The sequence below is a fragment of the Haliotis cracherodii genome, unplaced genomic scaffold, assembly GCF_022045235.1.
Source record: "Haliotis cracherodii isolate W230 unplaced genomic scaffold, xgHalCrac1.p SCAF_13, whole genome shotgun sequence".
NCBI classification, from domain to species: domain Eukaryota; kingdom Metazoa; phylum Mollusca; class Gastropoda; order Lepetellida; family Haliotidae; genus Haliotis; species Haliotis cracherodii.
Genome location: NW_027266268.1, coordinates 16,418,140 through 16,562,318, shown reverse-complemented (window position 1 = coordinate 16,562,318; position 144,179 = coordinate 16,418,140). Strand labels below are relative to the sequence as shown.

Below are 144,179 nucleotides of genomic sequence, written 5' to 3'. Positions count from 1 at the left end.
ATATTAATCACTTGATTGTCTGGTCCAGACTCGATTATTAACAGATTGCCGTCATATAGCTGGAATATTGCTGAGTGCGGCTTTAACAACAGACCAACCAACCAAACATGCTGACGTATTGTGTCAGGCAATCCTTGACGCTAATGACAGACACACAACATATTGAGTTCGAATGACCTTGACCTTCAGTTCTCGGTAAAGTCTTCATATTTAATATATAGTCCACTGTTTGCAATATGTCATCAATCATCACATGTTCAGATGTACAGTAAACGTATGTTAATGCCCACACAAAAATATAGATATGCGCTTCTTTTTTTCAGAAGAATATATGTGCCCTTTTTAAGCGCCATCAGTATACATGTCATCGAGTTCCCTTACACATGTACCACTACAATATCTGAATTCAGGTATATTTGAGATTGATTCTGATTCATTATGTTTAATTAAGATGACAAAAATAGAACAACAGCTTTACCGTACTCTGTATTGCAGTAGTTCACTGGTGTGACTGGGCGGGATTAATAACGACACGCTAGGAGCTCTTTAACAAGGCAGTAAAAGCAACCAGTATATTGTGCTCGTAGCATCTGGTGATGATTTACACCTAGAGACAGTCCGGGCCATATCTAATTTGCACTTTATTAATGCAATGTGTACCTTTGCGGTTTGTATATAATTTGTCTCGCTACAAATATTCTCTTCATAATAAAACACAATGCAACAGAAGAAAATAACACGAGGCATTTAAAAATTAGAGTTGTTTTAATTGATTAGGACAGGCAAATGACATGGAAATAACTATACAGTAAACTACGTTTACAACGAAAACGCTTATAACGAACTGACGGATATAACGAAAAGTGTTTTGATCCCGTCCTTTTGCTGTATATATGCTGTATATATGCTTATACCGAACTACGGTTATAAGAAACTAAAATTTGTGGTCCCTTTGTGTTCGTTATAACCGTAGTTTACTGTACTTCGATATTTTATATGATGTTTGAAATCACATGAAACCGAGATCAATTCTGGTCAAGGGACATTAGGCACTGTCAGCAAATAATGCATCTGTGTGAGAATCGAACCTTGTCTTCTATGTGTCGAATGAACACACCACCTACAGGGTCACCCTGTCACCAAAGTATTCAATCGAACCACCAAGAGTGACAGATTTAAACGTTAACGCGCTGGTGTTTATCCATATAATTATCGAAAGTCGAATGTTTCACATTATATGTTTCTCTAAGCAATCTGAATGTCCTATCGTTTATACAGTCAAGTCTCGTTTATCCGACACTCGTTTTGTGTTAAACTTTACAGGTTGCTTAATTAGAAAAACATATTCCGCCAACAATGTAACATAACAATATGAATATTTATTATATATTTTTTATTACTTGTTTATTTATCGTGAAGTTGTCCGATTTTCGATCACGAACGTTGATACTACTAAATTTCGTTTATCCGACATACTCGTTAATCCGACATAATCATATGCACCATCGGTGTCGGATTAACGGGACTTGACTGTATATGTGTCATTATGACTTTAAGACGTTACGAGACAGCGCGCGGAAAAGAAGAAAGCTCCCGCGCCTTACTTAAAACCAATATGTAGTTATTCACACCTGTACCAATAACACAGGTGTTCGCTTGAAATAAACATCCCACGTGATATATATAAACACCACCCACATACTACTTGAATATTATTGTTAGGGCGATGTTAAAAAACAGTCTAAATACAGGTCGCCAAGGCTTCAAAGTTTAGATTCTGGCTTAATTTGTCAGACGCTGGAGGCAATGCAATGCACAATGCATCCGGAAAAGACAGGGGCATTCACTGTCCAAGTACGTTGAACTTACATTAAAAGAAAAACGAATTGGTTTTAAATGAACACACCCGATTATCACAGAAACTTACCCACTTCCAATATGGATGATGGAGTGAGATGTTGGAATTTTATCTGATTGTCCCAGAAAATGCTTGAAAAATATTATGTTTCAGACTGTAAAAAAAATGAAATTGTCTGTCATAAAAATTATGCTGTTGCAGGGCGTTTTTAGAAAAGAATATTTAGGCTCATTAATTTGATTAAAAATATATCAGATTTTGCAGCTGTAGATGAAATTATCTAGTCTCCAAAATATCCCTAGCCCCTCCCCCAGTGAATCAAATGGTCGGTCTCTTACAAAGGTTTTATTTTGAGGAACTTGATTAAATTGCTTTTATGAATAGTTTTGTAGTGCTCCTGGTTGTATGCAGCATATTTACATGCTTATTAAAAATGTAATATTTTTAGCACGTGTTTATAAATCCGATACTTAACGTTAACCGTGCCATGAGCTGATCAATTGTGTTATAAAAATAGTAATATGTATGTCCCGTATACATGTGTAATATAATACAGGAAACATATGTCAAATATCTAATTGGATTTTCAGGGACAGATTTATTATTTTGATGTTTCGAGTGAGTGAGTGAGTGAGTGAGTGAGTGAGTGTGTGAGTGAGTGAGTGAGTGAGTTGGTGGGTGGCTGGGTGGGTTGAGTGAGTGAGTGAGTTGGTGGGTGGGTGGATGTGTGGGTGTGTGTGCTGGGTGAGTGAGTGAGTGGGTGGGTGGGTGTGTGTGGGGGTGGGGGGTGGGGGGGTGGGGTGGGTGAGTGAGTGAGTATCAGGAGAAAAGAGGCAATTAGGAGGGAAGGTCTCCTGTCGAGATTAAAAGAGGTTTCGCTATATTTTATCCAATAAATCTGACTATAAGGAAACAATACTACAATCTCTTATCGCGTGCAATGAATAGTGAATTGTACATACTTAGCTTCCTAGGTTGTTATATCAAGACAGATGGATAATTTCCCTTGTGTTGACAGAATCATGACGTCAATTCTTTTGTTACTTTTAAGCTTTGGATACAACACGTGACAACATGCGCATTTTAAGGTTGTATAACAAAAAATGGTCCCAACAATGACCTTTGAGAGCATTCCAACACCAAACCTGTAATAATGGTTATAGATTTAAAATACAATTGTTACAACCAAACACTCTTGTTCCCAAAAAGCATCCCTGCCTATAAACATAAAATCTGCCAAACAATTCAGAAAGCCTCAAGATGTTTCAACTCATTACGTTGTAATAAAACGTGAATAGTGAACACGTTTTATAGCCCTACTGTTCACTATGTAGAATAGTGACAAGATTGAAATCAACAACTCTGCATAACAAGAGAATTGACAGACACAGTTCTCGTTACGTGATGAAAAGTAAGCCACACCTGAACTGTCCGAAGCAACAGGTAACACGTTTTCCGTGAACCATTGATGCGTGCCTTATGAAGCGATCAGCTGGTGCCAACATCGTATTCTGTTGATGGTCTAGATTTGGTTGCGGTTCAAGTTTGAGTGAATTATAACCCATATTGAATAGATACGACTTTCATAATAATTCATTGTCAGTGTGAATGTGGTCACGGAAAACCACACCGATTTGCCATTCAACCATGACAACGGTTTCAATACTTGATGTATGCTGCATAACTCTTAAATTAGCACCATACCTCAGGAGTTCCTTATTCAACATTCATTTTATTGATGTGAGAATTTAAATTGTTGGATAGACATTCCTTTGAAGTTGACGGATGACAAAGTAGACACAATTCATGGTCAACAATATCTTTATTTTACTGTAATGACGTTTCGGTTAAAACCTAAAACAAAAATATGATTCCAGCCTTTTATCAACGCCTGATAATAATATTTTCGATATAAACCGCAACTTGTTGCCCTCTCTGACCGGGCAAGTGATGCATGCTTAGTGTTCGTCCAGAGTGAGTGATTGGGTATGGTTTTACGCCGCTTTTAGCAATATTCCAGCAATATCACGGCGGGGGACAACAGAAATGGGCTTCACACATTGTACCCATGTCGGAAATCGAACCCGGGTCTTCGGCGTGACGAGCGAATGCTTTAACCACTAGGATACCCGACCTCCATTGTTCGACCAGAGCTTGAGATGAAGCCCTGATGACTACTGCCCAGAGTTCCACTGGTACAAGCAGTGTATGGTTGGTTGGATGGTTGGTTGGTTGGTTGGTTGGTTAGTTTGTTGTTTAACGCCGCATTGAGCAATATTCCAGCTATATGACGGCGGTCTGTAATTAATCAAGTCTGGACCAGACAATCCAGTGATTGACATCATGAGCATCCATCCACGCAATGGGGATCGATGACATGTATCAACCAAGTCAGCGACCTTGACCACCCGACCCCGTTAGTCGCCTCTCACGACAAGCATAGTCGCCTTTTACGGCAAGCATGGGTTGCTGAAGACCTATTCTACCCCGGATCTTCACGGGTCAGCGGTGTATGTCTTTGCTCCTCTGTAAACACAAAATCACTGCCAATGATAACTGGGGACATGAAAAAGTTATTCTTACTCCTCCAACTGAACATTCTAAATTTAAACTTCCTGGCAAAAGAAAGTATACATTGGAAAATTGGATTTGACCAAAAAATTACAACCTTTATTAAAACATACTAGACTGAAAACAGTCACCGGAACACTGCAAACGGAAGGTTTAAAGTATAACTATGTTACCCGTATGAAATACATCACCATCGATTTCTCGATTTAACTATTTCTGTTTTTTTCACTTGTAGTCATCATAAAACAATCTGAATACTTTTCCTTATTTTAATAATATGAAGATATTAATCTTTGTTTATGTCATAGCATATGTGTTTTTTAAAAGGGAGATATGTATGAATACAAGCCAAATAAATAAGATTCTGTTTTGTGTTCTGTGCAATCCAATAAACAATAAAAACTACCTTCTTTTTAAATGTCTCAACTTCTGAAACGGTAGCAACCTTGTTCGATGATATGAAAAATATCAGTGACGCTGTTTATGTATACGGCTATAAAAAAGCAAGCCTATTAGGTAATAGATGTCATTAAACGTTACAACTGCCATTTAATTCTTGTCCTGCGGGAAACATGCCGAGAAAATGCTTTTCAACTGAACAATTAGTGGACGATTCCTTTTAGGAGCATCCTATTTGCCACCAGCATCAAAACCTACCCTAACCCACCAGAGTACTGAAGCATGGCACCATTAACATTTGACTACCAGACAAGCTTGAAATTGACAACCATACCTGCAACCGACATCTTTTCTGTCCTTTGACAAGATATGATACGCGACACACGGCAACAGGTTGCACTGAACAATGTCAATCGCGTGAGTGGTATCAGCTGTCAATTACTGACATCTACACCTGTTTAAGTGTCCGCGCCGTTGTACACCATCCGACATGTCGCACCCGACAAAGTCGCACCCGATTCCAGGAGTAAATAAACAGCCAAGTTATCACCACTTGTAATCGACACTGATAAAGACACTTAAAGTATGTTTATTTACTATTTCTAATTATGCACGTGTAAAGTATAAAAGGGGGTGGATACTCTTATTGTAGTTTTCAAACATACAAAATTATAGAGGCGTGAACCAAATGAAAAAATGAATGCTAGGATACAGCTAATTTTTTTATACAGATGAATGTACATACATAACTTAGTGTTTTGACCCTAGCCATGCCGAGATCTGCATTTTCATGGATTCGAATCCGAGACTGGATCTGATTATGATCCGTGATCTGTCTCCATACGAGACAATTTCATGTTATGATTGAAGTATACCATCAAAATAAAGGCAGGCAAATTGAAAACGCATGACAATAATTTATTACTGTAATCAAAGCAGCAGGACTCGTATCTGCCGTGTTCTGTTTTTCTATTTATATGGAAAAATATATTACAGTTTTGTTAATAATATAAATCATCAAACAATATTACATAGCAGTTAAAAGATAAATTTGGGTCGGATATAACTGAATAAATAAAGGCATTACGAAGGTATCGTTACATAAATCATCAAACAATATTACCCATAGTTTGACTTTAATTTCATCATTAAACGTCATGAACTTAAATTTCATTAAACCTTAAAACCGAAAGTAATTGTTTAATTTTAAGTACTAATGTAAGTACACAGATATCATACATATCAAAAGAAAGTCAGCATACTTCTCGATCTGATTGTCGCAACCGACAGTTGATGCGGTGTCAATAGGCCTTCACCACATATCCTCGCCCATGGCAGGTTTATTAGCCCAGTGGCCTATGGGCGCTGGACTGATACCGTTGTAACGTGTAACCTCATATCGATGATTACATTGTTTATTGCCTACAAGGGATAAAGTCGCTAACAAGATATAAAGTTGCGCGACAATTCAATTTCATAAATAACTTCATCTTCATACACAACAAAGAAACAATTGCTCTGAAAATCAGTATAACTGCAGGAAATAAACTAATAATGTGTTTATCTTAGTGTTTTAACATGTTCTTAGTTTTTACTTCCGTAAGTACATTCATATCGATAATAAGATCAACGCTACAGCAGAATAATGAAAACGGATGATGGCCGATCTATTGTAAACGTTAAATGATATGTTGCTTAGGCTGAAACCGTTGTCACCAACAAATTTGATAACTGTGTATTTATAATTAAATCTTTATTGTGATGATAATGATGCTCGTCATGCGTGGAAAATATGTCGATGTGACCAACAGCCTTTGGTTTAAACACTTCCCCCCTCTTGTATAGAGTTGGGTTTGAATTCAGTTCATGTGTCCTTCATTTTGTATTCGCATGTTACACTGTCATATTGGATTCGCATGTTTCAACCTTTCACTCATCATATGTTGTATACACTTGTATTATTCACACATTGCATTGTTATATTGTATTTACATGTTCCAACCTTTCACTAATCATATGTTGCATACACTTGTTAAAATCACGTGTCACATTGTCATAATGTATTTACATGTTTCAGCCTTTCATTAATCATATGTTGTATACATCTATATATTCAGACATTACATTGTCATATTGTATTTACATGTTTCAACCTCTCACTAATCATATGTTATATACATCTGTATATTAACATGTTACATTGTCATATTGTATTAACATGTTTCAACCTTTCACTAATCATATGTTCTATACACTTGTTATATTCACACATAACATTGTCGTATTGTATTTACATGTTTCAACCTTTCACTAATCATATGTTGTATACACTTGTTATATTCACAAATTACATTGTCATATTGTATTTACATGTTTCACCCTAAATCACTAATCATATGTTGTGTACACTTGCGATATTCTTATGTTTGCATTGTCATTTTGTATAATGAATAAAAACTCTTTTTTTCCCCACGATCACGGGTATGGTGCCGACAAACCTAGTGACATAATCGGGGCGAACCGGGATTCGAACCCACGATCATATGTACAGGTTTCTGGCATGCCCAAGGGACGCAACTCTGCATAGCGAATTGCGGCTTCTTAAACGACTGGACCCCTTATAGCCATTAAGACCATCGATTAAGGGCGTCACTACCCGTCATTTACTACCCGTTTTTACTTCCGTAAGTACATTCATATCGATAATAAGATCAACGCTACAGCAGAATAATGAAAACGGATGATGGCCGATCTATTGTAAACGTTAAATGATATGTCGCTTAGGCTGAAACCGTTGTCACCAACAAATTTGATAACTGTGTATTTATAATTAAATCTTTATTGTGATGATAATGATGCTCGTCATGCGTGGAAAATATGTCGATGTGACCAACAACCTTTGGTTTAAACACTTCCCCCCTCTTGTATAGAGTTGGGTTTGAATTCAGTTCTTGTGTCCTTCATTTTGTATTCGCATGTTACACTGTCATATTGGATTTACATGTTTCAACATTTCACTCATCATATGTTGTATACACTTGTATTATTCACACATTGCATTGTTATATTGTATTTACATGTTCCAACCTTTCACTAATCATATGTTGCATACACTTGTTAAAATCACGTGTCACATTGTCATATTGTATTTACATGTTTCAGCCTTTCATTAATCATATGTTGTATACATCTATATATTCACACATTACATTGTCATATCATATTTACATGTTTCAACCTTTCACTTATCATATGTTGTATACACTTGTATTATTCACACATTACATTGTCATATTGTATTTACATGTTTCAACCTCTCACTAATCATATGTTATATACATCTGTATATTAACATGTTACATTGTCATATTGTATTAACATGTTTCAACCTTTCACTAATCATATGTTCTATACACTTGTTATATTCACACATAACATTGTCGTATTGTATTTACATGTTTCAACCTTTCACTAATCATATGTTGTATACACTTGTTATATTCACAAATTACATTGTCATATTGTATTTACATGTTTCAACCTTTCACTAATCATATGTTGTGTACACTTGCGATATTCATATGTTTGCATTGTCATTTTGTATAATGAATAAAAACTCTTTTTTTCCCCACGATCACGGGTATGGTGCCGACAAACCTAGTGACATAATCGGGGCGAACCGGGATTCGAACCCACGACCATATGTACAGGTTTCTGGCATGCCCAAGGGACGCAACTCTGCATAGCGAATTGCGGCTTCTTAAACGACTGGGCCCCTTATAGCCATTAAGACCATCGATTAAGGGCGTCACTACCCGTCATGGAGCTGTTCTCCCTCACCTACAAGTACAAGGATTTCGAAGTTGTTCGAATCCCAAATTCTGATCAATTTGTATTGATGTGTTAGTTGAATACGAGTGAGATTGTGACCATGGTGTTATACATGTTTAACAAGATTTCAACTAAATCCATCAAGAATACATGGGCTTAATACATTCAACAACGAAGGTGGCAAAACCCAGATGCTACGCGCGAAAAGGGAGCTCATCACTTACAACCTCTTTACAACCTCAAATTTTAAAATAGCTTTAGAAACTGACAGATATAGTAAAACAGACCGTTCACTCAGATTCTGTAACTTTTGTAGTAGTTAGGGAGTAAGGGTTGAATTCCATGTACTCTTTAATTGTAATTTATATTCTGCCCAAAGACAAAAATACCTTGTTAATCTTCCTATGCCTACTCATTACAGTAATTCTCATGTAATAAATATTCTTAGTAATTATAATGAGCAAACATTATTTCTAGTTTGTAAATTCTTATATTATGCTCACAAAATAATTAATGATAAATTCTGTGCCCTGTAAATGTCATGCTCACATGTCTGTATTTTGGGCCATTGGCCTTTTACTGAATAAACATGTCTGTCTGTCTGTCTGTATTGTCTGGTCCAAACCTTTTTTACTAACAGACCGCCGTCACATAGCAGGAATGTTGCTAAGTGTGGAGTTAAACAAAAACAAACAACTCCCATTGGGGCGTAAACGTCAAGAGCTATCTACACTAACATATGTAATCCTAGCTTTCCCAAGCGTATGAAACAAGACAAAACTGGACAAATGTGTTAGCGACATATTATCCCGACACAGACTTCAGTTGTCACATAATGTATTGATTACATTTCATGCTCTGCTTCCAATAACGTCAGACTGTTAACTGCTATTATCGTTGCCTGACCATGTGACTAAATAAAAGCGACAAAAACAATTTCCATAATCATAGAAATTCGCAACTAAAAGCATTGTTTTTTATGATTATTGAAATGTTTCTGTTGCTTTTGTTTACTAATGATATTGTTACCCCATATTGACAAACTTTTTTTGGTGTTAATAAGTAATCCATATTTATATTCGGACACCAAGTAACTTAACAAATAGGTCTTCAGCAACCCATATGCATGCTTGCCGTAAAAGGCGACTAATCTTGTCGACAAACCGGATCGGTTGTCAGGCTCGCTGACTTGGTTGATGCATGTCATCGTATCCCAATTGCGTGGATCGATGCTCATGATGCCAATCACTGGATTGTCTGGTCCAGATTCGATTATTTACAGACCGCCGTCATACAGCTCGAATATTGTTAAGCGCACCAATATATACACTAAGGAATTTGATGACAAGATTCAAGGTGGTTCGGAGATTTACAAATCTTAATAAATAAATAAATAAATAGATAAATAGATTTATTTATTTATTTATTTATTTATTTATTTATTTATTTATTTATTTATTTATTTATTTATTTATTTATTTATTTATTTATTTATTTATTATTTGTAAATCTCCGAACCACCTTGAACCTTGTCATCAAATTTCTTAGTATACATATTGGTGCGCTTCTTACCTCCTTAAACTGCATAATCATATCATTTAATCATTTTTTTTTGTTTCGAGTGATGACCCGACAAACGGTTACTACAAATTACACTTTTAGCTCCGTACATAAATCTGTCCAGTGAAAAATATCTCATTATCTCTCATTCCTCACGCTAATATATATCACATCAGGCAACACAACACGACAACCGTCTCCCAGTTAATCGTCGATTCCAGTAATTTGCGTAATGCAGGCTTACGATCAAATGCTAAGAATCAGTAAAATTATAGTCTCAACTGTTTGGCTATGTTTTTTATCACCTCAGCCACGGCGCCTTTAACTGATTCACCTGACAGGTAAGCACAGGTGCAAAATAGCGCGGTGTCTTTGATCTTTCTTTTGAATCAATCAGATACCTTTGCCCCCACCCACAATGTTTAGTCAGTGTTGTTCTTCTCCCTTGATTTATGCAGCGTCTGGCGCAGCATGGCATAAAGAGATTTGACGTAGCTTGTGTCGTTTCAGATGTCTATTATCGAGCAAAAGAAGATGTACCCTTGCTATGTAATTATATATTTCTTGATTTATTTTATTACAAACTTGTAAATGATAAACATCAAAGTTGAATATGATGCCACACATCATACGCGAATGCCTATTTTTAATGCAAATTTATTATTAATATTATTATCGAAAGATTAAAATAAAAATGCAGCAAAGAGGGTTTTGGGTGATCCTGGCACAGTCAGACTGCTTATTCTCATCATCAGCTCAGGGCCCTTATATTACCCCCTCTGCACACAGCCCAGACAGCGAATGGGACTTCTCACAGGAAGCGCTGCCTAGTCAACCCACCCAGAACTTTTCGGAGAATGTGGAGACTCCCTAACACTGCAGCCTTCTGCATTACCTAGATTGTCAGCAGGGCTGTATTCTTGATAGAAAATCCGGGTACTCTCCCAATGTTAGTGAACAGATTGGGAGGTACCAAATCTAGGCACCGAGAACATTCGGGAGTCGTACAACTTGGGAAAGAATGTAAGCGTGACATTTCGAAAAAAAAAAGTTCCGCATATTTGCAATGCTTTTCCTGCATCTTGTCAATCACGTTAGTGTCAAAAGGGACAGAAAATTCAATGATATAAATGATTTCACTGGATTTATCAAAAAGGACAAGATCAGGTTTGTTGGCCTGCATAGGTATCATACTGAATACGGGTTGTTACGACGTATATTGTAATAAAAAGGTAAATTGTAATACTTGCAGCAATACTTTAATGACGATTGTACGATAAACCCTGTACCAGCCCTGACAAGGATAGGTTCTAGTCATTTAAAGCCTTTGATACTAAACTTATAGGTCTCATACTGAATACGGGTTGTTACGACGTATATTGTAATAAAAAGGTAAATTGTAATACTTGCACCAATACTTTAATGACGATTGTACGATAAACCCTGTACCAGCCCTGACAAGGATAGGTTCTAGTCATTTAAAGCCTTTGATACTAAACTTATAAGGTTATTACAATTTACGTAAAAAGTTATTACATTTTACCGCAAGTTGAGATAATAACAATTTACGTCAATTTTTATTACAATTACAATCTTTTCAAAAGAATTCTGTATTTGTAATTTTTCATGACGCCCTCTACATATCATATTCTGGGTCGTACCATTGGGCCTATGTGTCAAAACCACAAGCCTGGCGAAGACGGTAATAAAAGGATGGAACCACTCCATCAAGTCTCTTAAGATACTGTGATTGTGCATGTCCTTATACTTGTCGAAAGAACAGGTTCCCAGCACCCGCACTTGTCCGAAGACTAGGTCCCCAGTACCCGCACTTTCCCAGTACCCCATACTTGTCGGAAGAATAGTTTCCCAGTACCCCATACTTGTTGGGAGAATAGTTTCCCAGTACCCCATACTTGTCGGAAGAATAGTTTCCCAGTACCCCATACTTGTCGGAAGAATAGTTTCCCAGTACCCAATACTTGTCGGAAGAATAGTTTCCCTGTACCCCATACTTGTCGGAAGAATAGTTTCCCAGTACCCCATACTTGTCGGAAGATTAGTTTCCCAGTACCCAATACTTGTCGGAAGAATAGTTTCCCAGTACCCCATACTTGTCGGAAGAATAGTTTTCCAGGACCCCATTCTTGTTGGGAGAATAGTTTCCCAGTACCCCATACTTGTCGGAAGAATAGTTTCCCAGTACCCCATACTTGTCGGAAGAATAGTTTCCCAGTTCCCCATACTTGTCGGAAGAATAGTTTCCCAGTACCCAATACTTGTCGGAAGAATAGTTTCCCATTACCCCATACTTGTCGGAAGAATAGTTTCCAATTACCCCATACTTGTCGGAAGAATAGTTTCCCAGTACCCCATACTTGTCGGAAGAATAGTTTCCCAGTACCCCATACTTGTCAGAAGAATAGTTTCCCAGTACCCCATACTTGTCGGAAGAATAGTTTCCCATTCCCCCATACTTGTCGGAAGAATAGTTTCCCATTACCCCATACTTGTCGGAAGAATACTTTCCGAGTACCCCATACTTGTCAGGAGAATAGTTCCCCAGTACCCCATACGTGTCAGAAGAATAGTTTCCCAGTACCCCATACTTGTCGGAAGAATAGTTTCCCAGCACCCCATACTTGTCGGAAGAATAGTTTCCCAGTACCCCATACTTGTCGGAAGAATAGTTTCCCAGTACCCCATACTTGTCGGAAGAATAGTTTCCCAGTACCCCATACTTGTCGGAAGAATAGTTTCCCTGTACCCCATACTTGTCGGAAGAATAGTTTCCCAGTACCTCATACTTGTCGGAAGAATAGTTTCCCAGTACCCAATACGTGTCAGAAGAATAGTTTCCCAGTACCCCATACTTGTCGGAAGAATAGTTTCCCAGTACCCCATACGTGTCAGAAGAATAGTTTCCCAGTACCCCATATGTGTCGGAAGAATAGTTTCCCAGTACCCCATACGTGTCAGAAGACCAGGTGTCGTGTACCCTATACTTTGTCGGTAGAGCCTTTTATCATTTTGAGCACGTGACAGAAAGTATAGCGCAATTCATTTTTATTCAGTCATGTATTATGATTAAATGTTTAATCGTTTCAAATTCTACATTTTAAGCAACCCACAAGCTGTCCGAATAATGTGCAACAACGTCGTCCGACATTGTTTGATCACGAACCATAACGACTAGTCAACAAGGCATGGCTGTGCAAAAGTACTTCCCTAACAAAATCACTTTTTTCAGATAATGTTCTCGTCATGGTGACACGTTTGAATTATAATTTGCAATTATAAAACTACATGTAGTTTCAAAACATATGTCGTAATGGCACGTTTTACTAACCGTTTGATTTTTTTTATTGCTTCAGTATGGGGACGTTGGTTTCGCTGACTGGTGTCAAACTGTGGTTTTCTTTCAGGATTAACCGCCGTTATACGACCCAGGTGGTGATAAAAGCGGGGTTAACCCCAGTCAACTCACTTCCAACAGAAACAAAGACGGGCAATAAGCTCAACACTCAAATTATGTCTCCCCAACATATATAATTAATATAAATATACGCTGAAATACAGTAAAATCTTGTTAATTCCCCTGGGCCACCGAAATCATATCGACATATCTGTACATCGAGAGAAACGGAGAGCGAATATCATCAATGAAGATTTTACTGGGACCAAAATATTACACCTTCTTGAACGAGTGTGGTTTTACGCCGCTTTTAGCAATATTCCAGCAATATCACGGCGGGGGACACCAGAAATGGGCTTCACACATGGTACCCATGTCGGGAATCGAACCCGGGTTTTCTGCGTAACGAGCGAACGCTTTAACCACTAGGCTACCCGACCGCCCCGAATGAAATATCAAGGTAATGGACTTCGAGTTTTCATCGTTAAAAAGTTATTGGAAAGAAATGATTTTTCATAAAGAAACGTTTTGAAACATTCACTGCAGTCAGTTAAATAAGATCATCCATTCCTATAATTGTAATCACTATTTGCCTTTTACGTCTTCGGGAATCTGTTTCGGCATATATTCGAGACTAATTACTCTCTGGCGTTGGCGTTTTGGATTCTCTAGTTCACAAGGGCACGTCGGTACTGGCAACGGAGTGAGCGTTACCATATATGGCAGGCTGCATCTCTCCGGGTCGAATACAGATCAAGACAAAATGGCCAGAGGTCTGAAGCATGGCCACAGCAAACTATAAGATCACTTAATAAACTTGACGCAAATACCCCGAGGAAGAATCCGTCAGAAAACAAGAGGCTGGAGTCACAAGATATTAAAATCTTTAGGTCTTTAGGGTGCGTTACCAGTTTCCGGTACGAAGCCCAGACCGGATATTGCCCTCGGTAAATAGTTTGTGTAGTGTCTTTTAATATGTTACTGCGCATGCGTGATATGACGTCATTTCCGTTTCACCTTTCTTAAATCTTCAATTCAGAATCGTTTTTGCATGCCATGAGTACCGTGCGTTTTTTTAATTATTTGTATAAAGTAATTTATATCCGCGAAAGAGGCATAAATACGAGATATTGAGGAAGATTTGTAGCATGGCATGTGGAAGTAGGAATTCGGGAATACTGCCAAGTTCTACAGTTTGCAGAGCCAGCATTTCAAGAGAGCGACTGAATTTGGTTCAACGCCGCTCCGAGCAGTATTTAGTTACATCGCGGCTTGCCAGCTTAATGAGGCAGAAATCAACGATCCACAGTTCCGATGCATAAATCTATGATCCTGACATCTTCAAGGTGTATACTCCTTATATGAGGTTATAATAATAGGTGACAACTAAACATGTCGAAAATGCTATTATTACATATTCAACAATGACGCATTGTAACAGAAAATTAAACGAGCTCACAAAAACATTCAAACAACTATGCATGTTCCTGTCAAGGGTCCTTTACAAAGGGGGAAGGTTTGGGAACGTTATTGCCAATTAATTCATTCTTGAGCGCGTCTAGGTTCGTCTCGCTTTCACGTAAGATTTCCTTCCCATTCTGATCTTAGTCATATAGTCATTGAAGTTCTAACTGCACGTGCCCTTTGCGCACGGTTCAAGAGCCGACAGTTTCCGAAATCTGCAGAAGTCCGTCTTAACGGGTGGCAATATCCTGTGTCGCAAATAGAACTGTCCCAAGTACGTAGATTCAATGACCCTCCAGAAAATTCATCTACATAAAACTTGACGTGTTTTGCCAAATTACCAGTCACTTTTTGATTTAACCATTTGCTCTTTCCAGTTCGCTAAACACAACGTCTTTATGCGTCAATTGACTTCAGGTTTTTCATCTTTCCCTATGTAAATAACAACCAAAGGCCAAAGTGAAAACGCCATCGTTGTCATTTTCCAATTATCGTAGATGAGTAGCTTGTGAAGAAGGATGGCGGTACGCCTGATTACAATGATCGACGTCTCGCCCTGAGCACGACATCACATGCTTTTGGAAGAATCGCTGGTTATTAGAATGACAAAGTCTAACCCATGGTTCGTGACCATTTTTTGTTCAGGTAATATGTGAACAGAAAGCTAGGAATATGACAGTCACACATGCATAATCTTTGTGTTCAGGTAATATGTGAACAGAAAGCTAGGAATATGACAGTCACACATGCATAATCTTTGTGTTCAGGTAATATGTGAACAGAAAGCTAGGAATATGACAGTCACACATGCATAATCTTTGTGTTCAGGTAATATGTGAACAGCAAGCTAGGAGTATATCTGTCACTCTTGCAAATTCTATGTGTTCGAGTAATACGTGAACAGTAAACTAGGGGTATATCTGTCATACAAGCATATTCTTTGTGTTCGGGTAATATGTGAACAGTAAGCTAGGAGTATATCTGTCACTCATGCAATTTTTTTGTGTTCGGGTAATATGTGAACAGTAGACTAGGGGTATATCTATGCATATTATTTGTGTTCGGGTAATTCGTGAAAGTAAGCTTGGGGTATACCTGTCATACAAGCATATCCTTTGTGTTCAGGTAATATGTGAAAAGTAAGCTAGGTATATACCTGTCATACAAGCATATTCTTTGTTTTGGGGTAATATGTGAACAGTAAGCTAGGGATATAGCTGTCATACAAGCATATTCTTTGTTTTGGGGTAAAATGTGAAAAGTAAGCCAGGGATATAGCTGTCATACAAGCATATTCTTTGTGTTCGGGTAATACGTGAACAGTAAGCTAGGAATATACCTGTCATACAAGCATATTCTTTTTTGGGGGGTAAAATGTGAACAGTAAGCTTGAGATATAGCTGTCACACAAGCATATTCTTTGTTTGGGGGTAATATGTGAACAGTAAGCTGGTGATTTACCTGTCATACAAACATTTTCTTTGTGTTAGGGTAATACGTGAACAGTAAGCAAGGGATATATACCTGTCATACAAGTATATGTCATACAAGCATATTCTTCGTGTTCAGATAAAATGTGAACAGTTAGATATACCTGTCGTACAGATGCGAACAGACAGAAAGCTATTGGGAATACTTATCAACACGTTCATCTATATAATCCAAAGTTATTTTGCATTTAACACTTATATTTATTTATATTAGCATCTTTGCCCGATTAGTCCGTACAGGGTAATACAGCTGATGTCATTATATTTACTCTATATCTATTAATTATATATATATATATTGTTTTTAACATTATATTTATTATGCAGAAATTAAAAATAAAAAAACGTCTAAAATTGAAATATGTTTCATTTGTAATCATACTATTGGGATACAATGTCACAAGTCATTCAAAAACACAAGATGAAAAATGATCTAAATGGTAAAACTACCTTTTCACTTTTATAACTTTTGGCACGGATTGCAACATCATCGACACACTAAATTCGAGCACACCAACCCCGTGTTATCTTGATGACACGTTCGGTGTTGTATCGAGAGCAAACCGTATTCAATATGTATCATATTACACATCTGAAAACATTATATTTAATCTTTCAAATTTTATTTTAAAAAATTGGGCGAGAAGCGTTCCGATGAAAAATACGCGTGCGCACCGGATATTATCGCATAGATATCATTAGTATCTGTGCTGCGCATCGCCTCGCACATTCTCGCAATACAAGCAACTGTAATCTCGTGCACGTGACCAGACAGCGGGTGGCGGCACCAGACGGCTAAAAGATACACTGTACCAGTTGTGTTGCTCTTAATTGTCCAAATGTCGGCCTTCAGACGCACAAGATTAATAATCAGATAAGATTAAATATGTGGATATTGATTGAAACTTTTTTGTTTTCTGTTCAATGTGGAAGCAGCGAAAAATGGTGAATAAAATAAAAGAATATAGAATACATTCTCAATCAGTGGACATCATACAGGCGTGATTGATACGCGTGTTTAATGTTGCTATGTTAAGCATTCATTGTCATGCATGGCTAAAGTTACTACATTTAAACATTTAATATAATATAAGTTTAACATGAAGTTTTACCTGTCCACGTGTACGTGCAACACGTGTGAAATAACATTGTAAATGTTTCTCAACAGGACGTCATTAAGGTAGAAATACAACTTTAAATGGTTAAAAAAAAGACTATTAAGGAAATATTATATTTGGATTCGCCTGGTCGAATATTGTAAAAATTAGAAATAAGAACATCTTTTGAATATTGTTTATACCTTCGCTATTGAAAGAAAAGTATTGCATGACAATTTTCCGCCTTAATGAGTCGCTGTAGATGGTGTTTGTTTGTTTGTTGCTTAACGCTGCACTCAGCAATATCCCAGCTGTATAACGGCGGTCTGTAAATAATCGAGTCTCGACCAGACAATACAGTGATAAATATCATAAGCATCGATCCACGCAATTGGGATCGATGACATGCATCAACCAAGTCAGCGAGCCTGGCAACCAATCCTGTTTGTCGATAAGAAGACCTATTTGTTAAGTTACTTGGTGTCCGAATATGAATATGGATTACTTATTAACACCAAAAAACGGTTTGTCAATAAGGGGTTACAATATCATTAGTAAACAAAAGCAACAGAAACACGTCAGCGAGCCTGACCACCCGATCCCGTTAGCCGTCTCTTACGACAAGCATAGTCGCCTTTTACGGCAAGCACGGGTTGCTGAAGACTTATTCTAACCCGCAGTAGATTCTGTAAACAGTGAACAGAAACGAAAGAATAATTATATATGTCTGTGTTCCTCGCGATTCCAGATATTCGAGTTATCCAGACTTCCAGACAAACGATTCAGCGTCTCTGAACACTCAACCAAGGATGGCTTTTATGCCAGTATTTAAGTGAGTGAGTGAGTTTGGTTTTACGCCGCTTTTAGCAATATTCCAGCAATATCACGGCGGGGGACACCAGAAATGGGCTTCACACATTGTACCCATGTCGGGAATCGAACCCGGGTCTTCGGCGTGACGAGCAAACGCTTTAACCACTAGGCCACCCGACCGCCCCTTCAGTATTCAAGAATGAAGGCAGGGAGAAACAATCAAGGTTTATTTCATTTCTATATATGGCCTTTTTGGAAAAAAACCCACAAATATATGTACTCAGTCGAAAAACATAATTCTATATAAACTGCCGGCCAAAAGAAAATATAAACTTGAAAAATGGATTTGACCAAAACATTGAAAACGTTATCAAAACGGTACATGATTGAAAACAGTCGCCGAAACACTGCAAACTTTAGGTCCAAAACTTTAACACCCGAATATACCTTCGTTTATGTCCTGCTTTGATTATAGTACAAAGAAGTTAATTACTATTCCATTTAGCTTGTACTCAAATTGTACAACTGAAATAGAAGATGCATATATATATGTACGTCTTTGTTCCGATTGAATGGGTCAAATAAACGGGGTATTTCTGGGATTCGAACTGACGATCGTGAAAACCTGACACGCCATATGGACAGTATAATTTTAAAAGGTGAGGTGAGGTGAAGTGAGGTGAGGTGGAATGGTGAAATGGGATTTAACGTTGCGACAAAGATTACACACATATATATAACAGGTATATATATATATATATATATATATATATATATATATATATATATATATATATATATATATATATATATATATAGTGTGTGTGTGTGTGTGTGTGTGTGTGTGTGTGTGTGTGTGTGTGTGTGTGTGTGTGTGTGTGTGTGTTTAACACATAAACATTGAGTTTATAGTGCTTGGCCACTGAGATACCATGCCGCAGCTCAACATGGATATCCAATTCAGACACAGACCAGTCCTTGTTTTAGCCCCTTAACAATAGGTATCATTTTTTAACTTTTATACCACTAGACAACGGAGGCGGTCTACAAGGGGAGGTATCTTTAATACTTCTGTTGTACCCGTCCTTTCGTATTCTTTGGGTGTTGTTGATTGGACGAAACAAGAAAATCAGGGAATTGACACACCTCACACGAGGAATCATGGCAGACAATAGTTCCCACTACCCTCGCTCTTCCCTCATATCACTTATAATGGGAGGGCGCGGTTTGATTAACGTGGGGGCTTTTAATGATAGAATTGTTTTGTGCACTTTTGCACACATATAATTGTCTGATGATCCTCTTGTGAAGCATGTCAAGGCTCATGATGAAAACAAGGCATTCCACAGTTTTCGTAAACGAGCCAAGGGTCTGCTGGACGGTACAGAAATGAGTGTCAACCAAGCGAAGTGACACATCAAATCGAACAAGACTCAAGAAGAGGGTATCTGAACGACCACTGCATCGAGTTTATGTGCAGTGTTTTGAGAGGATAAACAACCACGAAGAGTCCTTCGCTTGGATGAAGTCGGCTGGCCTGAAAAGTGAAAAGCTTTCTGTTTGCTGTTCAGGACTAGTCACTTCCCACTCGAAACCGTTAATGTGTGATTTTGCATCAGACGTATCCAGGCCAACAAACCTGATCTTGCCCTTTTTGATAAATCAAATGAAATCATTGAATTTCCTGTCCCTTTAGACACTAATGTTATTGACGAGATTGAGGAAAGATATGGCAAAAATGCGGACCTCGCTAGCGATATGTCACTATTGCATCTCAAGTACCAAGTCCGACTCCCCATTGTTCTCGGTGCCCTAGGTTTGGTACCTCCCAATCTGTTGACTGCCATTGGGAGAGTTCCCGTCTTTCTACCAGGAATACAGCCCTTCTGACAATCTAGGTAATGTAGCATCCCGCAGTGTTCGGGAGTCTTCCCATTCTCCGTAAAGTTCTCGGTGGGTTCGACTAGGCAGCGCTTCCTGGGAGAAGATCCATTCGCTGTCTGGGCTGCGTGTGGAGAGGGCAAGGGACCTGAGCTCATGATAAGCCTATCCAGCCTAACTGTGCCAAAGACTTCGGACGAAAGCCAAACAGTACAAACACCATTGAGTTAGAAGATTTGTTGCCATTCCTTCAGTAAGCCTGGGACTGCACACAGAAAGAACACGACTTCATCTGTGTCGCTGAATGAATTCAAACGACTGGATGGGTTTACAAACTGTAAGAGCCCATGGTATAGACTAGAGTGTATAGTCCGAAAAAGTCCACATGTTCCTGAATTTGAAATTTGCAAACAAGGAAATTGATGCTTTAAACTTAAGTAACATTCTCAGACAAAGATAAGTAACCCACAATGTTTTAAATTTCAGGACTCAATACACCATATTTTCCAACACGAACACCCTTTTATCCAAGTTGTTCAATTATCGGACCATGTTTCAGAACGTGAAGTTCATGATGTAAACCTGTGGCTGCCAAGACTCATCATATTGCAACCAACCTGTAGGTAATATGATCACAGGGGACTTCTCTGTTGTTGACAATAACAACATTCCTCAGTTATTCAAGTATGGACCAAACTATCGTGGGAAACGTCCTGCCAATTGGGATCACAAAATCATTATAGATGCTGCAGAAACATATGCCAAGAAAAGGGTTGAAGGAGATTGTCCCATTGAATGCCCTTTAGAGTAGGTCAAATATGATGCCATTGGTCGAATGCACAAACTGAAAAAGAAGAATAAGATATTGGATTAGTAATATATTTAAGAAGAATATGCCAAAAATGGGCCAAGAGAGAAGAGGAGCCTGTTTGTAAATGTCTTTTAGAGGGGGTTATGTCAGTGCGTGATGTTGGTAGAATGCAAAACCTTAAAAATAGGAAACGGAATTGGAACAAACCCATTCTGTCCCAGCCAGCTGGACTGCCCAACATGAGCAGCTTGTTGTTCCCAACTGTCGTGGGCTCAAAATGGCATAACCATTATATGAAAGCATTATTACATTAAGTGTTGATAAAAACAACAACTTTGGTATGAGTTTTATAATGCAATATATAAGGCCAGTATGTAGTCTGTCTTACAGACCCTGATACATTTATATCAACTACAGCCCATGCAAGTCTATAATGTTTGGCAAGTCTAGATTACTGCAGTATCTGAAAATGAAGAGAATCACTGGGCTCCCTTTTTATTAGATTTTTATTAAGATAACTGAACAACTGTTTTTTTCTGTACGATATGTTCATTTCAGAGACTATATGTTAGTCTAGGCCAGTATGATTCCTGGAAGAATGATGCCCAAACCATGCATCAGTACTATAAACGTTTGACTTGACAAGAAACCTGAAGACATGCCCCCCACCCCCACCCCCCCCTTTTTTTTTATTTGGATTCCAAAGCTCCATAAAATCTGTACAAAGATATTGCTGAGGCCAGCTAATGTACTACCAAATCCCAGTCTCAAATATTAATCATAATCCTTAATGCAGCCAAAGAAAGGCTTCTCTTATTCTCTTGCATTGGCAGGTTATGTTTATATTTACAGAAAATAGTTGATACAAGAGAAATATATACCATGTGGATTCTCAAAGGATTTTCTTGATTTTTTGCCGTAACAGAAACAAACACGTTCAACTATGTCAAAACATTTGATTTTTCAACTTTTCAACCACTACCCTACATGAAATAACTTGACCCTGCTACGATTGGAAATATCAAAATAAGCGAATTTGGCCAAGACGTTTTGCTTAAGCTTCAGGTCTTACGATGATCTGATATCGTTTGATAATGGCCAAATAGCCCAAACCCTTCCACTGATTTACCCACAGATCTAGAAATATATGAAATCTCTGCATAAAGATCCCGAGTGAGAAAAGAATTGCAGCAAGACTGTATGACAAGAGGGGTACATTAAACCTTCCAATAGTCAACGTCCCCTTTATGCCGAGCAATATTCCAGCAGCTCCAGCCTATTATGTTTACAGTATACACTTCTGAGGTACACTAGAGCATTGTTGCAACAATCAATTAAAGACGTTAGTAAAGCCTTCGAAAGATTTTGTGGAAGACATGTGGTCATTCCCAATGGGTTTTTTTCAGTGACAAAAATGATTTCCGATGCAAATACCTATTTTGACTTGATCATATGTTCCCTTGTTTTTTCAGGGGACCAATTGAGTTGCCTTTGCATGTGTTTGTGACGGCTGGCATTGGTGGGGCAATTTACGCTCGCCTTTGTCACGAACGCCTAGCATCACAAAGTTTGATACCTGCTTGTGATATGATATTGTCCAAATATTTCAATAGACTCTTTATAAGCAGAAAAAAATATAAATTAACATATCGTTTTAATTAGTTTCAACAAAATCAGTGAATGCGCTATCGTGTCGCTGGACGTTCTGGTCCGTCGATCACTTGTTTGTTTACAGGCCGCCGTCGCATGGCACGAGTCCTACAGTGTGGCGTCCTGCAATAAACCTACTACCTTTTATGCAAATTATAGAGGTGGCGAGTGACAGGACATGTTTATTCTTTTCGCGAACACCTGGTGTCATCACTGATTTCCTGAGGTTCATCCACGTATTTTCACAGGTGTTTGCCGTTTGCGCTGGGTCGGGTCAGTTTCGGCGTGTAGTCAAGACTGGTTACTCTCTTGCATTTATGCATTTTACTTTCTTTCAATACTTTTCAGTCTTGTTCTATAAGCAATAAACACAAGCTGACAGGCATTTGTATTTAGTAAAAATTCCTTATGATTATGATTTGTGTGTGCGTGTAGGTAGATAGTTTCACAAATACTAAGAATAAGAGCATGGTGTGTGTGTGTGTGTGTGTGTGTGTGTGTGTGTGTGTGTGTGTGCGTCTGCTTGCGCGCGTATATGTATTGTTTCACAAATATGTTTTATTTCACTTTCTTTCAATACTTTTCAATCTTGTTCTATAAGCAATAAACACAAGCTGTGTATGTGTGTGTGTGTGTGTGTGTGTGTGTGTGTGTGTGTGTGTGTGTGTGTGTGTGTGTGTGTGCGTGCGTGCGTGTAGATAGTGTCACAAGTACTATTTATTCTCTTTTTTTTGTCAATACTTTTCAATCTCGTTCTAAAATTAATAAACCCAAGCTGACATAGCTATTACTAAGTTAACATGTCCGTGTTATAATACCTGAGTAACATACCTTTATAAAATACCAATAAAATACTAAATTCCAACTCCTCACAGGCGTACGGGATAGAAAGCATGGTAGTGTTGTTTCATTGATTAAGTGGTGACGCTTCCAAGTCCATCACTATGACTGGATAGCTGTGGTTACAATGTATCGTTTAACTAAGGCACTTAGTTGTAAAATGTTTTGTTATTTCAAAATCGAAGAAAAACACGTGACCCTGCTTATTCGACACCATAATGTTGCAACAAGAAATTGACTGGACTGGTGGCAGGACGAGTTTTATGATTTATCAATATCGTATGTGCTTCATAAAACGGCAGATGTTTTACGGTATTAAAAGCCAGATGATCTACTGTGTAACACAGTAAGACAGGGCGTTTGTGCTTGTGTTGATGGTGATGTTTATTTTATTTACATTAGTCACACGGGATGTCTGCGATATATTGTATGTTTTAGTCGTTACCATTCCCATGAAGATCCGGGTTAGTATAGGGTCTTCATCAACCAATGCTTGCCGTAAAAGGCGACTATGCTTGTCGTAAGAGGCGACTAACGGGATCGGGTCGTCAGGTTGATGCATGTCGTCGTATCCCAATAGCGTGGATCGATAGCTCATATCAATCACTGTATTGTCTGGTTCAGACTCAATTTATTAACAAACTGCCGTCATATAGCTGGAATATTGTTGAGTGCGGCGTAAAACAACCAACAAACGTACAAGATGGTACCAAGCTACTGCATATTTCAGATTCCGGTAAAGAATATAGGCCCACGGAAAACTATGCCCTTCGTAAGGCTTAAGGGATCGATGCATGACACCGCTGTCGTGTAACTGAAAAAAAAATTCCCATCATTTTATAAACTCTTGCTAGGAAAGGAAATATAGCAATATTATAATTTCAAACAGCAAAAAAAACCTTTGAAGTCTTGCAAGACCGAAGTTAACTTAAAGAAGTATTTTTTTCAACTCAATTTAAAGCACGTGCACGTGTGTGATTAACCAAAAAAAATTAAAACGCATCGTATTTTTAAAATTATCGCCACTCTCTCCTCACGAGAAAACACTAGTACTGTAGAAGTCATGACGGTTAACTGATTCCTTTTGTTGCGGGCAATACTTGCAGACACAGAACATAATTATACGTTGTGTGTTTCAGGGGCTAAGCCGACCCGTGGCGTGAACCCCTCTAATGGATTGTTGTGATTTAGCGGCGAATAGCTGCCCCGTCCTTATTTCTCAGGTGTGCCTTGGTGTCTGTCTAATGCTTCAGTAACACTTAAAGACAGTTGCCACCACACTGGATATTAACGTAAGGGGCGAGTTCGAGTAGGATACCCGAGATGTTCTGCAGTCGTCATTTTAAGGACATCCAGTGAGTGAGTGAGTTGGGTTTAACGCCGTGTCAGCTGAATGTGGGAGGAAAGCCCGAAGTGATGCAGGTCTCAGACGTATGTCACTTCGGTGAAACCCACGAGCACGGGTATGGTGCTGACAAACCTAGAAACATAATCGGGGCGAACGGGGATTCGAACCCACAAGTTTCTGGCGTGTCCAAGGAACGCAACTCTGCACAGCGAATCGCGGCGCCTTAGACGACTTGCGCCACCCGTGCTCCAAAAGGACATCCAACATGAATGACTGTTTCTGTATTTCTAAAAGAAGTACCACAATCTTTTTTGGCCGACTGATATCTTAAATTTGGGAAATTTCTGAATTTAGTAATCATATATATTGCAAATAGTCATTATATTTCACCAGCATTTTAAAATCGTTTACACAAATGTCACCGTAAAAGCTCGGGATCTACATACTTACCATCATATGGTGGTTATTAGTCTTTATTAGATACTGGAAATATTATTTGAATTATGTAATGAAAAACATGTATGTCGAAAGTTTCGTTTTTATTTCAAGAGCTAATCATCATCAAATCAAAACACATGTTCAGGGCTTGTCATTGCTTCTTAAAGCAAATCTACCTGCATATATGAACTGTACATGATGTAACAAATGTTATATTTGAGATAACACTTTCTAATATTTGTTACATTTGACCACTTTCTTAACGGCATTGTGTATTCGTACATGAATTTTAATCGTGTGGTCTGACATATACAGAACAAACTAATTAAATCATAAAATATATGGAACATAGCAACCGTCAAGAATTCTAATCAATGAAGTTATTTTTTTTAAAAATATGTATGTATGAAATGCCGACTTTTAAAGTTCTGAAGATCAACTATGAGCCGAAGTGTGACCAAAGATGGCATTTTGACTGAATGAAGGCACTAATGTTATCTTTTCATGTGAAAAATGACAAAATAGAATTCTTAAATATTTCTTACACAGACTTGTTTCAGAACTGCTGTCATATCACTGGAGTTCTAAACTTAAAAGTGTTTAAAAGAAAACCCTACCGTCTCTCAGTCGAGTGAACACTTCCAATGGTTTCAAAGTTTGATAACTTTTCTTGAAAATAAAATATGGCAGTTCTTGTGGTCCAAGATGTGACAAATCAAATCTTGTCCTAAGAATCACTTTCAATCTTATTCTCCCACAATGACAGATTCCATTAGTCAAGTTAGAATATAAAATGTCGACGCCAGAGAATATTCAGTCTCCATTCCGAAACAGATTCTTTGGGGCGTAAAGGCAAAATAGCCGTGAAAATTATATGTGTAGATCAGTAAAATCAGTGATGAAACCAGGTGTTCGCCAAACATGTAAGCGTGTCCTGCCCTACCGGTAGCAGCCGCCTCTCACACAATTTGCACAAAAATAGTAAGTGTTTGTTTATTGTCTGACACCGCACAGTAGTAAATCTGCCATACGACGGCGGTCTTTCAACAATCGTGTCAAGCCGCATATATTGATAATCAAAATGTGTAAAACAGATACACTGATAATCAAAATGTGTCGTTACACAGATATCAATAATCAGGATGTATGCAACTTCATATATTCATAATCAAAATGCGCCAACCACAAATATTCCTAATCAAAATGTGTCAACCACATATATTCATAATCAAAATGTACCAAACCACATATATTCATAATCAAAATGTGTCAACCACATATATTCATAATCAAAATGTACCAAACCACATATATTCCTAATCAAAATGTACCAAACCACATATAGTCATGATCAAAATGTACCAAACCACATATATTCCTAATCAAAATGTACCAAACCACATATATTCCTAATCAAAATGTACCAAACCACATATATTCATAATCAAAATGTACCAAACCACATATATTCATAATCAAAATGTAAAGATATTATATTCATAATCAAAGTGTGTCAAACCTCAGATATTCATAATCAAGATCAATTCATTATTTACTCGCCGATAGCACGGCAAATCCTACATGGAATCACAGACGGAACAACTAGACTCTCGAGTATGCGAATCCAATGCGCCCAGAAGGTAAGCAGATACATATAGGGGATGAGGCGGGTTCGCCAAGCTCTTTCACTTTAATAGGAACCTATCGAATTCAGCTAGGGTGGGCGACGCAAGAGGGCCATAACCAGGTATTATGCTGATGTGATACCGTGACATTCTACCCGCCGGGTCAGCACGAGGCAATAGATTTGCCTGAACATTGGCAACGCTTTCTCGACGTTGCTCTTCCGCCGGTGACAAGAACAGACAAAGAATTCAGACTGCGTGGCTATTTTTTTATTCTACTTTTGGAAGTAATTAAAAACATGTTGCTTTAGTTTAAGTAGTATGATAGGAAGTGATTCTGTTTAATTTGTTTTAGCTGATAAACATAAAAAGGATATCCTTTTTTAAAATAGAATTGACATCATGATAAAGTTTGTTACAACATTAATTGGATAGACAGACAGATCTCGAGATTGGTAGACATATTGACACATAGACCGATATAAATATATACAGAATACGCGAACATCCAAAATTTGGTAAATCGGGTTTGACAAAGACGATGAAACTGCAAGTATATTTCACAAGCGCAAAAAACTTCCACAAAGGCAAACAAAAAATAACATTTCTAAGATTTATTTCTGTTTTTAAAATATTATCCGCAAATAGTAGTATCCAAACTAAACAAACTTTGCTCAAATCGGGGTTACTGATTAGATCTATGAACAGACTCGACCACAAAGTACAAACAATGTGAGACTTAAACATAGGTTGATGTGGGTCCCATGTGGGGAGCCGATCAGGGCCACGCCCCTGTCCACAGCTCCTTGCGACATGCAATTAACCCACAACTGATACCAGGATATGAAGGGTCACATGTGTTTTAAAACTTCACACACCGTGGGAGAGAGCTTTACACAGGTGTGGTTGAAGGCAAATAGAGAGCAGGAACAAATTAAATTACTAATTAAGTACAGCGGGATAGAAAATAATGATATTATATTTGTAAATAAGAAACAGGTTCTATGGACACAATATAGCTGAAATACACCCGATACATGGAAATATTTATTCATACATCCGCCGAACCTGATTAGAGAACTCTATACATTTTTGCAGAATGCGTTTTTCGAACACACACTACAAATTATAACATGACATTGAAAATGAATATAGACTGCCATGCTGTCTGACTGTAGATCGAATGTCGCCATGTAGACAGGATTTCATTTGTTTTTGTGATGTTTACGATTCCCCAATGACCACACTGAGTATTTGTGCTAGGGGATACCAAAGTTACCAGTTTATTATTAGAGGCAATTGGCAGCGAATACCAGTGAACATCATTTAGATAGGAAGTCTTTAGGACTTTTAATCCTTTCTTCCTCCGTGGGAAGTCACTCAACCAGTTCATGCATGCTATGTCAAAGACGACCAGAATTGACGAGAATCCGTGTTTAACTGTGACAAGTTCCAGTTGATGACCTTTTAGTGAACTTGATAAGTGACGTTGGACTTTAATATTCATATTTAATAAATTATTTATATATTCAGGGTGGGGGAAAGACCATGTGAGGAAATGTATTATGAAGAATGTGTTATGTTTTCACGTCAACATGGTGGTTAAATCCTAACCTTTAATTCATTTCACATGTTAGTCCTCACTGAACGGGATGATGAACAGGTTGATGCATTCATATTCAGTTTTCTGTTTCCTTTTGTTTTGTTTGTTTGTTGTTTAACGCCGCACTCAGCAATATTCGAGCTTTATGACGGCAGTCTGTAAATAATCGAGTCTGGACCAGACAATCCAGTGATTGACACCATGAGCATCAATTACTCAATTTGGATCGATGACATGCATCAGCCAAGTCAGCGAGCCTGGCCACCCGATCCCGTTAGTCGCCTCTTACGACAAGCATAGTCGCCTTTTACGGCAAGCATGGGTTGCTGAAGACCTATTCTACCCCGGAGTATTTTGTAGCACTGATCTGCAACATGAACAGCCCAAGGGAAGGGATAAGAAGAGAAGTGGTGGAAACTCACATATTTAATAACAGTTACATGTGATTAGACAGGTTTATGTCTTTGACTGGCATTTAGAAGATGGAACAGTTATTATGGAACACTATTATCTAGTAAAAACAAATATGTTAAGATGAGAAAAATACACTAAAAAATTCCTTTATTGAGAGGGGGTAGAGATGTGTGCTGGGCCATTTTGTTGTTTTAAGCTGTTACTTTGGCGGACTAAGAGACAGATAGTATATCTAAGTCTAACCTAAGGAACAGCTATTATATGAACAGGTTAAAACCTATACAAATGTATACAGTCAGATACTAGTATATACTGTATGAAACAATACCTTTCTTTACATGAAAGTTACAAATATCTGTTTAACATATGAACGTATAATATTCACCAAATCTATAAAGCACTAGATATACATTTCCATCAATAATACATAAATGCGCGACAGTTTTGGCAACGTTGAGAGTGAAACACGTTTCATTTTACATTGTAAATCAGTATTTCGGTACATTATTTAAAAGACAGTATATCTAAAACAAGCTAAATAGTCAAGATTAGAAGATGGCATGTTGCAAGCGACTGGAGCGAGTACGCGCCGGAAGTTGTAATCGCCAACAAATCTGCCGCTTAGTGCATGCGAATCAAGGGCAGATAAGTATGTTTCTAATAGACCCTATGGTACAGTCATCATCTTATAGGGGCGGTCGGGTAGATTAGTGGTTAAAGCGTTCGCTCGTCACGAGGAAGACCAGGGTTCGATTCCCGACATGGGTACAAAGTGTGAAGCCCATTTCTGGTGTTTCCTGCCGTGATATTGCTGGAATATTGCTTTAATGCGGCGTTAAACTATACTCACTCACTTCAATCATCTATAGAGTGTATAGTAATAATTATATATGATGTATAGTACAGTGATAGTCATCTATGCATAATGTCATGTGATCACAAAATCTTCAGTAACACATGCTTCTAAGAGGGGACTAACGAGACAGGGTGGTCAGGATTCGCCCGTAGATTGATGGACATGATGTCAATCGATGGATTGATTGTGTGGTCTGCAGACCGCCGTCATATAACTGGAATGTTACTGAGTGAGGCGTTAAACAACAAACTTGTTCACTTCTTCTCAGAATCAGATAGAACTCTTTTAACGTCAACACAAAATAATAAAACCATCTGTAAGGAAGAGAATTTATGGATGTCAACTTCTTTATTATGACGAAACACAACGTTTCGGAGTATATGCTTACTCCTTCATCAGGTGAATCAGTGTATCGCTTCTAAATGCCATTCAAAGACTTGAAAAGCAACCATCTGTGTTAGCTTATATACAGAATCGCCACGGCAAAGGACTCCCCATATGGTTTGTGATGGAAACACCCCCGGTGCAATTGACAAACTTAAAATGTACTGATTCTTTTTATATAAACCCAAATCGTTATTCATAGCAGGTTTCCTTTGATCTCAAATACCGCTGCATGAAATGTCACGTGACGCATTGTGTTGTCGCACTAGGGAGAACGCGATGGTTTCTCGAAATCAACTAAAATGAGTTATTGAGACAGATGTGTGTTGACCACATAGATGCGCTAGGCACGTAATCAATTCCTAAATTGAAATAATTGACAGTTGTCGATTTTCTCAAATGTATTGTCCCTATATCTGTTCTAAAGCTTTGTCTACAAGTTTAAGGCAAGGTTCTCAGTTAGACGAACTGTAAATAACGACTGTTGACAGACTGGTGAAACACGACAGTATTCGTGTAGGGACCGGTCATTTATTACAAGGTGGGGGTGTGGGGTGTGTGTGTGTGGGGGGAGAGGTTTTTGATGCACTATTGTACTGAAAATAATGACCCTCCCCTTATGTTTGTCATATGTTTAGATGACCCTCCCAACACCTTGTGGACTATTTCATGAACCTGCTTAAAAAAGACAAAATACAATTGCACTTTATATTTTGTTATAAAGCGTTCATTTTTTCATGACCCTCCCCAAATAAGTGTATTATTTCTTATGACCTCCCCTAGAAATTTTCATAATTTGTGGTGACCGTTCTCTGAGTCCCTCAGAACCACCCACCCCTATCATAAAAGACCACAACTACTACTATTATTATTACTACTACTGCTATTACTACCACTAATACTACTACTGCTGCAACAACTACTACTACGAATAGTGCTGCTTTTTCTACTACTACTACTACTACTACTACTACTACTACTACAACTACAACTACTACTACTACTACTACTGTTGATATTACTACTACTACTGTTACTACTACCACCTCTACTACAACAACTACTACTACTACTACTACCACTACTACTACTACTGCTTGTCGTTAGAGGCGACTAACGGGATCAGGTGGTCAGGCTCGCTAACTTGGTTGATGCATGTCATCATATCAAACATCGATGCTCATGATATCAAACACTGGATTGTCTGGTCCAGACTCGATTATTTACAGGCCGCCGTCATATAGCTGGAATATTGCTTAGTGCGGCGTTAAACAACAAACAAAACAAACTACTACTGCTACTTTAACAACTACCACTACTACTACTACCACCACTGTGTGTGTGTGCGTGCGTGTGTGTGCGCGCGCGTGCGTACGCGTGCGTGTGTTCATGTACATGACTCTCATTTAACCATAACCATCAAACAATCCTCACAAGTACAACACATGGCATTGCCTCGAAAATATGAGAACGTTTAGGACATCGCTGTAGTTCTCTTGAAAACTGACAGTGAGTGAGTGAGTGAGATTCACACCCTGTATCACTCAGCTTGAACATGATCAGCGACGAGACCCCGATAGGACGCATGTCACAACACTACCCTCGCAATACGTCCCATGGGGAACGCGGGGTCAAGGCACATGAATATCAATATAAGTCTATTGGTAATGTTTTTTCCTTCTCATTTTAATTTCAGTACATTTTTATCAGATGTACTTCATCGATATACTCATACACCGTTATGATATACACTTGTGGGTCAACTTTTGACTGCTCCTGAAGGTGTTGTACACGGACTATGGAAGCAACCAGACAAATCACCATAACTTGAGAAAAGAAAACCCAGAAAATGTTCGAATTTAATAGTTTGAATTCATAAAAATGTAAAACATTTTTTTTTTAGAAAGCGAATTAAAACGACTTAACTCCATATATTCAAACAAAGAGGGGAGTGTTGTGACGATATGACCACACAGAATAATATGACGAGTGTTGAGTTTAGATATAGATCAAGAAAGACACAATTTATCAATACGGAGATACGTTGATTGTACTATTCCGTTGGAAAAGTGTTGCGTAATAATGTGTACGTTGTTCGCTTGCAGATTTTACATTAAGGACTTAAAAATAAATTTCTGGAAAAACTATTTCTTAAAAGAATATATCTCGAGACATCGAAATAGTGGAAGGACAATAATATATAGATTTGTTTTCAATTTTGGGACCCGGAAATTTATATGTCAAAACAATACTAGAATACGAAGGTAACGGACTCTGGAAATATATGAATTTATCTGAACATATAGAACCGATATTTTACTGAAGTGAAATAATAACTATATAGTTTATGCCAATCTACTTTCATAAATGACAAAGTGGTTGAGGCTAATATCAGTTAGAAAAAAACATAATGAATAAAACGTTGTTTAACTCATTTTGTTATCAGCAGCTGAGAAAAGGTTTCTTTCATCGTGAAAATGGCAACATTTCGATGCACAAAAATTGGTTATGGCATTGGGGAAATATTGTGCTGATTGTATTTGTCCGGGTTCGGCGTGATATGCGGCTGAACACAACATCCATTTACTTTTCTCCACGTAAAATGTTCCGTGATTGAATATCTAAGTTTGACACTGAGAAACATACAAGTATAAAGTGACATACACAATAATTTAGCTATAAACAACAACAGGAAATACACATTGGTGTTGAATGGTTCAATCTTGCCGTAGCATTTTCCATTTCAATTGATGTTTACGACAGCTTATCACACTTTCGGCCTGAGAACATGAATGTACACGTCTCTCGTGAGATACACAGATACTGATTACGTAATACGCAAACCTCATCGCAAACATGGCGCACTGGGAGCCTCGTTCTCATTCCCCGATTGCCACGTAACGGCGGAGGGCGTTAAGAGCTCGTGATACACGTGCAAACAGGTTGTCGGTGGGAAGTGTGGATGTCAATCATCAAAAACGCCGATTTCTGTACATCCTCGCCAATTGGCGGAACTTTGATTATTGAGCAAGAGGGAGAAGTCTTTGATTAAGGAAATATTATATCATATTGGCCGGTAAATGACGGAAGCATTTTGAAGAATTATCACTTCAAACGTTGAATTGTTTCCGCGCGTATTTGCGCAGATTCCTGTTTAATCTAAAGAGAGGGGTGATGATTGAATGATGTAATGGCAAGCTTCCGAGATTTATATTAATTATTGCACGTGCGACTCTTCAGAGGGCAAAGGTCGTAACTGTCTCAAATTCAAATTTGAAAATTTGGTACGGCCATTTAATATATGTATTCTATATATCTATATATATATCCATCAAAGACCGAGCGGGAAATATCGAATGTTTCTACAACATAAATCTCCATCATTATAGTAAAACATTTTTTTGGGGAAAAAATGCAGGCGACGCGATAGCTATTGACATCTGTATTATGTGCATGAAAATGCGAAAAAAGGCAAATCGGTTTATGTACAATGACCTTCAATTCACGTTCAAGTTGGTGCTATTTATATAGTACCGTACTTGTGTATGATAAAATAGAACATAAACAAACAACTCGCACAACAAACACAACACTTTTAATAGCAACCCCAAAGTATGTTCTTAGGTTGTAATAATATAAAGAAAGAAATATAGTCTTTGTTTAAACTATGAGATACAGCTTTTGATTATATCACTTTGTACAGTCAGTTCATTACGTAAGGCACGGAATTGATTTATTCAAATGAGTTATATATTTCAGTCATTAATTAACTCATTATGTACGAATATTATTCATTTATACACAATAGCTAAATAACTATTTATTTATCGAAATAATACGTGTGGATATCATGTATTTACGCGAGAGATACGTACATAATTAATTTATGATTTATTTGAACTGTGTGTGCTATTCATTTTCTATGTACACAAAGTTCGCAAATAATGTTGTTATTGTTTACTTACACAATAAGTACCCGGACTGTTCATTCATTCATTCATTCATTCATTCATGAGTACAATATGATGTGCATATTCGACGTTTATTAAAAAATACTTGCATTTATTGTTTTGTGTGCTTGTTTGTTTATTTGGTGTGTTTTATACCTGAAAGTGTAAAGAAATCTGCCTTTTTCAGTAATTGATCATATACACGTGCAGCAAACCCTTTGAGGGCTTGACATCGACACCTACAGTTTTCCTTTATTTCGTTTGGTAGAATATCTCAATATTCAGACATTCAGCCTTTCACTTTAAATATCAGGACAAATAACAAAGAGGTTGTTGTATATATATGTTGTTCTCCAGAAAAAAAAGGTTTTATTTTTAAGACAAATATATATTTACAATATACGTACAATACCTATCCAGATACATAATATACAGATTGAACAAATTCTCATATATATATATAACCGATCGGTAAATCTTTTGCAAAATAATCTTTAATTTATTAATCAATCAGATCCTGGCTATCTTATTTAAATCGCATTTGCTACAAACAAAATGGGGGGCACGGGTGGTCAAGTCGTCTAAGGCGCCGCGATTCGCAGTGCGGAGTTGCGTCCCTTGGGCACGCCAGAAACCTATGATTGTGGGTTCGAGTCCCGGTTCGCCCCGATTATGTTTCTAGGTTTGTCACCACCATACCCATGCTAGTGGGTTTCACCGAAGTTGTAAACGTCTGAGAGCTGCATCACTTCGTGCTTTCCTCCCACATTAAGCTGACACGCCGCGATATAACTGGAATACTGTTAAAGCGGCGTTAAACCCAACTCACTCACTACAAACAAAATGTCGTCGCCCAATCAAGATAATCTGAATGATAATCAAGATCAAAATGTAAAAACGGGTCTTCCCTCGCGAAGTGCATCAAATTACTGAGCACCTTAATTAAAAACATCAAAGATTTGGCCAAATATCTGTCGATGCCCAGTTGGCGGTACGCATGCTTTGCCAATCCGAACAGGATGTCGATTTCATTTTCATTGGACTATCCAGTCCAGTCCAGAATTCCAACCTAGTTCGGCAAGGGTGGAAACTGGACTATTATAGTCAGTTAACGTCCTTTGATGATGGCGGGGTTAGGTGAGGTGAAATTATTGGGTTTAACGTCGCGTCCAAGATTATTGCACTTATATAGCGACGTGCATGTACGTGTTTGTGTGGCTGCTTGTACTAGTCCGGACTGATGCCGATTTACAGTGCTAGCTCACTGAGATACCATGTCGCAGTTTAACATGAATACCCCGGATTTAGACACAGTGTACTGACTCCGAGCCGAGCAGCCCTTGTTTTAGCTAATGCCGAGCGACAGACAGGGTAACAACAAGTACCTCTCCGGGCGGACGCTTTACCACCAAACCGCAGAGGCGGTCTGGTATGGAGGTGATGTGAAATTGAGTTTAAGAACAAGTACCATCTTTTAACGTCTTTTGACTAGATCACGCAGGCGGTCCGATCTGGTCCGGTCTGGTATTGAAACTCATTGTAGTTATATTCGAACTGACGGATATAACGAACTTACTTTTTTGGTCCCGACTATTTGCTGTAGTTATGATGTATACTACTCAAAAGAAGTTAAAGAACACCCAATTTTTTATATGACTATAGTTAATCTGTCATGGCTGGTTGGTCTTGCAACACACAGCCTTACAACTGTGGGTGTTCCTTTACTTGTCTTGAGTAGTATATATATGCTTATAACGAACTACGGTTATAACGAACTAAAATAAGTAGTCTCTTTTAGTTCGTTATAACCGTAGTTTACTGTAGTGCTTAGTTTAACAGGGCGATGGGGAAGCCTAGTGGTTAAAGCGTTCGCTCGTCAGGCCGAAGATCCAGGTTCGATTCCCGACATGGGTATAATGTGTGAAGCCCATTTCTGGTGTTCCACGCTGTGCTAGTGCTGGAATATTGCTAAAAGCGGCATTAAACCGCACTCACCCTTAGCTGAATAAATATTCTGATAACTGACAGGGCAGATATCGTCGTGGCTTTCGCGGACTCTACTGGAATTATTTTAGCGAGAATTCAAATTGGTAAAAAAATGACTGGCATTAAGCTTATGGCTGCTGTTCATAATGATTTTTATCCAATTGACGTGATCACCGATGTCTTCCAGCGTCGTGAGTGTCAGAAATACCTGCATATCGTAACTACAGCGTGTCGTCAACTGTACGACATTTGTCAAACAAGACACTCGCCCCTTCTCATAATCCGTATAAACTGCCGTCGTTGACACCGGCGTGTTGTTTTGGGGGGTACACTAATTCCCCGGCCCCCGTGAAAGTGTCGGGGATCAAGCTGTCAGTGTCGATGTCGCACGGAGGGAGGGGTCTCTGCCTGTATTTATTTAACTATGATTAGCAGGAGATATCGGGAGTGACTGAGTATTGTTTTACGACGCTTTTAGCAATATTCCAGCAATATTACGGCAGGGGACACCAGAAATGGGCTTCACACACGGCGCCCGTGTGGGAATCGAAACCGGGCTTTCAAGATTCATCCGAGAAATCTCAAGCACAAATCTAATGTTTACAGAAATGGTGATTTTACTTCGTCCATTATACTCGTCAGTTATAATATTTTATTGTTTATTTGTTGTTTAACGCCACACTCTGATATATTTCCTCAATATGACGACGGCTTGTAGTAAAATAATAAAGTATGAACCAGACAAACCAGTGATTAATATCAGGATAACGATCTACACCGTCGGGTACGATGATGCCCAAACGAGTCTATCACGTCGCCTCTTACGAGTGAGTGAGTGAGTGAGTGAGTGAGTGAGTGAGTGAGTGAGTGAGTGAGTGAGTCAGTCAGTCAGTCAGTCAGTCAGTCAGTCAGTCAGGTTTTACGAAGCTTTTAGCAATATTCCTGGAATTTCACGGCGGGGTACACCAGAAATGAGCTTCACACATTGTACCCATGTGGGGAATCGAGCCCGGGCCTTCGGCGTGACGAGCGAGTGCTTTAACCACGAGTCTTCCCCACCGCCCCGACTCTTACGACAAGCATGGGTTTCTGGGCATAAAATTTAACCAAGATTCCCTTGGGGACCACTGAGTAATGATAAACGGCATATAGGATTCAATGTTACCTTTAATGGGAATTAAACATTAAAACCAGTCAAGCTGAATCTTGAGTATGGCATCCAGACTTGTGACCATTATCATTCTTAAGAAAAAGGTAAACGGTACAAACTGTTAACCACTTTTCATCCGATATTTCATCAATTATTGTTTGTTCATTAATGAAAATTAATATACCAAAGTCAACCTAATGCCCCAGTGGAAAGACTCGGAACATGACAGCCTGTTTGTTATTGAGTACGGCAATGACGTCATCGACGTTGCACGGAACAAAAGGCCTTGGTGGGGCAGGAGAGATTAATTGTCTAGAATTCACTTGGTGCCCACAAATAGTGAAACTGCAGGGGGCACGGGTGCCCATCGTTTAAGATGTCGCAATTAGCTGTCCAGAATTAGCCAGGGACCTTTAATCGTGGGCTCGAATCCCGGTTCGCCCCGATTATGTTTTAGGCTTATCAGCACCATACCCGTGCTCGTGGGGTTCTCCAAAGTGGTAAATGTCTCAGACCTGCATCACCTCGGACTTTCCTCGAACATTTAGCTGACACTCCGTGATATAACTGGACTACTGTTCAGAGCGGCGTTAAACCCAACTCGCTCACTTCTACCAAAATAAGCTACTAAACCAAATGAATGACGTTCAGACAGGAGACTAGCAAAAGAATCGACAAAAAAATATATATAAAAATATTTGCCTCAGCCTTTACCTGAATCAATTGTTCAATGTTTGTCCTGAAACTTGCTACGCAATAGCGCTAAAAGGTGCCTGCGTACATTTCTGTAAGAAGAAAGACTGACATTATGTACCAGTATATCTAGGCATGATCGACTGATTGCAAGTTACCGTTTAATATGAGACAATTATTTTATTCGATTTTGTTTGCTTGTTGTTTATCGTCGCACTCATAACAATCCAATTAAACTGAGGTTCAAAACAAAATATACCAAGTTCGTTTTTTTATGAAACTGAAAATTGAAAAAACAGTTAAATGTGACAGTGTAAAAAGAACTCAGTGGCTGGATAATTTTGTGTAAAGATAAAATGGTTCAATGAAACCTGAAAATCAAACATAGGATTAAATCAACTGAGATGTATAGTTTCATTTGCTTCTCAATTTATATTACGGTTGTTTGTAAATAATCGAATCTAGACCAGACAGTCGAGTGATTGATATAATGAGCATCAATGGGTTGGGGATGGGGGGTGAGTTGTTTTGGGGGCGTTGTACCCTGCACAGTTTAGTCTGATATTTTAAACAAAAGGTTTTCAATACTGGCTTTGATAAGGCTTTACTACTACTACTACTACAACTACTACTACTACGACTACTACTTCTACTACTACTACTAGTACTACTACAAATACTACTACTACTACTACTACTACTACTACTACTACTACTACTACTACTACTACTACCACAACTACTACTACTACTACCACTACTACTACTACTACTACTACTACTACTACTACTACTACTACCACAACTACTACTACTACTACCACTACTACTACTACTACTACTACTACTACTACCACAACTACTTCTACTACTAATGATATTGATGATAATGATGATGATGATGATGATGATATTTTTGCGGAAGAGCATATGATTTACTACTACTACTACTACTACTACTACTACTACTACTACTACTACTACTACTACTAATGATATTGATAATAATGATGATGATGATGATATTTTTGCGGAAGAGCATATGATTTCCGTCATAAGCGTACATTAGAACACTTGCATTTATTATATTCTGTTTATTAATTATAGCAAAATTAAAAACGCTCACTATATACAGATGCAATGAAAGCGTTTGACAGAGTAAGCAGGTATTCCCTATGGTATAAACTGTTTAAGTTTGGTGGCAATGGGAATTTTCTTTCTGCAGTGAAGCCGTTATTGAAAATCTCCTAATCATGTGTGTTAACGGTTACTTAACAGAATGTGTTCCTGTTAATAGAGGAGTTAAGCAGGGAAGTGTGTTATCACCGACGTTATTGTCCGTGTTAATAAACGACTTGGTTGAAGAAATTAGCGATTTACAGTGCAATATCAATATAAAGTGTGATTCCCTACTTAGTATATTTTTTATACGATTACATTGATCTTATAGCTGCTTCTGAACACGCATAACAGTTAACGTTGAATTGTGTGCATGTATGCTGCAGAAGATGGCGACTTCATATTAATCCTAAAAAATTCTAAAATTGTCCATCATAGACCACTGTCGATTACTTGTTCTGGTGTTAGTTTTGGTTGCGGGCAGAAAATATGAGACATTTCTAATGCTTATTAATATTTAGGACTATTTTACTGCGAAAGAAATGGCTAATACCCCGTTCACATGCACCCCTATACATATGTGTGTATATTTACATATGTGTGTAAATATACATACGTGAGTATACTTGTCATGTGAACGCGTTTACTCATGTGCGTATATTTACACAAGAAGCAAAATTGCATCATGTAAATGTAAATTTGCACTGTATGTATATGTTGTAATGTGAACGTTTATGCCAACGTCAGAGGATGATCTAATAATTATATCTGTTGATTTGCTAACACCAAACGAATTGTCAACAGCAATACCAACTTTAACGCGGTCACCCAGAGCTGGGCGGACGGTGTTTACTTTGGGTTTCAAGGCGTAAAAGATTTGTGTACATATTAAATCAAACACATGCTGCTTCATGCGAAGATTCCTGTAAGGTAACTTTCTATCTCATTCGACTTTGATGCGAAAACAACCTTTTCGATGTTGAAGGTCGTGAACAGAATGATGAATTTGTGTACTTTACGCCATTTACATACATTATTTACATACCTTAGTTAATTTCCATGTGAACGCAAAGTATACATACATACATTCACGTATGTATAGTTACGCATGTGCAAAATTACTTACGTGAGTTTATGTTGTACATGTGAACGTGGTATATGTCGGTGTGAAGAGCCACCATCACTGTGGTAAAAGTAGTGAGTGAGTGAGTTGGGTTTAACGCCGCTTTTAACAGTATTCCAGTTATATCACGGCGTGTCAGCTTAATGTGGGAGGAAAGCCCGAAGTGATGCAGGTTTTAGACGTTTACCACTTCGGTGAAACCCACGAGCACGGGTATGGTGCTGACAAACCTAGAAACATAATCGAGGCGAACCGGGATTCGAACCCACAATCATAGGTTTCTGGCGTGACCAAGGGAGGCAACTCTGCACAGCGAATCGCGGCGCCTTAGACGACTGGGCCACCCGTGCCCCCGTGGTAAAAGTAAGTTGCTGAATGCCCTATGATGTTTCTTTATGATAAGGTTGTACAACCGATCTTAACGTATGGATCTGTAATTTGGGGTAATACGGAATACATAAATGCCATCCAAAATAAAGCCTATCGGTTTTTTGGAGGGTGTTGGGAGAACTACCCCTAATTTGGCCGTAAGAGGTGACAAGAGCTGGCGGTTCAATATTACAAAACTAAAAATAGAAGTTGTACGTTTCTTGAAGAAGCTGAATACAGCCCCTCGGTGTATATTGACTGCTTGTGTTACAAAGTGGCCTTTGTCATTTCGAAAGACCCGGGGAGGTGGAGTGGTATGGCTACCTGGCTCTTTGGAGTTGCCTGTTCTGGGTGTTAAAATCCTTTCTAAAATTGATTTCCAAATTATTAAATTAAAATTGACCGACATTGATCGGGAAAACTTGTCTCGTGGACTTTGGAACTATACCGGCACCAGTAATACTAATAAATGAAAAGGTTTAGATTATTCAAAAGTACTTTCAATGTCTCATTTTATACACGGTGTATTTTGGATAGATCTCCGTGAGCTAGCACTGTAAATCGGCATCAGTCCGGACTAGTACAAGCAGCCACAAACACACACACACACACACACACACACACACACACACACACACACACACACACACACCTTGCCTTTAGAACTAGAAAATGCTGTTACACACGTCCGAAAGGTTCTGTTTCTGACCATATTTGCAAATTATGTAATAATTATGTCATAATGTTGAGGAAGAGTCATTCTTGGTGACGTGTAATTGTTATTCCCACCAAAGACTAAATCTGTTGTAGACAGCATCCTTTATTGATCCTCTGTTTATTACTATGTCTTCAAATGAAGAAAGTACATATTTACTTAATGCAGCGTGATGAATTACTTAAACCTCTTGCTTCAAATACTCAAGTACTCATGTATTATGTGAAATAAATTGTTTATTTTTATTCATTTCTAAGAAAAAGCAATTAGCTGTATATACGTGATTCCTCCTATCGCTATTTCATACACCACTATTTGTACACCACTGAAAGAATGTATACTATAGTTGCAGCATAGATATGTTGGGTTGTATTGTATAATTATGATATATGCTTTAGGTGCATGCTTGCGTTGTATGTGTGTGTTATTGGGGTCTCCTCACTTTGCCACCACCTATTGTTTGGAATAGGTGATGCAGTCTTGGAAGAACAATACGAGTCACCAGGGCGCATCTCAACATTTTATTGCACATTGGTAGATAACTACACATGTTATACTGCATGTTATACAGATTATTTTAAGAATTCATACATTTTGCAATGAGGAAGAGACGTTTGGACCATATTTTTATGCTCCCATTATGTCAGTGATTTCTGATCACTCACTTAACTTACCACTATGCCAATTATTGTTAATCACCCCAAATTCAAAATGTTTTTCTAAACGATTTAATATTTTCATAGAGTGAAAACTATTTATCTACCATCAACCTGCTGGCTCATGGGGTAACCGTTCACTGTTATTATTTGTTTGTTTTGACATCATGAGCATCGATCCACGCAATTGGGATGCGATGACAGGCATCAACCAAGTCAGCGAGCCTGACCACCCGATGCCATTAGTCGCCTCAAAAAACAAGCACAGTCGCCTTTTACGGCAAGCATGGGTATTGAAGGCCTATTCTACCCCGGATTTCACGGGTCGTATGGATGAGAGACGAATTATCACAGAATTTATACATAAATGCTATAAAGATGATATAGTAAAAAGTTATCCATATAAAAGATGTTTTCTACGATTAGGAATTAAAAAGCAGACTTCGGCAAGTATAAAACACACACTGGAGTCACTGAAAATAAAACAAAGTTTGTCGATATCAGGTATATCTAAAACATTATAAGATTTAGCAATACATTCATTAAAAAGAGTTGCCCTGATAGCATCATATAATGCGCAGTGAAACAAAACATGGACCTCGTCTTCTACGCTGTCATTACAGTGAAAACATCTTCTATTATTGACAGGTACACCTTCGTATCGACCGGTTTCCACTCGAATAGGGGCCACGCCTCATCTAAACTTGGCTAGTGGCGATCTATAGTTTCTGGACATCTTATTTGAAACATAGTATTCTGTCCCATATACTTGTTTGTACATGTACATGTGTATGGTTTCGGTGTGAGCTTGTGTGGATATTCGTGTGAATGGTAATACGTTCACATACAAACATCAATCTGTGCTTGGTGGTGGTGTGTGTGTGTGTGTGTGTGTGTGTGTGTGTGTGTGTGTGTGTGTGTGTGTGTGTGTGTGTGTGTGTGTGTGTGTGTGTGGAGTGGATATATAGGGGCATTTTATTTCACTAGTTAACTAGTGCAAGTTGTATGGCTTACATGTCCATTTAATAATTTATGTGAAATTGATTTATAAGACGTCGATGTCTCGTAGACTAATGTCGGCCGACCACTGCGCACTTTACACCCTCATTTTATGTATGTAAAGTTTTTATGATAATATATAGGAGATAAATCGTAGATTTTGTAACAGTTCGTTATATCCGTTTGTTCGCTCTATCCGTGTTCTGCTGTATTTTTATTCTGCATAGCGAGTGGCAATCGAACAAAAAACAAATTATTATTCTCCTCCATTTTGTGCATTGAGTTTCACTTTTCGACGGAAGCATATTAGTGCCACAATCTAAGAAAAAAGTATCATCTACTTAGATGAAAGTATTATCTACGCAAATGGTGGCGCTTATATGCTTTCATACATTTCCGCAAATTCCTTTTTGACAAATCTCCCACCCCGAGTTGAACTATACTGATTCACTATTTACAACAAATATCAGTTGCACATAAAAAATCAATATTTATCCCAATATTATGTTCTTTCATTTCACAAAATACGCAACATGTTTGGCCTCTTTGCATAAGATTTCCATGAAAATCAATTTTCTGATAAACTGACACAGGTTTAACGCCTTGGAATATGTGGACGTGCTTAACCAGTGTTCAGAATGACGTGTTTGTTGTTTGTTGTTTAACGTCACACTCAGCAATATTCCAGCTAACTGACGATGCTCTGTAAATTACCGAGTCTGTAGAATGACATGTAGTATACGGTGAATGAGTGAGGCATTGTTAACACCGCATTTAGCAATGTTGCAGCACTATACTATCACAGTGTGGAATACTAAGAATGATTTAACAAGTCCCCTTGTCAATTCCTTCCTTCCTTCCTTCATTCATTCATTCATCCACCACGGATCGGAATTAAGCTCCAGAACATACAATTATCAAGTTAATATATCAGTGAATATCTAGTAATATCTGAAAATATCACAGCATGTCGGATAAATGTAAACAAGCCCTATTTAATTTCTTGAACATCAGATCCTTGCACGGACAAAAGCAGTGACGTCATAGAGTATTGTAAGACATCGTTGGCCCCTTATATACTATCACACATTTTAAATTTAAAGCATAACGTAAAATGGTCATGTTTTACGTTTACTCAATCCAAGGAAAAAATAGATTCAAAATTGTTTTTCAAATGATCGTAATTTCCTTTTTCTTATAAATCAGGTGTACGGGGAAAAGATTAATGCAACGTTTCGATGGAATTCGTTTTTCTTGGAGACCCATCTCGAACATCACACAACGTGATGAAAATATGCACATCATATCAAATATGATAAAGTTAATCGCGCAGCTTATCTGCAAACCATCACGTTCATTTATAAATGTCAAGCTTAACTTTTCCACTCAGTCAAACAATGTCCACCCTCCCCAGTCCATACTAGCCTTTACAATATACAAACCCTGCGTTCTCGCCCAGCCACGAGGATACCTGTAATTAAACACTGCGTTTCTTACCTGCTTGAGATAAGCTAATCCAGGTTTATCTTGTCTTTTGTTACGCGGCGTTAACGGATAGGCAAGAGAGCAATATTCCGGAAAAATCAACATCCTCGATTGAGGTCATCATTTAATTAAGGTGCCGTTATCGGAAACGACTTCTCCTGGATTTAAAGTTTAATTACAGTCAGATTTGAAAGTTCTGTACCTAAAAATCCATTTGCCGAGGTTAACACAGTAAACGCACCCTATCACACTTTCAAAATAAAAAAAATGGAAAAGATTTTTCAAGTTTTGACTGAATTCGCTTGTTTAACAATCATCTGCTCTTGTGTATATTTTTAGATTAATTTCTCTTTGAACTTTTGAAAAGGTAAACGTTCTAATCACTGTCTGATAAATGCATATCATTGTATTGATGAATGTATATATATGGCGTTATGGAACGTGTGAACAAAAAATTTTTAGTTGGAATTGGAAGCAAGGGTTATCAAGATATTTTACGATACTTCGATTAATTATGAAGGAAGCGATTTAGTGCTTAACAAACTCAATAAGGTGAAATGGGGTTTAACGTCGCGTCCAAGATTATTGCACTTATATAGCGACATGCATGTACGTGTTTGTGTTTGTGTGGCTGCTTGTACTAGTCCGGACTGATGCCGATTTATAGTGCTAGCTCACTGATATACCATGTCGCAGTTTAACATGAATACCCCACTCAGACACAGAATACTGACTCCGAGCCGACCAGTCCTTGTTTAAGCCCCGTAAAGCCGAGTGCCAGACAGGGTAACAACGAGTACCATTTTAACGTCTTTTGATATGACGCGACCGGGGATCGAACCCTGGACCTTCCGCTCTCCGGGCGGACGCTTTTTAGTTGGAATTAGAAAAAATCTACCAGTAGACCACGAAGACGGTCACAAACTCAAGAAACATAGCGTGACCACTGCGTTTTGTGATAGTTGGCTTTCCGCATGCAATGGTAGAGTCTATTCCTTTGAAGAGGGGAAGGGCGTGGAGTGTGAGACGCGGTGCTAAAGTGTTTTTTAACCAGTAGCCGATAATGAGTGAGTGAGTCGGGTTTAACGCCGCTTTTAACAGTATTCCAGTTATAGCATGTCGTGTCAGCTTAATGTGGGAGGAAAGCCCGAAGTGATGCAGGTCTTAGACGTTTACCACTTCGGTGAAACCAACGAGCACGGGTATGGTGCTGACAAACCGAGAAACATAATTGGGGTGAACCGGGATTCGAACACAGAATCATAGGTTTCTGGCATGCCCAAGGGACGCAACCCTGCAAAGCGAATCGCGGCGCCTTAGACGACTGGGCCACCCGTAGGTGAGGTGTGGTGAGGTGAGATGAAGTTTAACCTCGCGTTCAAGATTATTGCACTTATATATAGGACGTGTGTGTCTGTCTGTGCGTGTGTTTCTGTCTATGTGTGTTTGTGTCTGTGTATCCATGCTAGTGTGTGTGTGTGTGTGTGTGTGTGTGTCTGTGTGTGTGTGTCTGTGTGCGTGTGTTTGTACTAGTCAGAGCTAATGCCGAATTTATATAGCTAGGTTATTGAGATACCATGCCGCATTAAATATGGATATCCATCTCAGACACATTATTCTGACTCCGAGCCGACCAGTCCTTGTTTCATCCACTTAAAGCCGAGTGCAAGACAGTTTTACGACAAGTAGCATCTTTTAACTTCTTTGGGTAAGAAGGGTCCGGGGATCATATCACCCATCAGGCAGACACTGCCCACAAAACCACGGGGAGGGTAAGGATGAAATGTTGGTTTCGGCTGAGTCTCAACCTGTAAAACAATCTAGATGTGTTAATCTTGCAGGTATCAGAGTTAAAACAGGTCCCTAACACCTAATTGCTGGTCTTAAGCTGTGGACATGTTTCCATAAGTCCGGACAAGTACAAGCAGCCACACACACGTCCATGTACGTCTCTGTATTAGTGCAATAATCTTGAACGCGACGTTAAACCCAATTTCCACCACACCTTGTTGATTTGAAAAATCGAGACCAAACACGACACAGTCTCTTGGGCGATACAACTATGTGCTACGTTTGATAAAAAATATTAGTTGTCCACAATTTAATTTTAAATACAGTAAACTACGGTTATAACGAACTCAAAGGGACTACTAATTTTAGTTCGTTATAACCGTAGTTCGTTATGAGCATATATACAGCTTAATACAGCAAATAGTCGGGACCAAAAAAGTAAGTTCGTTATATCCGTCAGTTCGTTATAAGCGTGTTCGTTATAACCGTGGTTTACTGTAGTTAATTTCACTTTTTACCCGACGGTGCAACACCAACGTGGTCATGATCATTGGTTTCGGAGCCAGTACATTTTAAAGAAATCACATGCTTGATTCCCCTTTTCCACAAAAGACAACCTCATAGGATTGATCTCCCTGACATGTTAGGGCAGCAGAATATCTTTACTACCATACAACCAGGAATTGTCGAATAGAAGTGTACATAAAATCAACATAATATTCTAATATTACTTATCAAGCTCCTCACAGCGATAGCACGTTCCCAGTGCTCTCTATACTATCGCGATGTTACCGAGAGTGTAACGAAGGTGTCACGCGCTGGGAAGGAGCTTGATTACTTATGGACAAAGGGAGGCAACTCTGTCTAGACTTTGCAGGGGAGGGGCAATTAAAATGTGGTTTAACATCGTGTTCAAGATGGATTAATTGTATGCAAATATTTCAGATATTCAATGTTTTGTTCAGTTCTTGCAACCAAAAATGTTTCCATGCTAACTGCATAAATACTTGGAATAGGCTTTCATGAGCTGGGAAGAAACGTATCACTTTGCCTGACCTGCTTAGCACATGTCTTGTATCAATTCTTTTGCGAGTTATTTGGGACACCCTAACTTAATCATGGTTAATCGATTTATGTACTAACACTTGGGACACCCAAATTATTCGTTATTCACTTGATGTATTTACTAACAATTTGGACACCTCAAATATATTCATGATTAACTGATCTATTTACCAACAGTTGGGACCCCACATTTATTCATGGTTAATTAAAGAGTCTACTGACAGGTTGGACACCCCAGTATAATCATGGTTAGTCAAAGAGTCTACTGACAAGTTGGACACCCTAGTATAATCATGGTTAGTCAAAGAGTCTATTGACAAGTTGGGAACCCCACTATGATCATGGTTAGTCAAAGAGTCTACTGACAAGTTGGGCACCCCACTATAATCATGGTTAGTCAAAGAGTCTACTGACAAGTTGGACACCCTAGTATAATCATGGTTAGTCAAAGTGTCTACTGACAAGTTGGACACCCCAGTATAATCATGGTTAGTCAAAGAGTCTGTTGACAAGTTGGACACCCCAGTGTAATCATGGTTAGTCAAAGAGTCTACTGACAAGTTGGACACCCCACTATAATCATGGTTAGTCAAAGAGTCTACTGACAAGTTGGACACCCCAGTATAACCATGGTTATTCAAAGAGTCTATTGACAAGTTGGACACCCCAGTATAATAATGGTAAGTCAAAGAGTCTACTGACAAGTTGGACACCCAAGTATAATCATTGTTAGTCAAAGAGTCTACTGACAAGTTGGACACCCCACTATAATCATGGTTAGTCAAAGAGTCTATTGACAAGTTGGGCACCCCAGTATAATCATGGTTAGTTAAAGAGTCTACTGACAAGTTGGACACCCCAGTATAATCATGGTTAGTCAAAGAGTCTACTGACAAGTTGGACACCCCAGTATAATCATGGTTAGTCAAAGAGTCTATTGACAAGTTGGACACCCCACTATAATCATGGTTAGTCAAAGGGTCTATTGACAAGTTGGACACCACAGTATAATCATGGTTAGTCAAAGAGTCTACTGACAAGTTGGACACCCCAGTATAATCATGGTTAGTCAAAGAGTCTATTGACAAGTTGGACACCCCAGTATAATCATGGTTAGTCAAAGAGTCTACTGACAAGTTGGACACCCCAGTATAATCATGGTTAGTAAAAGAGTCTATTGACGAGTTGGACACCCCAGTATAATCATGGTTAGTCAAAGAGTCTATTGACAAGTTGGACACCCTAGTATAATCTGGTTAGTCAAAGAGGCTACTGACAAGTTGGGCACCCCACTATAATCATGGTTAGTCAAAGTGTCTACTGACAAGTTGGACACCCAAGTATAATCATGGTTAATTGATTTACATGCGAACAACAAAAATAACATTACGACCAGCAGCCATTCATATAATACTAAAAAAAGCCATAATGTTTCTTTATTTTTGTTTTGCGTCGCAGTCAGTGATATTATAGACTCGATTATTTACAGACCGCCGTCATTTACCTGGAATATTGCTGAGTGCGCAATTAAACAACAAGCAAACAAACAAAGATAAGAGAGCCTTGACTGGACAGACCAGTGGTTGATATAATGAACAACGACCAACGCCGCCGTATAATGAAACGCAATTTATAAAGTCTGTGAGCCAGGTCACTCATTTATAAAAGATCCTTTAGTCAAAATAGTATTAGCGAGACATCGTTCAAGTTTCTGCAAGCTCAGCAGAAATGTCATGGCAATGTAGATACATCTATTTGTGTGAACGTCCGGTCTAAACAGATAGTGAGCCAAGCCCCGTCTAGACTGTTTACAGCTATATATCAGCTCTGTAAAGGTCGCTATACGTGGTGTCCTGATCACAAGCCAACACGAGGCTTGGTGGGTTTCACAGAGCACTGTGCAGGCGTGTGGTTGCAATTTGAAACAGGCAACTGCACTCTGTTTCCTATCACAATGCATGGTTACCAGATTAGCAGGTACGGCGTCAAATTAAACATGTGGGACACGTTGACATGGGTTGGAATGTCATGACCATCATAATTACACTGTGACAGTGAGTGAGTGAGTGAGTTGGGTTTAACGCCGCTTTTAACAGTATTCCAGTTATATCAAGGCGTGTCAGCTTAATGTGGGAGGAAAGCCCGAAGTGATGCAGCTCTCAGACGTTTACGACTTCGGTGAAAACCCACGAGCACGGGTATGGTGCTGACAAACCTAGAAACATAATCGGGGCGAACCGGGATTCGAACCAACAATCATAGGTTTCTGGCGTGCCCAAGGGACGCAACTCTGCACTGCGAATCGCGGCGCCTTAGACGACTGGGCCACCCGTGCCCCCTACACTGTGACAGAGGACCGCTTAGTCGTTTGTCATGCAGCATATTTGTTTCAGTTTGGTGTTTGTGTGTTTGTTTGTTGTTTAACGCTGCACTCAACAATATTCCAGCTATATGACGGTGGTCTGTAAATAATCGAGTCTGGGGCGGAAAAGCCAGTGATTGACATCATGAGCATCGATCTACCCACATTGGTGAGTGAGTGAGTTGGGTTTAACGCCGCTTTTAACAGTATTCCAGTTATATCACGGCGTGTCAGCTTAATGTGGGAGGAAAGCCCGAAGTGATGCAGGTCTCAGACGTTTACCACTTCGGTTAAACCCACGAGCACGGGTATGGTGCTGACAAACCTAGAAACATAATCGGGGCGAACCGGGATTCGAACCAACAATCATAGGTTTCTGGCGTGCCCAAGGGACGCAACTCTGCACAGCGAATCGCGGCGCCTTAGACGACTGGGCCACCCGTGCCCCCTACCCACATTGGGATACGATGACATGATCAATCAAGTCAGCGAGCCTGACCATCCGATCCCGTTAGTCGCCTCTTACAACAACCATAGTCGCCTCTTACGACAAGCATGGGTTGCTGTAGACCAATTCAAACCCGGGTCTATGAGTGTAGTTTGCGTCGTGTTTGCACCAGTCTCGCATTATTACGACTGGTGAAACTAGAAATTGTCTCCTCACATAGTACCTTTTTGGGGAATCGAACCCAAATAGTAACTTATTGTCTAAGGCACAGTCATTCGCTGTTCATTCAGAGTTTCGTCCCTTACTTGAGCCAGGATCAGCTATTCGCAGCGTGCGGCTCTGGGCATGGATTTCAGTATTCTGCCAGTTGTATGATCCCTTTCGGAACCAAGATATGAGTGAGTCACTGACTGAGTATAGTTTTACGCGGTGTTAGCCACACTCCGGCGCAGAGGTGACTTCACGTAAGACCACTGCCACCGGTTAATTTGCATATCACGTGACTGGACTTTTCTCTTGTTTGTAAACAAACGTCCTTTTTCAGAAATCAGAAGGTAACGGACTAATGCAAGTATTTGGGGGCACTTTACATATTGTTTTGCACAATTATATTGATATGCTGCTATAACTGTGAGTTGCATGGCAATACATATTTGGCCAAATACAGTAAACTACGGTTATAACGAAGTCAAAGGGACCACTAATTTTAGTTCGTTATAACCGCAGTTTGTTATAAGCATATATACAACACATATACAGCAAATGGCCGTATTAAACGTAGTTTTCTGTATTACACATCAAAGTGACCGTATCGCTAGCTCTCCGTAGGGCTTCAATGACAGCACATGGAGCCGTTCAACCAATGTAACTACGCAAATGGGAATAGATTTACACGATTTAGGGTATATTCTCAAGGGAAGTTAACCATTCGAAGACATATGTATATCTAGATATACATATGCAATATCTTGAATGGACTGTGTAAGATGTGACGAATCGTCACATGGCGCTGGCCTGTGGCAGATGTACTATGCTGGTCGCATGGAACTCTGGGTAGGAGTGGGTGTCCAAAATACCAAAATGCAAACGAAACGAGCGCCTTCATATTTGGCCCCATGTTTAAGGAAATACAATATATTGCTCACAAAGCTACGCTACTCATGCCCTCAGTTAAATTATGACTTATTTAGTAAGGTTTAATAGACAGCCTTAGCTGCCACTGTAGTTCTCCGTGTGAAAACGCTTATCACTACATTATAGACTGTCCATCTTATCAAACTGCAAGAAATATAATGTTTCATAGCATAAATGAAATGTGTAAAATCAAGCTAGTCCCTGATATGCCATTATTGTTTCACGGGAGCTCCCATCTCAGCAGCATCGAAAATGCACAGTTGCTTTTCTCTGTCCATAAGTCCAACTGCACAATTTTTTTTAAATAAATGTAAAACCCAGTCCCCTGCTGCTCCTCTCCATATAAACTCTGTCTTTTGTTTGTTGTTTAACACCGCACCCAACAATATTCCAGCTATATGACGGCGGTCTGTAACTAATCGAGTTTGGACCAGACAATCCAGTGATTGATATCATGAGCATCGATCCACGCAATTGGGATCGATGACATGCATCAAATAAGTCTGCGAGCCTGACCACTCGATCCCGTTAGTCGCCTCTTACGACAAGCATAGTGTTTTGTACATATTGAAAGTGTTATGTTGTGGTAATCATGTAACTATTTTGATTGGGGGCTACCGAAGCTGTGAAAACTTGTGCCTTATCCTTTACCTTGTGAATAAAATATGTCTAAATCATGATATACCGCGCTTTAAGAAAGATCATACGATATTGATGAATCATCAATCTCGTCATGCCATCAGTCTAGTCATTTTCTCCTTACAACATTTTGGTGTCATATATGGCCTCGTGTTTTACTTGGATTCTTAAATAACAAAACATGTTACAACCAAGTGACTTAGCTAAACGATACATTGTAACAACATCTATCCAGTCATAGTGATGATCAGCAGAGAGAGAGAGAGAGAGAGAGAGAGAGAGAGAGAGAGAGAGAGAGAGAGAGAGAGAGAGAGAGAGAGGCACGCACTTCTAATCTAAATCGGAACATATAAATTAAAAGTGACAAAAATCATAATTTTAGGAATCTGTACTAAACATAAATGCTTGTCAGCTTGTGCTTATCGTTTTCAGAACGAGACTGAAAAATATTGAAATAAAGTGAAATAAAACATATTTGTGAAACAATACACACACGCGCGATCTGGGTGAGTGAGTTGGGTTTACTGCCGTCAGCTTGATGTGAAAGGACAGCCCAGGTGATGCAGGTCTCAGACATTTACCACCCACAAGCACGGGTATGGTGCTGACAAACCTAGAAACATAATTGGGGCTAACCGGGATTCAAACCCACGATCATAGGTTTCTGACGGCCAAAGGGACGAAAATCTGCCAAGGGAATTGGGCGCCTTAGACGACGGGCCTACCTGTGCCACCCTATAATAACTAAATTGCAAGGACCGTCTGGTTTTAAATAGAGACATAGCCGTTGATCCAGTTTTGTAAAAACTGCTTTATCCACCAGAAACGACACCTCCAAAATAACTGGGTTTGGCTGCAGTATCAAATGTGGAGCTGTGGTTGGTATCAGTTGTCGATGTTGCTGGTAGATGAAGTATACGCAGTAGATATCCACTGATGTCATTCAGCCAGCCACACAGTCCGTCACCTCCCTGCCCTTCTGGCATTTCCCTTGTAGCTCGAGAATGTCAGGAAATGGTCGGGTTCAGTATGGAAGTCCGTTTCCGTATAAATACCACATACACACTACATTGGGGGCGGTCGGGTAGCCTAGCGGTTAAAGCGTTCGCTCGTCACACCGAAGACCCGGGTTCGATTCCCAACATGGGCAAAATATGTTATGCCTATTTCTGGAGTCCCTACCGTGGCATACTGCTAAAAGCGGAGTAGAACCACACTCACCCACTCGCCACTTCATTGAATGTGAGTGAGTATGGTTTCACGCCGCTTTTAAAACTATTCCAGCGATATCACGACGGTGGACACCACAGATTAGCTTCACACAGTGTACCATAAGGGAATCGAACCCGGGTTTTCGGCGTGAGGAGCGAACGCTTTAACCACTTGGCGAAATTGAATGTACGCGATTAAATGGAACTCATTGCTAACGTACTGCTCTTCTGTTAATATGATGCGGCATGCACTACATATGTAGGGACCAGTTGGACACTAACGACAAACTCGGAGTGCAGAGTTAACGTTCTTGAAATATCGTATTAATGTAACCACTTCCTTCGTGAACACGTCTACAGCAATACATTTGTTTCAGTATAAACATCTGTGATTTTATTGTAATAATTTTCAGCGTTGACATATGTTGTGTTAATGTGTACCGTAAGTCCCCAGTGAGGACCCAGGTTAGAACAGGTCTTCAGAAAACCGTGCTAGCCGTTTAAAGAGACGACTAACGGGATCGGGTGGTCAGGCTCGCTGACTTGGTTGATGCACGGCATCGTATCCCAATTGCGTAGGTCGATGCTCAATCACTGGATTGTCTGGTCCATACTCGATTATTTACAGACCGCCGTCGCTATAGTTTGATTATTGCTGGTTGCGGCGTTGATCAACAAACAAACAAACATAAATCTAGTCGTATAGGATGGACATCGACTTGAACAATGCGAACACATTGTGCATGTTGTTATAATTTACAACGTATTGCGATGTGTGACAGATTAATACACCATTTTTCTCTCAATCTCACTCTCTTTACCGGTCGCTAATAAATAGGTACAAATCACTCTTATGGTGACATTTTGTCAATACAAATGTTGATCTTTTACCAGCAACTACAAGCGCCGTTCAAGTTCTTTGATGGTATCAAAGAATATCGCGTTAATATTTTCACCCAATCCATTATCTTTATATTTTGTTTGTTTAACGCCACACTCAGCAATATTCCAGCTATATGACGGCGGTCTCTAAATAATCAAGTCTGGACCAGACAGTCCGGTGATTGACATCATGAGCATCGATCCACGCAATTGGAATACGATGACATGCATCAACCAGGTCAGCGAGCCTGACCACCCGATCCCGTTAGACGCCTATCTGTATGTGAGTGAGTGAGTATGGTTTTACGCCGCTTTTAGCAATATTCCAGCAATATCACGGCGGGGACACCAGAAATGGGCTTCACACAATATATCCATGTCGGGAATCGAACCCGGGTCTTCGGCGTGACGAGCGAACGCTTTTACCACTAGGCTACCTGACCGCTCTCTATATGTATGTACATACACATATTACTAAAATTAAACTTGAAGATAATTAAACAAGTCGCCGTTGTTATTTTAGAATGTGAAAATAACCGGAAAGGTGATGTGAAATGGAGATTAATGCACTTACATAGCGACGTGCAAGCACGTGTGTAATCCACGATCGACCTAAAGTAAATATTTACTTAATTGCCACAGTTAATATTACTTCATCATTTTATAGAATATCAGTGAATATTTTTTTTCGCGATGTTCTTATTCCCCAGAAAAACCCTGAATTCTTGGCAAAATTTTAAGAAAATCTGGAGACTTTTACGCAAACGTAAAAAAAACCAAAATATTTTCTGGAATAGAATTAGAATTTTAAAATTATTAGAAGCGTTCATAAAATGTGTGCTATTGTTCTTTCTCCGCTTGCCCCGCATTGCACCATGTATGCACATGTGCATCTCAGAGTATATATGCCACGCCAGCAAACTCCCTTAGCCCTCTACTGATCCGTAGCCCCCACAACACAAGTCGCGGTTATAACCCCAACGTGCATCCGTACTTGATGCCGTTTACCATTTCCGCTCCTTCCGCTAGCCTTATTTCTCATTAAAAGGGAGGCAACTGTTGTCGCTGAACGATATGTCAGTTTCGGAACTTGTTGGCTGAAAGATTCAAGAAGTACCTCTAATTCGGCAGTATGGCCGCGAATGGTTCGACGTGTCGGCACACTTGCCAGGAATTTATTGTATGGATGTTTATAACATCAACTTTGTTGATGTGCATTTTAAATATCGCTGATATATGTGTGGCGGAAGACACTTACAGTGAGAAACATGAACGATCTCCACCGACAGTGTCAATTGCGGTGCTCGTCCGCAACAAAGCTCACACTCTTCCGTGGTTTCTGGGGCAATTAGAAAAACTGGATTATCCGAAACATCGGATTAATCTGTGGTAAGTACACATTTGAGTCGGGCGACCTCAGTACGACATAGCGAATGCCCTGTTAACGATGCCAGTGTATTTGCATGTAAGAATCTTTAGTATGTACATTTTTTTAACTAGCCCCCCCCCCCCCCCCCCCCCCCCTCCCCCTCCCTCGCCCTAAGATTACCAGTCTGGATCGACTAGTTCCATCATTTTTGATACTTTTTGTATCATGTGTTTTCAAATAGCTACTGTATGTTTGACCATGATGATGATGATGATGATGATGATGAATCTTCTTAAGATTGAGACTTTGTCAATAATTAAACCATAAGTAATGTTACTTCCATTTCTCGAGTGACTATCAAATTTCCATTTTAGCCGTTTTGAAATCGGGGTGCGCTTAAATAATCCCCGTGAAGATCCGGGGTAGAATAAGTCTTCAGCAACCCATGCTTGCTGTAACAGATGACTATGCTTGTTGTAAGAGGCGACTGACAGGATCGAGTGGTCAGGCTCGCTGCGTGGATCGAGGCTCATGATGTCAATCACTGGATTGTCTGATCCAGACTCGATTATGTACAGACCGCCGTCATAGAGCTGGAATATTGCTGAGTGTGGCGTTAAACAACAAACAAACAAAAGAAAAGCACTTAAATAAGATATAAAAAATGTGCATTATTCGCTGCACAATTTTTATTTTTAGCCCCAAAGTCAAGTAGGGTTTTACCATGACCTACCAAAATAGGGATCCAGGGGAAACCCAATAACTAATTTCAAGTGTCCTCACAGGAAATATTAGGGTCTTCAAAGTAATGAAATGGTGTTGTACTGAACTGCATGATTTTGATAATTGCTTTCATTACAGAACCTTATATTGCTTGTCAAGAATTGGATGCAGTGAATTTTTGTGTGTGTCCTTCGGGATGCAATATATATATTTTTTCTGCATCCATTCCATATATTTCTGCATCTTGGATGCACATTTCTATCTACTTGAAATACATGATGCTAGAAACAGCAATCCAATAAACATACACTTACGAGCAATCTAATCTAATCTGGTGATATGAGAGCTTGAGAAACGGCCTCCCAAAATGAAGCTTTAGTTGTGAATTGGTCCAGGATATTCATCACAATAGAATTGACGTAATTATAACACCCTAGGTAATGAGACATGCTGACTGCCATGCAATAATGGCTATCATGATTGGTTAATCATTATATAAAACAATTTATCTCTTCTCATAATCCTGGAACAAAACTCAGAGCTCCAGACAACTTTTTGAGCAACTGAGTTTTAACTCTAGGGTTTCTATCTTAATTGGGTTATTACATTTTTCATTGGGTAACCAATATTTGTTCACTCATCTATTCATCACTCTGTTGGGTTTTTCCACAAAATTAGTGAACATTTTAAGATTTAAAAAAAAATGAAATAATGTTTTAGATGTATATAACTGTTCTAAATATATAGAGTTGACTCGGAAAGTAAATTAGCTCGTAATTGTGTTTCGGAAATTAGCTGCTGAAAACTTTCTTGGGTATTTACGCGTGCTGTTTTTATACATTTGAGTTTTTAATTTAATGCATGCGTTTCTGTAAGCAAGTTCATTGAAAGTAATTGGGTTTTGAATATTTTGGGGGGGTATTTTATGCAAATACGCTTCTTAGCTGTAGCTCTGTAAACTAATTTTACCACTGGCTTTACAGAAAAAAACACAAAGTTGTATGTTCTGAAGCAGTGACCCCCTAAATTTCAACCCCAAACCCCCAAAATATTGAGCGTTTCTGTCCCTAATGCTCTTCAAACCACCACACGATCATACAAGATTTTCTGTAACAAAATATAGCTAGAAATATATATTTCTTTACACTGTATGAACTTGTATCAAAATGTGATATTGTGTCCCTCATCAGTGCTTACTGTAAGCATGGATGATCATGATGATAGTCACATTGTTCCACATCATGATCATGTTTGTATCAATACATTCTTAGAGTGCTGATAAATTATTTATTGTTTTACAGAGCTCCAATAACCTGCATATTTGTGTAAAGTACTCAAAATAAATCACCATTGCTCATTAATTTGGTTATAAATTGCTTATAAATACACATGCATTATTTCAAAACCCCAGTAGCTTGGCAAACAGCGCAATATTACCCAATGTAGCCTTTTCATCTTGCTCACCTGAATATCTTTATACTTTTTTACCTCTGGAATGCAGACATGACCTACTGCTGGGAATAATGCACAAATGTTATGTCTCGCATCTAATACGTTTATTGCTGTTGCGAGCTTATAAAATATACATGTTAGGGGCAGCACATGAACAGAAGGACTGGTGAAGATCTGGGGTAGAATAGGTCTTCAGCAACCCATGCTTGCTGTAAAAGGCAACTATGCTTGTCATAAGAGGCGACAAATGGGATCGGGTTGTCAGGCTCGCTGACTTGGTTGATGCATGTCATTGATCCCAATTGCTTGGATCAGTGCTCATGATATCATTCACTGGGTTGTCTGGTCCAGACTCGATTATTTACAGACTGCCGTCATATAGCTGGAATATTGCTGAGTGCGGCGTTAAACAACAAACCAACCAACCAACATGAACAGAAGAAAATTAGAAGTAACTGAAACAGAATTTTAAGCAGAACTATCAAAAAGAATGTCTATTCATTTGTATATAAATATCCAATGGAGTGAATATTTTGACTACCCAAAGTTTGTATGTTGTTTAACTCTGCACTCAGCATTATTTCAGCTATATGATGGCGAGTTGTAAATATTGCTGTCCCCAGCCATGATATTGCTGGAATATTGCTAAAAGCGGCGTAAAACTATACTCACCCACTCATTTGAGGAAATGCTGAAGGGCAGACATAAATGAATGATTTAAAGTTATGGCAAGTTTATTATGTTCAAGTATGCTGTCCTATGGGGGCACGGACGGCCCAGTCATCTGAGGCACTGCAATTCGCTGTGCAGAGAGTTGTGTTCCTTGGGCATGCCAATAACCTACGATCATGGGTTCAATCCCCGATTTGCCCCTCGGTTCGCCCCTATTATGTTTCTAGGTTTGTCCGCACCATTCCCCTGCTCGTGGGTTTCACCAAAGTGGTAAATATTCCTAAATAACATGGCGCTTATCTCCCACTTTAAGCTGACTTGCCGTGATAGAACTGGATTACTGTTGAAAGTGATGTTGAACATGCATCAACCAAGACAGCGAGCCTGACCACCCGATCCCGTTAATTGCCTCTTACGACAAGCGTTGATTAACCGGATCGGGTGGTCAGACTCAGTGGCTTGGTTAATGCATGTCATCGTATCCCAACATAGATGTACAACTTGACAACTTGTTGTAGGACCAGGATCACTTTGTGGATGAAGGGGGCGGTCGGGTAGCCTAGTGGTTAAAGCGTTCGCTCGTCACGCCGAAGATCCGGGTTCGAAACCCGACATGGGTACAATGTGTGAAGCCCATTTCTGGTGTCCCCTGCCGTGATATTGCTGGAATATTGCTTAAAGCGGCGTAAAACCAAACTCACTCACTCACATTGTGGATGAAGACTGCATTGGTCACCCCAGCCCATCACTGAAGTGTGGTGAACAGTTGTTTGTTGTTTAACACTCATATTCAGCAATATCCAGCTAGGGCTGGGACGGGTAACTCGGGTACTCGGGTTGGGTGGGTACCGAGTAGGACCTGGGTACCCACAGGACTACCCGGACCCGTGGTTAGTCACAGGATTATATTGTTCAATGGCAAAAATTATCTAGAACTTATGGTTACACTACAAGCCACTAATGTTCGCATTTCTTTCTGACTGTACACCCATTCCTTCTGATTTTCATATGATTGAATAAAGATATAACTTAATTCAACTTAAGTGTATGAATGACCAGATTGTTTAATACGTGTATCTAAATACATTTTGCCAGGGCTATGCTGAAAATGTTCCCAATCGGACATTTTAAGACATCTCCTGAGACGTACAGTCGGGTAATAGGGGCATGGGTACCCGGGTAGTAAATTTGAACTCGTCCCAGCCCTAAATCCAGCTATAAGATGGCAGCTTGTAAATAATCGAGTCTTGACCAGACAATCCAGATTGACATAAATACTAATCTACGTAAACGGGATATGATGACATACAATCAACCAAGTCAACTAGCAGGATCTCCTGAACAATTTTAGCTTGTTAAGTCACCTTACCGCATATATCAATGTAGGAGTAGACCATATATATTTATACCTACATATATTTCAGGTTCCGAAGTGATCACAACATTGACAATTCATCTGCCATGCTACAGGAATGGATAACTGCAGTTCAGCCTTTGTATCATCGAATTGACGTTAAGATCGATAACACTACCGCTAGTAAGTAGCAATATGTCTGGAATAAGATCAACAACTAGAATTTCATTGAGTTTCACACTTGTGGCCAAGCAGACGCTCTTCTTTAAGTTCATAATCTGATACTCTTGCAATGCTGTCTTCATCACATGATTCTTCTTAGTGAAGCAAATTATCAAATTATGAAATCTATTTGTAAAGTCAAGATGATAAAGCACTTGAACTGCACCCTATTTTCTAACCTGGCATCCAAAATAGAATAAAATTGCAATTTGGGATTTGAATGACTCTGATTTTATTAATCAGGTATGCATGGAAACAAGGACAAAACTAATAAAAAGTAATGAATTAGGATTTAAAAAAATGAAAGAATTGGTTCTCATGCAATGGTTTTTGAAAATATAGTGTGGGCGGGCGGAGTTTTTGTTGTTGTTGTTGTTTTTCAAACTAGTATGTATCCAAATAAACAGTTGTGTGACCAAATAAACAGTTGTGTACAATGAACCTGGGAAAGCATGTCTCTACATAAATGTATTCCTTGATGAGTAAAATACTGGAATATAGTATTTGACTACCTTTGGACTTGGAATATTTTAGGATTTTTTTGTTGTTTTTAAAAAAAATAGAAATAAAAACGAAACATGAAAAACTTCATGATGATGGGGCCGATGCCTGAGAAACACATTTATTATTTTTTAAGCCTTGAGTAACCATGGAAACAAGGGCAACACATTAAAAATATTTTAAGAAGTTTAATCTATTTTCTTTTTACCAGGATACCCAAATGAAAAGTCCAACTGTGACTGGACTGAAGAGAGGTTTGACAATGTCATCCAGTTGAGACAAGAAGCCCTTGACGATGCTCGGAATGTGTGGGCTGACTATCTGTTTGTGAGTACTATATAACAATTGCAGCGTTCACAAGGTCATCGTTAGTGGAGTTCCGATTACTTGAAATTATCGAACATTTTCGCCCCTCTCTTAACCCTGAGAAAATATTTTTATCTGATTTTTTTCCACTAATTGTCGTACTTGGAGAAAAAGCTCAGTGTCTTTTCTTCAAAAGGAAAGGTCACAACTAAGTATATATTTTTTTAATTTGTTAGGTGTGATCTAGTTTTACTGAAGTTAAAATTGAAAAACAATAATGCTAACCAATTAATTGTGATTATATAATTGTTCTTGGTTGGGAAATTGTGATGATTGATTGGTTAGGGTGATCCAATCGTTAATCATGATTGTACAACCACTTGCTCTTTGGTACAAACGGGGCGGTCGGGTAGCCTAGTGGTTAAAGCATTCCTCGTCATGCCAAAGACCCGGGTTCGATTCCTGACATGGGTACAGTGTGTGAAGCCCATTTCTGGTGTCCCCCGCCGTGATATTACTGGAATATTGCTAAAAGCGGCGTAAAACCATACTCACTCACTCACTTTGGTACAAAGAAACAAAGAAACAAACAAACAAAGTGTGGTGGTTGTTGACAGATGCTAGATGCAGATGTGATGCTGGAGCACAACCAGACCCTCCAGCTGCTGATGGCCCAGCACAGGTAGGTTCTACACTAATAATCACGACCCATTGTATGTATGGAAATACGGCACAGTTAACCTGTGAATAATGGTTAAAATTCTTGTTTACTCGTTCATGCATGTGTTCAGTAATTTTGTAAAGTGAAAAAAATAAATTGAGCTAATTAATTTAAAAAAGCCCTGTGTGTGTCATTTTTTTTCATGTTTGTATCTCCATTCTATCATAATATATACCTGGATGCATTTACATAATTCTAAAAATACCTGTCCAATCAAATTACAAATTGAAACCAGCTGTCAAGAAACACTTAATGGCATAAGAACTCCTGTGTCTTAGTAATCACAAAAAAAATCTTTTCTATGAAGAACATAATTTATGTTAGTCTCCTGATGCAATTAATGATATCCTACATTCCTCCATCTTGTACTTTCAGAACAGTGATCGGCCCGATGCTAAACACTAGCGTTGACGGCATCTACTCCAACTTCTGGGCAGGGATGAGCAAAGATGTGAGTCACGAAGCTACTCTACTAAAAACCGCCTCCGCAGACTAGTAGAGCGTCCCCCCGGAGAGCGGAAGGTCAGGGGTTCAATCCCCGGCCGCGTCATACCAAAAGATGTTAAAAGATGGTACTTGTTGTTACCCTGCCTGGTGCTTGGCATTAAGGGGCTAAAGCAAGAACTGGTTGGCTTGGAGTCAGTATACTGTGTCTTAGTGGGGTATTCATGTTAAACTGCGGCTAGTATATCAGTGGGCTAGCACTATATAATCGGCACTAGTCCGGACTAGTACAAGCAGCCTCATGCATGCACATCGCCATATAAGTGCAATAATCTTGGACGCGACGTTAAATCCCATTTCACCTCACCTCTCTAGTGAAAACGTACATATAGCGGGACATGTACTGCATGCCTGTGTGTTGAAACTAGTGATGCAACAAGGATACCTGATATATCACTCACTCACTCACTCACTCACTCACTCACTCACTCACTCACTCACTCACTGACACACTGTGATATATCGGAAATACTGTTCAAAGCAGTGTCAAACCCAACTCACTCACTCACACCCACATCAAACAGACACACTGTGATATATTGGAAATACTGTTCAAAGCAGTGTTAAACCCAACTCACACCCTCACTCACTCACTCACTCACTCCCACATCAAACAGACACACTGATATATCGGAAATACTGTTCAAAGCAGTGTTAAACCCAACTCACTCACTCACTCACTCACTCACTCACTCACTCACTCCCACATCAAACAGACGCACTGTGATATATATGAAATACTGTTCAAAGCAGTGTTAAACCCAACTCACTCACGAAAATTCACTAACTCACTCACTCACAAATCCCGGAATGCATGACATACATGTATGCAGTGTGTCCAGGCTGACGAAGCTAGTGATGCAACAAGCTGGTTGACATGGTTGAGTCAATACTGGGTAAAAAAACAGAAACTTATGGTCGTGGGTTCAATATCCAATTTGAAATGATCATGTTTCTAGGTTGTCGGCACCGTACCCGTGCTCGTGGGTTTCACCAAAGTGGTAAATGCCTGAGACCTGCATCACTTCCGCACGCCACTTTCCTCCTACATTAAGCAACCGCCTCCATGGTCATGTGCGTCGACCCCGAAAGCAGAAGGTCTTGGGTTCGACCCCCGGCCGCGTCATACCAAAAGACGTTAAAAGTTGGTACTTGTTGTTACCCTGCCTGTCGCTTGGCATTTAGGGGCTAAAACAAGGACTAGTCGGCTCAGACTGTGTCTGAGTTGGGTATTCATGTGAAACTGCAGCATGGTTTCTCGGGCTAGCACTATATAATCGGCACTTGTCCGGACTAGTACAAGCAGCTGCACACACACACGTGCATGCACGTTGCTGTATATAACTGGAATACTGTTCAAAGCGGCGTTAAACCCAACTCATTCACTCACTCACTCAATGTTTTGTCTTTCAGGGGTTTTATAAAAGAACACCGGAGTACATTCCGATAGTTGACCGAGAGAAGCTTGGAGTGTTTCCTGTACCCATGGTGCACTCTGCTGTGTTGGTCGACCTCCGGCACAAGGTCACAGAACAGTTCTCGTACTCTGTACCTCCCAAAGATTATAACGGCCCCACTGATGACATCATTATCTTCGCACATACTGTCAGACACGCAGGTAGGAGGATGAAGGCAGTTTGTTTGTTGTTTAATGCCGCTATATGATTCACGCAATTGGGATATGATGGCATGGATCAACCAAGTCATCAAGCCTGACCACCCGATCCAGTTAGTCTCCTTTTACGACAAGCATAGTCGCCTTTTACGGCAAGCATGGGTTGCTAAAGACCTGTTCTACCCCGGATCTTTACAAGGACAATAAACCCTTCGAAGGCTTATAGCTGCTTGATGATCAACCTACATAAGATAGCTATTCTATACATCGAAAAGAACAATGTAGAATAAAGCATGGTTTATTTCACAATAAAACGTTCTATAATTTCTGCTCGCAACTTGATGATATCGTAAATTGGAAGATGTTGTTATTGAGAACCTTGCTTGTCCCACACATAGTTTTCTCAAATATTTTCTGATTAATAAATTTCCGGATGTCTGGATTCTGGATAAGCTGATTTCGACTGTACATGTTTCGATGAAAAAAGGATCTTTTGCATCATATTTCAACACCAAACCCTAAAAATCTGCAAACCTTGCCATTACAAGCTATTACTTGCTATAATTAGACATGCTAATAGTGGCTAGTTAGTGATTATTTTAAGTTACTGATTTTTGGTCTCAATTATTCCTATTCTTATTTCTCTTAATCCAGTGTATCCTAACATCTGTCAATGACTCTCGTTTGTTTGGCCAGGTATAAGCTTCCATGTGATGAACTCGGAATACTTCGGGACAGTGCAGGTGCCCATGGATGAGTCGTACTCCTTGGAGTTTGAGAAGGACCAGTTTACTCACACAAAACTGGAGGCTATGGGTGAGTGTTCCCTGTATCATGTGAAACCCCCATAACCCAGACACCTTTATTCTGGATGTTCAGTGAGACCCCTGTAATTCAGACACTTTTAGTCTGAATGAATAGTAAAAACCTCTGTATTCCAGACACCTCTAGCCTGGAGGTGCAGTAAAACCCCCATAATCCAGACACCTTTATTGTGATTGTACAATGAAACCCCAATAAACCAGACCATTTCAGTCTAGATGTGTAGGGAAACTCTCGTAATCGAGACACTTTTATTGTGGATGTACAGTGAACCCCTTGTTATCTAGACACCTTTGTTGTGGATGTACAGTGACCCCTTGTTATCCAGACACCTTTTTTGTGGCTGTACAGTGAACCCCTTGTAATCCAGACACTTTTATTGTGGATGTACAGTGAACCCCTTGTTATCCAGACACCTTTATTGTGGATGTACAGTGAACCCCTTGTTATCCAGGCACCTTTGTTGTGGATGTACAGTGAACCCCTTGTTATCCAGACACCTTTGTTGTGGATGTACAGTGAACCCCTTGTAATCTAGACACCTTTGTTGTGGATATACAGTGAACCCCTTGTAATCCAGACACCTTTATTATGGATGTACAGTGAAACCCTTCTAATCCAGACTTCAGTCTGGATAGTGAGTGAGTGAGGGAGTGAGTTGGGTTTAACGCTGCTTTTAACATTATTCCAGTTATATCACGGCGTGTCAGCTTAATGTCGTAGGAAAACCTGAAGTGATGCAGGTCTCAGACGTTTACCACTTCGGTGAAACCCACGAGCATGGGTATGGTGCTGACAAACCTAGAAACATAATAGGAGCGAACCGGGATTCGAACCCACAATCATAGGTTTCTGGCGTGCCTAAGGGACGCAACTCTGCACAGCGAATTGCGGTGCCTTAGACGACTGGGCCACCCGTGCCCCCCCTTTGAAAATGAAAACCTTGTACATTGTTCTAGACAGGACTGTTTGGATACTGATGGCCAGTGAATGGATTAATTAAGTACTGCACACAACTAGTTAAACACACCAAATTCACAGTACAAAACTTACAAACTTCAGTGGATGAAAATAAAATTAAAACATGATAGCTGGATAGCTATTATATGTGCTAGTTACTGCACAGTGTGGAAGCTTGTCACTACTTAATATTTATGAACTGAACTCCATTTATAACCATTATACTTACTGGTGTACTACTGGCTGTTATTTTGAGACCATTAAAAAATAATTAGAACAGTGTTACCATGGCAACATATACCCCACTTTTAATAGGGATATTTTCGTCAGCCTTCCATTATACAGAGCTCCAGATAATTTTTTTACCAATAGTTTTTACTTGAAGGTTTCTATTTTAATCGGGTTATTACATGTTTCATTGGGTAACCAATATTTTTCCACCCATTTATTCATCACTCTATTGGGTTTTTCCCAAAATGAGTAATCATTTTGAGATTATTAAAAAAAATAAAAAAAATTTCAGATGTATGTAACGGTTCTAAATATAGGCTTGATTCGGAAAGTAAATTAATTCGTAATTGGGTTTCGGCAATTAGTTCCATTGTACACATGCTGTAAAAGCTTCATTGGCTTTTTACGTGTGTTGTTTTTATACACAAAACTGACGGTTATAGCGAACTCAAAGGGACCACTAATTGTAGTTCGTTATAACCATAGTTCGTTGTACATGTTATGGGCATATGTGCAGCACATATACAGCAAATGTCTGCGACCAAACAAAAGTTTGTTATATTCGTCAGTTTGATATAAGTGTGTTTGTTATAAATGTTGTTTAATGTATATTCATATAGAATGACATATCTTATCATCCCTATCAAAAGTTGAGTAGCATAAAATGCTACCGGAAAGAAAACTGATGTTCTTGATTCTTGGAAATATAATCGCCATGAACATGTGATGCTCAGTGAGATGCTCTCGTGTATATTGTTTCAGTGGAAGGTCCCGAACTGTATCACTCTCCCCACGTCTCCCTGCCTATTATCCCTGCAGATATGCTGGGCTTCGACCAGGTAAGACACCCTCTACACACAGGGAAACATTATCTGAATGGACCTGCGAAGATTCCAGGGTAGAATAGGTCTTCAGCAACCAATACTTGCTGTAAAAGGCGACTATGCTTGTCGTATAATGCGACTAATTTGATTGGGTCGTCAGGCTCGCTAACTTGGTTGATGCATGTCATCGATCCCAATTGCGTGGATCGATGCTCATGATGTCAATCACCAGATGGTCTGGCCAAGACTCGATTTTTTTTCCAGACCGCCGTCATATAGCTGGAATATTGCTGAGTGCGGCGTTAAACAACAAACAAACAAACTTTCTGAATGTCACTTGAAAGTAAGATGTACGACTTTATTAAAAGTATTCTTCCCTTCTTCTTCCCATCATTCATAAACGTAAAATTAATTAACGTCAACAAACCGTCAACTGTAATTACTGCATGTTGATCAGACCTATCTTGGACGTACGACTGTGGAATTGTACATTTCTCGACCTGGTAACACACACTTAATGTCTTTTGCAAATAGGCTTAACGCCTTTATTAAAAGTATGTTGGGAGTGATGCTTCTATTCAAATCAACCGTATCATTCACATCACCATGACCCCACAACAGGAATCTACATAATGTAGATTGGGCCTCGTCTTGGTGATTTGCCTTGAAATGTTGTAATTGATGTGTTCAATATTAAGTCTGTCAACATTCCTAACTTTGCTTCGTCAGCTGTCGTTATTGATGTTTACATCGTTGACAGGTGTATGTGATCAATCTTCTTCGCCGTCCTGAACGGAGGCAAAGAATGATAGCGACGATGTACGACCTCGGGATCCAAGTCAAGTTTGTGGATGCTGTGGATGGAAAGTGTGTATGATTTACATGTACTCAGTTGTTTAATTTGCTAGTTTGAACTTGTAAGAGGCTACTAACGGGATCGGGTGGTCAGGTTGCTGATTTAGTTGATGCATGTCATCGTATCCCAATTGCATGGTTCGATGCTCATGTGGTCAATCACTGGATTGTCTGGTCTAGACTCGTTTATTTACAGACCACTGTCTTATGGCTGGAATATTGCTGAGTGCGGCTTTAAACAACAAACAAACAAAACATGTTGAAAGGCTGGAGTGATTCCCTGATTCCCCTTCATTGTATGCTGGGGCGGTCGGGTAGCCTAGAGGTTAAAGCATTTGCTTGTCGTGCCAAAGACCCGGGTTCGATTCCCGACATGGGTACAATGTGTGAAGCCCATTTCTGGTGTCCCCTGCCGTGATATAGCTGGAATATTGCTAAAAGCGGCGTAAAACCATACTCACTCACTCCAGTGTATGCCAGACACAATATGGCTTGATAGGGTAAATTATATGGCTGTTGGCACCTGTCTGTTCATTCTCTACATCTCCAGGTCTCACTACTGGGTAAACCTACACTAACCCTGTGTCCATGTACATGGTTCGTTCAATCTCAAATTATGTTCCCTTGATTTCCTTTAGCTATTTCTTCATGTCCATTACGGGGGCACGGGTGGCCCAGTCGTGTAAGGTGCCGCGATTCGCTGTGCTGAGTTGTGTCCCTTGGGCATGACAGAAACCTATGATTGTGGGTTCGAATCCCGGTTTGCCCCGATTATGTTTCTATGTTTGTCAGCACTATACCCCTGTTCGTGGTTTGACTTGCTAACTTGGTTGATGCATTAATCCCAATTGCATGCTCATGATGTTGATCAGTGGATTGTCAGGTCCAAACCTGATTATTTACAGATCGCCATCATATAGCTGTATTACTGCTGAGTGCAAACAAACAAACAAACAAACAACATAATTCTTTGCTCACTGTGATGTGTTTCAGGCAGCTCAATGACACCTACATGGACAGTCTGGGTATAGATATGTTGCCAGGATACGCGGACCCATACTCACACAGGTAAGCAATATTGTACATTCTTCATGACCTACATGATTTGCTTATAGGACATGCAAGTTCTGCAGTTGCTTCCCCTAGCTATGACAGGATACACTGCCCATACTCACACAGGTCAGCAATGTTGTACATTCTTCATGACCTACATGATTTGCTTATAGGACATGCAATCTAAACATTGCTGCAGTTACTTCCCCTAGCTATGACAGGATACACTGCCCATGCTCACACAGGTAAGCAATGTTGGACATTCTTCATGACCTACATGATTTGCTTATAGGACATGCAATCTAAACATTGCTGCAGTTACTTCCCCTAGCTATGACAGGATACACTGCCCCTACTCACACAGGTTAGCAATGTTGGACATTCTTCATGACCTACCGACCTGTGAAGATTCCGGGGTTGAATAGGTCTCCAGCAACACATGCTTGCCATAAGGGACTATGCTTGTCATAAAAGGCGACTAACGGGATTGGGTGGTCAGGCTCGCTGACTTGGTTGATGCATGTCATTGATCCCATTTGCGTGGATAGATGCTCATGACATTAATCACTGGATTGTCTGGTCCAGACTCGATTATTTACAGACCGCCGTCATATAGCTGGAATATTGCTGAGTGCGGCGTTAAACAACAAACCAACCAACCAACCAACCAATCATGACCTACATGATTTGCTTATAGGACATGCAATCTAAACATAGCTGCAGTTACTTCCCCTAGCTATGACAGGATACACCGCTCATGGGTTTGAATCCCTCATTCCCTGTTCTGGTTGTGCTTGTGGGTTTCACTAAGGTGCTGACAACATGTGGACTGTCTTCTCGCACTAAGCTGAAGTGCTGTTTTTAAACATAAATAGTACAAAGTAGCTAAGTAAGAAGAAAGAAAGTACCTGAACGTAGTAACTTCAGTTGCTAATTTGTAATTCAGAAAATTGTTTCAATTTTTTTAAGGGAATTCAGTGATGCCATATTGAAACTTGATTCTTGAATTGTTGTTGGAAGCTTCAATCATATGCTCACTGCCAAAAGAAACGCTTACCATAGAAACATATAGAGAAGTATTACGTTAAGAAGAGATGTTTCCAATGTGTACCACTTAATGACAAAACTAACAATCAGTCAAGTGTCGCCACAGAGTGACTTTATTCTTATCATGAATATGCTGCACGTAATTTGCAAACTTTACACGCTAATCCTGCACGAGACAAATGGTGCATCTTGAGTCATGGATCTATGACGTCACATGTGATGCATTCATTAGCGTCGGTTCACACAACATTACAGTATGTTCGTTTGTGCATCTAACAAATCTAAGGTCTTATGAATATGAGTAATTCTTCATTTAATAACCATCATGTACGATATTCGTGTCTCTGTTGTCGGTGAGTATAGGTTACAGTGTGGCAATGTCCAGATCAGTCCCAACTCAGAGCCTTGAGTGAAGGATTTTCAACTCAACTTGTGGGTGCGATGTTACTTGGATGTTTAAGGTGGCCATGTGGAAACTATTTCTTCATTTTCCAGAGCGCTGACACTTGGAGAGATTGGGTGTTTTCTGAGTCACTATTTTATCTGGGTTGAGGTAGGATACAGTGTCTGTCTGTCTGTCTGTATTGTCTGTCTGTCTGTGTCTGACTGTCTGTCTGTAATAACAGACATGATGGCTTTTGTCTCAATTATCACAGAATATGGCAGTGTATCCAATGTTTCAGTAATCACAGACTAAAATATCCATTGTTTCAGTAAGCACAGACTGAAATGTCCAATGTTTCAGTAATCACAGACTAACGTATACAAAATGTCATTATAATTCGATCTTTTCCTCCAATATGAAACCTTTCTGCATGAGGTCTGATTTTAATGAGATTAAAAAATATTCAATGTTTCAGATGATGGAAAAGGGATATGAGCGTGTTCTAGTCTTCGAGGACGATGTCAGATTTGAAGCCTATTTCCGAAAGAAGTTTGCGTACATGCTGAAAGAAGCACAGGACTACGTGCCCAACTGGGAACTCATGTAGGCAATCTGCTTGATTGATACGGATAGGCCTTCCATTTTATTATCCCCCACCACGAAGTGGAAGGGGGGTGGATATAAGAATGGGTGCTGTCTGTCCTTCCTTTGTCTGTCACATTTCGTTTCCAGAGCAGAACTCAAAAAGCATGAGGATATCTTAACCAAATGTTGCATATAGATAGGTCTAGTGGAGAACTGGTGCCTTTTGATAGTTTAGGGTTTTTGAAAAATTTGCTTTTCTTGTTTCCATAGCAACGATTTTGACTTAGACTATGATGAATATGGTGGTTGTGCTCTTTCCAAAAGAAGATCTTGATAAATATATCTTCACCAAACTTGGTACAAAGATAGGTCTAGTGGTACACTGGTGACTTTTAATATTTTGGGATTTTTGAAAAAAGATTTTTTTTGTTTCCGGGGGCCTTATGCCTTGCACACAACCAAACATGTCATGTTGGCAGGGGATATGAGTATTTCATGCTTATTTGATTATGTTTAGCTACATTTTATATTTTTGGTTCCTCTGCTCTGCCGTATGCAAGGGCAGAAAGAATCTGTGGTCTTACAAATAAAAATATAAAGGCCTGATGTGTGTTGCCCTGTTCCACAAAGTGATCTTAGTGCTACGTTGTTCGTAAGCCTATGATAAAGTATGGGAGTTACGACCAACTTAGCACTAAGATGACTTTGTGGAACAGGTTCCTGATGTGTGTTGCCCTACTTACACAGCGATCTTAGTACTACGTTGATCGTAAGCCTGTGATAAAGTATGAGAGTTACGACCAACTTAGCTCTAAGATCACTTTGTGGAACAGGTTCCTGATGTGTGTTGCCCTACTCACACAGCGATCTTAGTGCTACGTTGATCGTAAGCCTGTGATAAAGTTTGAGAGTTACGACCAACTTAGCTCTAAGATCACTTTGTGGAACAGGTTCCTGATGTGTGTTGCCCTACTCACACAGCGATCTTAGTGCTACGTTGATCGTAAGCCTGTGATAAAGTTTGAGAGTTACGACCAACTTAGCTCTAAGATCACTTTGTGGAACTTTGTGGAACAGGTTCCTGATGTGTGTTGCCCTGGTCCACACAGCGATCTTAGTGCTACGTTGATCGTAAGCCTGTGATAAAGTATGGGAGTTACGACCAACTTAGCTCTAAGATCACTTTGTGGAACTTTGTGGAACAGGTTCCTGATGTGTGTTGCCCTGGTCCACACAGCGATCTTAGTGCTACGTTGATCGTAAGCCTGTGATAAAGTATGGGAGTTACGACCAACTTAGCTCTAAGATCACTTTGTGGAACTTTGTGGAACAGGTTCCTGATGTGTGTTGCCCTGTTCCACACAGCGATCTTAGTACTACGTTGAACATAAGCCTGTGATAAAGTATGAGAGTTACGACCAACTTAGCACTAAGATCACTTTGTGGAACAGGTTCCTGATGTGTGTTGCCCTGTTCCACACAGCGATCTTAGTACTACCTTGAACATAAGCCTGTGATAAAGTATGAGAGTTACGACCAACTTAGCTCTAAGATCACTTTGTGGAACAGGTTCGTGATGTGTGTTGCAGCTACCTTGGCCGGAAGATTCTACAGAGTCGGCAGGAGTACCTGGTGAAGGGCACAGAGAACCTGGTGTGGCCCAGCTACTCGTACTGGACACTCAGCTACATGCTGCAGCGGTCCGGCGCCAAGAAGCTGCTGGACCAGAAGCCCCTCGGCAAGATGATCCCCGTGGATGAGTTCCTGCCCATCATGTTCAACAAGCATCCAGAGTATGTGGTCCTCTACTTCAGGCAGGACTCTGATGTGTCGCTGGTTTCTCATCAATGATGGGTTGTTTTTGTTTGTTTGTTGTTTAAGGCACACTCAACATTATTCAAGCTCTTTGATGGTGGTCATACATGAATATGTTGTATAATGGATTCAGGAAATGTAGAACAAGGGTTTTAATTCACACAGAGCACATAGCATATAATACATGCAGGCAGACATATTGGAACTCCCCCCTTTTTTACTCCCTAATTGAAGAGTACATTTTTTAACATAAGCTGTCCGGAGTTATCTCCCCTAGACCATACCATGAACACATTAAGCCATCCGGAGTTATCTCCCATAGACCACTACATTAAGTGTACATAAAGACATAATAAACAGAATAATTGAGTCTGGACCAGAGAATCCAGTGATTGATGTCATGAGCATTGATGTACGTAGCTGGTATACGATGACATGCATCATAGTGTTTCAAGTTATAAATTTACTGGTCCCCTGGACTGGCATCAATTAAAAATGCTTGTATATTCTATATTTTGGACTGATAGGGTTAAAATTTACCGTTAAATTCTTGGCAATTACTGGTAAACAGAAACACTGTATGAACCTAGTCATTGAATCTGACCACCCAATCCTGTTAGTCTCCCCTTTCAACAAACATGAGTTGCTGAAGACTAATTCTAACCCTAATCTTCATGGTGCAGGGCTCAGGGTTCTAATCAATGGTGGGTTGTCCGATACGTGGAAGAAATGTACATTCCCATTGTCAAGCGTTGTTCACAAAACTGTTTTATCAATTTGAGGTCATTACTGCTGGGGTACGAGGTAACACAGTCACTGAAGGTGCTGCGGAGTGACTGTGGAGGAATGCCAGAGTCTTATGAACGTTTGATTAATCATTATGATTCTTGGTGTGTCGTCATACACACAGGGGCGGTTAAACCGTTCACTTGTCACGCCAAAGACCAGGGTTCGATTCCCCACATGGGTACAATGTGTGAAGCCGATTTCTGGTGTCACCCGCAGTGAAATTGCTGGAATATTGCTAAAAGCGGCGTAAAACCAAACTCACTCACTCATCATAAATACATGCTATGCCATGTAAATTAGCTTAGAGTTATTCCCCCTTAGCTCTTTATTACTTCCCCTGTTCCACAAATGATCTTAGTGCTGTGACTGTTGTAGCTCCCATTATATTGCATAGACTTACATGACCGTGATATCCAGGTTAGAATAGGTCTTTTTCAACCCATGCTTGCCGTAAAAGGCGTATGCTTGTTGTAGGAGGTGACTAATGGGATCGGGTGGTCAGGCTCACTGACTTGTTTGATGCATGTCATTGATCACAATTATAGTTGATAGTTTGTTCTCTCACTGCCACCATGTTTTATAACCAAGATGTAAAGAAAGATTGTGTGGATCAATGTTCATGATATCAATCACTGGATGGTCTGGTCCAGACTCGATTATTTACAGACCGCCGATCACAAGCTGGAATATCACTGAGAGCAGCGTTAAACAACAAACAAACAAACATCAAATAAAAGGGTTGTGCCCAGTTGAGACGATCAGATCAAAATATGTATTGTACTAAAACGGGTCTTTGAAATGAAAAGATTTGGAAAATATCTGTGTACGCCCAGTTGACGGTACACATACTTTGCAAATCCTGCAATTGACTATGCATGGACTCATAAGTCCCGCCAAAATACAACTCCATAATTCCAGCCTAGTTCGGTAAGGGTGGAAACTGGACTTTTTTAGTCAGTTAACTCCCTTGCATAGGGAAGATGGGTTAAACCCCATTTCTCCTCACCTCACATAGACTTACAGTAGTCATAAGAGTTTGAAATTAACATGAAAGTCAAGGGGTCAGTGTCATAACCCTGATGTTCAAATTAAAGGTTTACCATAGGCAAAGACCTCAAGGACAACAGGATTCCCTTACTTTTCACAACTGGTCGTACTAAGATCGCTCAGTGCAAGTGGTCCCTGGAAAATGAGAAATTCAGCTCCCAAAAATACCTATTCTGCTTGCAGGCATGACTGGCGCCTACAGTTTGAGCCGAGGAACCTGGTAGGGCTGTCAGCTGACCCGCTTCTCGTCTTCCCCACCCACTACACCGGTGAGGAGAACTACATCAGCGACACTGAGGTGTCCAACATCATCCCCACAGAAGACATAGAGGATAAACCTGGCGTGGACACTATCCCTACTATTGAGGACACGGCCAAGTGTAAATCCCCTGAATGTATCCACGATGAGTTTTGAGGAAAACAGTTTAGGAAATCACTTCATTTAGGTAATGATGAATCTCCATCCAGCGGATCCAGAACCATACAAACTATGTATTACAAAACATGTCACTAAGTCATCTGATGATTTCAAGAAAGATACCAATTAATTGACTTATTTTTGGCTAACAAACACAAATTGTATCCTGTCTTTGAAAGGCATTTAGAAGTGATACACATAAGGAAGAGAATTTATGGATGTCAACTTCTTTATTATGAGGAACACAATGTTGACATCCATAAATTCTCTTCCATCAATTGTATCCAGATATTATTTCATTCTTTTTCGTATTTTGTGTGCACTTGACTGGCAGGAGGGGGGGGGGGGGGAATGGATGCAGTAAATATATCACTGTCCAGTATTATTTGTACGTCCATTTGACCAGTGGACATCCAAAAGTTATTCAGCACAAGTTTAAGACCAGAATGAATTTATATTTTTAACAAACTGTTGAAGGCATCTGTAGAATAATTGTTGAAAGTGTTATTCGCCAGATGCATAACATTACTGGTAAGCCAGGTTAAGTTGAAGCAACTCACAAAATTTGTTTGAGACAAGTATACAGTGAACAGAACAGAAACTTATTCAGTGTGTTACAGGTAGAGTGGATGTACGTTTGTTGTGGTAAGTACGTGAATGTCTTGACAATGAAATTAACTACGCTCCAGTAGACACACGTGTTGCTCATGAGACTAATAAGAGGTCGGTGTGACATGTCGATATCATAATTCTTAGCCGAGAAATGCACATACCCTTCGTACCACTTGTCGAGGCCCAGCCGCTACCCCTGTCTTCATAATGGTATGAGCCAGTGTGTGGACCTCAAACATTGTAATACTGGGTCAGGTCACAACTCAACAAGGGGCGGTCGGGTAGCCTAGTGGTTAAAGCGTTCGCTCGTCACGCCGAAGACCCGGGTTCGATTCCCGACATGGGTACAATGTGTGAAGCCCATTTCTGGTGTCCCCCCGCATTGATATTGCTGGAATTTGGCTAAAAGCGGCGTAAAACCAAACTCGCTCACTCACTCACTCACTCACTCACTCACTCACTCACAACTCAACTTATCTTGGCTTCCCAGTAGGTATTTCATATGTAGTCCAACAACCAATTTCACTTTTTCAGAGTCACCAGTATATATAAAGGGGAAAAGAATCTCTTTTCAACTCTAAATATTTGTATTTAGAATATATATATTGTCTAGTGTAGATCTATAGCTAGTTAGTCTCTCATTTGTTTTTAGCTGTTCATCCGTCCATATTGACACTGTAGGGTGAATATGTGATTTGTTAACATTTTAACCCAATTTGCTTTCAACAGCTACAATTAATAACATGATATATTACAGTAAATAGCATATGTATTACCATTCTGCCAAAATAGCTATTTAATAACATGTACATGGTTGTCACTTTCTATATACAGTTTAGGAGGAGCAATCTGTGTTGAATTTTATGTATTGTGATTTTGTGTCTGTGAATATTGATGTCCGAGGTTCATAGTTTGTTCTCTTACTGCCAACATGTTTTTTAACCAAGATATAAAAAAAGATTCATCGTAGTCAAAATACTGTGTATGACATATTAAGCCTGTAGGGTACATGAAACGACCTTGATAGGATGAATGCTCATTAAATACCTTATAAACTTCCCAAGACAAAATCGTCACGCCGAAGACCCGGGTTCGATTCCCGACATGGGTACAATGTGTGAAGCCCATTTCTGGCATCTCCCGCCATGATATTGCTGGAATATTGCTAAAAGTGGTGTATACTCAAACTCACTCACTCACTCCCAAGACAAAATAAAGTATACAATTGAAAATTGGATTTGACAAAGACTTTACAAACAATATCAAAATGTTCCTAGGCTGAAAATAGTTGCTGAAACTTTGCAAGCTCAAGGTCCAAGACACCACTATGATACCCGTATCAAATACATCACCAGCATTGTTTTATAAAGTATTAGGATTTTTCAATTTTTAAGAAAAATGGAAATAAAAACGAAAAATGCGGCAGACTTTCTGATGATGCCCGCGGTGCCTAAGAACCAAGACTTTTAATTTTTGGGGGGCCATAAGGGAGCATTGATCGGAGCAGGACCCTTAATATGTTTACACAGGTATGTAGTTAAGCTTAGCTTGCTCAATCAGAGAAATGTGTTCATATATATACATGCATCAGTGTTTTACGGTAGAATTTATTCATTTGTGTTCATTTTATTTGACATTATGCATCTGTTCAGTGGTTATTGTCACCCTGTATTATTCTAAACTTCTCAGCACCTTACCCGCGCTGTGGTATAACTGAAATATTGTTCAAAACAGTGTTAAGCCCAACTCATTCAATCACTATGTAGTATTTTGTAGTTTCACAAGTGTTGCACAAAGTAAGTTGCTGTACAGAGTTGCCTCCCTTAGCCATACCAGTAACTACTGTGCTTTTGAATCCAAGTTCATTGGTCTGAAAGCACCATTTCTGTGGCCATGGGTCTCCGAACTGTGTTACTTGGGACTTTCGGCCAACAAGCTGAGTCTATGATGTAACTGCTATACTGTTATAAATGGCCAGTCAATATAAACATCCCATTTTATAAGTTTTTGTATGTATTTCTTTGTTCATGGGGCAGTTGGGTAGCCCAGGGGTTAAAGTGTTCATTCATGCCACCGAGCGTGGTGCAGTTGCCCACACAGGTACAATGCAGCCTTAGAGATTCATCTTGTTTATCCTTGTCCTGCTTCAGTGTGACAAAAATGTTTACTTTTTCTGTCAGTTTAATTCACCTCCAATTGGTAGCAAGATTGAAGCATTGAGAGCTGGTTCAAATTTACAGCACTCAAAAGATGACAACCAGCATTGAATTAAACTGGATCTCAGCACCATTTGGTGGTCATTTACTAGCAAACAAGTGTTAACTTTGAAGGCTGCAAGGTGTGAATATTGTTACTAGTGTTGTAGAACCGTGGGACCTACTCGTTAAACCGCCTCTACATGTTCTGTGAGCAAAGTAATATTTCTTTCTTTGTTTGTTTGATAACGCACTGAGAAATATTGCACTGAATGGAGACGTCCTGTGAATATTCAAGTCTAGACCAGACAATCCTGTGACTGATATTAGGAGTAAGGATCCACCTTGTCAGGGTACATGCAATCAACCAACTCACCCAGTCGGACCACCAGATCCATATAGTCATCTCTTATGACCAATCTCATTAAAATCAGATCTAAGTTCTCACTGCCGCCAAACAAAGATCTGAGGACATCCCATTTCGCAAACTTTGACCGACCACTGAAATGACTAAAAAGAAGTCGACATCATCCAATTAGAAAGCAGCTTTCTCGAGATTTATCGCACTTGTTTCAATGTTGCGACTTCCATTTCCGACTACGCTTGAAAAATATGTTGACACAGTTCTTGATTAAAATTTTTAAAACTGAACAATTGAACATTCTGGAATGTCACTTTCATAATTTGGTAAGCGACGCTTTGATTGGTCGAATGAAAGGTCGTTCTGACGTGGCACGTAATTGGATCTCCTCAGATCTTTGTTCAGTGATAGCGAGAACTAATTTTGAGAATCTGATTTTAATGAGATCGCACTTATGACCAGCATTGATTTTGGGGACCATTAATAACCTGGTCCCTAATTGGGTCACGAAGGCTTAATTGTATTTGTTGGCTTAAGTTTGAAATCAAAAGTAATATTCTGATATTGATTTAAACGGTTGTACAGTAACGGGTGTTTCATTGTGGCATTACTCTGAGTGAATGAGACGATAAAACAGAGTGTCATGTGGAAACTTTTGAATTTTATTGTTTTTGGAGTCAGGAATCTTTCTGTGACTTTTAAGATATCTTTAGCTTATTTTAAAAAAAATAATATTTCACTATTCTTTCTAGTTTTGAATCATCTGATGTAATATGAATTCGGTAAAAAAGTGTCTGAAAATATTTCTCAGAATAATTGATCAGAAATGGTTCATGAAATGGATAAGGTGAACCATGCTATCTTTTAATGTTACCGTAATCGATGTAATAAGCGCCCAGGGTGCTCTCAAAATTAGAAATAGGGGGCTCTTTGTAAAATATAATTTAGGTGAAAGTTGAAAGATCGTAAATTTCGTGGTTTATGCTGACAGCCTGAAATGATACAAAAGAAAAGTCTGTGCGTATTATACACGACACATTTTTTTCCAGAATTTAATTGCCCGTAATTAAGGGTGCATATAACACACGAGTGCATATAATACACAATCAAGTAAGTCTTGTGTACATTGATCAATCGGAAGGGTGCTAATAGGGATTGTTCACTAGCCAATATATTAGCAAATATCGTCGTGGGCGCTTATTAGAGCGGGGCGCATTTATAATGCACCAGATTCCATTCACCAAGTGGTTGCTCACAGCACTACACGATTATTACCCAGGTCAATAGATCAGTGAGCACTTGATTTTCATTCTCAGCTCCCTGGGGAGTACACAACCCAAGCTGCCTGTGAGGCTGTGTGCTGGTAGTATTGAGGTTAGGGACTGGTAGTACCGGTATATGATGGGAATAGGCCGGTGAGATTAGGTAAGATATGTGTTTGTGATGTGTGTTTTTACTCTATGGGGGGTAGGGGGTAGGTGACAGCATTCAAAATTGATACAGTTCTATTTTTGCAAGTCTTCTGGAAGTACATTCACATATATGTATACGACACAGTCCAGACCAATCCCACTGTCTTAAAGTCTCATAAATTACCAGTCCCTAAGAAAAGGATCATTTAGGCAAGCAACAAAATAGGAAAATTTAATTTCAAGAATTGTATGTAAGTTATAAGAAGTGTCCATTTGACTGTGAATTAGAATCATTTATAAACCAAATGTAGAACTTAGTCTAACATGAAAATTCATAATCTTATACAACTGTTTAAAAAAAAGAGCAATTTGTCTACTCAGTTATGCAGATTTTCTAAGAGATCTCTGGTCACATAGTCAATCATGGTTTGATTTTGTCTAGAAAATCAAAGGTTTTAGGTCTTAGCCACCCTTGATCATGTCATATCTTAAAAACAAAGACCTACAGGTGATACTGATAGGTGGAAATACTTTTGTTCTCAGTGATATGAAACATGTACAATTACTTGCATATTAATTTAAAGGTAAACTCATTATGTTTTATTGTTACCTGAGCTGTCCTTTAGCCCAAGTATTCTTCATTATTCTTAGGTAGTTGTTCTAGTAGCAGTTAGTGTATGTAGTTTTTTTGCTAATTCTCTTGCATGCAATTATTGGTGCTTGCTTGCTTGCTTCCCTGCAACATGGCTATGAAATATCAATTAACAGCACTGTTCTGTTGTACTTGTTTTGAAATGGAGACACACATTTAGTTTGGTTTTGTGTTCATGTATGATTATTGAGAATCTGTGGTGCTATTTTAACCAGTTATCGTATGTGAAACAAGGCACATGGCAATAAATTATTTTTACAATTTTGATTGTTATTTTTTATTGATTAGAAATAAAATACACAGGATTGGGATTTTATTACTAATATAAGTATTAAACATATTTAACATCCTTTTTAGAAAAACATTGTTTGCACCTCGCACAGATACATAAATTCCCAAAGTCAATGAAGGGTTGAGCGCGTTTGGAAGGAGCGTGGTGAGAAGGGAGACAACTCTCTGAACTCTCTACATCGGAGGTAATAATTTCAATGACAACAAGGAGTTGCCAATGTAAACATATTCACGTGCACAGTTCGATTTGAAGTCTGAAACAGTAGAATGGCAGGGGCAGAGCCGTTTGTTGATGCCAAATTAGCACAAAGAAAGGTGCTACTGTTTTCAAAGACATACTGCCCCGATTCTAAGACGGTGAAAAAGGTTTTAGAAGGATACAAAATGCCACCTCAAACATACGAAGTTGTGGAGATTGAAAAACGTCAAGACTGCAACCAGATAGAAAACTACCTCCTGATACTATGTCTGACTGACAGCAGAGCGGTAAGCAGATCCCTTATTTAATATGCTATATCATGAAACATTTTAAATGCAGTTTCCTAAAAGTCGCTGAAACTGGAGAGTGGCGTGAACACGGACAGTATGTTACAGTACGTACGTACCCGTTGTTGTACGTCATTGATACGCTAATCGTCTAATCAACCATCGATTGATGAGGTTGCCTAACCCCACATCTGGCTCTCCACCTAATTTGTCTTGGCATCCAATTTAAGAACGCTTTAATTATATCAGTGTACACAGCTTGTACCAGTAAATTCAACTGGGATCGATTTTCACATTACCATATACATCCACCAAAATTTATTCCTAAATATTTTATTGATTTGTCCCTCTTTGCAAGAAAAAACACGAAAAATAATTTCAACATTGAAATATTGACATCCTCATACCAGATAAACATTTCCAACATTTCTAGCATACTGCACTGTGGCACCGGAATGCCAAGTAACTGGGTTCTCATTGATGTTGTATGCTCATTATATTGTGTACCAAGGTTGTATAAGAGATAGTAAGTGTTTCTCAGGCACATTTTGTCTCAAATGTGAGGGGCGAGGAAGAAATTCTTAATTTTGAAAACAAAAGTGACGCTCAAGAAACACTTATTTTTATTTATCACACGGTGAATACCAACTAACATAACTGCAAGGCTCACTTGCACAAAGCGATCTTAGCGCTAAGATGATCGTAACTCCCATACTTTAACATAGGCTTACATAGTCTTAGCGCTATGATCGCTTTGTGCAAGTGGGCCCTGGACACATTTTGAACTCAATTTTTAATACCAAGCAATTTGGCAATAGGATTGAAGTTTAAAAAGATTGTTTTGTTATGATTTATGTATATGTCAATATAAGGCTTAAAGTTGTATTTGACATCCATCAGCTGATGATGACAGTGCCTGGTGTCAAGTGTATCGCATCTCCATTCTATGTATCATATAATCTTTTACCATGATTATGACACACACCCTGCACCCATTTACCACTGTAACTCAGTGTCCAGTTTCAATGCAAGGATGGTAGAGACAGTTGTCCCATTAAATTGCACTGTTATTTCAGGGTTGAAACAAGACTTAGTGTCACCAGTACTCAAACTGTCTTTTGCATATGATCACACAAACAACCAGGGGGATAGTAGTAGCAGGATTCCCAGCCCCCATCTTAGAACTCATAAAATCATCTTTTCCAGAGACAAGGGAGTTAACCGACTCCTAAAGTCTAGTTTCCACCCTTGCCAAACTCTGCTGGAATTTTGGGCTCGATCATAGCGCCACCAGTGGATCTCACGTTCAGAAGATGCATTCATGTTCATTTAAAACTCAATTAAAAACAATTAAATTTCTGTTTTAACCTGTTTAACCTAGAGAGATGATGACACGGTCACACCAAATCGAACCAAAGCTATGGTGGCGAATCAATCCAGGGTATCTAATCGCAGTAGTATATATATTACCCTGGATGACTGAAGATGCATGAAAAGCATGAAGGAATGGAATAAAAGCCCCCCAATGTGGGGTGACTGGCATAATTTGACGGATATATTTTTTTTAAAGAAACGGTAAATGATGCAAGTTAAACAGTCATGCGATAAATTTGGTGGCATCTTCGTCTTAGTGTCTAGGCATCCTTGTCTTGGTGTCTGCATCCTTGTCTTGGTGTCTCGACATCTTTGTCTTGGTGTCTAGGCATCCTTGTCTTGGTGTCTAGGCATCTTTGTCTTGGTGTCTTGGCATCCTTGTCTTGGTGTCAAGGCATCCTTGTCTTGGGTGTCTAGGCATCCTTGTCTTGGTGTCTAGGCATCCTTGTCTTGGTGTCAAGGCATCCTTGTCTTGGTGTCAAGGCATCCTTGTCTTGGTGTCTAGGCATCCTTGTCTTGGTGTCTAGGCATCCTTGTCTTGGTGTCTAGGCATCCTTGTCTTGTGGTCTAGGCATCCTTGTCTTGGTGCCTCGGCATCCTTGTCTTGGTGTTTAGGCATCCTTGTCTTGGTGTCAAGGCATCCTTGTCTTGGTGTCTAGGCATCCTTGTCTTGTGGTCAAGGCATCCTTGTCTTGGTGACTGGGCATCCTTGTCTTGGTGTCTAGGCATCCTTGTCTTGGTGTCTCGGCATCCTTGTCTTGGTGTCTCAGCATCCTTGACTTGGTGTCTCGGCATCCTTGTCTTGGTGTCTAGGCATCCTTGTCTTGTGGTCTAGGCATCCTTGTCTTGGTGTCAAGGCATCCTTGTCTTGGTGTCTCGGCATCCTTGTCTTGGTGTCTCAACATCCTTGTCTTGGTGTCTAGGCATCCTTGTCTTGGTGCCTAGGCATCCTTGTCTTGGCGTCTCGGCATCCTTGTCTTGGTGTCTCAGCATCCTTGTCTTGGTGTCTAGGCATCCTTGTCTTGGTTTCTCGGCATCCTTGTCTTGGCATCTACTGTAAATGTTGATGACATTTTTTTGTTACCTTTCAGGTCCCCCAACTATTTGTGAATGGAAAATATGTTGGTGGCTTCAAAGAAATCACACGCTTTCATGAATCTGGGAGGTTGAAAAATCTACTGAAGGAGGCTGGTGCGATGTGATGTGTAACAATACATCATAACTAAGCCAAAATGACTTCCACAGGCCAATAATTTCCTTCATATCTGCATTTGAAAAAGGATCTTGTAAATATTAAATCATTTTAGTAGCATTGTTTCACATGTAATAAATATTACTGAAACCTTTGTTGTGCATCTGTTGTATCTAGAGTGACCATAATGGGTTTAATGTATTATCAACTGTATTCATTATATCACGGCGTGTCAGCTTAATGTGTGAGGAAAGCCTGAAGTGATGCAGGTCTCAGACGTTTACCACTTCGGTAAAACCCACAAACACGGTTATGGTGCTGACAAACCTAGAAACATAATCGGGGCAACCTGGGATTCGAACCCACAATCATAGGTTTCTGGCATGCCCAGGGACGCAGCTCTGCACAGTGAATCGCGGCACCTTAGACGAGAGGGCCACCCGTGCCCCGAATGTATTATCAACTGTATTTCTGTTATTTCAAGGTGTGTCTGTTTAATGTGGGAGGAAAGCCTGAAGGAACACAGGTTGTCATGTTACCACTTTGGTCTAAAAATAATAATTAGGTCCTCAGCGGTTGCTGGCATGACAAAGGGACATAACTCGGGACAGTGAAATCACCTGGGTTAACCAAGTTCCTGATGAATGTTACTTTGTTTGTTGTTTAACACTGAATGCAGCAATATTCCAGTAATGTGTCGCTGGCCTGTAAATATCCGAGGAAAAATAAACCAGACAATCCCGTGATTTATATTGTGAGCAACGATCAACGCCAATGGGGTGGGTACAATGCTACACCATCAACCAACTCACTGAACCTGACTAGCTGATCTATTATGTTGCATCTGACAACCAGCATCAATCAATTTCTACCTGGACTAACTACAGGAGTGTTACCATGGTTACTGAGTAATGTCTTTGGGATGTTACTGACTAGACAAGGGACACCTTTCCAGCCATTGCATGGTGTGGACACCCAAGATTTGTTTAAAAAATAATGAAATGACAACACACAATTTACAGTAAATAATGCTTTTATATACATCTAAATTATGTATCTTGATCATCTGACTTTGAAACACAACACATGATACAACACACGATATCAATTATCTAACAACAATTTGTCTACCTTTCATAGTAAGGCTTCAACTTAGTATGTAACCCAGGTAAACAGTTGTGTTGGTTGGTTTGTTGTTAACGCCGGACTCAGCAATATTCCAGCTATATGACGGCGGCCTGTAAATAATCAAGTCTGGACCAGACAATCCAGTGATTAATATGAGCATCGATCCACGCAATTGGGATCAATGACATGGATCAACCAAGTCAGCGAGCCTGACCACCCGATCCCGTTAGTCGCCTCTTACGACAAGCAAAGTTGCCTTTTACAGCAAGCATGGGTTGCTGAAGACCTATTCTACCCCGGAATCTTCACGGGTCTAAACAGTTGTGTACAATCAACCTGGGAAAGGGCCTCCCTACATAAATGTATTCCTTGATGAGTAAAATACTGGAATACAGTATACTGTATTTGACCACCGTTGGACTTGAGCGATTCTTTTGGTTTTCTTAAAATGAAAATAAAAACAAAACGTGAGGCAGACTGATCATGTGGGTGGTGCCTGAGAACCAAGACATATTATTTTTTTCAGCCTAATAGTTCCACATACGTAAGACATAATAATCAATACTTCACAGGTGTGTATTCTGTGAACACATTCAAGCCTGCTGTCTGACCAATGATTTTGGTTGGTTGGTTGTTTTACGCCACACTCAGCAATATTCCAGCTATATGACGGCGGTCTGTAAATAATCAAGTCTGGACCAGACAATCCAGTGATTAATATCCTGAGCATCGATCCGCGCAATTGGGATCGATGACATGCATTAACCAAGTCAGCGAGCCTGACCACCCGATCCCGTTAGTCGCCTTTTACGACAAGCATAGTCGCCTTCTGCTGCAAGCATGGGTTGCTGAAGACCTGTTCTACCCCTGATCTTCACGGGTCGTCCGACCAATGAGCGCTCAGATTACATCGGCAATATGTCTCATGCAACCTGCCCCGTGTCCTTGTGACCTCCACTCTGTACATTGCTTCAGTATCAGGCAATGGTAGGTTTTGCACAAAGTTCATCATGGAGTCACACATACTTGGTCTTGTAGCGGATAGTCTGGGTCTTGAAGGATTCTTGCTTTGTTTCAGTCTCATTAAAATCAAATCTTGCTTGCTACTGCTACACAAAAAATCTGATTCTTGGTTCCAAATTTGAAAACTGAACAAAAATTTCTGGAATGTCTAATAGATGGCTGAGAAAAGGGCTATGGAAAGTCTCTTCAGTTTCAAATGTTTAACCCACTGAAACAAGCGATACATGATGTCTAGCATCAGGAATCAGTCGTTCAGTCTGATACAATCGTTTGGAATATCCCATGTTAACCTTTGAGGTTGCATGATTAGAAAACACATTCAGACTTTCACTTTCGTGTGCTTTCGTAAGCAACACTCTGATTGGTCGGATGAAAGGTCGTTCTATTGTGACCTGTAATGTGATGTCCTCAGATCTTTGTGTCGCCCTAGCAAGCACCAAGATATGCCTTTAATGAGATTTGCCTCGTTTGTATTTGCTTCTACCAAACAGGAAGGAACATCTAGGTCCCTTCCATTTCCAACCTCTGACGAACCAGGTCGATTAATTCTGCCGTCACTTCTGGCTTCAACATTTCGCTTATCTGAAACAAACAACCACTATCTCAGGACAATCTGAAACAAACAACCACTATCTCAGAACAATGTGAAACAAACAACCACTATCTCGGAACATCTGAAACAAACAACCACTATCTCAGAACAATGTGAAACAAACAACCACTATCTCAGAACAATGTGAAACAAACAACCACTATCTCAGGGCAATCTGAAACAAACAACCACTATCTCAGAACAATCTGAAACAAACAACCACTATCTCAGAACAAGGTGATACAAACAACCACTATCTCAGAACAAGGTGATACAAACTACCACTATCTCAGAACAATGTGAAACAACCACTATCTCAGAACAATGTGAAACAAACTACCACTATCTCAGAACAATGTGAAACAAACAACCACTATCAACAAGGTGAAACAAACAACCACTATCTCAGAACAATGTGAAACAAACAACCACTATCTCAGAACAAGGTGATACAAACAACCACTATCTCAGAACAAGGTGATACAAACAACCACTATCTCAGAACAACGTGAAACAAACAACCACTATCTCAGGACAACGTTAAACAAACAACCACTATCTCAGGACAATCTGAAAAAAACAACCACTATCTCAGGACAATCTGAAACAAACAACCACTATCTCGGAACATCTGAAACAAACAACCACTATCTCAGAACAATGTGAAACAAACAACCACTATCTCGGAACAATCTGAAACAAACAACCATTATCTCAGAACAATGTGAAACAAACAACCACTATCTCAGAACAATGTGAAAAAAAGCCCCAATGAAGCATGAAATACTTGTACCTCCTGTCACTGATATGTTGTAGTGAGTGAAATGCCGTCAATGACTTGTACGATTCAATGACAATGAATAAACAGCTGATTACATTCTTCCAGCTGATCGGTACCGTTAGCCATCTGTGTAAGCTGGTTACGATAAGATCACTGGAACAGTGCTTACCAACAGATTCACTCGGGTTTTCCATTTGTCTTGATGGATTTCGAAATAATATAAAAGACAAATATTAAAAAAACATAAAAGTCACAAGTTGACCACTAAATTGATAAATGAGAAAATACAAAAAGATCATGAGTGATGTTCTGGAAACAAACCTTTCATCATGTTCATTGATAGGAATTTTTAAGTCCAACTTGTCATGGAAACCATGAAAAGTAACAATTTCCAAAATTCTAATAGAAAAAGAGTATCTAATAAATCATAGCTGAGTATAAATAATGATACTAACATGCACACCCTCAAGCATGCTCAAAGCGCTAAATGGATCAGGGTGCACCTGATTTTCATTCTCAGCTCCCTGGGGATCATGCAACCCAAGCTGTCCATGAGGCAGTAGAAGGTTTACAGTCACAGTCTGTGAAAGTTTACAGTCTGATGTGTATGGTTCATTTGAATCAGTGAGTGAGAGAGTATGGTTTTAAGCCGCTTTTAGCAATATTCCAGCAATATCATGGCGGAGGACACCAGAAATCGGCTTCACACATTGTACCCATGTCTGGAATCGAACTCGAGTCTTCGGCGTGACGAGCAAACGTTTTAACCACTAACCTACCCGACCGCCCCCAATTGAATCAGCATCAATGATCCAAAATACCTATTCTTTTAGCAAGGGAGATAGATCTACGGATATACAACTTCTCTATTACAATGAATTTGACATTTCAGTGTAGATACTAACACCCTTAACAAGCAAGTGATATGATGCATTCATTGTAATAAAGAAGTTGTATATCCATAGAGTTATCTCCCTTGTTCATCATCCCAGCTTCTAAACCCTACTTGAAGAGTAAGTGAGAGAGCGGTTTTAAACCGCTTTTAGCAATATTACAGCAATATCAAGGCGGGGGACACCAGAAATGGGCTTCACACATTGTACCCATGTCGGGAATAACCTGAATCTTCAGCGTGACGAGCGAACGCTTTAACCACTAGGCTATCCGACACACCCCCCCACTTTTCTTATGCCCCCATGGTTATGTTTAGCATCCATTCTATGTGTCTATTGTGATAGGATGATATTGAGAATCTGTAACAACCTGGCTAGAGGTCCCCAACAGTGTGGAACCCAACAAATCCATCTGTTAATCCAGTCTTTTCTCAACTTACTGCATGGTTCTCGGAGGCCTCGTACACGTACAGAATACTGGTGTCGTACAGCATCATCTGGTGGTCGGCAAGCGCCAGAACACAGTTCCGGAGTCGGGCTATCACCTCGCGATCTGCTCTTGGAACTGGCTGCAAAAAGGTTGAACATTCTCAACAATACCATTGGAATATGGTGCAGATCATAAGCCAAGTGTTTCTGTATTGCTGAGTCTTAAGCCACACTCAGCAATAGTCCAGCCATGTGAGGGAGGCCTGAATCTAACTAATTCTGGGCTGGATAATACAGTGACAAATTGCGAGCAACGAACAAACAAATCACGGAGACTGGAATAATGCTAAAGGCAAAAATACACACCCAAGAAAGAGACACACAAATACAGGGATGTGAGCAGGTTTTACCGAAAAAAAAGGGGTAAAGTCTAGGGGGATCCCCCAGAATTCTTTTTAAACATTTGATAGCAGTTTAAGCAATTCTGTGCAGTTTGGACAACATTCACACCAAGAAATGTAATAAGTCAATGGCAAAAGTCAAAACCTATTATGCTGACAGTTCTGATCGAAAACAGGACAATCCGCGACGGTTGTCCGGTTTTAGATAATATTTTTCGGATAGTTTTTTTTAATATATAAATTTTTATGCGGAAGATGATTTTTTTCCGAAGACTACTGTTTAAAAAACCGCAATTTTCCGCATTTCCGCGGAGATTTCCCAACTCTGAAATACACCACTGCTCTTGAACAACTCAATAACATGTCTCATGGTGAATTTAATGGTAATGAACTTTTTTAAGATTGGTATACGAATCCAGTAACTCAAAAATATTGAAATGTGAAAAAATGAAAAGCTATGTTTATTATTTTACCGTCTGGAAATAGGTAAATATTCAAAAAGCTCATTTACTGGAGCTATCAAAATTAAATTAGTTGAAATACCGTACTCTTATGAAAATGTGTTGAAAATTTATATTGAAAACTTCAAAAGACAACAAGTTATGAACATGATGGAGAATCATGAGAGGATTTGATACATTATTTTTTTCTCAACCTACTGACCTGGATATTTTGTGAAATATCCGTAAACTAAAACAATAAATGAAAGTATCGCTTAAACAATAAATCGTGAAGGGATTTATTCACCTCTAGGTTCTGTTCGTATCCGCCTGTGTCATCGCTGTCCTCATTGGCAGTGGGGGAGATCCAGATGAAGCCGTTGTTGCCGAGGATGATGGAAGCTCCGCACGGCAGGTTGTGGAAGTGGGTTTTCCTCCTCTTCACAAGTGAGGGGGAGACTTGGAGCAGAGTACCCTGGCTTAACTGTCACCAAACACCACAATGTCAACCACTTTGTGAACTGATTACTCGTTCATGAGAATTCAATTCATATTCTTCAATTTCTTTATTCAACGTACTGAGGTCACAGGCCTATTGTACAATCATGATTACAGGAGCAATTGGTACAATCATATAATTTCCAAACTTGATTTTCTTTGTATAAAAGCATGATATATGTACATAGAAAGATTTCTTATGGTTTCAATGTTGCTAGTGGCCATTAATAGTTTAAACTTAAATGTACAATGGTTTACATGAAATATTTTGGTAAATATACTTTTCTTAGTTCATCATAATGCGAGCATACTAGTAAAAAGTGATACTCGTCCTCAATAAATCCTAGGTCACATAGTGGACAGAGTCTATTTTCTCTCGGAATATTTTGATATCTATCTTTTTCAATTTAAAGATCGTGTGATGAACATCGGAATCTTGCAAGTGCTACACTAAATTTTCAAAGACTAACACTGTAACACTGAAAAGGTATTGGTCTGCAATGATATATGACTTGAAACTGCTATATAACAGAGACTTTGGTGAACGTGTTAGAGTTGCATTCCAATATTTTATTATTTTCACTCGTGCTTCTATACACAAAGGGACTCGTCCACATTCACCATAAACCATCACGTTTGGGGTATTCATTTTATTCATGAGAATTCAAATGTTCCCAGCTCAAATGATTAATGTGTACAGTGAAGCCCTGGTAATATGGATGATAGTGTTCCAACTGGAATCATTTGGATTATTTTTCTTCTTCGGATTAACACATAAAGGCCTAATAATGGTGGAGTAATGCTATTTTGATAGCAGCATTCAAGTCTGTAATTGCCAGGTCTTCAGATTAACAGGGTTCTGACTAACAGAGTTCAGTGTAAATAGTATTAGTGCCAGTACCAGTTTCCTGAAGATTTAACATATCAGCAATTGAAATTGGCACTAGTCCGGTAGTCCTTGCCAAACTGCCCAATAGTTAAGGTATCATAAGGACTAGTAAAATTTGCCATTTTTGATGTTTTTTCTATATCTTATCATCATAAGGTCTAGTGGACTGAAACTATTAGTTTCTACCACTGCATAGGTTTCTTTTTGGTACCTGGTAAAAGGCCAGATCCAGCACTTCAAAAAAGGAGGGGTGTAAAATATCAAAATCCTCTCTCTGTCAATTTTACTGTCTACAACAAACTACATTTGTACACAAGACTTATTTATTCGTGTATAATACACACTCGTGTGTAACAGTGTTATATGTGCCCTTAATTATGGGCACTTTAATTCTGGAAAATATATCTCTCATGTAAAATACGCACAGACTTTTCTTTTGTATCATTTCAGGCTGTAAGAATAAACCACGAAATTTACTAAAAAAAATTTCTTACCAAAATTATATTCTAATAAGAGGCCCCTTATTTCTAATTTTGAGAGCGACTGGGCGCTTATTACCTCGAATACAATAATAATGGCTCCGAGGTTATTGTGTGTGCTGTGATGATGACATCGACTTCCCCACGACCCACCTTACCTTCCCATACTTGAGACTTCTTGTGTGTAGAGATAGGCAGCCATCGCCCATCACGTTCTGCACCTCTGCCTGACTCAGTCATGGAGAAATAACACACTACGCAATCAACTGACTACTTCCACTGAACTTTGTGCTAGCTTAATGTGGAAAGACTGAATGAGTTTGGGTTAACGCTGCTTTCAACAGCATTTCAGTAAAATATTGGCATGACTGCTTCTAGGAAAACTGCGGTGATGCAGGTCTTAGATGTTTACTACTTTGGTGAAACCCACGAACAAGGGTGTCATGCTTACAAATCTAGAAACGTAATCAGCACAAACCAGAATTAAGACTGGACCTGACAATGCAATGATTGACAACATGAACATCAATATATATGCCATAGGGATATGATGACATGCATCAACCAAGTCAGCGAGTCTGACCAACAGATCCTGTTGGTCGCCTCTTACGACAAGCATGGGTTGCCAAGTCTAACTTGGATCTTCACAGGGGGACAAGCATGGGTTGCTGAAGACCAAGTCTAACCCGGATCTTCATGAGGGACAAGCATGAGTTGCTGAAGACCAAGTCTAACCCGGATCTTCACGAGGGACAAGCATGGGTTGCTGAAGACCAAGTCTAACCCGGATCTTCACGAGGGACAAGCATGGGTTGCTGAAGACCAATTCTAACCCAGATCTTCACGAGGGACAAGCATGGGTTGCTGAAGACCACATCTAACCCGGATGTTCATGGGGGACAAGCATGGGTTGCTGAAGACCACGTCTAACCCGAATCTTCATGGGGGACAAGCATGGGTTGCTGAAGACCAATTCTAACCCAGATGTTCACGGCGGACAAGCATGGGTTGCTGAAGACCAAGTTTAACCCGGATGTTCACGGCGGACAAGCATGGGTTGCTGAAGACCAAGTTTAACCCGGATGTTCAAGGCGGACAAGCATGGGTTGCTGAAGACCACGTCTAACCCGAATCTTCATGGGGGACAAGCATGGGTTGCTGAAGACCAATTCTAACCCAGATGTTCACGGCGGACAAGCATGGGTTGCTGAAGACCAAGTTTAACCCGGATGTTCACGGCGGACAAGCATGGGTTGCTGAAGACCAAGTTTAACCCGGATGTTCATGGGGGACAAGCATAGGTTGCTGAAGACCAAGTTTAACCCGGATGTTCATGGGGGACAAGCATGGGTTGCTGAAGACCAAGTCTAACCCGGATGTTCACAGGTAAATAAGGAATGTAGATATGTCCAAAGGATACACTGATGAGGTCCCCTTCCTTCAGGTAATGTCTCATCAACTTCTCGTCCTCCTCCGACCTCCGCCGCTGTCAACAAACAGGCAGTGAAAATGCAGTCACTTGAACTTTGAACTTTGAAACAAGAAACTACAAGTTTTCAACCAAGAGCAGCCTTAGAAATTCAGTTTTTAAGACTAGTCCAGAGGACTACTGTAAACATTATTTCACTAGTCCTCATTGTTTGTACCTAGTCCTGCTTGAGTGAGTGAGTTTGGTTTTACACCGCTTTCAGCACTATTCCAGCAATATCATGGCGGGGGACACCAGAAATGGGCTTCACACATTGTACCCATATCGGGAATCGAACCCGGGTCCTCGACATGATGAGCAAATGCTTTAACCACTAGGCTATCCGACCGCCCCTTGTTCTGCTTGAACAAGACAAAACTGTTCACCTTGTTTACATTTTCTGTCAGTTCCAAATTGAAGCATTGTTTGTTTGTTTGATGGTTGTCTAACACTGCACTCAGCAATATTCCAGCTATGTGACGGCGATCTGTAAATAAACGTCTGGACCAGACAATCCAGTGATTGACATCATGAGCATCAATATACACAATTGGGAAATGATGACATGCATCAACCAAGTCAGCGAGCCTGACCACCTGATCCCGTTAGTCGCCTTTTACGACAAGCACAGTCACATAGTCAAGATCTATTCTTGATCCGAATCTTCACGGGTCTTTAATCAATCAAAAAAAAGGAAAATCTTGCGAAATGAATGTGTAAATATCTGTACCAGTTCTCCGCCCGGCAGGTTGACCGAGGACAGCATGAGGACAGAGTCCAGCTTGGAGTGAGTTTCCACCTTCCAGCGGCGCTGACAGACTTCCAGGATCCGACCAATCACCACATCCCCCACCTCACCATTGTACCTGACGGAAACATGTTGATTGTATATGACATGATGTAACCATGGTAACCCAACGCTCATCATACAAGACATGATGTAACATTGAGTGAGTGAGTGAGTTTCCACTCTTGCCGAACTAGGCTGGAATTCTGGAGTTACATTTTGGCTGGACTAACAAGTCTATGCATAGTCCAATCAAAATTGCATAACGAACTAGACATCCGGTTTGTAAACAACATGGAATTCAATGTGCAGGTTTCGGTCGACTGCAGGATTTGCAAAGCATGTGTACCGCAAACTGGTCTTCGACAGATACTTTGCAAATCTTTTCATGTTTTCAATCCAGGTGCTCAAGTGATTTGATGTATTTCGCGTGGAAAGACACGTTTTATTACAATAGAGAATTTGATTATCGATCAGAACGACTTAACTGGGTCATTTTGTTTGAAGCAAATGCAAGCGATGTGAGAGGTGGAATCTGACTGGTCAATAGGAGGGACATAGCAGGGACATAACTCGTAATAGCCAATGGTGGCCCTACGATCGAGCCTGGATTCCAGCCAAGTTGGCAAGGGTGGAAACTGGACTCAGTTAATGCCTTTGCCTCGGGAAGATGGACCACATGATCCATTTAGTCACCTCTAATGACAAGCATACATGTAAAGGTAGATCTTTAAGTATCTCATAGAACTTCTGATGCAGAACTAGACTGAAGTTAGACTTAGTCCCTGATAGCTAAATACTTTAGTCATTTGTATGAAGCCATGGTAACTGATAAAAGTTGAAAACTAAAGAAACAGAAGACAAAGAATAATTCAATAACCAAAGATGCATTGTGTTTGTGTCAGAGTTTGTTTGTTGCTTAACGCCTCACTCAAAAATATTCCAGCAATCTGAAGACAGTTTGTAAATAATCGAGTCTGGACCAGACAAGCCAATGATTGACACAATGTGCATCAATCCAAACAAATGGGATATGACGACATGATTCATCCAAGTCAGCAAGCCTGACCGGCTGATCCATCTCGTCGCCTCTTACAACAAGCATGGGCTGCCTACTAATTCTAAGCCTGATCTTCACAGTGTTAGTGAGTGAGTGAGTTGGGTTTAACACCGCTTTTAACAGTATTCCAGTTATATCACAGCGTGTCAGCTTAATGTGGGAGGAAAGCCTGAAGTGATGTAGGTCTCAGACGTTTACGGCTTCGGTGAAACCCACAAGCACGGGCATGGTGCTGACAAACCTAGAAACACAATCGGGGTGAACAGGGATTCGAACTCACAATCATAGGTTTTTGGCGTGTCCAAGGGATGCAAATCGCGGTGTCTTTGACGACTGGGCCACCCTCACGGTGTTAAAGCTAACAGCCAGGAAGTAACACTTTGCAAGGAAAAAGTCAGTTTGGCTCAGGCATCATGGGAAGGTGTACTGTTTGTGCCTACCTTGTTTTGAGAGGCTTCACACAGATGAGCTTGTTGACGCGCTCCACGACCCCTGCCACCGAGGAGTGCAGTTTCTCATCTTCCATATAAGTCCCATGACCACTGAAAACCAAAGTGACATGTTTCAAGTCTTCTTTCATCACAAAAGTAACATTTCAAAGCCAGGGGTTGATTTAACTGCTGGACCATGGGTCCATGACCAGTTAAAATTACAAGGGGCTTGCTCAAAAGTAGATGGCCCTTCTGGCTAGTCAAAATTTCACCCCTTCTCCATGTTTTAGGGGTGAGGAATTTTCAGAGCCCTGCTAGGTGGCTATGCGACCTCAGGTTGACCCACTTTGTGACCTCCACCATTTAGATGAAGGCCAGTTAGTTTGGAAAAGGGCCAGTAACTTTTAAAAGGAGCAAGCCCTGCTGGCTACATACAGATTTGTTGATAAATCTACCCCTGAAAACACATGTTTAACTGAAACACTAAGCACTAGATTTGAAATAGCTGCTAGCCTAAGATTGGGGTTATGTGTAAAAAACTTTCTCCAAGTATATCATGTATATGGTAACGTTACAACCAACCGACAACCACTGGTCACAAAGAAATTACATGAATTTTAGATTCAGCATGTTAAAATAGTTCAAAATAACCTACTGATATATTGCAAATAGCTTTTCTTTGTCAATAGTACTGATGTCTCCCCCGCAAAGCATAAATTTCATAATTAATACCGAGACAAGGTTTATTATCAATTATTATTCATGTTTCCCTATAGCTTTGCTAAGGTTTTTGTTTGAAAAGCATCATGTGAAAACCTTACATGTGTAATTTCACGACATCTGGTTTAATAAAAACTCAATACAAATGCAACAAATCGATAATTCTAGTAAAAAAAACCCACAATTTTCAACGTAATCTGATTCACAGTAAATTGAATTATTCATATTTCAAATGCTATCTGACTTCACATACTCCCTCCAGGTTGGGGTCATTTCGTACCCCAAATGAATTGATACCTCTAGAAATTCTGTATACCTGGAAAATTTGTAACCCTAAAAATAAGAAAATTTGTACCCTATGAAATATATCTAAGTATACCTTTATAGGGTAATATAAGGTCCTATTACAATTTTTACATTCGTCTTAAAACATCTTACATTTTCAAACAGACATGTTCATTGTGATTTCTCATGAATTGTGTGACGTTCATATTAATCTCAAAGTCTTAAAGGGGCACTGATCTAACGCCATTCCCCGGACTGGTTGTTGCCTTTGTTATTGTTTTTTCCCCCGTGAGTACCCGGATGATACGCAACGCAACTGAGCGTGACCAGAGACTGGGCTACCGTCTGCAAGGACAGCTAAATAAACTTGGAGGCTGGAGGCAATATTTGTTTTACGCATTTTTGAATAAACACTGATTGGTTAAATGTGATCTATAAAGATTCGACAAAGGGCGCATGTTAATTAATTTCTTCAGCCTAAACAAACAGACAAAAAGAACGGCGGAGCTCATCGGAAGTCGTCATTTGGAAATACCCCAGATGGTTATAGTTTAATTCTAATAAAAAGTATCCTTGCAGTGAAAGCATTTTCGGATTTCGGATTGCGTCGATAATACGATTACTACTCCCTTGTTGTCATCCACGTTTTCTCGTATAACCCTACACTTGTGTATTTGTCGTCATTCACTTGATGCTCAGTTAATGAATTTATTACAGGTACAATTAGTGGTAGCACCACTTAGATTACCTGACAAAGGTTCTCATTTGGCATTTATTGTGTCTGGGGTAATTATTCAATCTAAATCCAGGTTTGAAGTGAGGTGAAATGTGCGTTATGTAATATGCACGTGGCAGCCCAGCAAGAGATGAATAATCAGTTGATTTACTTTTTTAGGTAAATCAACGGATCGTTCCTAGTCATCAAAGGATTAACAGAAAATACGTTGATTGATTAATCACTGTTATCTTGCACAGAGGATATGTCAAAAGTGAGTGTTTACATGTCTAGGTTTACTAAAACAAAGGGAATACACTCATATCATGGCGTGAAGTGCCGATGTAAAAACAACATACTTTGGTCAAAGGGTTAACTGATAATACGTTGATTGGTTGCTCATTGTTATCAAACTCAGTGGATTTTTTAGGAACCGTGGACGTAATGAAAATAGTTGTCACGTGGCCTTTCTCAGCCAACCCTTGAGACTTGACACCTATGTGAAACACCTGAAACAATCCAAGTGATCAGTTGAGAAACGAACACTGGTTATAATATCCCGAAACGATATATATCTTTTAGAATATTTGATAGGTACAGAGACACGTGACATCGAATAAGTTATTTTGTATAGCTGCAGATGAGTGGCACATTATTCCTTTGTGTGGATATTCACGGATACATTCCTCGAACAAGGAAGCAGCCTATTTATACACATAAATTTGGTGAGTTGTAATTATGGTATTTGCATTTTGTTTTCCTTCATTTGAACCGATTCGTTCTTGTTTCTCTACGTCTTGGTTGGGAAATTCTTCAATGCGCGATAGACGTTGTTTTCACAGGTCATTTCCTTTGTAAGCGTGTATAGATTACCGTCAATTTGTAAAATGTGATTCTCTCAGGCAATTTATAAAATGTGTAAATATTTCAGTCATTTTGACTAAAAAATCTGTCCAGATTGATTAAGACGATCAAAAGGGCCTACAAACATCACAACAGATTATTATGTAGGATTAGAAGCCAAACAACATAGAAATGTACCTTTCAACGTAACATTTTCAGTCTCTTGGTGATGACATTAAACATCAAAATGTTTGGAATTCGTTACCATAATAATACAGATGGAAATGTTTTTTCAGTCACTTTGTAAAATAACTGAATATTTATACGTTTAATAAATGTGTTACACATTTTGACAGTAAAAACATATACACACTATAAAAAAAGCAATGCTCAGGTGAAATATTTACTTTGTGTTGCAAGTCAAAATAGTGTAAACGAAAATCGCAAAATTACCAAGCAAGTGACTTATCAAAACTTCGTCACCATTACCGATGCTACCCACAAAGATACCTACATTTCCTTATTATCTCGAAAACTGTATTTCATTTTGTTGATCAATGTGACCATACGCTCTTATTACTACCGGTATCCATAAAAGTGACTGATGCGCTTACGAATGGCGCAACAGAGGTCGCGAGCTAGTCTAGATTTCTGCTCTACATCCGGGTACTCAATGGGAAAAAACAATAACAAAGGCAACAACCAGTCCCGGGGAATTGCGTTAGATCAGTGCCCCTTTAAGTATTGAAGTATGGATCGGCCTTTCCTTCAATGATCAAAAATATGCTGAAATCTATAGGTCAACATCATATTATGAACAATAAAAAACTTCATGTTATCCCTTCAGAGAATTCAGGTAAACTAACAGGTGATAGACAGAAATAATATATTTCAATATCGAGTTAATTTAGTTGCAGCTTTTAGTGTACTATATATATTTAAAATAATAATAACCATAAGTGAAGCACTTTGGACCAACTGATTGCTATAGCCAGATGTTTGGCATCTGGTGATTAGGCTGGCTACTTAATAGGACCCGGCTCGATGACTGAAGGTGGAGTATTGTTTCCATTTAAAGCTTAGCATCGGTCTATGGACGAACCCTACATATTTATCTTGTTGAAATAACATACAGCCCCATCAATCTATTATCACTTGACAAGTTGTTCTAGTTAAATACACATCTCCACCTCAGTGTTTTTTTAAACAGAATGTTCAGATGTCCTATCTCCCTATGCGGTTACGTTGATGGTCTCTTCAATATGGTGCAGGATTCAGGCCAGGTCTTTCTGTTATAAAGGTCTAAGTCTAGATTTAGATTTAATATAACGAAATTTATTGTTTATTGCATAGAGTTATTTCATGTAACTTAATTTATTGCTTTTTGCATAGGGGTACGAAATTACATCCCCCCCTCCCTCCAAGTCCGCTAGGCTACTAGCCAGCGTTGCGCTCTCCATCGATCCGCACACTAAAACCAGTCGGTCGTAACTCTCTACGACAATCATAGAGCTAAGATCACTTCATGGAACGGTGCCCAGAGGTGGATTCTGTGCAATAACTTCGCAGATACAGATCACATTCCCGTTGATCGAAAACTGGACAATCATAACTGTACCGGTATCAAATTTCATGTTTCCCATGTTTACGAATTAATTTAAATAAATGACATCTACCGCATGAATCCGGTATCGGTTGTGATGACATCTCCAGGCGTGACAAGATTGTTGATCTCCTCGATGTCACCCGTCTTCTGTCGAACACGTGCACTTGCCAGTCGAATATCAACAGTCGCCATTTTGAAAACTTATTATCTCCCCTGATAAGAGATACTATATTCGTCATAATGTGATAATCATGATAAGGGTGACGTAAAAGGCGTCTGTTGGTATGTCAAGAAAGTACTCTCCGAGATGTAATATAGTCAAAATATTTCTCAGGTTACATTTAATCTAATAAGTGACTGCTCAAGGTGTATCCTTCGGTCAGCAAGTGTGTACCTGGAATCAGGGAGTCTGTATATTTATTTAGAGTACCGACTCTCACCCAATTATATTTAATGGTTGTTCGTCATTTGGGCAGTGTGGCAGTAAGTAGGGCTGGGACGGGTAACTCGGGTACTCGGGTCGGGTGGGTACTGAGTAGGACCTGGGTACCCACAGGACTACCCGGACCCGTGGTTAGTCAGGTGATTATATTGTTTAATGACAAAAATTATCTAGAACTCTATGGTTACACTATAAGTGACAAATATTCACATTTCTTTCCGACTATATATATTTCATTCCTTCTGGTTTTGTATGTTTGCATAAAGATAAAATTTCGCTCAGCGTAAGTGTATGCATGACCAGATCATTTTATACCTGTATTTAAATACATTTTGAGAGGAGTACGGTCAAACGTTTCCCAATCTGACATTTTGTACCTATCTCTTGAGACCTACAGCGGGTACCCGGGTAGGGTCGGGTAATAGAGGGGTGGGTACCCGGGTAGTACATTTAGACTCTTCCCAGCCCTAGCAGTAAGTACAAAAATATCCCGACAAGTACTCAACAGTGCCGCTCGACCTGCTTGTCTCTGGTTCTCAAGTCATGCCGAAAACACTCAGCGTCAAAACACTGCTGGATATTTGCTAAACTCTAATACTAAAGTGTATAGTATAGAAAAAACGTGCCATATGCAAACTCAGTCACGTTCGATAGATAAATGTCTAACACAGGATCTAACATCGTCCCGCACCATGTCTGTGGAATATATGTATCATATGAGCCAAAATTATGACAAAGGCAAGTTCAGCCACCTCTGTTCCACACTGAAATCAGCATCCGGAAAATAATTTTGTTTAGAGGAGAGAATGTATTGTGTGATAAAAAACACATAGACTTCTATCTTGGCGGAAAAAAAGCTTCAGAAAAAGTGGAGTAAATCAGCTGATATCCATGCCAGGCTCAACTCATTGTGTGATATTTCTCATACAGAACAAAACACAAGATAATAGATGAATATACTTGGTTTGAACAACTCTGGAACGAAACATCGAATCCTCAGCATGGAAGTTAAGTTATGCAAGATAAGTTACGCAACTACCGTCTTTTAAAAAAAAATATCTTATTCCGGAAAGCTACTTGCAAACCATTATATCCAGGAATCTCAGAAAATATCTCTCTAGACTACGTTGTGGAAGCCTCTCCCCTCATATGGCGACAGGTCGGCACACTAGACCCCCCAACCCTTTACAGCACAGAACCTGTTATTTGTGGGTGTACTGAGTAGGACCCGGGTACCCACAGGACTACCCGGACCCGTGGTTAGTCACGTGATATATTGTTTAATGACAAACAATATCTAGAACTCTAAGGTTACAAGTCACTAATGTTCGTATTTCTTTCTGACTATGCACCCATTCCTTCTGACCTTTATGGGTTTGAATAAAGATAAAACTTCAGTCAACTCCAGTGTATGCATGACCAGATCGTTTTATACGTGTATCTAAGTACATTTTACCAGGGCTGCGGTCCAACTGTTCCCAATCGGACATTTTACACCCAAGTCTTGAGACACATAGCGGATATCATGGTAGGGTCGGGAAATAGCGTGGTGGGTACCCGGGTAGTAAATTTGGACTCGTCCCAGCCCTACACGGGTCCACTTTCTGCCTTAGATCACCGCCAACAACTCGGGGTTTAACGTTCCGTTCGATAATAACGTGCATTCACGTGTGTGTGTGTGTGTGTGTGTGTGTGTGTGTGTGTGTGTGTGTGTGTGTGTGTGTGTGTCCGTGTCCGTGTCCGGACTAATGTCGTTATAACAGACATATTATACTAAGTCAGATCTGACCAGTCCTTGTTTTATCCCTTTAATGCTGAGCGCCAGGCAGGATAACAACAAGTACCATCTTCTAACGTCTTTTGGTATGACGCGGCCCGGGACTCGAACAAGCGACCTTCCGTTCTTCCTGGCAGACGCTCTATCCGCTAGACCACGGAGGCGGTCAACAATACTAGTACAATGTGTGACCTTTAGGTCTCAACAAATGTCTCACCGTGGACATCCGAGTTAGAATTGGTCTTCACACACACATGCTTGTCGTAAAATGCTAACGGGATACTGTGGTCGTTGACTTGGTTGATGCATGTCGTCGTATACCAACTGCGAAGATCAATGCTCATAATGTCAAACACTGGGTTGTCTGGTCCAAACTGCATTATTTAAAGACCACCGTACGTCATATATTGGAATATTGCTGATGCAATATTAAACAACAAACAAACTTAACAAAAGTCATTGAACCAACCAGAGCTCGTTCATAACGCCTTCCAGTACACATGCATTAAGTTTTCCCAATTCATCGCCATTTCTTTGTATTCGCGCCTAGATGTCACCACAGGCACCTGGAGCCGATACATATAGGAAGGTACCAATATGTATATGGGTCGAAAATAATTAAATGATCTTGTTCAGGTGCCTGTCGTTTTAACCTATTTCATAATGTACATGGTTAAAATGCCAGTTTGTCAGCATAAATATAAGTGTCACACTATTTGAAATTGTTTCTGTTTAGACCTTATAATAATTCGAAATATTAGATACTTTTGGTTTAGGAAAGTAGTATCGTGAAATTATGTAGAGTTACCTCCCTTTGATTAAAACATGGGCAATGTCGGTCGGCAATGTCAGGCATTGAAAGCGATCGTAAAAGCCTAGCTACTGCTTGATCTCTACACATTGAACACACCTGCAAGCAAATATGAACAGAAAAGTGCCAGAGGAATTGAAAGAAAAATATCCAGTTGGTTGTCATCTTTTTAAATATATCGCAGACAATGATTATGATAAAATTGGAGAATGGTCTTTCATTAATGCAGAATGTCTATATATCCATGTCGGGACTGATTTCTAATAACCGCTGGTATAATAGCGTTATACGCCTATCGAGGTATATACCAGTCATACCTACAACAGACCAACACACCAAGAACCAATTTTCATTTGAGAAACATCCGCTTTTTGTGCAGTTTGTCATAAATACTCTAGTTTTCACCTTGTTGCCTTGTCATACATGAATACCATCCAGTAGCATATTCATTCAATCGAGACCATATACGGATGTGGGATGTGGTAGGATGTTCCTGATCGTTAATTCGCAAGAATGTCAATGCAAACATATAGTTAATCATATGTTATAAGTTAGGGCTGGGAAGGGTAACTCGGGTACCCGGGTCGAGTGGGAACTGAGTAGGAGCCGGGTACCCACAGGACTACGCGAACCTGTGGTTAGTCACGTGATATATTGTTTCATGACAAAAATACACTATATAACTACATGGTTACACAACAATTTTAAGTCTCTAATGTTCACATTTCTTTATGACTATGAACACTTTCCTTCTGACTTAAATATGTTTGAACAAAGCTAATACTTCAGTCAACTTCAGTGTATGCATGCTACTGTCAAACTATTCCCAATCGGACATTTTGTACCTATCTCTTGACACCAAAGCGTGTACCTGGGTAGGGTCGAGTTATAGGGGTGTGGGTACCCGGGTAGTAAATTTGGACTCGTCCCAGCCCTATTATAAGTGTCCTTTCCAAATCAAGGAAACAAAGCAACTCAACATTTACAAATATATAAAGGAATGGACAGCTTATTAGTCAATTCACGAAAACCTCACATGCAAATCTTTGAATCTCGCACAGTTAGGTGTGAAAGTACAGCTTGGTCTCATGCAGCAGTGAGTAGTCTCCAACTAGCCTCAAGGCCAAACCCTCGGTATGTGGTCTCTGTATTAAACAAGGAACAAAAAGTTCACTGACAATAGCATTGGATAAAAATGGACGAACTAACAACCAATACAGAAACACTCAAATGAAATCACTAATTCTACCACCAAACATGATCATGGCAATGTAGCTGAGAGTTGTGATGGGGTCTTGACTGTCGGACCACATCGCAGCTCTCGGCTTATGATAATGTTGTTTCATTTCAGCACTATGAGACTTACGCCAAGTGTCAGTCGTCCGCATTCCTGGCAGGAACATTCACCTTTGCAACAGGTAAGACGATGTCTGTTCAAGCAATGTTAGGTAGCCTAGTGGTCAATGAAGATTCTCCTCCTGTTGGGATGATGGGGTAGTCTAGTGTTTGAAGCGTTTGATCGTCACACCGAAGGCCTGGGTTCGATTCCACATGTGGGTACAATATGTGAAGCCCATTTCTCGTGTCCCCCCGCCATGATTTTGCTGGAATAGTCCTAAAAGTGGTGCTCAACCTGCTAACTCACTTCTCCTCTTGCTGGTTTGATTCCCCGGTTGGGGAGTACACAGGGGACCACAAGGTGAGGTCGCTGTATCCATTATTTTGTTATTAGTGTGTTTGTTGTATCCATCAAAATTATATAATAAAAATATATGGCAAATGGCTGGAACCAAAAAAACAGTTTGTTATATCCGTCAGTTTGTTATTTTAGTCAGTTCGTTATAAGCGTGTTTGTTATAAACGTAGTTCACTGTACTAGTATCTGCTCAAATGCAGCTTTTTGTTACCTGACCAGTGGATTGGTTTGCATTCCAGTTATCATTCTCTACTCCCTGGGGAGTATACAACCCAAGTTGCCTATGCTGTTACTACTTCCAGTCTGACTCAATGACACCTTGTTCGTTATATCCATCCAAATGATATGATAAAATGTATGGAACATGTCTGGGAGCAAAAGAACAGTTTGTTATATCCGTCAGTTGGTTAGAAGCGTGTTCGTTATAAACATAGTTTACTGTAATTAGAGTCAGTAAATGAGGCCCAGCTCCGTGCATAAATGTTGTGTGAACAAGGACCATTGCCTGATAGTGAAGGAATGATGAGATCAAATGGCCGCAAGGCAATGTCACATAGTGCATGGGATTAAGAAACATTCTGACCCGTGAAGATCCGGGGTAGAATAGGTCTTCAGCAACCCATGCTTGCTGTAGAAGGCGACTATGCATGTCGTAGGAGGCGACTAACGAGATTGGGTGGTCAGGCTCGCTGACTTGGTTGATGCATGCCATCGCATCCTATTTGTGTGGATCCAGGCTCATGATGTCAATCATGGGATTGTCTGGTCCAGACTCGATTATGTACAGACCGCCGTCATATAGCTGGAATACTGCTGAGTGCGGCATTAAACAACAAACAAATAAACAAACAAACAAATCAGAAATATTGTTGTTTTTGCGATGTACATTGGTACAGGGCACATGCTAGTTTCCCTCTTACCTGAACCAGGCTGTGGTTTGATTCATTGATTAAAAATAGCGACTATACCATGTGTCATCGTGTCCCAATTGAGTGGATCGATGCTCATGATATCAATCACTGGATTGACAAACAAACAAACCAGCGCTAGAACGTAACACTTTTAGTCCACCAGTCCTAATGATTATGACATATAGCAAAACCCTTAAAAATGGTAAATTTCTACTATTGGGCAGTTTGATAAGGACTATAGGACTAGTGGCATTTTCTACCGCTGCAAACAAACAAACAAATAAACAAACAAACAAACAAACAAAAAACACATTGTACCACAACAATTTGGATTATAGTTAAAAACTTCCAATCGCTGGATTTGCTTATTTACAGGCTGCTGTCATACAGATGGAATATTCCTGTGCATGGTATTCAACAATAAATAAACAAGCCAATTTTTATGGAATGATCCAGAATCATAATGATTTGCTACCCATGTGGACAAAATAACTATTTCACTCATTATCTGGAGATAGATTTGTGGCATGAGGTTCAGTTTTCTAAAAGAATGAAAATACATGCATTTGTGTTTTTAAAAACATGCTGTTTTTTTTCAGCAACTGCTGGTTTGTATGTCGTTCAGGAACTGCTGAAGACACGCCTCCCATACGCCTGGTCATCATTCCTGCTGACTTCGGTGCTGGGCGGGAGCATGGTCTCGTACGTCGTTACTCGCAAGAAGACCAAGGATTGTCAAGACATGTGGATGGCAATGGAAGACCGACACACTGCACTGACATCTATTGATGGTGGGTTTAGTTGCCAAGAAAACTAATCAAACCAGGACATTAAGATCTTCATCATACACTGGTGACACTACTGACCTAAAAATTTGTTATAACTCATTTTATGACTAACCAGGCCCAAACCTCATCACCTAACTGAATAGCTCCAAACCTCATTCCCTGACTAACCAGGCCCAAACCTCATTCACTGACTATCAAGGCCCAAACCTCATTCACTGACTAACCAGGCCCAAACCTCATTCACTGACTATCAAGGCCCAAACCTCATTCACTGACTATCAAGACCCAAACCTCATTGCCTGACTATCAAGGCCCAAACCTCATTGCCTGACTATCAAGGCCCAAACCTCATTCCCTGAATATCAAGGCCCAAACCTCATACACTCACTACAGAGGTCAAAGCCCTCATACACAGACTTCCTCACAGCAGTAAAAAATATTCTAAAGCATTCAGCAGCCTGAATATAAGGACACCCCCTAAAAGTTCTCTTTGACCTTGTTATACCTTTAACAATAAACAAACTGACTAAAGCAGGCTAGTGACAATTTCTGTCTGTCATGGTGTCAGATCGATATATTCTCTTACCCTTCACACTCTATCTAGTTTCTTAAGATTTTTGCAAAAAGAGTTAACACCGAAAAAGATAACAAAAAATGATAAACAGTTAAAAGCTATTTTCGATAATTGTTTCATTTTGTTTCAGAAAGGAAAAATATGGAAAAAACATCACCAAACACATTGCCATCAACTCCGTCATAGCTGTGCTGCGTCATCAGTATTTGACCTTTATGACAGAAACACATTGTCCTGAAGCAACATCCCTGTGTATTACCCTACAATAGCATATAGCAGTTACACACAGTCCGCACTCAGGGAGCACTGTTTGAGTGGGCTAGGCCAGGCACTGGTACCAAATGTCCTTTTATCCCATCTTCCCAAGGCAGGGGAGTTACCTTTAAAAGTTCATTTTCCATCCTTGCCGAACAAGGATGGAACTTCTGGGCTAGATTGGGCTATTACAAGTTATGTCCCTTCAGTATCCCTGCTGTTGACCTATCAAATTCCACCTCTCATATCACTTGCATTTGCTTTAAACAGAATGGCGGCGCCCAGTCAAGACGATCTGATCAATAATCAAAATTTATATTGTGATAAAACTGTCTTACCTCAGCAAGTGCATGGAAAAAACATGAAAAGATTTAGGAGATATCTGTTAGCGCCCAGTTGGCAAGACACATTCTTTGCAAATCCTACAATCAACCGAAATCTGCATGGCAGTAAACAAACCGGATGTCGATTTGGTTACGCAAATTTGATTGAACTATGCTTAGACTCGTTAGTCCAGCCAAAATATAACTCCATAATTCCAGCCTAGTTTAGCAAGGGTGGAAACTGGACTTTTATAGTCGGTTAACTCCCTTGCCTCGGGAAGACCATACCTTGAATTGAGAATCTCAACCCAGTGCCTTTTGATATCATATATCAAAACAAGTAAATAAATGCTTTATGTTTTTCACTCAATGCACGGTGGTTATTACTCTTTACTAACTGAGTGAGTGAGTGAGTTGGGTTAAACGCTGCTTTTAACAGTATTCCAGTTATATCGCGGCGTGTCAGCTTAATGTGGGAGGAAAGCCCGAAGTGATGCAGGTCTCCAACTTTTACCACTTCGGTGAAACCCACGAGCACAGGTATGGTGCTGACAAACCTCGAATCATAATCGGGGGGCGAACCGGGATTCGATCCCACAATCATAGGTTTCTGGCGTGCCCAAGAGACGCAACTCTGCACAGCAAATCGCTTTACTAACTGAAAAAGTTGTAAGAATGAATTTGCATGGTATATTGATATTGATATACCCTAATGTTTTTTGGTACCAAATATATAAACACTACTCGATAAAAGTTTGAACACATTAAAATATAATGACTATGGAAATAAGAGGTCTATATATAGATTGTTATGAGCCAATGTATGTTATTTATTCAATATACTCCACATTCAGACTACTCAAATTTCGAAACCAAGTAGGCTTATTTTCTAAATAACATTATGCAGCATTTGGCTCATGATTGGCTCAGATCTGTTTCAGCTGGCTAGGCCAGGGCACTGGTACCAAATGTCCTGATAACTATGCCTTGGTTTGTATAGTCATGACTGAGATGAACCTCTTCTTTGTCATGTGACTGGCTGTAGAGTTATCTCCCTTGTCTGTTGGGTGGCTACAGAGTTATCTCCCTTGTCAGTTTAGTTTTCTCACCGGTAGATATCATCTTGATAAGCTAAGCAATGACAATCGGTCCCTGGCCCTCAAATCTAGTCAAAAGTCATCCTTGTTTCAAGGTCAGAAGTGAAAGTGTGTCAAGGACATGGGTTGGAGGCTAATTCTGGTTATTAGACCTGTTCGGACACACGTGGCTCTGTGGCTTAAGTTGTCTCCCCTAGTCGCCTGGATCCACTGATCATAGGGTATAAATTGCTTATTCATTACCATATCGTACCAATTTTAGGTACATAGGTAAAATACAACATGAATCACTTTGGGCATTCCCTGGAGATCAAGCAGATATGTGGGAATAGCCTAAGTACTATATGAATTACTAAACCCAACTCATTCTCTCCCTCGACCCGACCCGTGAAGACCTGGGGTGGAATAGGTCTTCAGCAACCCATGCTTGCTGTTAAAGGCGACTATACTTGTCGTTAGTGACTAACGAGATCGGGTGGTCAGGCTCACCGACTTGACTTGATGCATGTCATCGTATCCCATTTGCATGGATCGATGCTCATGATGTCAGTCACTGGATTGTCTGGTCCAGACCGCTGTCATATAGCTGGCATATTGCTTTGTATAGCGTTAAACAACCAACAAACAACATTCACTCACTCATGGACTTCTCGAGGCCTGGGCTTGACTAGGAATGCTGTAGACTTAGACAAATATGTACTTGATACATGCCAAAATTGTTGGCCTTGTGATGCAGATGTTGATTTGGTGAAAGTTATACTTGAAAAATAAAGGCTGAATATATGAAATTGTACTGTGTGTTTTTTTCTTAATACATGCGGGGCGGTCGGGTAGCCTAGTGGTTAAAGCGTTCGCTAGTCACGCCGAAGACCCGGGTTCGATTCCCGACATGGGTACAATGTGTGAAGCCCATTTCTGGTGTCCCCCGCCGTGATATTGCTGGAATATTGCTAAAAGCGGCGTAAAACCATACTCACTCTCATTTAATACATGCGATGATTGCTATATAATTTTTTTCTTCTATGTGTATTTACACTGTTCTCATTTTAGACATAAACTAGTTTTATCGATTATCTTTATACGTGTTGATACGTTTTGACGTTTGTTGGAGAGATTACCACCAAGTCTGTCATGTTTGTAAACAACCAGGTAACTCAAATTTTCACTGGCTTGATGCCGGCTCAACATTATACTTGCGCTTCAATAATCAGCTGTCATTACAAACAAACTTATTAACAATCTCTTACTGCCACGTAACAACTCCTCCTTGAAGATCCGGGTCTTCCGCAATCCATGCTTGACGTTAGTGTCGTCTAACGGGATCGGGTGTCATCGTATCCCACAGACATAGATAAACCCTCACATGTCATCGTATCCCAATTGCGTGGATCGATACTCATGATGTTGATCACTGGATTGTCTGGTCCAGACTCGATTATTTACAGCATATAGCTGGAATATTGCTGAGTGCGGCATACAACAACAAACCAAACAACCAACCCCCGACCCGTGAAGACCTGGGGCAGAACAACAAACAAGATAGATCCTCATGATGTAAAACGTTGGATTGTCTGGTCCAGACTCATTATTTACAGGCCGCCGTCATATAGCTGGAATATTGCTGAGTGCGGCGTTAAACAACAAACAAGATAGATCCTCATTATTTAAATCGTTGTATTGTCCCCTCCAGACTCATTATTTACAGGCCGCCGTCATATAGCGAGACTATTGCGGCGTTAAACAACACACAAACACATACTAATCATAACGGATGTTACAAAGCAACGCATTTTAACCATTCTCTTACATTACACGCGATATATTTTGACATATCCTAGCAAGTTGCAGCACTTTTTTTTCGTCCGGGATAGAATAGGTCTTCAGCAACCCATACTTGCCGTAAAAGGCGACTATGCTTGTAGTACAAGGCGACTAACGGGATCGGTTGGTCAGGCTCGCTGACTTGGTTGATGCATGTCATCGATCCCAATTGCGTGGATCGATGCTCATGATATTAATCACTGGATTGTCTGGTCCAGACTCGATTATTTACAGACCGCCGTCATATAGCTGGAACATTGCTGAGTGCGGCGTTAAGCAACAAACCAACCAACCAACCAACCAACTTATTTTTCGCGAAAACATTCAAATGTTGAAATATTGATATTATTTTTTTCGCAGACTGGTAGGGTGGGAAACAAGCTGTCCGTTTGTTTACCTATGAATTGCAATACAGTTTAAAACTAGCCGTGCTTGAAAATAGCTTTCCCTCTCTCACAAACATTACCGAAACATTGCAAGTTTTCCTGGAATGCGCGCATTAACATTTATTACGTCACAGGGTAAGTGATGTGTCACTCGGACTGTGACAGTAGCCAATATAGCTCTAACTAAAGTCTGTTTCTCATACAGTGGCGAAGCAACATATACGCAAAACAACAATTGTTTTTCCTTGCCTTTCGCGGCAATCCATCGGTCTGTCAGCTGGAGTAACTGCCCTTTGTCAAAGGGAAGCTACTCTAACCCTAGTGTAAGAGACGTCACGGCCACGTTCAGACGTTGTTGACAGTCGGTCTGTCCTGTCATAACGTTAAGTACAGTCAGATGTACACAGAACGACAAAACGACAATTCAAGGTAACAATTCAAACATATTTCGGCCAAATTTAACTATTTTAATTTGCGGAAAAGGTTTCAAGCCGCAGAGGTCGACAAGCACAGATATGGCTACTGATCCCGCTTGGCTGGGCCTAATTTAGACTGGTTCCCGTTCGTGATTGGAAAGCGGAACAAGTGCAACGACACCAAGCGGAGGATCCGGGAACCAGTCTAGGCCTAAGTGCCCTCGCAAAAAAAATTGCCAAAAGTTATAAAATGCCTTAGCTACATCACAGTTAGACACTGATTTTCAGTATATTATACTGTTCTTTTGATAATGATAGCAATTATCCCTTTAGTTTATCCAGATTCCCGATGGTTAATTCTGACTCGATCGGTGAATGACAAGGGCGACGCCATGTTTGTTTGTAAACACTGAAAGTAGTCCCTACTTGACCTTTGATATTTGCATCTCTATCCGGATATGACCCCAACGGATATAGTTTTTATCCGTTGGCTTTATCTTGCCGAGAAACCTACCCATTATATGAGAGGTTATCACGCGAGTGTGTGTTGGGATGGTAAATATCTTGTATTAGTAATACAGACGCTATTGATGACGTAATACAACCACGTGACGTAATACAGACACTATTGTTGACGTAATATATACTATTGTTGATGTAGTGCAGACGTAATGCAGACTCCATTGTTGACTTGGCTTGTAAAGTCGCCTTAGGCTGTTAATTTCAGTCTTAACGTTATTTTCACTTTGGCGTTGTCTCGGCTATTCCCTATTCACTTTATTCACCCAAAGGTCGTCAACAAGAAGTATATATTATTACATTCGTGTTTATTTCTCCTTAAGTTGACAAAACTCTATATTACTGGTTCGAAACTTAGATCTCCCCTGTATGTAAGCATTTGTTTGTCATGACTATATCTGTGCTCGTGGGTTTTACTTCCGGCTCTCCTCCCAAATTAAGCAGACACGACGTGAAATAACTGACATTCTGTTCAACTCAATCAATTATTCAATATAAGATTGCCATGATATTGCTGGAATATTTCTAAAAGGGGCGTAAAACCATACTCACTCACTCACTCACAGTGACGCTCTCAGTGGTTTTGAAACAAAATCCTGTCACTGACAACAAACCCCATTATCAGATGAATTCGCATTTAATACAATATATTACAAATATGTGTTGCTCAATATAATACAATTCAGATGTTTTGATTCACGGAAGTTTGTGGTCATGGTCTAACGTTTAGTGTTTATCAACCATGTATGGGGGACCGCCCTACAGAGAAAAGATTGTTGACGTCAGTGAAGCCTTTTCCTGTGAAAATAAAATAAATAAATACCATTCCTGTATTCATTATTTAGTATCGGCATCTAAATCACATACATCATCATCATCATCATCATCACTACCACATCCGCCATTATCATCTATAAAAGAATAAGCATTAAGGTGATCCAAAAGTGCATCTTCCCAAGGCAAGGGAGTTCATTGACAATAAAAGTCCACTTTCCCCCTTTGCCGACCTAGGCTGAAATTTTGGAGATATATTTTGGCTGGACTAACGAGTCTATGCATGTCCAATTAAAATCGCGTAACGAAATCGACATTCGGTTCATAAACAACATGGCGATTGCCGTGCAGATTTCAATCGATTGCAGGATTTGCAGAGCATATATACAGATGTTTTCCAAATCTTTTAATGTTTTAATCAAGGAGCTCATGTGATTTTATGTGCTTCACCCATCATATTTCAGTGAAGATCTTGATTATCTACCAGATCGTCTTGACTGGGCACCGCCATTTTTAAAGCAAATGCAAGTGATATGAGAGGTTGAATCTGATTGGTCAGTAGGAGGGAAATAGAAGGGACAAATCGTAATCGCCGCTCTACGATCGAGCCACAAAATTCCTGTGTAGTTCGACAAGGGTGGAAACTGGACTTTTATAGTCACCTAACTCCCTTGCCTCGGGAAGGTGTCGAAAGTGATGTGATGGTGGTGATATTTAAAAAAAAGTCATTATCTCCACATTAAAAATAAATAAAGTCGAATTAGCTAAACATCCATTGCGAGTCTCGTGAGTGAGTAATATTACCTGTTTACGCTTCCAAGTGAACAGTGAGTATGAACGTGCTATAATCCAACAGGCCATATGATATAATGAAAGGTAATCTGTTCATGATGTTATACTAACTTTCTTTTCGTCATTATAGAGATACACGGTAGTCGCGCCGAATCCCCAGTTGAAAACGTCATAATTGATGATGTAGTCACAACCGATGTCTTGTCGGAGCGCAGGCGGGCTACAGCGACTGTATATCTAGGAAAGTGGGGGAGTTGTTTTAACGCCGTTTTGAACACTATTGCAGTTAGGGTCAATATTTCTCAATTATCTGATTTCAATATAGGTATTTTTGGGTTGCCGACGATATGAAAAGGGCTTTGGGGGAATATCAAGTCAAAGGGAGTAAGAAAACATACTTTATGGCGACAACTATTTTATTGTATATGGCGACGTTTCGATGTAGATTCTCACACCGATAGCAAGCTGGAGTGACAACAACCAAGTGAAGAGAAGTATATTTACATGACATGATAACCAGCAGATTAACATTGACAACAACAGGTAATAGATACCAAGTAGCACACATATACTTGGCTGAAGCCAGATGTACAGTGAGTGAGTGAGTGAGTATAGTTTTACGCCGCTTTTAGCAATATTCCAGCAATATCACGGCGGGGACACCAGAAATGGGCTTCACACATTGTACCCATGTCGGGAATAGAACCCGGGTCTTCGGCGTGACGGGCGAACGCTTTAACCACTAGGCTACCCGACCGCCCCTAGATGTAGAGTAAGGAGTCTTAGCTTTCTCTACATTGTAAATATATTAACTTGGTCTCGACGCTATATGGCTGAGATAATGCCGATGCGACGTTAAATTTTAACTCACTCACTCACTCACTTAGCTTTCTGTAGTGAAGTGCTTTGAAACTTCCTTTTCACTGAAATAAGAAAACAGTCTCGCCGGGAAGTAAAAGAGACTCTTCTCAAAATTGTAGTTTAAGTCGGCCGATCCACAAAGTAATAGTGAGTAAGTGAGTGAGTATGATCTTACGCCGCTTTTAGCAATATTCCAGCAATATCACGGAGGGGGACACCAGAAATGGGCTTAACACATCGTACCAATGTCGGTAATCGAACCCGGGTCTTTGGCGTGACGACCGAACGCTGAAACCACTAGGCTACCCGACCGCCCCCGTAATGTAATGAGAACGTTTGTCTGTGCTACTGTTTTAGCATACTGAGATACCATTCTTTAACTTACCATGCATACCTAACTCAGACACAACACAATACTGACCCCGAGCCGGCAAAACCATGTTACATCCCTTTAATACGTGGTCTAATGGAAGAGCGTCCGCCCGAAGCCCGCGTCATACCAAAAGACGTTTAAAAATGGTACTTATTGTTACCCTGTCTGATGCTCGGCATTAAAGGTCTGGCTGGTCGGCTCAGAGGCAGTATACTGTGTCTGAGTGGGGTATTCATGTTAAACTGTGGTTTGGTATCTCAGTGGGCTAGTCGGCATCAGTCCGGATTAGTACAAGCACACACACACACACACACACACACACACACACACACACACACACACATACACAGAAGCATGCACGTCGCTATGTTAGTGCAATAATCTTGGACGCGACGTTAAACCCCATTTCACCTCACCTCACCTCACCTCATCCCCTTAATACCGAGAGCAAGGATAACAATAATATTTTAACGTCTTTAGGTATTACGCGGACAGAGATGAAACCACCGACATTCCGGTCTCCGGGCAGACGCCCATGCTTAACACAATGAAAGAAAACCCTTCCGTTAAAATCCGGACAGTTTCAACATTCACATTACTGCCAGTTAAACCTGGCAAAACCCAAACATTATTGATCGCCTTGAAATGGAATTTCCTGCAAACACCCAGTACCGTAAATGGTTTTCAGTGATCCATTTGGAGTTGTATGTTTACAGACTATCGCACTATAGCTAGAGTACTGCTGGCGGCGGCGGAATACAACATTCATTCTCTCACTGAGACAGAGTGATCTGCCGCTACTTACTCTGAGTTTAACACCCGGATGTAGGATGTAGTCGCCGAATTTGTAGAGGATATCGGGTTGGTCTTTTCTCTTTTTTCTCAAAGTCCATCCATCCAGCTGCACCGACTAGTCGCCAAATTAGAGTCATCTTTTAGTTTTACTTTGTAGTACTCGTTGTAGTAATATTAAGTGGTACAATTCATGTCGTATTATAAGATGGTTATTTCAGTTAGTCGTAAATAAGCCAAGCGTAATGAAACGCCGTTTTACTAGTTATCCCCAAATTCAGTGAATCAATATTTAATTTATTTGATGTCACAAAATGAAAATTTGATATCGAAAATTCGAACTGATTGATATAATATTTTTTTAAAGATATTCATATTTTGTATATCAATTATAAGTTTATCATTTCATAAGATAACTTTTGTGGTATCTAAAATCAAAAATTCATTTTGTGATACCAGTAATGAATCATCAATATGTCACCTTTTCACACCTTCCCGGGACAAGGGAGTTAACTGACTTTAACAGTCAGTTAACCCCCTTCCCTCGGGAAGATGCTTTTTCACAGAAGCTGCCCCCTTGACTAAACATTAGGAGTGTCATAATAGCAGAATGGCACACTCTGCTGAAATCTATATATGAATAATTCACACACAAGCACAAAAAGCATATCCATTATGTTAAAAGCATATTTACTGTCGTATGTACCAAAAAGTTAATAAATAATATAACATATTCGAGTTTTAAATACAAACGTACTTACAGTTATACGCGAATTCAAAACGATTTTGTCTAAAACGAAATGCCCAATGTTATTCCCCGAATACACTTTAAACTGCTAAAAAACACCATTTATGGAGAACCAAAAAATATGTTCTCACAAGTTACAAGTATTTTGTAATAAGTTTACGTATCTTGTTTTGCCGTTAAACGAATTGTATCAACTTTGCCTTCAATATATAGGAAACTAAAAACAATGAAATAAACACCAACCTTTGCCTTAGACCCAGTTGTGGTGTTCTCAATCGTTATATAACTCCCGTCCAATGATACGTCAACGAAGCTGACTGGGCCACGGGCCGACCTTGACATTACGTTTCGACCGGAAACGCCAGTGTTCTTTGTCTGCGCATGTGCAAACATTTTGACAAGGAGCACACATCGGTCAACACAATCTGTCTCTTCAAATCTTCAAAGCAGTTGGTTTTTTATCTGTAAGGAAACACCAAAACAAAACATATTGTCTAATTGTAAATGGACACTGGCGCCGTATAAGTTGTGTACGTTCTTACAGTATAGGATTATTAGTAAGTATCAAGGAAAAGAGACTTTGTCATTGTGTATGTAATTAAGAGGGTAAAATAATGTGCTCAATATCTAAACTAACAAAATTGTTATGCTTACCATAAGTTAAAGAGCTCTTGAGGGGCGTGTGCCAATTAAATAACACTACTTATATGGAAACCATTAGAACATATCTGGAGACCACCATTTACCATCTAGTTGTTACGTCAAGGCAAACCAGAAGATTAAAGTAACAATCTGAAAGAGGTGCGTGACAGTTTCGCTCAAATGACATGCAGTAGGTATTATGTTAATGTTGCTAAACACTGTAACAGATTCGCATAAATAGAAACCGGTGATTTTAAACTGACGGCATAAAGAAACTTTACCACTTTTAAAATGAAATTGCCAAAAAATAAAAACGCAAGTTTAAACTAAATCTATGCAAAACAAACACAACAGTGCTCTATGCAGAAAGTGATAAACATCCATGGCACGTTTTTTGTGTGTAGAAAATGCGAAAAGGTGAAAAACGTGCCGCTGCGGCAGGCGAAACTATACGTGCAATTTGGGTATATACATGATACGGACGGCATGTTCAGAAACACAAACAACTCCACAGAAATGCCACGACTGACACCCAAACAACGCGAGGGGTCCTGGGTAGGATACAGATGGAAGCCATCAATGCCCACATTGCTAGAACTTTCGGTTGCTCTTGTGTTGCTGTAACTAACCTGATGTAAAGTTACAGACAGACCGGGCAGACATCGAACAGGCAGACCCAGGGTAACTACACCCAATGAAGACCTGTACTTGCGTACTTTGCATTTACAGGAATCGATCTTTGACAGTGACGTCATCTGCGACGATGCCTTAGGGTATATGGTTAGTCGACATTGTTAGTGGCCAGGCGACTCAGGGCTCAAGGAATTAGACCTTACAGACCTTACAGAGAACAGTTATTGAAAGCGCAACATCGTCGTCCGAGATTAAGAATGGCCCGGACTATATGTCGTTGGCAGAAACGTGACTGGCAGATCAGAGGGTGTTCACTGATGAAAAACGGTTCTGTCTGTGTTTACCGCCGAAGGAGAGAACGAACGGCAGCATGTTGCCTTCAAGTGGTCGTGCCGTATGGTGGAGGGGGTGTTATGGTGTGAATAGGAATTTGTGGGCAGACAAGAACACCATTGGTCATCGTTAACGGAAACTTGCTAGCACAGCGTTCGTTACATGGATGACTCTCTTCAGCCGACTGTCCGACCATTTCTATAATAGCTTCCACGTGGTGAGTTTTTGCGTGTCTTGTAGCCAGGGGTGGTCATGGAGGGCCGTGGCAGGACCTGGATGTTGTGATTCCCGAAAAAGGCCGTTATCAGTCTTGCCGTGTGAGGTCGGCGTTATCTTGTGTGAAAATTACGTTCGCTTGTTGCATAATGGGAAGGACGTGTGGCCGTAGAATCTCATTGCTCAGTTGTGAGTGGAACAGCATCACATGCACAGCCATAGTCAGACTTCATCGGTCTTAAAGATGGTCGACTCACATTAACGTCTTAAGCTTCTCACATGAAGGTTATAAGGCCAGTCGTGGTACCCTTTGCTCTTTGGATTTGGCGTCAGTTTGAGTTCCAAGATGCTAATGCCCGTCCACAGACAGCTCGTGTGTCAATTGATTTGATTTAGAATGGGAACATCCGTGTACTGACCTCAACACAGTTGAGAATACTGTAAGGGACATTCTCGCGATCTCAAACTTTCTAAACAAGCTAAATATGCCCAAAGTATGAGAATGAGCGAGCGACCACTTTAACCTCTCGGCTACCCTATCCTCCTTTACTGATTGGCTAGGTACCTGCTATGAAGTCTTTCCCCATCTTCTGTCATCGTTTGCTACAGGTGGCCGGACGCCGCCTCGTACAGGGCCTGGTAATTCAGTTCAAGTGGGGCGACACCTAAATGAATGTCAAATCAATTCAAGAGAATAACTGTTGTTCTGATGCGAGGTGAGGTGAAATTAGTGCCCTCGGTGAAAGTGACACACCGTTATTAGTGTCCTGTGTGAAACTGACACATTCCCTTATTTCCCTTTGTGAAACTGAAACATTGTCATTAGTGTCCTGTGTGAAACTGACACATTGTCTTTAGTGCCCTTTGTGAAATGAAACATTGTCATTAGTGTCATGTGTGAAACTGAAACATTGTCATAAGTGCCCTGTGTGAAACTGAAACATTGTCATTAGTGCCCTGTGTGAACTGAAACATTGTCATTAGTGCCTTGTGTGAAACTGACACATTGTCATTAGTGCCCTGTGTGAAACTGACACATTGTCTTTACTGCCCTCTGTGAAACTGAAACATTGTCATCAGTGTCCTGTGTGAAACTGGGGCATTGTCATTAGTGCCCCATGTGAAACTGAGGCATTGTCATAAGTGCCCTATGTGAAACTGAGACATTGTCATTAGTGCCCCATGTGAAACTGAGACATTGTCATCAGTGACCCGTGTGAAACTGAGACTTTGTCATTAGTGCCCTATGTGAAACTGAAACATTGTCATTAGTGCCCTGTTTGAACTGAAACATTGTCATTAGTGCCTTGTGTGAAACTGACACATTGTCATTAGTGCCCTGTGTGAAACTGACAAATTGTCTTTAGTGCCCTTTGTGAAACTGAAACATTGTCATTAGTGTCCTGTGTGAAACTGAAACATTGTCTTTAGTGCCCTGTGTGAAACTGAGACATTGTCATTAGTGCCCTATGTGAAACTGGGGCATTGTCAAAAGTGCCCTATGTGAAACTGAGACATTGTCATTAGTGCCCTGTGTGAAACTGACACATTGTCATTAGTGCCCTGTGTAAAACTGAGACATTGTCATTAGTGTCCTGTGTGAAACTGAAACATTGTCATTAGTGTCCTGTGTGAAACTGAAACATTGTCATTAGTGTCCTGTGTGAAACTGACAAATTGTCTTTAGTGCCCTTTGTGAAACTGAAACATTGTCATTAGTGCCCTATGTGAAACTGAGACATTGTCATTAGTGTCCTGTGTGAAACTGAGACATTGTCATTAGTGTCCTGTGTGAAACTGAGTCATCGTCATTAGTGCCCTGTGTAAAACTGACACATTGTCATTAGTTCCCCGTGTGAAACAGAGACATGGTAATTGGTGAACTGTGTGAAACTGAGATATACTTAGTGCCCCGTGTGAAACTCATGGTAGATACAGGTCTTCGTGTCCTAATTGCGTAGATCTATGCTCTTGATGTCAATCACTGCACCTTCTGGTCCAGACTCTATCATTTACAGACCGCCGGTGTATAGCCCGAATATTTGTAAGTGCGGCTTTAAATAACAAACAACAAAGTGACCTCGCACGACCTATTTACATCTAGGCACATACGCTGAAGAAAATAGTTCGTTCCCTGCTTAACACTCTACAACCTGTTTGTGAAGACTTAATCATTAACACAGCTCCCGCAGTTTCGTAATCATGTAACTTTCCACGTAATAACGTTAGTTTTACGACATAATACTTGAAAACACACTCTGACCGATTGTCGCCGGCCAGTGGGAGTAAAGTACATTCAAGGTTACATTGACAAGGGGGTAATCTTTAACTCACCTTCACTCCACACAGCACATGGAGGCCTTGATAGTGTGTATAAGTTCTGATATCACGTAAGTCGTCACCCGAGCAAGCACCAACAAAGGCGTGTTCAAATCATGAGTAAACAAACCAACATGCTTCTACCTAGGTATCATTTCACCTGAACTACATTTCAACTGATAAAACGCCACACAGGCAATATGCATTGGGTCACATGCAGCGAAATACAACGAGGTATTGTGTAGTTAAAAAAAAGCAAAAGCATTAATATTAGCATGCACTCAATACTAATAACATGCATCCGGTGAATTTATTTCAATTCTTTGTATTAAACGACCGTGCTATACTCCGAGGGAGATAGAATTGCTCGTATGACAACGCCCACAGCAGAGTATGACTGTCACAAATACAGAGCTAAACCTGCTTTCATGAACGTAAATGCTCTTTTGACGTGCTATATTTGGACTATTATGTAGCATGTGTAATAACCATGCCCTTCTGTCATGGGATGTGTCATGCTATTGTGGCTGCTAGCTGTAATACTAGCCAGAAAAGATGCTAGGTATTTCCTGCGTGACATCTGAGGAAAAAACGCATGGACCTAAGACACATCATTATCTTACCACCACGATAATAAAAAGTGCATGTAGGACATGAATTGAAGATTGACAAAGTAGACACAATTTATGGATAACAACGTCTTCATTTACTGCAAAGGCAACGTTATAGATCCTTATACCCTTGTCATGCAAGGCTGACTAATGAATGTAGGGCATATATTGAATACAATCGTTTTAATGTTTCGTCAGTATGTCATGCATAAACACTTGTGCAATACTTGTCTAGTGTGTGGCTTGACTGTTTCCTTCACAAACCATCAATATTCCAACTATTTCGCGGAAGCTTGTACACTATCGAGCCAAACACACCAGTAGGTGGAGGCTTAAGTATCGATTCAAGTCATCGGGGATTGATGTCACACTATCAGCAAGGTCGCATTGTTATCGTCCTATCCTATTTCTTACGATCGACTCGCATGGGGTACCGGGGACTCGCATGGGGTACCGGGGACCTACTCTCACACGGATTCCCACCCGGATTGCACACTTTGTTCACCCGATAGGACACTGCTTCTTTCAAAAAAGAGAGGCCCTGTTTTTAATTTGGAAACTGCGTTCAGTAATCGTGTAATATTTTTGAAACAAAATATATCACCTAATGAGAGGTGCATTTTATAATTTGGAAATTATCGTTCAGGAATCGTGTAATGTTTTTGAAAAATATAGCACCAAAAGAGTTGTGAATGTTATTTGGAAATTATCGTTCAGTAATTGTGTAATATTTTTTTAGATGAATATATTATCAAATGGAATGCAGCACCACGGTAATGGAGAATCGTCGGTCGCATGGCAGACATACTTTAGTGAAATTTGATGAGCTGGAGGGAATAAACACAACTTAAAAACAAAGGTAGACACTACATGCATGAATGCAGTTTCCAAGTCAGGGGATCAGTTTGTTAACTTGTTGAAGTGTGTTAACCGAAGGAAACTGTATCGGTTATTCCATTCAAGATGTATTTTTTACTCTGCTGAGCAGGGTTGAAACTTCACCTTATTTGACCACGGCATTTACATGCGTCATCAACACAATAGCCTTACATCCCGTGGGTGTTGAGACCACAGCTAAATATCGTAATATTTTCACGATTACTTTGCACTGTCTCTAGGGGAGATATTTGAACCGGATTTTGCAGTGACAGATACTTAGATGAGATTGTTCAAACGGACTGCATTTATGAAATTGTACAATGGGTGTAACTGCACGTGTTCTCGCCATCGGTTACCGGTCGCTTTGATAACAGAGAAGATGAAATACATGTACTATCGAGATCTTTGGGGATTGCACTTGTGTTGTGTTTGGTTCTCGGTATTTAGAGAGACAGCCGCGCAGGCCGTGTAGTGCAGACGTTGCGGCATGGGGGTTAATGGTATCTGAGACCTTGTGCAGCATTCCACGCACGACGCAATTCCTTTGAGAATTCAATCAGAATGAAATCATGAAATGTACATGCCCAATGGTTCCATGTATATACCAGCTTACTGCTCTGTGGTTCCATGTACCTACCAGGTTACTGCTCTGTGGTTCCATGTATCTACCAGCTTACTGCTCCGTGGTTCCATGTATCTACCAGCTTACTGCTCCGTGGTTCCATGTATCTACCAGCTTACTGCTCCGTGGTTCCATGTATCTACCAGCTTACTGCTCCGTGGTTCCATGTATCTACCAGCTTACTGCTCTGTGGTTCCATGTATCTACCAGCTTACTGCTCCGTGGTTCCATGTATCTACCAGCTTACTGCTCTGTGGTTCCATGTATCTACCAGCTTACTGCTCCGTGGTTCCATGTATCTACCAGCTTACTGCTCTGTGGTTCCATGTATCTACCAGCTTACTGCTCCGTGGTTCCATGTATCTACCAGCTCACTGCTTGCCGAGTTCACGTAGGCCGAGGTGTCCCCACTGAATAACACTGATGATTCCTACTACTTCTTCCTTTTACTTCTTCTTCTCCTAAAATCTTCATCACTGCTGCTACTACTACTACTACTACTACTACTACTACTACTACGACTACTACTACTACTACTAGGACTACTACTACTGCTGCTGCTACTACTACTACTACTACTACTACTACGACTACTACTACTACTACTACTACTACTACTAGGACTACTACTACTGCTGCTACTACTACTACTACTACTATTGCTGCTTATACTACTGCTACTGCTGCTGCTACTACAATCTTCACCACCGCAACTACTACTTCTACTGTACTATTATATTGGCATGGTATTGAGTCAGGGCATGGTATTGAATAAGGGCATTTATTGAATCAGGGCATGGTATTAATGTGGAGATGATATTGCGTTCAGGGCATGGTATTGAATCTGGAGATGGTATTGAGTCAGGGCATGGTATTGAGTCAGGGCATGGTATTGTATCAGGGCATGATATTGAATCTGAAGATGGTATTGAGTCAGGGCATGGTATTGAATCTGGAGATGATATTGATATTGAGTCAGGGCATGGTATTGAATCTGCAGATGATATTGAATCAGGGCATGGTATTAATGGAGATGATATTGAGTCAGGGCATTGTATTGAATCTGGAGATGGTATTGAGTCAGGGCATGGTATTGAATCAGGGCATGGTATTGAATCTGGAGATGGTATTGAATCAGGAGATGGTATTGAGTCAGGGCATGGTATTGAATCTGGAGATGATATTGAGTCAGGGCATGGTATTGAATCAGGAGATGATGTTAAATCAGGGCATGGTATTGAATCTGGAGATGATATTGAGTCAGGTCATGGTGTTGAATCTGGAGATGATATTAAATCAGGTCATGGTGTTGAATCTGGAGATGATATTGAATCAGGGCATGGTATTTAATCTGGAGATGGTATTGAGTCAGGAGATGGTATTGAGTCAGGGCATGGTATTGAGTCAGGGCATGGTATTGAATCAGGGCATGGTATTGAATCTGGAGATGATATTGAGTCAGGGCATGGTATTGAATCTGGAGATGATATTAAATCAGGGCATGGTATTGAATCTGGAGATGATATTGAGTCAGGTCATGGTGTTGAATCTGGAGATGATATTGAGTCAGGTCATGGTGTTGAATCTGGAGATGGTATTGAGTCAGGGCATGGTATTGAATCTGCAGATGATATTGAGACAGGTCATGGTGTTGAATCTGGAGATGGCATTGAATCAGGTCATGGTGTTGAATCTGGAGATGATATTGAGTCTGGTCAGGGTATTGAATCTGGAGATGATATTGAATCAGGTCAGGGTATTGAATCTGGAGATGATATTGAATCAGGGCACGGTATTGAATCTGGAGATGATATTGAGTCAGGGCATGGTATTGGGTCTGGAATCACCGCTCTGGTCATCCCTATTGTCAATACGCACATACACCATTTTTTTAATGAGGTATGGTTTAATGTCGTTTTCAAGATTATTAAACTTGTATAGCAACGTGCATGTGTGTATGTGTGTTTGTGTGTGCGTGCGTGCGTGCGTGTGTGTGTCTGTGTGTGTGTGTGCGTGTGTGTCTGTGTGTGTGTGCGTGCGTGGCATCTTGTACTAGACCAGACTATTGCCGATTTAATAGTGCTAGCCCAATAAGGTACCATGGCGAAGTTTAACATGAATACCTTATGAAGTCCAGTCCTGGTTTTAGCCTCAGGCAGGGTAACAACAAGTACCATCTTTTAACGTCTTTTGGTATGAAGCGGCCGGGGATCGAACCCCGACCTTCCGCTCTCAGGGAAGACGCTTTACCACTAGACCACGGAGGCGGTCTCTTTTGTATTGAATTGCAGAATATTTTGAACGTCTTTCTCATCACAAATTGTCATTATTGAGATCATTCTATTGTATCTATGTATGTCTAGGTATTTAATAAAAATACACCTCAGTACTAGTGATAATAACTATAATAGCAACCTAATAACTATTGCTACATATATTGCTTGCTTTCAACAATTATGAACACCTGGACTGTAATATTTAATGCACTGGAGGCCTAATCTGACCCAGGATCCCCGCGAGGACAGTGAGGAAAATAATTACACATGCCGGTAATCATATTGTTCTTTTCCACTACCTCGTTTGTTGATTTTCTCTTTTGTTATTCAACAAAGACACGCAACCAGGATATCAACCATGTTTTCTTCCGGCTACTTCTTAATTATCATTTTCATTGGACGTGTCGCTGAGTTTTCCTGAAGTGCTGATTTAGTGAGTGAGTGAGTTGGGTTTTGCGCCGCTTTTAACAGTATTACAGTTATATCGCGGCGTGTCAGCTTAATGTGGGAGGAAAGCCCGAAGTGATGCAGGTCTCAGACGTTTACCACTTCAATGAAACCCACGAGCACGGGTATGCTGCTAATAATCCTAGAAACATAATCGGGGCGAACCGGGATTCGAACCCACAATCATACGTTTCTGGTGTGTCAAAGGGACGCAACTCTGCTCAGCGAATCGCGGCGCCTTAGACGACTGGGCCATCCGTGTCCCCAAGCGCTGATTTAAGCGATGTTACGAAAGTGTCGTTCATTTGGCCCAGCCATCAAAACAATTGTTTCTGTAACTTTGTATACCACTTTCCACATGACAAACTTTAGGAAAAACTTCATTCCTTCATCAATGGGGCTTTTGTTACACAACGTGGTGACCATAGATATAGTTACAGGTCTATCTTCAGGGGTTCCGGTCAAATGGCACAAAATGAAAGCAAATGCCATCTGAAGTTTACTGATCAAACACTATGTGAAATGCAGGACTTCCTCATTGATACCATCTATGTAAAAGTTAAGGGTAAGACATTTATGGAAAAAGGAAGCATCCCCATGGGCACCAATTCCCCTCCCTTTCTTGGTGATCTGTTTCTTTATGCATATGAATCAGAATTTCTGCTCCGATTGGCAAAGTCAAAACAAACTAATTTGGCTAAGAAGATTAAAAGAAGCTTCAGGTATATCGTTGATCTTATATCGTTCAATAATCGGAGAGTGAATAACCTTCCACTGATTTACCCACCTGAACTAGAAATAAAGAGAACCAGTGAGACCGCCTCATCTGTTTCATATTTAGATCTATGCATAAAGATTCAGGGCCTAGATTTTCGAAAAGATCACAGCCCTAAAATTATCGTAAATGTATCGTAAGGAAATCGTAGGATATCGTAGCATATTTTCGAAACTATCGTAGCCCTAAGATATCTTAAGATTGTCGTAAATCTAAGATAGCCCCATACCTGTCGTAAGTTAATTTTATCTTCATCCAAGATGGCGGCATACTTTTCCATTGATTTTGCCAAACTATTAGTCTGCTTTACGTTCAAACATTGACATTTCATTTTGTAAAATTGAGTGATTCAAATTTTCAATTTCGAAAACACGAAGAACGCATCAAGGATTTCACGTAAAAAATGGTCTTAATCGCGACAGGTTTACGGTAGTTTCGAAAATCTATCTTATCTTTGCCTCAAAGATATCTTATCTTTGAACGTTGTTATGATTTATCTTAACTAAGATAGTTTCGAAAATCTAGGCCCAGATTAACAAAACACTCTCCATAAGACTGTATGACAAGAGGAATGATTTCAACCTTCCTTGTATGTCGAGCAATATATTTACAAGGGTTGAATGTACGAAAGATAGGATTATTAGCAAAATGAATTAGTATTAATGTGTTTAAAAGTGTCCCCGACTTTCATTTACGTAGATGATACTTTCATGAACGTAGATGATAGTATCATTTACGTATATTAAAGTATCTTCTACGGAGATGAAAGAATCATCTGTGTGTGTGTTTCTTTCAGAATGTGGCACTAATACGCTTCCATACTTGTGTCCTTTAGTACAAATTTTAATGCCACACTCAGCACCTTTCCAGCTATATGATAGCGGTCCGTACATAAATGAATCTGGTAAAGACGATCCTGTAATCGGCATCGCGAGAATTCTACGCAATTGGGATACAATGACATGCGTCAACCAAATCAACGAGCCTGTCTGTCCGATCCCGTTAGTCGCATCTTACGACACGCATGGGTTGCAGAAGACTTATTCTAAACTGGATCGTCACAAGGCATATTTATGTCTGATAACTGGTGGGATCTTAATGTATTCCCAGTTTGTGAGTGAGTAAAACAACATGGTAAACATGTCATGTTGTGCCTGGGGGGAACGGTAGACCAGTCATCTAAGGCACCGCAATTCGCTGTGCAGAGTTGCGTTCCTTGGGCACGCCAGAAACCTATGATTGTGGGTTCGCATCCCGGTTCGCCCCGATTATGTTTCTAGGTTTGTCAGCACCACACCCGTGCTCGTGGGTTTGACCGAAGTGGTAATCGTCTGAGACCTGCGGCCTTCGGGCTTCCCTCCCACATTAAGCTGACACGCCGTGATATAACTGTAATACTGTTAAAAGCGGCGTTAAACCCAACGCACTCACTCCTGTTGTGCCTCTACTAGTCCGGGTTTACACTAGTACTAGGGCCGGTTTTACACTGCTAGCCCAACGAGATACCTTGCCGCAGTGTAAAATGGATATCACACTCGGACACAGTATACTGACCCCGAGCCGACGTCTTCTTTTACCCCCTTAATGCCAAGCTCCAGGCAGGGTAATAACAAGTAGCATATTTTTTTTTCGTATGACGCGGCAAGGGGCTCGAACCACCGACTATCCACCCTCCGGGCAGACTCTCTGTCCACTCGACTATGGAGGCGGTTCAACCATAACGTGACGAATACATTTACCACGAGTATGGTGATTACAGATTAATTAACGGAGATCCTGGATTCGAAACCATGATCAACGGATCCTGACAGCCAAGGGACGGAACTCTGTATTTGAGGTACAACTTGTCCTCTCTTGCCCCTGTACTGCATGTAAGTAAAGAAAGACGCATTCATGAGTCATTTTTTGAATTCTTTATTTCAAAAAGGTCATAAATTTATTATATGAGACCCTAAAATATAGAGCACCATGTGGCTACATACAGTTTAGAAAACATAGAATTATAACAATATGAAAATATCTACTAGTTTCAGAAAGCGAAGCAGGTAGTACGCAATGAAAACATGAAAAACATTGCTTTGTTTTTCATCCCTCAAAACGAGACCAAACACGCGTGCATTGACGTAACAATACTCTTTGTGCCGATAATATCGCTACATAAATATTTTTTTTCCTGTTCCAATATTAGACGGATTGATCATTGTGTGTTACCCCAACAATAAGGCCGAGAAATGACGTGTACAGCACCACGTGACGTTATGACGTCAGTCCCGGTCAACACGTCACTCCCGTCCATATTGAAAATGCAAACCACAGAGGCACCTTAACGATTAACAAATGGAATTCATGACCAAATGATCAACTAACTATTTCAACAATTATTATGATTTAATCCAGCATGCAAAAAGACAACCCGTTCTATCGACACGATGTCGAATTCCCGACCGTCCAATGTTCCCATCATCCCTTGCGAACCTCTCTCATTAACCAATGAGAAGTCACGTTTGGTTACATCAACGTTTTGTACAAAGAAAGACTTATTGGTAAGGCGTGCAGTTTAACATTTCCGCTGTACGAATTATGCTGATCAAAGTATTGGAAAACTCAGCTGCCGATAAAAGATCCGAAAGTCACACTGTCCACGTGCATCTGTAACAGAAGTAGGTATTTTCCTTGTTCTCTTTAACCCTGTTCTGCCGACATCGTAACCACATTACCAGCGACCTTCACCTTTCAACATCAGGGTCAGTATAACCTTGACCTTTAAACCCTGTGTCACAAAGATTCACAACCTCCAGAATGCTCTTAGCACAAGGACATATACGGGACACCCACTCACATCAACATTATTTACATAATTGAAACACAAAACAGTAATCACAAACAAATACTAGATCTCCACTGCCGATGGGTTATTGCATGTGTAGTAGGGAATTTATATATAGTTTTGTTTAGTGTATATCACTCTGCAGGGCAAGACTTTGATTCCAGCATAGAAGCATGATTAATAACAGTCTGACCATTCCTATTTGTCAGATTTGACCACGAGCATTAAAAAGCATCAGAATGTTTCCATTCCAGTTCCTCACACCGTTTTCAGAATCAGACATAATACTCGTTGGCCTGCTGAACCAAAACTGGCTAATAAAAATATATACTTCTGGACAGCTTTCTAACGTACACTGAACTATACCTACTAAAGACTGTGATAAGACTGGCCTTTGGCTAGGAGCCCTAACAAGCCAATTAAAAGTGGAACTGAATTGTTATGTGAATTGACAGAGCAGATGTTCTAGTACTGCCTAGAACTGGTTGGCGTTCTTTGTTGCGCGCTCAGTTGAGTTGGTCGTTTACTTCAGTCCAGAGATTGTTGATTTCAGAGAGGCCTTTTCCTGTTGAGGAAGAGAACGCATAATTGTTACATGATATGCTATGTGATGATATATCACAGTTATCGGACAAATAGTTTATGTCGGAACTACTTTTAACTATATATCTGACAGAGTTAGCTCCCCCTTGTTTATTTGGCTGCTGTCAATGGATCCTGGGCACTTTGTTGGTAGAATATACATAATTAATGCGACTTAGTTCATGTCGGAACTACTTTAACTTTGTATCTGACAGAGTTAGCTCCCCTTGTTTACTTGACTGCTATCAACGGGTCCTAATGACTTTCCAGGTATGATAAACATACTTATATAAAATAATGTTTACCTCAAATATTGTCATGAACATAGTTATATCAGTAATCAAATATTGATTATGATCAATATATATTTATACAAATTTAATTTCCGGATATATATATATATATATAAATATATATATATATATATATATATATATATATATATATATATCTCATTAAGTTTATGTTTGTGCCGTAAGTTCATTCTCAGCTCCCTGAGGAGTATACAACCCAAGCTGCCTTATGAGGCGCTAGAAGGTAAACAGTCACATTACCATCTCATCCTACAGGGTTTCCAATCATTCTGTTGGGTGAACAGAAGCACATGTCGAACAAAGTCACTTGCATTAGGTAATTCGTGTTTCAGTGTAAGGCAGGGCCCAGGCCATAACAAACTCCCAGGAAAACTTTTCAAACTTCCGAAAACGGCCACCCATCCAGCTACTCTCCGCTTCAAAGATAACATCATGCTATTAGACTTACGTTCTTGCTGTCGTCAAGGAGAAGGGTGGTGCCGGAGCCGCCTCCCCAGGAGAAGCACTCTTTGTTGATGATGTAGTCGCCTACGGTGTTGTCACCAGGTGCTGGGGGGTTGCCAGCAGCGTAGATCTGAGAGAGATGATAAAATGTGAAGGAACAAAGTGGAGGAATGCTTCATACGTGTCATTGTTTTGCGACAGGTCTAACTCCAAAACTACACTTTTGTGGATTTTATTTTGTTTCATAGCACACGTCCACACAACCAACATTATAACACATGTGGTCAGGGGTTGAAATAAAATTTTAATTAAGGCCTCATTTATTGCTTTTGTTTTTGTAAGAGGATGGATTCAGTAGGATAAGATTTTTTTGTATTTATGGAGTTTTTTCTTTGTTTAATATTTAATAGCTTTTACGTGGCTGCAAGGGACAAACAGTTTGGAATTCTGTTTGAAGGCATAAAATGTATTTCAGCAAACACATCACTGTTCATTTAGCATGTTCCCTTTGTTTGAGAAAGGGAAAAAGGTTTCTGATATTTTCTTCATAAGCGTATTTATCAGGCTTGGCGTTAATAAAAACTGAACTAAACTGCCGGGTTAAAGAAAGTATACATCTGAAAAATTGAATTTGACCAAAAGCACATACGTTATTACAACGTTACTAGACTGAAAACAATCGCCGAAACACCGTCAGATATGGGTGTGTACTTTCTTGTGCATTAGCTTAGAAATATTTGACTTCTTATGTTTCTGAAGATTAGGGGCAGTGGATCCGTAAACTAAGTACAATATACATATCTCCAGACTACCACATCTTCCCGAGGCAGGGGAGTTAATTGTTAACAGTTTCCACTGGACTTTTACAGTCAGTTAACTAACTCCCTTGATTCGGGAAGATGGACTGCCATGACAAGCTAGTTGTCCTGATTGTCCCTGTTCAAATCCTCATTACTTACTCTGAGCTTGTCGCCCTGTTTCAGGACGGTGTTCCCAAAGGTGTAGGTGACGTCTTTCTTGCCGGGAACACTTCTCTTCAGGGACCAACCGGACAGATCCTGATTCTGGAAGTCAAAATAGAGGCGTAAAAAACAAAGTACCATAGGGCAATACATTTGCCTGAAGTATACGAGACACGTGGTTCAAATCAACCGACATCTACATCAAATCGTATAAACTTGTATTATTTCTCGTGATTGATACACGCGGTTATAATACATATCGCCCGCTATAATTACACAACCGCCGTAATATTGCTGGAATATTGCTGAGTGCGGAGTAAAACAACAACCAAACAAAACAAAAATCTAATTACACAATATATCCGTTACAACGTCTCGGCCTTTATTGAAATGAACAACAGATCGTAAAACACTGGCGCTCTTATATTTTCGGTTGGGGTTCGGGGGTTGTTGGAGTCATTGTTTTTTTCCTTCAATTTTTTAAGCTGAGAAATGTTTTTCTTCATAAAAGAGCTGAGATTTTTTACGTCAGATTTCAACATATGAACAGAATTTTAAAATGCGCTCACTGTTTACTTGAACAGTACAGAGGTAAGTGCTTTTAAGACAGAACATTGAAAATTGTAATATTATAAATCCTTTTTATATAACACAAGACCATATGCAGCAAAAGCCCAGTGTGCAGTTTTCTCCAGATTGGCAGAAAACTGGTCAACGTGATATGTTTGTACTCGAGGAATGTACTTTTCAATTTCTAAGATTATGGAAGATAGATATAAACCGTAAAACCTTTGATGTAAACTGACGAAGAAACTTTACCATGCTGAAATTTGGACACGTTGGGACCAAACCCCGAATAATGTTACAAAATCGCCCAAACACAACCAAAACAAATTACTGAGAAATAAACATGCTACAGTACCCAAGACAAGTGTTAGTTAAAACATGTTTTCGACCCGTGAAGATCCGGGGTAGGATAGGTCTTCAGCAACCCATGCTTGCCGTAAAAGGCGACTATTCTTGTCGTAAGAGGCGACCAACAGGATTTGGGTGGTCAGGCTCGTTGACTTGGTTGTTGCACGACATCGTGTCCCAATTGCATGGATCGATGCTCATGATATCAATCACGGGATTGTGTGGTCCAGACTCGATTATTTACATCATACAGCTGGAATATTGCTGAGTGCAGCGTTAAACAACAAACAAACAAACAAACAAACAAACATAAACAATGTTTTCGAATGGCGACATACCTTGCCCTTAGTTCCAGAGGTGGTGTTCTCAATCATGATGTAACTTCCGTCAATAGATGCCTCAACGAAGCTGATTGGTCCACGGGACGACCTTGACTGAGTCATTCTTCCGGAAGCCTCGCTGTTCATGCCTGCGGAAGGTTTTGATCCCTCTATCATAGTTATCAACAAAGTATGAGATGCATGGTTAGGGAGGTGAAAATAAAAAAAGGGAATAAGAAAACGTGCATGATGTTAATTCCTTTAAATATTGACAGATAGGTTAAGTGCAAGGACAATGATCGTGAAATACATAGATTGAAATGTGAAATTGTTAATACTCAATAGGCAAGTTCGATCTGCTTCAGCATGTTGAACAGTTCCTTTACAAACTGGTCTTATAAGGACACAAAAGAGTTACACTGTCAGACAACAATTGGGTGAGGTGTCGGCGGGATATATATGGTAATCGATTATGTAAGCGGAGAAAGCAGGACTAGGCTAAGACATAACGGTAACGTGACTGAGGCGGCTAGTCACGTGACCTCGTCTAATGTACTTCAGTGGCCCAGAAAAGCTTGTGGACACATGTTCTATTGCTGTGACCTCATTGACAACATTTGAAGTAGATAAATGCAAACATGCTGAATTTCTCAATGTGTAATGAGGGGTGGGTGCAAATATTGAAACAATCGGGCGAGAGGCGAGCGTCAGAAAAAACAAAGGGAGAGAACTTATCGAGGTCAGGTGTTTTCGGATTAAGTAAGATGTTTTGTTGATATAGAAGACATTGGGGTGTTAGTCATCAGTTTGGGTACCAAATTACCATAACACATAGAGGCGCTTCAGTATTTAACTTTTCATAACATTCATTGCTCGCGTTGGAAAGGAAACCTCGAAACCATAGATTAAAACGTTCAGCAGTTTTGAAAAGATAGTTTCAGTTGAGTGAGTATGAAAGGATTGTGCAGTTGTTCCCATGACCAGAAGAGGTAGTTACGCTTGGGTGAACATGATTTACATACGATATGCTATGACTCATAAGTGTACAGCTTTCAAAAGATGCAAATAACTTTACAGTCGTTTACAGAAGCCTTTTCAAAATACAATTGGAATTCTACTCTATTGTGAATGACTCGCCATTGCGGAAAAATTGATACATTAAACGGTGCACAGTTATTGTTAGGAAATAAAGTCCATGCGGAGCTGGTAATACTCTTGTCACCAGCACAATAACGCGGACTGGCAATTTCAGTAAGAGCTCATTTCCATATAAGTCTCAGGGCGATAACCAATAGAATTCCACGCAGCTAACTCCCTAATTCACGAGCCGCAGTTTCGTAGCTGAATTGTTAACAACCCAGTCACGCGAAGTCAGCAAATATTTTTTATTTAGCATCAAACGCAAATAAGTGTAGATCCTGCTGTGAATAGCACATTGTTGAAATAGTTTCAAACAATTGGGACCGCCCCTGTTTGCGTTGACAGTGACAGAGCGAACTTGTTTATACAAGACGCCTCGCGTAGGAGGTTCAAAGGTCACCAACTCAATGTTGCAGATCAGGTAATATTGCAAGCCTCGCATTGAGAATAAAAGCCTCTGTCTGAACCTGAATTCAGTGCTTGACGTTCTGCCCGCCTGGCCGAGCGAGGAATTGACTCAGTGCCTGAGGCTTCTTCTCCGTCATTGTCACGGTCCCACATGATCATTCAGTATGTCATGGATTTCGTTGCTTTATTGTGTTGTGTGTTGTTTTTGTTTGGTGTCCTATGTGTTTTGTGAGGTTTACTTCTCTAGTTTACAGTTATACTCCTTGTACATTTGTTTTTTAACAAGTCTACATTTCTGACACTGTTATCCTGTAAATGGCATAGTTTAACAACTTTATATCAATTTATATAACATATATAAGTTTCGACCATGTTAACGTGAGACATATATTTACATATTTTCAAGAAATTAATTTAATTTTATGTGATTAGAAATTATTTTTAGTTAAACTGAAAATTTAACTGCAAACATACGTGAAACATGAATTGCATGTTCGAAAAGGTATTTGAATATATTACTGAAACTCGCAATTTAAGATAGTATTTCAGCGACACAGACCTGAAACATATTGCTTTAGGAAAAAAGTTGAGTGAGCCACAGCAAGCAAGTGAGAGACAAACCAACATATACTCCACGCAACTACAGATGTGGGGATTATCAATCACAACAGATGCAACAGAAAAAGGGGTTGGAAAGACACGGCCAAAACGAAAAATTGCTTTCATACGTTCCTTTACCTTGCATGCTTGACCTAACAAAATAATTGATTTCTTTTCGATTTGGAAACAAAATAAATCCAAACTTACCAAAACGGTGCATTTATGTGACTTACCTAATCACAATATTATATACATAGATTGTTAGAATATACATATTTTAATTTGTCGCTGAAAAAGAAGCCCTTATTCATCATTATGAAATTAATTTTTAAAATTTTGTAAGTCTATGATTATTTCAAATTTATATAATATCTTTCTATTCACAAATACGCTAGTTGCTATGGATATATATGTATATATATATATATCTATCTATATAAATATATAATTTGTAGTACTATTCACCTTCACCATATATATGTATATATCTTGTTTGTGGTTATATATTATGTATATGTGTCTTAAAGGAAGATCAAGATGAATTAACATTCAACATTTTATTCGTGTGTAATGAAAAAAACGTGACAATTCACTATATCATGATCGAAAATAGTGCTAATATACAAAGAGTAGAATATATGATATATTTACTCATATCACATTGATGTACACAACCTACTTAGATCGTACGTATAGCACCGGCCTTAGAAATAAAAAAGAACTTGCATGAAACATTCATCTTCTTTGCTTTGTTACATGTGGACACGTGATTGGTCTAGTTGCATGCTGGGAAAACATATTTTGTGACATGACTCGTGATTGGTCAAAATCATGCTGAGAATGAATGAAGAGCATGCTTGCCGTGACAAATCAAGGGAATGGTGCGTAGTATGGCCATTTGTTTGAATTCCTATATACATATGGGCTCTGCTGTATCTCAGTTACACTTGCTCGTGACAAACGGAACGAAATAATAATTTTCCAATTTCGTATTTCGTCTATTCATCTTATATGAACATGGTGAAAATGCAGCCACGACTACGGAAGCGCGAATCACATTCATAACATAATCTTCGAGGCGATTGCCATTTGGTATGCTACATATTTACACTGATAAGGTCACGTGATAGTAAGGGGGACAACCACGTTCTCCGTGCGATGAATGGTAGGTAAGGAAGGGAGGGTGCAAGGATTATCTCCCATGGGTGTAAGTGAACGCGACGTTGGGTCAAAGGTGTTAGTGTCCACACGACAGGTTTTACAAAACAAAGAAAATGTTAGTGACATACACAGAAATAAAGCATTACGTGGAATCGGTCACTCTGGGGCCTTCCCTTTACAAGAAAAGCATATCTTAACAGCCGGGTGGAAAATTATAAAACTTTATAAACATTATGCTTCGTTGTGGTATTTACACATTGAAAATTGACGTTAGACACTGTGTTTTACACCCAGTGTGACGCGACTCCTATAGATACGGTTTTATAGTAGAGATATTGCAACAGTATAGGCAAAGCGTTAACTAGCCCGACCACAAAGCAAAAATATATGCCAAATGAGAGGGCCCGAGGATGCCCGCTTTAACGTCAGAAATAAAAGTCATGCTAGGAGATGAGGGTTTGAGTCCTCCCGGGCCGACACCTCAAGGACGATCACGTGATGGTCACGTGTTTACTTCTTACTGCTATGTCCAATAGCCGTGGATGAGCTTGAGGACGAGGTGATGAATTCACTAAGTCTTTGGGCTCCAGATCCTTGCACACCAACGGCCTGTTCAACGATCTGTTTAAGACCAGCCCTGGAAGACAAACATGCAAATATTTAACAATTTTGAACCGTTTCTGAGATCTAATATGATCTAATGTTTCACCACCACACTTGTAATCTAAGGATATATTAGGTCCATTACTTATCTGAAGTTGATCCGGCAAATTATCTCCCCCTTTGACCGATGACTCCAAAGATGTCACAATGCATAGTTAAGCCTTCGGCGTGTTTTGAAGCACGCCATGTCATTATCTCCGTTAGTTCGAACAATAATTTTCTGCATTACACTAAGCTGTAAGGATATAGCTGAAAGAGACCACCACCTTAACCATCTAAATTAGGCGATACTTTTGAACTATTTCGTATTACAATTTTGAAATTGGTGACGATTGTCTCACCTGTTCTCTTCACCCTCCAACAACTGTCTGTAGCAGCAGATCTCGAGTTCCAGGGACAGCTTGGCGTCCATGATGCACTGGAGTTCCTGGAGGCAAGTCTCCAGTTCTCCCTGCAGGCGGTCGACATCTGTCTGGTACTTCAGCTTCAGCTCATCATTGTCGCGACGGGCCTCGGACAACTGGCGGGCGAGGTCGTTCATCTCAGCTTCCAGAGTCCTCAACTGAAGGGTAAAAAATGGTACGTCAGCGACATTGGTATAATCTGTGTTGTCAAGGCTAGAGTCAGTGGTAAGACTCTTTGACAGCATCACCGTCGCGAACACCTGATGTCATCACTGATGTTTAGTGGTCAAGTCAAGTTTAGTGGTCCAGACTCGATTATTTACAGACCGCCGTCATGTAGCTGGAATATTGCTCAGTGAGGCGTGAAACAAACACACAAACTAAACGATCAATGGAATCTCTTTCGGCAGATCATGGAGACTGCATAGTATCTGGCGATGACGTTTTATATATACTGGACCTCATAACATTCACTTAACAACTTAAAGATATCAAATTATCAATATATAACCTTTCAGTTTTGAAATGAGATTATGTATAAGGACATCGTATTTACGTAATCCAAAACACATGTCTTACAGAAATCAATCAGATGAGCGTATTGCACGAGCCTAAAGAGATGGGACAATTGAGGCTAGCTGCAGCTCGTGGTCGTGGGTAGCAATATGTTTCAATCTACATGTAGTTCTATATATGCCAGGGGCGGTCGGGTAGCCTGGTGGTTGAAGCGTTCGCTCTTCACGACGAAGACCCGGGTTCGATTCCCGACATAGGTACAATGTGTGAAGCCCATTCCTGGTGTCCCCCGCCGCGTTTTTGCTGGGATATTGCTAAAAGCGGTGTACAACCATACTCACTAACTCACTATATATGCCGTGTGCTCAATAATTACAACTAGACATGCAAACAAGTACACATGACACTAATGGCAATGGCCGGAACGAGACTAGTAAGTGGCTCCAGATGTTCTGGAATAACAGAATTAAGCCAGCATTCTTTTCTGCCCGATGCCCGAACGGAAACAATGTTGTATCCACCTCGTGTCTTTGAGAATTGTTTCGTTGAACGTAATAGGTAGATAACCTACCCTAGCCTCGGCGTCGTTGAGAGCGCTGGACCTGTCCGACAGATTGGCCTTGAGCTTCTTGACCTCTTCCCTCAGATGGGCACTCTCCAGGTTCTCCCTCACAGCTCCGCTCTGGAGCTGTCTCACCTGGAAATACAAGGAAGATCATTCTCAAACCCATTTATTAAAGGGAGATAACTCTTAATGCGTAACTATCCCGAAAAACAGTCCATGCTTACCAATGTTAATTTGAAAAAAGCCAGCATACGGAGTTGCTGATATTGCGAGAGATTCTGACATTGCAAGAAAGTGTTGCTGACATTGCTACTGCAAGAGCTACAGTATTTTATGGCAAGCTTTAGGCTGCAAAAGCGGCACGGTATATCATACGAAACAGTTTAATATGCAAATAAGAAAACTTATATTTTGTGATATTTGATACATAACTAAATTTCAGTTCATGTCATATCAGAATAGACAGGTGAAAAGAGGCTAACGCACCTGAGCGTTCATCCTCATCTCCATGTCGTCTCTCATGGTGGAGACGACGTTGTCGTACTCGGAGGACAGGTCTCTGATGGCCTGGGCCATCTGCTTGTCCCACCATGCACGCATGTCCAGTCCTTGGATCTTGGTGGTCTGCTGGGTTTCTTGTGGGATCTGTAATCAACAAAGTGTTTCGTCAGTAATATATTATAAGATGCCATTAATACTTGGTGGTTCCTCTATGTAAAACATTCTCATAAGGGATAATAGTTACTTTGAAACAAATAATCCCGTTTGTAATTTCAGCGTTCAAGTATTGTTCTTCGAATGTGACAGTGATCATGAACTTAGTACTGCACCTTGCAAGCCGAATTTCGATTCAAAGTGCTTTAATCATTCCTGATGCATATCCAAACACATACTCGAAAGGATATTGTTCACGAAAGTAACTTCCTACCGGGTACCCATTCACTGCATATTTACTATGGCGTGAATGTCCTAATTAGCTCACAGAAGGTATATTCTGAATTTTAGAATAGAACAGAACTACTTCCTATTCAGGCAGGTAAAACCTCGAATTTATAAGAACTACACAAGTTCCATACAAGCGGAGTGCCTCTAATAAACCGTAGTGTTACTGGGCCATACATGTACGTGTTCTTAACGACATATCGAGATATTGGAGTTCAAGTTAACGAGGTTTCACTTTAATGTAAACAGTAGGGTGTATCTGATGTGGAAAGGTTCAATCACGCACCTTGTCCAGGAGAGCCCTGAGGAACTCGCATTCCTCCTCGAAGGTCTGCGCCCTGTTGGAAGCCTCGATATGGGCAGCAGTCTCAGTGTCAAGGTCCTGGAAACATGTATAGATATTAGTTCAAAAGCAAACAAATACACCATTAATACGGAACAGACCCATTTAAATCATCCAGGTCGGAAATTCAAAGGGGGTCTAAAATTTACGATGTGTACATAGTTTTAGGTGAAGAATTCATTGAGTGGTCCTCCTAGTAAACAAAACGACGACTCATATATTGTGACGGTAGATGTCAAAACTATATTCATAATTTTTTAAACCTAATAATAATTAGTGATCGATCACGACATATTTCATACACACAGGTTTTTAATAATAATAATAATAATAATAATAGTAATAATAATAGAAAAATGATAAAAATATCGAGAAACGCCACAATGCATACAATTTATGCTAACAATCCACGTGTTAGAAGATGAAGCACTACTTACAGCCCTGTATTTCTTCAGGTCATCATTGGCCCTGTTGAGGAGCTCACGGAGTTTTTCGTTCTCATCCTCAACGTTCCTGATTCTTAGACGGAGTGAGCCGAGCTCGCCCTCGTATTCTCCGATCTGGGTGGTCAACTGGTTGATCTTGGACACATAGTCAACCTTGTGCTTCTCAAGAATGTCGATCCTGCAAAAGGAAAAATACCAGTAAATAGGAGCGTTGAGGACTTGTTCTTGAAATGTTTTGTGTGTTGTTTCACGTTACACTCAGCCATATTCAAGTTATATGACGGCGGTCTAAATAATCGAGTCTGGACCAGACAATCTAGTGACTGACAAAATGAGCATCGATCCACGCAATTGGGATACGATGTATGCATCAACCAAGTCAGCGAGCCTAACCACCCGATTCCGTTAGTCGCCTCTTAGGACAACCATGGGTTGCCGAAGACCCGGATTTTAACGGGACTCCTAAAATATGAAATTGATTTGCAATGCATACATATATATATATATATATATATATATATATATATATATATATATATATATATATATATATATATATATATATATATACACATAAAGATAATTATCATATTAGGAGATGCTGTCAATTGCTATAATGAACTACAGTGCACATGGCGAAACAGAACACACTAGGTTCTTTTGTTCAGTGGGACATAAGTGGCACAATTGGAAATACGAAGGTGATCGTGGGTTTGAATCCTTTAATCACCACGAATGCTACGCTTATTATGGCATCCCTGTGCGCGAGCTTGTGGGTTTCACCAAAGGGTAATCGTGTACTTCTTAAACCACAATAATCTCATCATACAAAGTGTCGAATCCTCATTACAAATCTTGCAGAAATGTTTTATGTCTTAAAAGCCATAGCGATAAAAAGGATTTAGTGATTGTTCCCCAAAATACAAATCCCAAGCAGCCACTGCAGTATTTCGACTTTAGCGGCTTAACTAGGTATGTGTGCTTATTGCATATGATATATTGTTCGAAGACCTATTGTTTAACAAAAGAGAGAAATGATTGAATAAATACAATACACGAAGGCGATTTTTTATTTAGAAACTTTTCCTATCATGTAGTCGTATATGTGTAACCTTGACCTTCTTCAAACCGGTTCATATTGATTGATTTGACTTCTTAAGCTGCCACAGATATCGATCCATGGCATTCAGCCAGAGACGGCGACTTAACGGGCAGAAAATCAATTTATAAGTCAACATTGTCTTCCACACACTCGGCAAACCATGCCGAAAGGTTTTATTGCCACAGAAGACGAACGAGGTATATCACAATAGAATTTGCCTTTGAACTCGTCACTGACTGCATTTCGTTGTTATTATTTATGTATAAATTTAAAAGGGACACATTCCATGTAAACGATTTATTTTTGTTTCTCACATGGTTGTTTTATTCAGGGTCAGGACAAGAAAATCAACTTATCCTATCACCCATAAAAGGGGCGTAATGTTAAAGGAAATAACATACTCCAGTGTATTGGAAGCATTGCCAAATATCTCGAAGAAAATAAATAGTACAATTCTTTAGTTAGTGAAAAATACATTAAGTCCCAAAGTGATAAACTGGTCATACTCCAACGAAATAATTTATGATGTTTCTTCTTTTGTAAGGAAAGACAACTTTGTCTCTATATGTAGTGCAGGCAACGAAGGGCTAAGGGAAGTAACTCTATTTCGACATACTGAGTAGCGACAATGAATAAGAGTGCTCTCCCCTTGACCACATCGGCAGACGATTTTCCGAACCAAACGTGCTTTTGTGGAGGTGTGGGGTGTTAGTCAATACAGACAACTCGCCACGTATTGATTCGGCTGATGGAAGGCTTAAAGCATCCCAGGTCACTCCGACCCTTGTCGACAGATACACTTGTAGTTAGGTTACATAGTAACGACACACCGGCACATACCGTGATTGTAATTTTAATCAGGGATAAGCATGCGCGTCACTCAGATGTCTTCGAACGCTACGGTTGAACATTTGACACCGGCTACGAATTGAAATTATCACGATGAATACTTCAGACAAAGCTGCAATTTCAGCGTGGGGTAAGGTTCGAAAGCGTGTGTTAAGGTGTTGACTTGTGAAAAGTTCGAATTTTAATTCAGTCCCAGTTCTATTCAATAAATCAAAGTAGAGTTACTGGTTGTTTGCATTGATTTGGACAGCATGAGAAACGTGCTCTACAGTAGGTGTGAATGTTTCATAACGATTGCCACGTGAACAAAATAGTTCAGGCGTCACACGGCAGGTTGGTATCGTATTACACACAAGTACTGAATTTCAAAACAAAACCTGCAAAAGGTAGAACGAGGAAAATAACTGGCATTATAAGTGGAGGATTTCGTGAACGCCCCAACTTCAAGTTTGTAATTTGATATGGTAGATATTTCTGTTTACCTGACTTGAATGAATGAAATGCCTCCAGAATTTTTGCATGCATGTTTTGAAGAAGGTTCAACAGAGCAACCTGTTAGCTTTTTGTAACCTTCAGCTGATATAGAGTAGTGGTGTCGATGCAGTATATATTCATGCTAACGGCTTGCTACACATTTGATGTTAATATCAATCATGCGTGAACCTGTTTTCATCGGGATGTTTGATAGATCGGTCATACAAAGGGGGCGTGGCTTATGTTGCCATCTCACAGGCGTAGCGTGGTGTTGCGTGTCGGCCTGTGGCAAGTGACGACGCATCTGTTCACTTGTGTGATATATGGCGCTGCAAGTTAAGACCGATCCCGTGCCACCTTTGTCATACTGAACAAATGCTTTCACTACACTGACAATCAGTCAATACAGAGCTGCATATATGCCCACTGTGCTACGTGCATACAGGGCCTTGTCAAACACGCATTAACAAAAGGATTTAAATTCTGAATAAACCTGCAAAACTGCTTACTTTGCAACTAGGATATACGCCAAGCACGCATTTTCAAGATGATTTAGATTCTGAATAAACATGTGCAACGTAGAAGCAGAACAATCCTATTTTGAAATGAAACAATACTAGTACTTACACGGCACCTTGTCTCTGGACTTCGTCCTGGAGACCGGCGATCCTAGCATCGACTCCGGCCTTTTCCTTGGACAGTTCGTCAATTACTTTCCTGGCCTGGTTCAGCTCAGCCTCGTACATATCCCTGATAGGCTGGAGGTCGAACTTTTCCCGATGTCCCAGCTGGGCCAGTTGGTCCTCAAGCATCTTGATGCGGGCCTCCAAGAAGCGCACTTGCTCGATGTACCCGGCAAGGCGTTCGTTGAGGCCCTGCATCTCCTTCTTTTCCTTCTGGCGACTTTCGCGGACAGTTGTAACTCCGGAGCTGGACAGAGTCTGGTATGTACCAGGAGAGTAGACTGGGTTGACAGTTCTGCTAGAGAACGAGAATCCTCCTCCGGAGCCTCCATGGGAAGAACGAGTGTTGCTTCCTCTTTGCACAAGGGTTGTGCGGGCACTTATTGCAGGTGTATATGTGGACGAGGATGTCCTGGTTGTCTGTTGCACCGACATGATGGCGATTTAGTTGGAACAGGTGAGGTAAAAAATCCCAAGCAGGTAACTTCAGCCCGTCTGTCACAGCTCCGAGAGAGACGTGTTCACTGTACGGACGGTACAAAGCTTGTGTCGGCTGGAGGGAGAGACTAACCCTTAAAAGGCAACGCCGGTTCGCACATGCTCAGTAGGCCACTTCCTCTAAGCAAAGGCTGACTCATTTACAAACCCGTAGAACTCGTTTTTTAAAAGAAACATTGGTTACCTAGACATATATGGTGATACATAAGTATATGCTTGATGTTTGTATGCATGTAAATTAGCCTTGTCAACAAGTGCAAGTTTATGCAGATAGATCGGTCACTGTTCTGACCTTATGCTAAATCGACCGGCCCTGGGATTTCTGGTGTACACCTGATATATTATAAACGTACATGTAGATAGACAATGCAAGCTGTACGATATGTTTATTTGTTTATTAGTTAGCATGAGTACGTTTGTGATTTGTGGTCTCTGTAAACAAATTAACTGCTTCACTGTACATAGAATAATATCTCATCGTCGAATTTTCCCTCAAGCGACCCCACTCGTAAAACGTGAATACGATATGATCCAACCCGTCCATGACTGTCACTGACTACGGTGTATATATTTCGCATGAGGCCATCTCGTCCAGGTGGAAGACAGTTGTAAAATTAATTTAGGAACATTTTGTACCAAAAAGGTTACGTTCTATGCAATATGTAATGTAATAGATACAGTATTTGACGTTAATTATTAATCTGACAAATGTATGATTGTTATATACTTGTATATGTATTAATAAAAGTGTACTCTCTGCATGGGAAATATGTATGATGTATACAAGGTTTGATATGCTTGGTTAAGTCGGGGATCGTATGTTCAGCAGAATTAGCTGAAAATGGTTCAGCACGAATGCAGGTCACGATGACATGTGTTGAGTTTATTTTCAATGATATCTTATTACCGTTTGTTATTGATAAACCCACATGCATCCAACACCGCCCACACACCAATGACTTGTGATTTGTGTAGTTAAACACTCTTAAGTGTCTCCGTCAATCATTTCTTCATGACTTAAATGTAATTGGTAACTTTATCTTTGCCCTACGAAACACTCCTGAAAGTAACACACACCCCCATCCCCCATACCCCACCACACACACACACTCCCAACAACATTTCTAAGCCGGTATGTCGACCAACACCGGTCGTCACTGGATTCACTCCTCGTGGATCTAGCCGTACCTATTCATGGTTAGTTACCAGCTTAGGTCAATTTTGAAGACGTACACAAATTAATGTTGATGTTTCTGGCAACTAGGGACATGGATGACTTCCTTGAGAAATCAAGATTGTTTAGTTACATTATGCTTCGAACTTAACCTAAAATCGATGAATGCATGTGAGAGCTTTGCGTGCGTGTGTAGGTGGAGATGAGTAAAGCTGTACAGCAATACATTCTTGAAGTGCCTATTTGCGCCAACGTCGTGCATGTCAGAAATTTGTGCACGTGAAGTTGCGTTAAATACAACACATGCCAAGACAGTTAGAATATTGTCAGATAGGCCCAGGTATAAAAAAAACATGTTCTCGGTTGGATTGTTTTGACGTGGATTCAAGCTAATCCACCGTTTAGTCAAGGAGAACGAGATATAGTTATAATATTGCGGCAGTAGAGATTACTATGGATAACAGTGGTCATAGCAATGCACAGTGGATTGAGACGGGACCACCTAATATTAAATGAGGTTACATCAGCTACGCGAAGCCTGGACAGGTTGGTGCAGAACGGGCTGAGCTGTCGTTTTTCTTTCAACCTGTTTTCCTGTGTCATGCAGTAGTAGTAGTGTCACGTGACAAAATGCCGGCCGGCGTCAGCTCACATCGTGTAAGCAAGTGTTCTACGAATTTGCTTGGCATGTTTTTTTGTGAACGTCCCATAACTTAGGCACGAAACGTCATAAATAAACCGAACTCAGTTATTACTACGAAATAAAATAAGTATATTGATCCGAGTTCATCCATGTTAGCTTTTTCTTTCAGAGACAGACGACATATTTGTCTAAAATTAGCAGCCAATTGAAAGGCAGTAAAACGATTGATTGATTGCCTTACTTCCCCCGTCCTCGCGCTACCTGTCGCCTCAAGCGTACCAGGGTTTACATTTTAAGGTGGGGCTACCTTTCAGCGTTCAAGAGGCCGGCAAATTCATCCAATTACTCATTGTCTGTTTTCTTAATCTTTGATGGTCTAAATGTTTGTAGTGCAAATACACTTGTATGGGATGGATTCCGGCTTGCTATTAACAAATACGTATTCGAGGGCCACTTGTAGAAATGTAACGCAGTCGGATTTCATCGTGTTCAAACGCTGCCATATATGCGTATTTTATCAGGAAGGGAAACGCATCATGATTGCAAATGTTCTGGATGAGATCATCATCAGTTTGCAAATTATTCCGTACCAGTTTCATTCAACTGATACACAAATAACAAATGGCTTATAACCTTAAACCCTTACTCAACACGGGATCGGGTAGTCAGGCTCGCTGACTTGGTTGATTCATGTCATCGATCCCAATTGCGTGGATCGATGCTCTTGATATCAATCACTGGATTGTCTGGTCTAGTTAGAACGCCGTCATATAGCTTGAATATTGCTGAGTGCAGCGTTAAACAACAAAACAACCAACCAACCTTACTCAACAATAAAAATAAATAAAGCTGACAGA

General features: G+C 40.0%; 7 protein-coding genes and 1 long non-coding RNA gene across 9 annotated transcripts in view; 5 read left to right on the top strand and 3 right to left on the bottom strand.

Annotated features, from left to right (window-relative positions):
* The window catches only part of LOC139458477 (uncharacterized), a 23,001-nt gene extending 11,908 nt beyond the window's left edge, over positions 1-11,093 (top strand). The window contains exon 3 of the mRNA XM_071239914.1: positions 10,975-11,093. Within this exon, the coding sequence (XP_071096015.1) occupies positions 10,975-11,093 (119 nt within the window). The remainder of the gene's footprint in view (positions 1-10,974) is intronic.
* Positions 11,094-55,226: 44,133 nt separating this feature from the next.
* Positions 55,227-74,708, top strand: LOC139458987 (inactive glycosyltransferase 25 family member 3-like). Its single transcript, XM_071240425.1, has 14 exons — positions 55,227-55,514; positions 59,766-59,878; positions 60,630-60,745; positions 61,342-61,406; positions 61,821-61,896; positions 63,363-63,567; positions 64,261-64,380; positions 66,340-66,416; positions 67,162-67,268; positions 68,250-68,324; positions 69,852-69,909; positions 70,217-70,344; positions 71,916-72,119; positions 74,161-74,708. The coding sequence occupies exons 1-14, from the start codon at positions 55,258-55,260 to the stop codon at positions 74,390-74,392; spliced, it is 1,833 nt and encodes a 610-aa protein (XP_071096526.1). The 5' UTR covers positions 55,227-55,257; the 3' UTR covers positions 74,393-74,708.
* Positions 74,709-80,178: 5,470 nt separating this feature from the next.
* On the top strand, positions 80,179-83,104 carry LOC139458986 (uncharacterized). The gene is made up of 2 exons (XM_071240424.1): positions 80,179-80,404; positions 82,870-83,104. The coding sequence occupies exons 1-2, from the start codon at positions 80,186-80,188 to the stop codon at positions 82,978-82,980; spliced, it is 330 nt and encodes a 109-aa protein (XP_071096525.1). The 5' UTR covers positions 80,179-80,185; the 3' UTR covers positions 82,981-83,104.
* A 922-nt stretch (positions 83,105-84,026) lies between these two features.
* On the bottom strand, positions 84,027-98,630 carry LOC139458985 (exosome complex component RRP4-like). The gene is made up of 8 exons (XM_071240423.1): positions 98,509-98,630; positions 94,279-94,380; positions 92,722-92,857; positions 91,944-92,009; positions 90,682-90,750; positions 88,965-89,141; positions 87,828-87,956; positions 84,027-85,703 (listed from the first exon to the last, which is right to left on the bottom strand). Exons 1-8 carry the CDS (start codon positions 98,628-98,630, stop codon positions 85,623-85,625), a joined length of 882 nt encoding a protein of 293 aa, XP_071096524.1. The 3' UTR covers positions 84,027-85,622.
* A 2,852-nt stretch (positions 98,631-101,482) lies between these two features.
* LOC139458983 (transmembrane protein 141-like) lies at positions 101,483-107,881 on the top strand. Its single transcript, XM_071240422.1, has 4 exons — positions 101,483-101,621; positions 102,820-102,886; positions 104,675-104,866; positions 105,568-107,881. The coding sequence occupies exons 1-4, from the start codon at positions 101,580-101,582 to the stop codon at positions 105,621-105,623; spliced, it is 357 nt and encodes a 118-aa protein (XP_071096523.1). The 5' UTR covers positions 101,483-101,579; the 3' UTR covers positions 105,624-107,881.
* A 3,026-nt stretch (positions 107,882-110,907) lies between these two features.
* LOC139458982 (uncharacterized) lies at positions 110,908-118,917 on the bottom strand. Its single transcript, XR_011652679.1, has 6 exons — positions 118,753-118,917; positions 116,984-117,083; positions 114,838-115,056; positions 113,860-113,964; positions 111,932-112,057; positions 110,908-111,052 (listed from the first exon to the last, which is right to left on the bottom strand). It is a non-coding gene; the product is annotated as an uncharacterized lncRNA (long non-coding RNA).
* Positions 118,918-121,662: 2,745 nt separating this feature from the next.
* LOC139458476 (uncharacterized) lies at positions 121,663-123,220 on the top strand. The gene is made up of 3 exons (XM_071239913.1): positions 121,663-122,191; positions 122,348-122,677; positions 123,213-123,220. The coding sequence occupies exons 1-3, from the start codon at positions 121,663-121,665 to the stop codon at positions 123,218-123,220; spliced, it is 867 nt and encodes a 288-aa protein (XP_071096014.1).
* Positions 123,221-126,245: 3,025 nt separating this feature from the next.
* Positions 126,246-141,567, bottom strand: LOC139459673 (retrograde protein of 51 kDa-like). 2 transcript variants are annotated; one of them, XM_071241291.1, is made up of 11 exons: positions 140,952-141,567; positions 137,891-138,077; positions 137,397-137,492; positions 136,655-136,813; positions 136,175-136,300; positions 135,025-135,245; positions 134,542-134,657; positions 130,730-130,881; positions 129,474-129,578; positions 128,519-128,644; positions 126,246-127,739 (listed from the first exon to the last, which is right to left on the bottom strand). In XM_071241291.1, the coding sequence occupies exons 1-11, from the start codon at positions 141,440-141,442 to the stop codon at positions 127,698-127,700; spliced, it is 1,821 nt and encodes a 606-aa protein (XP_071097392.1). In that variant the 5' UTR covers positions 141,443-141,567; the 3' UTR covers positions 126,246-127,697. The 2 variants fall into 2 exon arrangements, with proteins under 2 accessions (XP_071097392.1, XP_071097393.1); XM_071241292.1 differs by having other exon boundaries at positions 130,730-130,860.
* Between the last annotated feature and the right edge of the window lie 2,612 nt (positions 141,568-144,179).

Coding starts and splice junctions, on each gene's coding strand:
- LOC139458987 (XM_071240425.1), top strand. CDS start 55,258: ATGGCCGCGAATGGTTCGACGTGTCGGCACACTTGCCAGGAATTTATT. Junction 61,897..63,362: donor GGGCAGGGATGAGCAAAGAT/GTGAGTCACGAA, acceptor TTTGTCTTTCAG/GGGTTTTATAAAAGAACACC. Junction 64,381..66,339: donor CACAAAACTGGAGGCTATGG/GTGAGTGTTCCC, acceptor ATATTGTTTCAG/TGGAAGGTCCCGAACTGTAT.
- LOC139458986 (XM_071240424.1), top strand. CDS start 80,186: ATGGCAGGGGCAGAGCCGTTTGTTGATGCCAAATTAGCACAAAGAAAG. Junction 80,405..82,869: donor GTCTGACTGACAGCAGAGCG/GTAAGCAGATCC, acceptor GTTACCTTTCAG/GTCCCCCAACTATTTGTGAA.
- LOC139458985 (XM_071240423.1), bottom strand. CDS start 98,630: ATGGCGACTGTTGATATTCGACTGGCAAGTGCACGTGTTCGACAGAAG. Junction 92,010..92,721: donor ACCTGCCGGGCGGAGAACTG/GTACAGATATTT, acceptor GTTTGTTGACAG/CGGCGGAGGTCGGAGGAGGA. Junction 89,142..90,681: donor GAAGTCTCAAGTATGGGAAG/GTAAGGTGGGTC, acceptor GTTTGGTGACAG/TTAAGCCAGGGTACTCTGCT.
- LOC139458983 (XM_071240422.1), top strand. CDS start 101,580: ATGAACAGAAAAGTGCCAGAGGAATTGAAAGAAAAATATCCA. Junction 101,622..102,819: donor AATTGAAAGAAAAATATCCA/GTTGGTTGTCAT, acceptor GTTTCATTTCAG/CACTATGAGACTTACGCCAA. Junction 102,887..104,674: donor AACATTCACCTTTGCAACAG/GTAAGACGATGT, acceptor GTTTTTTTTCAG/CAACTGCTGGTTTGTATGTC.
- LOC139458476 (XM_071239913.1), top strand. CDS start 121,663: ATGATATTGCGTTCAGGGCATGGTATTGAATCTGGAGATGGTATTGAG. Junction 122,192..122,347: donor TGATATTGAATCAGGGCATG/GTATTTAATCTG, acceptor ATATTAAATCAG/GGCATGGTATTGAATCTGGA.
- LOC139459673 (XM_071241291.1), bottom strand. CDS start 141,442: ATGTCGGTGCAACAGACAACCAGGACATCCTCGTCCACATATACACCT. Junction 134,658..135,024: donor TTGGAGGGTGAAGAGAACAG/GTGAGACAATCG, acceptor TTTGTCTTCCAG/GGCTGGTCTTAAACAGATCG. Junction 129,579..130,729: donor CCTCTGGAACTAAGGGCAAG/GTATGTCGCCAT, acceptor TTTGACTTCCAG/AATCAGGATCTGTCCGGTTG.